We start from the raw sequence: 142,665 nt of genomic DNA, 5'->3' as shown, positions 1-142,665 counted from the left end.
TGAAGTCCTTGCATGAAACATTCAGTGGTGGTTGATAGCAGTAATACTACCAAGAATACACCAGATATAATCTGGACTATGAACTACTTGAGCTTCTGTGAAGTGATCCTTACACACCATTGCTGATTTTGGCTCTTAATCTAATTTAGGACTAGATTTAACCCCATCAATGTTTCCTGTTGATCTGATGAGATGTGGATAGTGTGGTTGACTTGCTCTTGGTGTCTTGTTCCACATTTGAGAAGATGTTTTACAAGAGCTAGCTTCATTTCACCGTATTTACAAGCTCCTCTGTGCTGCAGCCAAACACTTCACAGTCCTTGAGAGAATATTTGGTGATTTAATATGGGTCCTCTATGAAGAATAGAACACTTCCCCATCCACCATGCTTTTCTGCTAATGCTATTGCCTTTCAGTGCCATAACCTTGAAGAAAGCTGACAACATAGCAGCAATACTACCTAGACAACTTATCTTCTGAGCACTTCATGGTGGGCTGCCAGATCTGGGCTGGAGAGGTATTTATCTGGCTCCGTGTAGACAGGAGCAGACTTGCATACATAGGCAGCACCCCTTAGAGAATGCACTTCATCATCCTTTTGTTTGTGGATGTTGAGAGCTGTTGTTTTGCAGCAGCTGGGAGAAAGGCATATCCCATTCTCTGTTCCAGTGAGAAACAAAAGATAAGCTGATCTATCAAGAGCCTGATTTACCTCTGTCTGCAACAGCTTTACTTTTCCCTGCTGTGATGATTTGCAAATTGTTACCTGTCTCTTGCAGGCAATGCCAAAGCCTGCACTGGATCATGTGCTAAAAGACTAATTGGACTCCTTCTGTCCCAGCAGAGTAAACTGGGATCACAACCTTTCAGGGATTAGGAATCCAATTACCTGGAGAAACAGCCACCAGATTGAATTATCCCTTCTAACCTCTTATTGCTTAGTATTCTAAACCTGTGCCATCTCTCTGCACTGGAAGTTTCACAAGTCGCCTAATAAAAAAAGATTAGAATTATCCTTAAATAGCTTCCATAAAGATTATTGTTATCTAGTGATAATTCCATCTCAGCCTGTCTTGAGTACTCTGGATCCAGATGAGCCAAGGAGAGCTGATGCCTTTAAAAGACTACACTCACAGGCCCTCCAGGGTGAGGCAGAGAGGTTGAGGGACTAACTGTGCACTTCACATGCCAAGGAGGAGACTTTCCTCTTTCCTTCCCACTATTTCATGTTTGATTTATGGAACTCACCAGTGCTTGACAGGACTGAGAACTATCTACAAGAACAAAACTGAAGATGGTGTTGCAGATGCAGATAAAAGGCAGCTGCTTCCTTATACTGATATTAGTGAACATCTGAATAAACACTTGCAAGGTTTAAATTATTACTGCATCAAGAAGTTTTCCTCCACAGTTTAGCACAACAAAAGCATTCATCACTCACCATAACCAGCCTGTAATATCCAGAGTGAACACTTCTTTATGCAGTGGATAAGAGATGATTTTGGTCTATGAATCTCCTTCTAACTGCATATGCCAGAACAGATGCCCTCAGTAAGGGGGATTCAGAACTATTTATTATCTACAGCATTCTACTTCTTTCTATTTACAGAAAATGTGTGGCTCTCTGGGTTTCCTCTTTCTTGGATGAGCTACAGATAGATGGATGGGTAAATTTACACAGTATATAATCCAGTCGAGTGGTATGATACGGAACAAGCAGGAGAATACTTGGAGACTGAGGATACAGGTAAGGAAACAAAAGTACAAGATGTGATCCAAAAGAGTCTCTTTTATACAGAGGCTCAGTGAGGATTGTGTGCACTGAAGGCACATCTGGTTCACAGCAGAGGGCTTGCATTTGCCAGGCTGCTATTTAAGTATCTGCTTTACCTGTAGATTTCTGCAGAAAAGTCTGTATGAGCCAGACTTCCACTCCCGCTCCAGGAGATGGTAATGAAGGAGATCAGGAAAGCTAAAAGTGCAAAATTCCAGCGTGCCATCAGAATGTTTCCTTCTGCCTGTTTCTTTTGACAGCAGGGACAGGTTTGGTAGGAACCACAGGACAAAACTGTGAGACACTGAGATTATTCCCTTCAGCACTACTGCTTGTGATTCCTCTTCATTTTGGCCTTACACATTTGTTACTTTCTTTCTTTCTAGCTTTCACTTTCTTTTCTTAACCTGTTGAGTCAGGTAATAAATGTCTTTCCCCTTGCTGGGGGACTGCAGCACTCCCACTGCAGTCAGTGCAGACAAGTGGTAAAGTCAGAAGCATTTCAAGTGGGAGTAACGGAGAGAATTTGGGTTCAATTGTGGAGGTGCCTTGTGGACACTATGCAGCTTCTATTAATTTCAAATGCAACCCCTATGAATTGCTTGTTCCTTAACCTGTCTACTGCTTGTTTTCTGTAGGATAGTGGTACATAGCGGGAGGTTTCCCACCAAAGGAGTTAGGAGCATCCATCGTTTGTTCTTAATCTGGGTCTTGAGCACAGAGGTGGTTGTGGCCATTGTTTTTTATTAGTTTAATATATGTTGAAGTCTACAAATAAATGCTGGGACCCAGGTGGAACAGGTGAGATGGGACTAAGTTCTGGGATGATTGATAATGAGCAGGGACTGGAAAATCAATTGTGTTAATTCCTGGCTTGTCACTGGGACAGAGAATTAATGAGAAAATCCGTCTAACTTAATGCTATTTACACATTATACAGACTGTGATAAAACTGTCTGCAGGCACTGCTTGGCATCACAATTATAGGATTATTGTAGATCCAGATAGGAACAGAAATCCACAAGCACAAAAACTTCCTTCACAAACAGCAAACAAGCGATGATATGGACCAGCAAGGAGGGCTGAAGAGAAAACAGGCAGGCATCGTTTCTTCCTTCTTGTACTGCATGCTTAGGAACTTAGTGTAGGGGCTGTGATGTTGGTGTGTAGTGATTCATATTGTGTGTGGTGCTGTGCTTGTGATAAACACTATGCCCTGTTGGAATCCTTCCCTCCAGGGGTCTTAAAGCACTCTGTAGACAGCAGGGAGGCCGCTCATTTCACAGTACAGTGCATTCTAGGTAGGAGTTTAAAACATTGGCAAGACTTGAGCCCCCCCATCTTCCCCTGATTTAGGGAGCAGTCTGCAGTATGCTCACTGAGCATGGAGAGTTTGTGCCAGACCAGCAGCAGTATTATAGCACTGAAGGTGAACCAGTGGTGCTGGTTTCCCTACACTGACCTGCCAAAAAAATCAGGTAGAAAAGCAGGCGATGGCCACTGAACTGCAGAGGTTTGTGAAGCTGTCAGGAACTCCTCTGCAGAACCAAGCACAGGTGTATCTGCTTGAGGAGTGGGGAAAACTTGCTCTGCTCTTGATCATAACTGCCCAAAGTAGTGGTAAATCTCCATTCCTGGCAGCGTTCAAGGCCAGGTTGGACAGAGCCATGGGTGACATGGTCTAGTGTGAGGCATCCCTGCACGTGGCAGGGGGTTGGAACTGGATGATCTTAAGATTCTTTCCAACCCAAACCATTCTGTTTCTAGACAGAAAAAGCAAACCCATCTCCCCATCTGCCTCCTGTCTACCAGGAGTTAATCCAGCTGAGACAGCATCAGTATAAGTGATGGTGTATTACTGCCTAAGTCATGCATACACCCTTCTTGCTTTTCTTGTCAACCTCCCTCTCCTTGCTATTGCACTTCATATGCCTTCCCATCCTCCAGTCTATATTATGCTGAGTGCTTCAAGTCCCAGCAGCTTTCACGGCTGTCGAATGGGGAGTAAAGGGAGATGCTACATAGAGAGTGACGCTAAATTTGTTTCATGTTTTCTCACTGGCCATGTAGTACAGGCTCTTTTCTTTCCATCTCAAGGTGTCAAGGTTTTAGTTGTGTTGGAAAGTTTTGGAAGGGAATGATTGAAAGTTCCCCCTTCTGGCAGACAACTACAGGGATGGGATCCAGAGGAACAGGCCAGACCTCAGATGTCGCCAGAGCTGAACACTGCTGGTTCTTGAGCTGCCTAGATAGCCTGTATATAGCAGCTTCTATATAGCTGTCTCTATAGCCTAGAGACCCCAATTTGCAAATCCAAGTATTTTTAGGAGCATTCCTACAGGGCAAATCCTGGTTAACTCCTCTAGGTTGTGTTATCCTCAGAGTGTGACTGTGTTATGTCTGGCAGGAGATGTAAAATTCAGTTCTCCCAGCTCTTAAAACAGCCAGGAGAATCTCTCTTAAATGCCAGCATAAATGTGCATCTGTAATACATGGGTTGTCTGGTTCTCATCCTCTCCAGTAGAGGATAGCAGGCTGCCTGCAGCCTCTCAGCTTTGCTGAACATCTCCACTTTGCCAGCAGGGAAACTTAGGAGCACTGTGCTGGAGTACGCTGTGTTGGTCGTGTTGCAGGTATAAGAGCCAGGAAGTGAACCTATTTGCTGGTCTTTTATGTTTTTTGTTCCTTGTTCATTTCATGAAGGAGGGAAGATGGGCTTAGATGTAAGGAAAGCCATGAAGGATCATTCTTTGCCAAAATGCAAGAAACCTCTAAGCCCAAAGGGGTTTGCTACTACACTGTTCCTATTCCTTGGGAGTCTTCACAAAGGAAGCAGCTGTCCAGAGCTGCTTTGGACATGTGTCCAAGGTGATTTGGACTTAAGGAAGGTGTGTTGTTTCCCCTTCTGAATGTAGTCGAATTCAACCCTAACAAAGCCAAATGAGGTGGTCACTGTGGCTGCCAGCTGTAATTAAGAAGAGAATGCTCTCTGGGTAAAAAGAAGGTGAAATCCCAAGTGCTCTTAATGCTCATGATTTCTGACAAATATGGGAGAGCTCCTTAATCCCCAGGGTATGTTCTGCTTGGAGTCCTCCTGCAATGCCTGTGTCACACAAACATCAGACAGGAAGATCAGTGAGTAGGCTGTGTCTATGTACTCTGACATACAAGGGTGCTGTCTCACAGTGTGTAAATACATGTTTGGATGGCCCCAAACTGGATCACTTGAATGTGGAGAAGGCAGGAATTATGAGGCTGTGGGGTCAGTCAGTAATGATGGTCTGCTTGGGTGATGCTCGGAATGTTGTTACCACCAGTAAAAGCTACACTGGTACGTTATGGGAGAGGATTCTCAGCACTGAGAGCCTCAAGCAGTGAAACTCAGTTCAGGTCTATGCTCACTGCAGCAATCTGTCCTGGGGAGATGGGCAAAGTGTTACTGAGGGAGGAAAAGGCTTGCTTCAAACTGTGTTTTGTGTTTAGGAGGTAAATTATCGAAGCAGCTGGTGGTTCGGGCATTACTCTGCAGCTTGCAGGCTTCTGTTAAACTCTTTGCTCAGTGGATAGTGGATCACATGCTTCCCTTTCCTCTTCTCAGTTCCTCATCTTTAAAACAGGGATAATCATTCTCATCTTGCCACAACATTGTCATGGCACATCTGTTAAGACTCTGAGGTACACAGATACTGTTGAGATGAAAGCTTCCTCAGTAACCGAGATGGAAGTTTAGATGTTTTTCTAGGTGACCTCCCCAGGCCTGGTTCTGGAGAAGGGCTTGCTGACAAGAGTCTGAATCAGGACTTGCTTCTTTTTTTCTCCTGTTGTCTACAGGGGAATTTTACCTCCTTCTGTTGTGGGTTTAACCACTGGAAACTCTACAGTGTGATAAGACTGTGAAGAAGGAAAAAAAAGATTAAAAAGCAAAAGGATTAAAATCTAAAGGGCTTATCCACTGTGTGCTCTGGAGAATCTGCTCAAACTGAAGCCTCTTGGAGAAGCTGTGTATATCTCTATATTAGTTTTGACAAGGAGAATGTCTCTGTCTCTATTATTAAGGCAGAGCAGTGTGTTCCTGGGCCTTGGATAGCACTCGGGCATCTGTTTCTTCAGACCATAGCTTGGAGGGGACCTTGAAGACAGGCAGAGCTGGAAGCTTAAACTGGAAAATCTAGGTCCTGGGTGATACGGTATGTGATGGGGCTAATGTTTTCTTTCCTGGGGAAACCATGACAAGAGTTTCTCTGATTTGCTGTTTCGTTTATTTTGAAAATATCTTAAACACTGTGGACTGGTCACGAGCATGCCTTGTGAATGCAGGCAGGTACAGCCTTCTCATGCCAGCCCACCTTTGGGGAGTGCGTGGGACTTAGACCAAGCACTACAGCTCAGCTCTGAGATCTGCAGAAGAGGGGAACCTGTGGTCTGCCAAAGATAGGAGTTTGTGGCTTATTCACGGTTATTGAGAGATTTCCTTGAAATTAATGGTAGGAATTGCTTAGGAATTGAGGAGTGGTGGCGGGGGGAAAGGAGGCCATGGAGATGGGTCTGGGAAGAGAACTGTTGCGTGATAGTTAACAAAATAAAAACCTCAGCATTCTTTTTGCTGCACAAGGTTTATACTTGGATGGGTCCTCAAAGGTTTTGGAAGTGTTTCGTGTGGCAGAGCTGGATGCTGGCACTGTATCAGTATGTCCTTTGCGGCCACGAGAGGTTTGAATTTACTTTAAGGCAAAGCTACCTTTGCTTAATTCTTTAAGGGCTGGAGCACTTGTAGAGATTCATTGTCTGGTTTCAGAGGTTCCTCTCATCAAACTCCACTCCTGTCTTAACAAGGGATTAATGTGTCATCTGCCTGGCTTCTAAGTTATGATGGGAGAGTGGAAAATGATGGATTCGATGGAGTAGCAAAACTTAATGTTCATCTTAGAAAAGGAGATATTAAAATACTTCAACAAAAAAAGAATGTCTGTATGCTTCAAAAGCCTGAAATGGCTGAGGGGCTGATGAGATGTAACAATGGGAATAAGGAGAAGGTTTATTAACAATATCCCAGGAACTCATGAGCTGAATAACTCATAAATCTTTCATGAATTTTACAAAAATGAGGGATGAAATCCTAAATCTTGTAGATAGAGAGAGACATAGATATATTGTTTGAAATTATTATCTTTTGAAATTAAGGAACTATCTGGTTTGAGTTTCTATTCTTTTTCTTTCTATTCTACTTCTCAGTAGAGGGAATGGGGAGGGAGAACATTCGAAATATTAAACAACAGATTCAACTGTGAAATTCTGACTCCACAGCAGGAATGGGATAAAGCTGGTAAAGGACATTGCAGCTCAATAGATTGTGGAACCTCTGCAATTCCAGTTTGCAGTAAATAATGTAATTTGTGCCCCTTATTTCCTGCTGATGGCCTGGTAAAATGTCTCCAGAAAACCAAATGTGCCAGTCTCCTAAACAGGGAGGGATTTGGGGAGAGCAGCTGGAGGATGTGTAATGTGTGTGCATTTCTCTTTGTATGTGCAAGTTATTACAGTTGTCATTGTAAGGGCATCTGAGCCAGATATCACTGAAGTCTGTGCTCAGGGCTGAGTCCTGATGGATGGGGACCTGGCCAACAGCCTTAGCCAGCCACACTGTGCCCAGGAAAGCTGAGACACGGCATAGCTTGTTTTATGTTGCATGACTTCTGTTCTGTGGTGCCTCCTAATCAGGCAGGAGATACAACCCATTTTCCCCTCCCGAAAGTTCAAAAAGAGGAGTGGCAACTGAGCAATACAGGATAACTCAATGGAAACTGCAGGCTGAGGGTTTGGTAGAGAAGAGCTATTGAGGGAAGGAGGCAATTTGGAGATTTGCAGGCTTACAAGAAAGTTCTGTCTTATTCCAAGTAGCTGTGTTCATCCCTTGCTGGGAATCTAATCCTTCTTGACTTTCAGAGCTTTGCCTGGGACTCTAAAAGTGTGTCAGGCTCATTGCCAGCTTGTTGGTAGTGGAGAGGTCAAAAGTCAGTGACATGATGGTACGGCAGCCACTGGGTTTGAAGCAGGCAATGAGGGGGAAATATGCTAGGGACTTCCTTGGCCTTGGTCCAGAGATGCTGTGCCTGGAATTGGAATGATCTGAAGATTCATATAAAGGATCCTCATTCCCTTCCCTAGTCTCCATACCATTTTTGTGTCTGTTCCCTCCATAAATAGTACCTCAAGACCCATGCATCTTCACTGTCTCTGAACTACAGTGAAGTTTGAAAGTCCACATAGTAAGATCATATGTCCATTTCTTCTGTAAGCAATGTTTTTCTTCTTCTTGGAGCTTCAGGTTCTTCAGTTGCTCTACAGAGTGCTATGAGACTGCACTGTGAGAGCTCTGGAGGCTAAGAAAGCACTCGGCATCCTATGAAACTTTTGGCAGATCTGGTTAGAATGGATACTCGATAGAACCCACAGCTGAAGAAACTTATCTTTGAGTGAGAAAACTATGGCTTTCTCTGCTGCTGTGCAGCTAGATGCTGCATTAACCCTGCAGAGAAATGGGATGGCACTCAAATCAGTTTGAGGGCTTCCACCAAATCCTAGTCTCTCTGGAACTGTCCTCTCATCCATGATGCTGTGCTTTGCACATCAGTGTTACACGCAGTTATGAAGGTAGCTGGATATGCAGGGGAAAAACTGCTTTATTCTTCTTGGACATCTTTTTATTGGCCTCTGCTCAATTTTAACAAGTGCTGCTGGAAGGCTTTGTGCTGGCAACATGGGAATCATAGAATCAAGCCCAAATGCTCTGCTGCTACGGAAGACGGTTAGAAGTAACACTTGTTTCCCTCAGGCTGTGCAATCAGTGTGGTTCAACCAAATCCACAAGCACCATTCTGGAACACCAGGAGTCCAGCCCATTGAGCGGGTGACTGCTGAAAAGGCACTGCTCAGAATGGATTAGCTACTGACAGCTGTAGTAGAAACCTGGGGTGGGAGATGTGTCTCATTGCAGAGAACTGCCAGGACCTGTCTGTGATGGATATAAAGGCAATCAATCCTCTTTGAAGCTGCTGGGCTGTTTCACCCTGTTTTCCTCTAGCTTTCTACTAGCTCTCCAGCTGACTGCGCTGTGTATGCTGCACAACGGCATTTAGATGTTGATATGCTGTGGTTACTGATTTCTTCAGAGAAATTCCAGCAAGCAGAAAGGCTTTTATTCCAGTTCTGCTCAATCCCAGGTCCCTCGTGTCCAGCACAAATACCTCGCATGCAGCGTCAAGACTGGCTGGGATAAGGCTTCAGTTACATCACTAGATGGAGCTCACAACATAAGAAATACTTGATTTAGAAGAGCTAAATGCTGTTACTAAGCGGGCTGTTTCAGAAGAAACTGGTGTGGGAGGGGTGGCAAACTAACGTGGGGGAAAGATGTGAAGAGCATGGAGTGGTGCATGTGTTAGAGGAAGGGGGTACAAGGGAATTGGGGATGAGGAATCATGCAGTTGAGAGCTGTTGCTTTGGGGTGAAGATTTGGGCTGACCTCATAGCAGCCTTCCAGTATCTGAAGGGGGTCTACAAGGATGCTGGGGAGGGACTCTTCCTTAGGGACTGTAGTGGTAGGACAAGGGGTAATGGGTTCAGACTTAAACAGGGGAAGTTTAGACTAGATATAAGGAAGAAGTTCTTTACAGTGAGGGTGGTGAAGCACTGGAATGGGTTGCCCAGGAAGGTTGTGGATGCTCCATCCCTGGCGGTGTTCAAGGCCAGGTTGGACAGAGCCTTGAACCACGTGGTTTAGGGCAAGGTGTCCCTGCCTATGGCAGGGGGGTTGGAACTAGATGATCTTAAGGTCCTTTCCAACCCTTACGATTCTATGATTCTATGATTTAAGCTGTAATTCAGTGTTGTTCTTTGAGGATCTGCTGTATCCCATAGTTGTGTATAGTCTGGGCACCTGTCCTAAGAATGTATTGCAGAAATATGACTGTGAAGGACAATTACTGCAGGATGATGGCATTTTACCAAGCGCAGGTGTATGTGGGCACATTGTCTCTATGGGCACACACACAGCACAGAATAAAAGGACAAATAGTCATCTGTTGCATCAGTTTGTTTCAGCCTTTCTCACACCCCAGGCAAGTTGTGTCTCTGACATCACTGGGAGTAACATACTTTCTGTAAAGGGAGGTGTGCACGTTGATTCCTTTGTGCTCACTTTATGACATTCATAGCATCCAATCATACAAGGCAGGAGAGAAGGAAATCTTAAATTCCATTTCTGTCAGCATCAACATCAGAATCAATCAAGAAACTCATCGTTTGTTGAGTCATGGAGCAAAAATAATTCCAAATGACAATTGTAACTAAGCAACCCAGCCTGAGTAGTGAGCAGTAGAGAAAATGAGATTAAGGAAACATTTTGGTAACTGATTTCAAGTAACAAATCTGTAAGGTAAAAGCAATTTCCCTCTTTCCAGAGACATTTTGCAAAAGAAGGAAGAAAAACATGTTGTGGTTTACCTGGTAAGTTCTTTGGGGCAGGGATCATCAGGAGGCATTTTCACTGTGGTTAGATTGCACCTAGCACATAGGCTACCTCCTGCCACTTGTGGCCTATGCATATGACTAAATTCAAACAAGTAGAAGTAGACTACAACCAGATTAAGGTACTTCATAAATAGGTTGTAAAGGCTCAAGATGTGTCTAGTGGCTGATTATTACATGCTAGCAGTTAGTATAAGGCACTTGCATCATGATAAATATTTACCAAAATCTGCCAGTCATTTATTAATGGATAATCTTTAGTGTTTAGTAACCACATTACTAATGCAGTTGTGATATACATGGTGATGAAAGAGCAGCACCAGGGCAATTGTGCCAAAGCTCAGCATCCCGATGGACTCTGCATGGAACCCAGCCCATCCCTGGGGATATGTGCTTGAAGTTGCCTTTATGCTTTAATGTTATTGGCTTTTCTAGGTATAAATCAAGAGAGGAAACCTCAAGGGCCAAAGTGATTTCTGCCATGCTCGAACTGGCTCAAGCAGAATCACTAAGGATGGATTTGTTCTCTTCTGCGATCTCTCAGCATCCCTGTGGCTTTAAAGCCAGCGTGGGAGAGATAGTATCTCTTACTGCCTCATATCTCTTGGAAGCTGGAGTCCTTCTTAAGCCTTGGGCATTAAAATACTCCTCTGCAGCCAGCCAGTGGCAGCAGCAGCAGCATGTAGTGACTGTAGTATCATTCTTTAGTTTCTCAATAGCACAATACAATGAGTAGCTCTGTTACCATATCACTGACACAGACTCTTACTAATTATGATGATTAATGGGTTTAATTTACTTAGAAATAATAGTGTGCAATAATTCCATTGTCAAAGCTGAGTAATCTGGAGTTCCAGCTTCAGATCGTGTCAGCACTGTTGTTACAAACCCTTCTATGTTGGAGAAAAGTCACTGAGAGATGTTATTTCCCACATGGTTTAGAATACAAGCTGCCTTGGGAATTCTCCTATCACTGATAAGGCTGCTTTGCCACGGAAAAAGTTATTAAGAGGAATTCTGCCTTTAAATTACTTCTTTCCTGTGTTTACAATTTTCTTTAATGCTGCTTTTATAAACAATAAGAAATATTTATTACCTGTTGTGTGGAGGTGAAGGAGTCTGCCGGCTTTCTCTAGGCGAGAGATAGCCCTTGGTGGTAAAGAATAGGAATGGTATTATTTCATTTGAGGCTGCTGGCTAGAAAACAGGCCCTGTGCTGCTGTTTTCTAGCTCCCAGGCTACTGCCTATTGCAGGGCTGTCTGTCTCCTAAGCTTGAAGGACTAGAATTGGAAGAGATTTGTTTACATCAGGGTAGTTTCATGCTGTTCTTGTCCATGTGGACTTTGAAAAACTTGTTGCAATTTTATGTAGTGTCCAAACCTCCCAAGATGATGGGGCCCAGCTGTGCTGGTTCAAAGGTGGCACAGTCCCTGCACACTCCATATTTCTCCATGACGGCCTGGCTGCTTCCCTGATTTCTTCCCACTCGCCAGGTTTGTCTGGCTGTGACTTCCATCACCAGACAGTTAAGTTTCTTAGATCAGCAAGATCACCTCTGCGCTCTGTAAACAAGGCAGAGAGGTCAGGTACAAGGCACCATTGTCTGTGCTTTGGGAATCTCTGTGGCTTTAATTGTTGATTTAATCATCTCTTCCTGTGAGCAAGGAACATTCTCCAGAGATAAAATAACAAATCCACGTTTCCTCTCCCAGCTGTCATTCAGAGATCCAGCAACTCTGTGCTCACAGCAGCTATAAATTGTGCTTAAGCCATAGTGACTATTATGATTCTAGTGAGTCACCCAACTGACACAGCTTTAATCTGTGTATCTCTGCCTCTTCCCATTACTTATCCAGTCTCACATTCTGTTGTGATCTATGCTCATGTCAGAACTTTGCATAAGGGTCTGTGTCTGGCAAAGGAATAGCTCACATGTTCATAGCACTGTCTGCTAAGCCTTAATGCTTCAGGAGCATTACGAAATTAATTGCTCTGTGATTGAAGGGGGAACTGAGGTGGGGAAAGGTCACCTGAGGCCTCCCAATTTATTTTGACAGATGGGAATAGCAGGATGTAGCTATACCCCGTTAGCCATTGAATGCTGCTTTCTAACTTAAATCTTGTCTGGTCTGTGCTGCACATGGCATAGGTGTGCAACCTTTCATCTAAAATCTCCTCTTAAGCTGCTGGCCAGAGCAGTTGCCCTTTTATATTGATGCGTGTGAAGGTCACAGTTGCTTGCTCATGATCCTTGATAGAAAGATGGTATTTTTCAGGTACACAGGAGGAACAAAATCTGAGTTATTTACAACATTTAGCAATGAGTTGTCAGAACTCTGTGATTTTTCCAGCCAAACCCAAGCCTCCCTGAAGCCTGTATTTAGATTCCCATCCAGAGAGACCTGGACAGGCTTGAGAGGTGGGCCCATGCGAACCTCATGAAGTTCAACAAGGCCAAGTGCAAGGTCCTGCACATGGGTCAGGGCAATCCCAAGCACAAACACAGCCTGGGTGGAGAAGGTATTCGGAGCTTCATCAAAATCTGTCTCCCCTCAAATGAAGCAGAATCTTCAGTATCCATTCCCTCTTGCTCCACTGAAACAGTGAACAGATAATGTTCTTGTTTGTAGTCCTGCCAGGAGTGTTTTAATCACCTGTATGGTTTTATTACATGATGGCAATGTTTGCTCCATTAGGCTATTGACATCTGGGAAAGCAGCAAACAAACCTACTGACATCCATCAGGATGAGTAATTACAGAAAATTTGGTTACTCCTCTTTTCAGTTTTCCTGATCAATAGTGCCACTCTGCAGCCTGGGCTCTGAGCCTGCATGCTCTTGCAGCCAGTGCTTATCTTGCTGCCTTAGCAATCAGCTAACTGGGGCATGATGAGGGCTCAATAGTCCTTAAAGAACAGGAAAGGGACAGACAATGCTATAGTATCATCCCCAAGAGCCTAGGCACAGGCAGTGACCAGCTTGTGCCCTCATCTCTTCCTGTAGTCTTTTACAACTAGTGGAATCTTTTGATTGTGTGGCCTGACCCTCATCAAATAGAATGAGTTAGGCACTGGGGGAGAGTGCAGTGTCAGCAGTAGCTGAGCAGTGAGATGTGGTATAGCCTAGTGCAATGATTTGCTGAAGAGAAGGGAAGGTGAGATCTGGGGGAGACTGAGCGAGGATGGCAAAGGAGCAAGGTAATTCATGTCAATGGCAGTACTTCAACTCACCTCTCCAAGGCATGATGAATCCGCATGAGCTGATACAGGGACATGTCTGTGGAGATAACTGTGAATGGGGCAGGCAAGGGAGAGGAGAGGAAAAGCTGTATGTTCCCGCACTTGGAGCCTGTGGGAAGTGGGACAGGGCGTTGTGTGCTGGCATGCTGTTGATCTGAAAGCTTCTGTGCCTTGGAAAGTCAAAGCAAAGGTTCATAACTGAAGCTAGCAGGCGCAGGAGCCCAGCTTGGGGCTGATTGGTATTCAGCTCTGGTGCAAAGTGCTTAAGAAAAAACTTATTAATTTCCCTTTCCACAAAGAGCAGGAGAGCGACAGGAATCACAGGATCAGGTAATAATAATAATAAAACCCCTCAGTTGAAAATAACTGTTAAGATTCTGGAGGGTTCAGCAGGGGAAGATTGTATTAAGATAAAGTAGATTATAACACTAGCGTTATAATCTACTTTAGGTTGTCATTGTATGGTAAATCACATCAGGAAGTCACAAAAGCTGCTCTTTACACAGTCAGGGATAGAATACTCTGATATAGCACCTGATTTATTCTCTGCCCCCATTACGCTAACCCTGGCAAGCATGTAGGTGGAAAGAGGAGAGGAGGAAAGGAAAGGCTTGCCAGCGAGGCTGGATCTCTGAGCTGTGATTTTGGGGAAGATGGGTAGGAGCGGGCTGGGGCCAGACACATTCATCCCTTCCCCTTCCTGTGCGGTGCTGGGGCTCTGCATGCTCACTGCAATGCAGGGGCATGGATTGCAGCTATCCCCCAAACTCATCTCTCCTGTGGAGTAGCAGCAGTGATCTGTGTAGAATACATATGGTTCTAGTGCTTTACGTCCCACAAGGAGTATCCTGTGCTCCTCTCGATGGTGGAGGCTGCCAGCTGGGCTCCCCCGCTATTCACACTGTCTTATTGCCACCACAGAGGCAGCAGCCCATTAGCAGTTCCCAGTCCCCCGTATGTGCATATCCAGCTTGGAACATACCCCCAGCCCAATCCCTAGCATCCCAAAAGTGTCCCAGGCATGCCTACCTACATTCCAGCTGTCCAAACCCTTTTTGAAATCTGCCCTCTCCCTTCTCTGCCCAAACTAAATTGCCAAAATCTCTTTACTCCTTGCTTAACAGTTACAATGCAGGACCAATGCAAGAACAGACTTAAACCTGCCACACATTTCCTCCTGGGCTATTACACTTACAGCTTGAGCAAAGCCCTTTCACTGTTGGAACTGTGTGTTGGTAAGTGAGCAAGACAAGGGCTACCAGCTCCCTCCTCCCTGGCCAATGCTGTGTGTGCATCTTCCCAGGAGTCTGGCCCAATTCTGGCTCAGATACAGATTAAACTAGTCCCTAAAATCACCCTCTTCCCATTTTGCAGTTGAGTGCTTTCAAACTCCTGCTTTTCATAGTTCTGTGTCCTTGACAGATTGGCAGTTGGAAGTCACCGTAATCTGCCCCAGATCTAAAGGTGATGTTTTACCAGATAGCTATACCAGCAAGAGGTGTGGAAAAACCTGCATGGGCAGGGCTCTGCAGGGATCCCATGATGTTCTTCTGTATAGACACTTGCCAGTGGAGGTTGAGCTGCTTTTGCAGGTGGTTTAACGGTAGCAGCACTGAGTTCTTTCCAATGGTCAGAGCAAACATTGTAGCCTCCAAGAGCCTCAGCACAGGTTGGAGCACTGTCACCATCAGAAGTGTCCCGCAGACCCTGTTAAATTCTATGACTGACAGCAAGGACTGTTGGAGTCAGGTGAGGCCCAGCTTGACAGACTTGACTTTTTTTGGCTGCATTTATATTCAAAACTTACCCCCAAACACCATTTTTTTTCAATTTGCTATTTCAGATCAAGCAACTATTGTTTCTACAGTTCTTCCTCCAAGCACCGTTTGGTGTGGAAAAGTGTATGGAAGCAGTATCTATCCCTCTTTTCCTCGGGAAATGTTGTAGTGCTGTTTGAGCTTTTGAGAAAAGCATGAACATAGAGGTCTGGCTAAGCTTGCACTAATGTGCTTCTGCAGTTAAAATGTGTGCTTTATTCCTGTCTTTAGCATCCTGATCTCCGTAGTTCCAGGTAGAGTCAGTGTGCTAGTTTCATTAGTGCTTCTGAGTTTTATGATCTTGAGGAGTGAAGAGAAGGCATATTAAGTGTAATAGGCTTTTGCTGAGATGAATGCTAGCTTGGGTAGATTAACCAAGTTGCTTCACCACCTAATATGCACATTTAGGAACAATTTTAGAGTGTGGAAACATTTAAAAGGAATGCTAATTTCAAGCTGAGGGAAGTGTGTCTGTGGAGAGAATAAGAAAGCCAGGACTGGCCAAGCAAGAGCCAAACTGAGTTAATTCTGATTCTTCTTTCATCGCTGTGTTTGTTAATGTATTTCAGATCTTTTCCCAGTCGTGCTGTTTTATGAGCTCTCGTGAGGTGGAGGGAGACAAGAACTAAGCCACCACATTCCTAAAGGATGTCAAAAGGGGGAAATATAATAAGAATAATAAAATGAAAGCTGTGGCACCAGCCGAAGAGCTGGAATGAGACTGGAATAGCAGGCTGCAAGCCTGCGCTATGATTAAACTGCGTGATTCAGCTAACTTGCTAATGCAATGGTTTTCCAAAGAGCTGCCTCGATTCACCTGGGTGCTGAGCTCTGTTGAGAACATGAAGCCTGCTGTGGGCACTGAGGCTGTTCATGTGTGCTGCCAAAATCATGGTGCCCCTCTTGTTAGAAGCAGAAGAATGCTGAGGGAAAGCTGGCTCTTAGTTTGCCCTCCATACTTCTTTTCCCAAGTATTTAAGCAGGTGCATTTTGCTAGTATAGAGGATTTGGAAGTAACTTGGAGCTACACAAGCACTCAGAGGAGCCAACACAAACATTTACACACTTCTGTGCTCTTCAATTGAAACCGTTCTGTCTGACTTCCCCAGCCACCAGCAAAGGAAGAGCTGCTCAAGCCAGTGGATTTTTGACAAAATTTTATGTCCAGTGCAGATAAAGTCAGTGAAAAGCTCTGAATAATGACTACATTCTGGAAATTCTGTTTTCCGTCATGGTAAAATCACAGCTTGTGTACATTTATCCTTATACAACTCTGAAATGTGACAGTGCCAAGAAGTTACATGTGGTTTATACAAAGGAAGCTAAAGAGGTGACTTGATCACAGTCTTTAAGTACAAGGAAAAGATTTCTGATAATAGAAGGCTCATTAATCCGGCAGACAGTTCCCACAGTGAGATCCAGTGACTGGCAGCTGTATAGCTGGAAGCGTGTCTAGTATGACTCGGGCTGGAAATCAAACTTAAACAATACAATAATCAGGAATTGGAACAGCTTGCTTAGGGTGGATGTTCTGTTAGTAGATGGCTTTGAATCAGGCTGGGTATCTTTCCAAAAAGTGTATATCTTAGGTGGCTTGTTGTAGAAATGAGGTGGTCTGTTTCTAGGTTGCACTAGGTAAGAGTCTGTGTTATGCAGGTTAATGATCAAAATGTTTCCTTTCTTCTATAACTAGCTTGCTCCTGCTTCCACATCACATCTGCCTTCTTAGAGCATTATTAAGGGTGTGTAGAGAGGCTGTGGATAAAGTCCCACACCTCATTAAAATCAGTGGTGGGTTGGTCACCAGCTTCAAAGGGACCAGGGTTTTACTCCTCATAGTTTTGTTGGTGGCTTTGGTTCCTCCAGCCTTTCTCTATAGCACAGTGGTCCCACCAGGAGAGCTGTGCCTTGTAGGTCCTGATGCTGCTTGTTCCCTTCTGCTGACTGGTACAGGGACTGGTCTTCCTCCGTATGAAAACTACTTCTAAGTTTAGGCTCTTGCAATGGAACCACAGGGTGCCCTGAACTGGACTCTGGCTGTGCCTAATGGCTCTGTTGCTCACTGCATGTTAGCATTTGAAGCAACAGAGAAACTGAGGGTCAAGATCCTAGGGCAGGGAGACAAGTTGTAATCTAGTATGGTGCAGCCAGAAGGGGTTGTGCTGGAGTTTTGCTGGCAAAACTATGATCCGTCTGCTTTCCACTGGGAAGCCAGAGAAACTGTCTCCTGTACATCACCTTTACCTGCTTCATGTAAACTATTTTCCAAGAACTTTTCTGAGCATTCCATCTTGCTCCCTCAGGGGGATTCCTACGTGATTTTCCTAGAGAATTTCCCTCTAGCTCTTATGTCAAACACTCATTCCTCATGTGCTGGGAAGCGTACCCAGCCCAAAACTGCACAAATAGCCTCATGAAGCTGCATGTTTGAGGCTTTATTTCCATCATCTCCTCTTGTCAGCAGCCTAATGAGCTGTGTTATTAAATGGCTCTACACTGTTACCTTGTGCTGGTGATGAACGTGGCCAGTGGGCAGAGGAGCTCAGCTTCCCAATTGTATTGATTTCTCCAGTGCTGACAAACTCTGGATTGCATTGCTGACAGAGGGAGTGGGTTTAGCACTTTAGTGGCTGCCAGGAGCCTCATCCCACCTAGGGAAAGCAGATGTGACCCATAGAAGTTACTACAAATTAGGCAAAGGAGGGAGCTCAGCACAGTATGTCTCAGGAGAGAATGTACCTTGTGTATTTTGAATCCAGCCTAAGGACTCCCTAAGGTGGGGAGTTTCTCTGAAAATGCTTCCCTGGCTCTTGTTTTGCCAGGATGTGAGGCTGAGTAATTGTATGATTTCTACTGTGGCACTACATGGAATCCCAAAGGACAGGTTCCTGCTCTATTAAATATTCATAGAATCATAGAATAGTTAAGGGCTGAAAAGGACCTTAAGATCATCTAGTTCCAACCCCCAATTATTGAGAGACATTGTCACTTCCCAGAGAGATTGCAAGTGGAGAAACAGACATACTCTGACTTGCTTGTCCATTTAATCTCCTCTTGGTTGGCTGGAGGGTGGTTATTCCAGCTCAGTTGTTGCACATTGTATTGCTAAGCACCAGATCATTAATTGCTCATGAATCTGAGTGTCAGGGCTTGCTGTGATGGAGTGACTGGGAATCTAAGGCTGGTGATGTGGTTATAGTAACACTTAAGCATGTACCTGTTTATTGAGTGAGCATGCTTCACGTGCTGAGAAATAACCAGTGCCCCATGAAAGGGACATGTCAGATCCTGGTCAGAGGACAGAAGGTAAGAGTCTGCTTGGACACAGAAAAACAAACCAGGGGAAAGTTTGCCTCATTACTGAGTAGCAAGTTGTTGATAACTCCTGTCCCTGCTGGCTCAGAGGTAGAGTCCAAGCATTTCTCTCTCCTAAGGGCAGTTTTGATTTAAGAGAAAGGAACAGGAAATAGAAGTGGTATGAGGCACAGAGAATGCAATTATGAGGATGTAAAACTAACAACAGGCACATCCTGAGTGACAGAATGAGGCTGAACTGTGTCTGGAGTGTGGAAGAGTGGTGCCCAACTTCCCACCTGCCTCCCTTGCCTCATAGTGGGGTGTGCTGTATGGAGCTGGAGCACCGGCAAGGGAGTGACAAGGCTGTGAAGGAAATAAATGTACCTGTACAGAGTGCTGCCCCCGGGAATGGCTTTGCTATTAATAACAGTAATAACATATGCCAGGATGTGGAAGAAGCATCTTTTAGAAAGTGCTGATCACTGCCAGTATCTGGTGTGGAAACAAATTGAAAACATTGGTTTCATTATTTTATAATGCACAGTAATGCCATTTCTGTGGTTTTTATTATTTCCTTGTGTTTAAATATTGCCTGGAGGAGAGCTGTTTGGTTTAGGTGGCCATGCTGCAGACTGGCAGGTAAATCAGGGTGCTACATGAGGGAGGGGGCTCAGCAGCCCTAGACAGCAGTAACTACAGTAACCAGAACAGAGAGGTCCCAGAAGCTGGCTGCTCTGGAGTCCTGTCCACTGGGACATGTCCCAGTCAGCTCGTCCTCCCTCTGTCCCAGATCCATTGCAAATGGAACAATTTGGAATGCAGCCCAAATCCCACTGGAGCAGTTGGGATGCAGATGGCGTGGAAAGCTGAAGGTGATTTCTTCCTCCCCTACCGCTTTATGAAATAGAGAAAGGGCAAAGAGAAAAGCCTTTCCTATACAAAGGAAGAAGGGGAAGAGAGATTCACAGATTTCAGTTCTTGGACCAAAAGTCTGTGCTGAAAGTGAGCTGCCTGCAGGACCAAGGGATGCCCATTCATGGGATTAAAGTATGTGTGGATGCAATGCGACACTTGGGCAGTGAGAAAGAGATCACCCTGAGATCAAAGGTTGTTCTGAAGCAGTTAACCTGGGCAGTATCTAAGTACTTTAGCTTCAACAGCTTTCGTTTTAGTGAGGAAAACATTTTTGTTGTTCTCATAAACTGTACTCGACAAAGCCTCCTTGTACTGAATCACTTATTTTTCCATAGGGAAAGATGGCTGTGAGTATAGTTATTATGGAGACAGTTGCAGTGTGCTTGTTTGCACTGATTGAATGAGAGCGTTTCCTGCTGTTCCCTGATGCAGTGAGTTGCTCTAAAGGTGAGTAATCTCCAGTCCCTGAGGATGTTCCCTTTGGGCATGCAGTGCAGGGTTCAGGCTGGCTTCCAGGGCCCCAGCTCCAATGCACACTGGGCCAGAATTGGGGGAGGTTGGTCAGAGCTGCAAGGATGCTCCTACAACTCTGCTAGTCCCATGGCTCACCAGAAATGGCAATTCCTGGATTAAGAGAGGTCACAGAGCAGTGGGCTTCAATGTCAATGTCATTTGTACTCAAGTTTCTGTGAATGGAGGGCTTCTGATCAGCCTGGCTGTATAAAACAGCTCTCAGACAGGCAGACAGAGCAGCTGCCACAGCAGCACAGCCAGTGAATTGCCTAATAATCCTAAGGATGTTGTAATATCCTTTGCTCTACCACATGCGAATAGTGCCCCTAAAAGCATCTTACGTGTATGAGATGTCAAAGAAAATGCCTCACGATTTCTGAAGCTTTCAGCTCTCTGCTCTTCTCCCAAGCTCTGCTTTTTCCTGCTGTGCTGGGCACCCAGGTAGGACTGAAAGGGGCCCCTTACCTCTGTTGTCCGTGCGGTCATATGGAAGTAGCAGCAAGAGCCAAACAGGAGAAAGTTTTTCCTTTTTCCTGGGGCTTTGTGTGTGCTTTTCTCTCTTTTTTTTTTTTTTTTTTTTAACTCTTTTTATTTTAAATGAGATGCACAATGAAAGGAGGAGAAGCAAATTTAATTATAAAGCCATGTCTTCCTCCCCTCTGTGTCTTTCCGGGCTGGGAAGTGCAATCATCTCCCCTTTGATGCAAGAATGAATTCAGTAGCATTCATTGTGAAATTATTATTTATTTAAAGTGAAAGGAAATGACTTTCAGTTCAGTGCCAGTTTCTACCTCAGAGAACAGCAAGGGGAGGAAATAATGCAGCAGCGCTTTAGGAGGCAACACCACATACACATGCAGGTGTATATGCATAGCTGGTAAAGGAGCTGGGGCACCTGCACGCTTCTCTGGGCGTGTATTCCCTCTTGCTAGCACACAGCTGTTAAACAGCAAAGCAAGCAGTGTCTTGTTGAACTCTCTAGAGCCCCTTTACATGCTGACTTGTACCATTATGACACTTAGACCCTTTAAACTAATCCACTACACTGAACTGTAAGACTCCAATTTGCTGATGAGGTAAGAGAAGCAAAGGTAAGTGAAGATCAGTGAAAGAGCCAGGAGGAGAATTCAGTAGCCGCAGCCCACCATAGCGATAGATGTTTCACATCTTTAAAGCAAGCTGAGAACATTGGATGTGTTCTCTGGGACAGGGGCAATTTTCTTGGTATATCTGCACCTTGTGTAGCAGAGGAGTCCTGGTTCACTGGTTAAGGCTCCTGTTGCTCCCACAGTGTGAATAGCAGTATTTTACCAAACCAGAGCCATTGTTGTCTGCCAGAACACCATATTTCAGAGCCAGCATGGGTCTGAGGGAAGGGTAAGTGTCAATGCTGCATCTTTCCTGACCCATCATTTTCCTTTTCTGGTTATGAGCCAGACATCCCCTTGTTTCTGCAGCGCACTGGTAAGAGGGAGGACAAGGTCATGCAGCCTTCAGTGCCTCTGTCTCATTGTGTTTCTGTGAGCTGTGAGCAGCCTGGGACTTTGTGTAAGGCCTTAATGAGGCCCAAGCAAAGGTTGACTTAAAAAATAAAAAATTCCTTTATGATGTGTGCTGCAGAGCAACAAATGGATAATAAAAGGGCTGGAGACTGGAGGCAAATCCTCCCTTTAGGTTAAGGAAAATTAAGTCCTTTGGGGGATGTGTAATGTATGAGGCTTCATTATTCTTCTAGGGACAAGCAGTGTATGATCCCTTGGTCAGAGAGATAAAAGGATCATAAACTCAAATGGCTCCACTGTCTGTGACTCAGACAGCACCAGAAAATCTGCTGGAGGTAACTAGATACAGCTCAGCCTGCCTTGTGCTGTAAAAGCCGTTCGATGACACTGGGGATCATATTGTCCTGATGCTTTCATGTCCTCTCATGGCAGGTAGACACATACTGTCTGCATGGATGGTTAGCTGGGAGAGGGTCTTCTGGAGGCAAGTAAAAGGCCACAGAAGAGGCACGTATCAGGAATAAACCCAGGACAAGAAGTCTCTAACCCCTCCTGCACAGTCCCAGATACCAGCTCTTCTCCTGTGCAGTCTTTCCAGCTGCTCCAGCTCAAGCCTACCTCTGCTTTCCTTCCTGACCTCCACCCCCATCTTTCTTGCACATACTGAGTCTTATCCACATTGTTATGCCCAAACACATTTGTTGTCCCTACTCCCAGCTTCTGAATCCCTTTGCTTATAATCAGCGTGACTCAGAACAACATCCCTGGAGCAAAAAGAAAGAATGTGTCTTGTTCTGCTGCTCCCTATTCAAAGGTAAATTGATTTTCTTTCCTCCAAGAGCACATGCTCACGTCTTTTTCTTTGCCTCTCTCCCTGGTGTCTACCAGATTTAGGAGAAATCACATTCTGGGGTTTTTTATGGAGTTTGGGGATGGAGAGAAGTTGTGTTTATTGGGAACTTGCCATATTTCTTATTATTGAGTTGTAGATCAAAGACAATATATGGTCTTGTACTCGTCATGGCACTGCACAGGGGAGTGTGCGTCTGCATCTTTTGAGTTTACCCCCTATATTACTGCTATTCCTGTAGATTCCAGACACTTGTATCTCCTTGTGTGCCCCTTTGTGCGTGCTAAGCTGTTGTACATGTATTTGTCTGGGCTCAGGTGTATGTATGGGCATTGTGTAAGTATCTTGTGTGTTCCTGTGTCTTGGTACATGCCTAAGTCCTTGTTAGTCCCTGATGTATGTGCCTGTGCCTGCACTTTTAGGAGGAGCAGCTTGGCTCCTGCTGAGGAGTCAGCACTAGGTTTGAGTACAAACTCTAGTGCCATATAGTGAAATGCTGCAGCTTGCTTTTAGATTTCTTTAAGTACAGGGCATCACCTTTCTCCTCTGTGGTGGAGCTGGGATTGCTTCCTTCTGTCAGTGGCATCTCCCTAGCAATAAAATGTCCTTGCCATGCAAACCATCCAGTCCTCATACCTGGAAGTGGTTGACATCTACCACAGTTAGGAAATGGGAAAGCAATTTCTGCTGGCTGACACCAGAAAGCCCTGCTCAGCTGTGGGAGGTGTTGTAATTTGTGACTTTAAAGCAGGGCCAACTGACATTTTTTGTGCCTGTCATCTTGGTTTACGTCTGTGACTCTGAAGTTCTGAGGAATCCTGGGTGGATTTTCCACTCTTGGCTCACTCTGTCTCCATCTTTTCCCTTTTTTTCCTCTTTCTGCCTCTGCAAAGATGTCACCATGATGAAGCTCCTGATGGATCGCCGGGTGACTCGCAGCCGGTGGTGATGGATTGCTGCTCTCTCTGCTGCACGCTCCAGCTGTCTCTGCACTTCAGCTGCTGGATTGGCAGGGCCCATGAATCACTCTTGGAAGGCAAAGCGCTCTGAGAGCTCTGGCCCCCTTTGTGATGTGCTGATGTGACACAGCCTCACATAAACCACTTGCACATGGACAGTGGTAGATGGGGGTGGATGTGGATCTCAGAGCTAACTGCCAGGCTCTCGTATGCCCCTCTTTGGGTTTGAGGAGGCTGGGTTAGAAGGGCTGGGAACATGCTGCTTCTCCTACCGCTGTTTTCCTTCTGTGCATACAGTGCTTCACAGAACTGAAAAAGGAAGGAGCTGTGATCTGAAGAAATTGTAGAGGAGAATTGGGACAGTGGATGATAAGGAGGTCAGGATAATGCACCATGCAGGCAGCTGCAGAGCCTCCTCATAGAAGATGTGGATAGAAACAGGGGAAAGGAAGAGCTTGGATAGTGCTGCTATCTTTTGCTTATGCCCCTCTTTGCTTTATTTTCATGTGGAATAGTATGAGCTGAAGGGCACAGAGAAGAAGGAGTCTTGGGAGAACGAAAAGGGAATCCCAGCAAAGCAAGCAGGTGAAGCTGCTCATTCCACTATCCCAGGATCCAAGACACTTGATCATTGCATCTGTCCAGGAATTTGCCAGAGTTGTTCTTGGAAGCTTCTGCAGCCTCCTGATGCACGTGCCCCCTGTGCACGATGGATTTAGCACAGACACCATCAATCATTCCTGAAAAGCATCCGAACATCTTCCTTGCAAATCTTGTGGTTATTCAATGGAAATTCCCTGTTCTTTACCCGAGGTCTCATCAGGGTAATGACAGCCTCACAAATCTCTCTAACCACCACAAGCTGTAGCAGCTTTGTGAACCTCCAGAGTGGTCCCCGACAATTGGGGGGACCATTTTCCACAGGGTGGCAGCAACGTGCTTCCATTGTCCATGCTGGGTGATCCTGCTTGGTGCTTCTCCAGGGATCTGGCTGGGATTAAACCTGAAAAGAGGAATGTTTCGAGGAGGGAGAGAGGGAATTTGCATGTACAGCATACATCCCCAGATGAAGCGTTCTGACAACAGAAGGCAGAGCTATATGCAGGACATTGTTGCTTCTTTCCAATGCAGCATGAACCTGCCTTCCACATTAACCCTCCTGTTTTGTGTCCCCCCCCCTCAGGATGGGAGAGCTTGAACCTGCGAAATGACAGATGAAATTTTTCTTCTGATGATCTTTATTTTTGTGTCTGGCTTTGAAATGGTGGTGAAAATTCTCCACAAGAATGCCTCATGAATATTCAATTGCAGCGCCAGCAACACTTTGCAGTCATGGATTATTTATATATGAAATAACCAAAGCTTCATAAATAATAAAACAGCAGCAATCTCCGCTGTGTTTTATGTTCCCCATAGCCAGCACGGGGGCAGGGAGGATGTGTCTTTGTGGCACATTTAGATGCTGTATCAGCCCCTTGTGCACGCCGGGAGCAGTGGGAGGACAGAGGTAGCAGAAGTGTGCAGGTGAAGGCACTGGAGGTGTGGATGTGCACAGGTCAATATGTACACAAGGCAATGTTTCATTTGCTCTAGTGCTTTGGGTGATGCTGGCAGCAGAGGACTTCTATGAGCATGAGGCAGAGGTAGGAGTCCATGCAGAGGGGCTGCTGCAAGGGGAGAAAGCTTTCAGCCAGGGTGTGTTGCTTGTGGGCAAGAAGATGAAGCACTTGGCTCTTTTTGGTTTGGTAACTTGAGCGCAGCTGCCTATATGGCCATAAACATATACGGTATCCCCATAATGGACTGCAGTAATAGCAGGACATCAAGTTGTTAAAGCAAATGAAGCCTTCACTTCTTAGAATTGGCTCTAATAGATCTATGCTTGGTGGTTTGAGATCATCCAAAAAGCTGCATGTTGGCAGAGCTAATGATCCCCTCTTGGGAAGGCTCAAGTTTGCCTAAGTGGGCATAGATAAAGGAGAGGACAGTGGGCTTTCCCTCTAGCTAGAGCAGCACCCACTTGCAATTTCCTCTCCTTTAAGTAATTCTGTGCTTTAATTCCCAGGACAAATCTCTCTCCCATTTCCCAGCTGCACAACTGGCATGTGCTATGCAGCTTGTTATATGAGTAAGCAGCATAATTGTGGGGAATGTCTAACAGAGTTCCTCTCCTCCAGCCTAACGCCACTGTTCAGTCAGTAATAAAGCAGGATGAGAATTAATAGCTGCTTTTCTTATCACCAGACAGCAGTTTGAGCACCTGATCTTTGCAGACTCCACTGCTTTCAGAAGAGCTCTTCTGCCCAGATGCCTTTGCTGGGTGCTCAGCAATGAGTAATCCTTTGGGGATGAATAGAGAGTACTGAGCCCTCCATTGCCCATGGTCTTCCCTCCTTTCCTGAAGGCTAATGCTGATGTCCCTCTCCCTTTTGCTCCCACCGGGAAGCACTAAATGCCAACTGAGTACAAGTGTCTGTTGCTCTAAGGGATGATTCATCACTCCAGTTTAGTGGCAGCATATTTATCCCCCCGCCTGCCCACTCGGGAAAAGAGATAAATTGCTGTTATCCCTTTTTATGGAACACATAACCGGGTGGTAACATGGAGAGTCACCTCGGCTCAAAGTCAGTCAGGATGAATTATTCCTTTGCTTAAAATGTCTTAGAAAGAAAAGGAAATTGTCTCCCAGATACAGCATCTCTTCCTGGCATTGCTGCAGTTGGGCATTGCTTGAAGTTGCAACTGTTCTGATTCACAGCATGAAGTATGCACAGTTCCCCACCAGGGTCCCAGGACCTTCTGCAGCTCTCCATGGCTGACACAGCACTTCTGCTCCCAAGGGAGAAGATGAATCTCTGCTTAAGGTTTGGGAACAGGCTCAAGAAAAAAGAAGTCCATTTACTTTCTCACTGCTGTGACTTCAGGTCAGCTTGGGCTCTTGACTTCACTAACTGCTTTAAAACTACCTTGAGTCTCTCATCTCTTTTATCCTAAGGGATTTTTCTTTCTTTGCCTTTATTCTCTGACCCTTCATAAATCCTTCCCGACCCTCCCCTCCCTGCAGCCACATCACCTCAGGCCATTGTCAGTTCTTGCATGCTAAGCAAAATTGGGCTGGATGATAGATGCTGAAAGAAACCTGGATTTTCTAGGAGATGGTGTTGGGAACCTGCCAGCTTTGTCTGCACATTGTGACACCAAATGGTTTGGTTCTCATGTTGCCATATGGTATGGGGAATCAATTGAGGAACCAGGGATTTTGCTCAAATGTTGCCCATTTCCATGGTATTTACTGTGAACTTAGCACTGTTTTATCTCTTTTGGTTTTCAACCCTGGAGATCCTAGAGGAACAAGATGCCACAAGGTATTTTGTTGTGTTCAGAAGCCCATTCCAGTCTTTCACAGTAGCAGTGAAAAGCCTGAACATTTGACTCAGGTGTGACCTAAAGTCTCAGAAACCAGAAAGCAAATGAGAGCGCTTATTTTAACAGTATGCTGTTTGATCAGCCAATCTGATGAGTTATAAAGTGCTTGACATAGATTTGAATTCATAGAATCATAGAATGGTTTGGGTTGGAAAGGACCTTAAGATTATCTAGTTCCAACCCCCTGCCATGGGCAGGGATGCCTCACACTAGACCACGGCGCCCAAGGCTCTGTCCAACCTGGCCTTAAACACTGGCAGGGATGGAGCATTTACCACTTCTTTGGGCAACCTCTGCCAGGGCCTCACCACCCTCACAGGGAAGAACTTTTTCCTTATCTCCAACCTGAACTTCCGCTGTTTCAGTTTAAACCCATCACCCCTTGTCCTATTGCTCCAGTCCCTGACAAAGAGTCCCTCTCCAGCATCCTTGTAGCCCCCTTCAGACACTGGAAGCTGCTCTGAGGTCTCCACGCAGCTTCTCTTCTCCAGGCTGAACAGCCCCAACTTTCTCAGCCTGTCTTTGTACAGGAGGTGCTCCATTCAAGGGTCTTCAAGAAGTTCTAAGCAATGCTGGCCGCCAGCAGCCCTCTTGCCCATGTGTGTTTAGTGATCTTGGATGCCCAGACACTGATACCACAAAAGAGGAAGGGAGACCTGAGGACTTTCTAGAAATGAATCTCTTGAAGGTGTTTGTCAGTAGATCTTGAATTGTTAGTCATGTTTGAAAAATGAACGCTGTGGGATTTTGGAGGATGCTGTGTGGGCTAATACAAACTGAGCTGAAAATTTAACATTATCCTTCCTTTGTGCCTAGGCAGAAGCAGTGCCCGAACAGGCTCTTGGAGGCAGCTTAGTGCATCTGGAGCATGCTGTCAGCAGGGCTGTTCAGCTGCATTCTTGACCTGGAAGACCAAAGATCTCACTTTTAGGGTACTTTTAGGGCACTGTTTTTATTTTCTTGTCTTGTGACCATGGTGCAAAGTTACTGGCAGCCCATCTGAAGTCTTCCCCTATACTTTTAGCCACATATGTGGGTCTTCTACTTTTTTCCCCGGTCTTTTGTACCAAGGGCTTTTGTGCTGTTTTCTACTGAAGAGATGGTTGCGTTTTATTTACATGGACAAAAAGAGACTTTGTAATATAAAAAGCTGAACATAACTATATATTGCAAAGAGATATTACTGAGCATGCAAGAAAAAGGCAGTCTTATTCTGGGGTTTTCACTTGTTAAGAGTGCAGTAAGAGCTCATTCATTTGATAGGGTATATATAAATGCTACCTTTCCAGTTAAAATTGTGACAAATTCACCCCCAGGCATTTCACAGTTATTGCTCAGCTTCATATCTTTGCATCTTGAAAAGTCATTGTGACAAAAGCGATTGAACTCAGAGCTGCCTGGTCCAAGATTCATCACTCCTTATATGTGAGCTAAAGGAATTTGCTGAAGTCCGTTATGAGCAAGACACAGGTACAGACTGACACGGATTAGCGCCTCCCTATCTGCCCATCAGAGGGCAATGCAATGCTCATGCGGAAGGATACACTGGCACGTGCACATGTCTTTTGCCACTTCATTTGCCCAGGGTGCCACATCAAAATAATAATGCCAGTAACAGGTCATGGAATTACAGTCATGAACCATATTCCTTTGACCTTCTCTGGATTCTGCTTGGATTCCCCTCCTGCCAGTTTAGCCAGGCAGCCAGAAAGTAAATGAATGCTCCCACCTGCAGGTACAGAAAGGTGAGATTTGCATAGTGGCCAGTGCAGATCTCTCTTGTTTGTTGCCACCTCTTCTCTCCAGCTGGGAATTCCAAGGTAGAGATAAATGTCAGCTGGAAATAGCACTTCAGTGTCAGCAGTTATTTCTTGCTCCTATTTCCCTGTATCTACTTTGTGCTGCTCTTCACCACATGGATCAGCCCATCACCTCTTGTGTGAGCCTCATTACTGGGATTCTTCTGTTATTGCTTTGCCTACAGCCTCGACTTTCCTTTTATGTTTCTGTTTGTAATTAAATTCTTCTCAACTGGTAAATCACTGTACTGAAATGGCTGTGTGAAACAGCCTGCCACCAGTTTCATTCTCCATGTGTCTCTACCCTCTGTTCCTGAGCCTAGATAAAGAATCATATAGAATCATATAGCTTTTCCTTTATGTGTTCATCACATAGCAAGCAGATCAGATGAAGCACTCTAAGTCCCCAGGCTGAGAATTCAGTTCTGCAAAGCTTTAAGCTGTTCCTGAGGTTATTGGCTGCTGCTTGCTTGCTGATGTTCTGGGAGTCCAAGAGAGTCAATCCAGCATCTTGTGCACTAATATCTCAGCAGTGTTCCTCTGTAAGTGCTTGCCTCTAGCTCAGGAACTCATTGCTAATGGGGATGCCACTACTGAAAAGGAGAATGAGAGCCTCAGGAGTGGGTCCAGTTTCTCAGGTCTTTGATTTGGACAGTCATTCGAGAGCCTGCTGCTGGTGCACCCTGTTACATGTTATGCTATAATGGTTGAAAAGACTTCACCTAATGAGAGCAGGGACTCCCCACGTCTGCTTTCCCACCTACTCTGCTTTTAACTCACTCTGGCTATTAGTGCCACTCAAGAAGCAGAGGCCTCTAATCACTCTCTTCTCCAGTACCTTCTCCCTCCAATATTTTCAGGTTTCCCTTTGCTTATTCTGACTGTTCTTGGTGATCTGCTCCAGATCTGGTTATTTTTTCTTCTTCAATTTCTCTTTTCTTTCCTTCTTTCTCACACACACAAATGCACCTTCAGCTATTAGTCTACAGTAAAGCTCATAGCTCTGTGTTGTAGCTCAATTCAGTTTAACCCTTGCCCTTCTGTTTTGAACAGCTTCAGTGTGTACCAGAGACATATAAGTGTTCTTTGATGTAGCCTGGATCAGGGACAGCTGCTCTTCTCACCAGTTCCAAGTAAATTAATCCAGCCCATAACAAGGAGGTCCATATTGCCATCTCCCTTCTGCTTTGCCCGTGTGCCAGAGCAATCCTGTCTTCCAAGCAGCCACCTGCCCCTTGTTTTTCCCTGCTGCCTCCGTCTGTTCTCAGTACAGCCCCCAGTTCCTTAAGAGCTGTTTCCTGGCTGGTCTAAACCACTCTCATCTCTACCCTTGGAATAAAGTGTACTATTGTTTTGGCATGTCTCCAGGAACAGTTTGCCCCCTTCATGTTGCATTGTGGTTCCAAATGTGCTGTTTGAGACGGCCTCTCTAGTGCTGCTATTGCTGCCTTCGGTAACCGGGAGGAGGTGGAAAAAATAGATCAGGAATTTGATTCTAAATCACTTCCCCAACAAAGCCGGTGCTGGAGGTCACTTGTAATGAAGCTTTCAGATGGGTACAGCCTCACAATCAGGGAGAAAAAGAGGAAAAGGAAAATGAGGCTGGAGATGAGTTCCTGTTAGTCTTGAAGCAATTCCATGGAGATGCAGGTGTTTGATTTGGAGTCCAGAAAGTTAACAGGAAGGTCAGGAGAGAAAAACTGCTTGTGAGGGGTTTCTCTGTTGTGGTAGGAAAGACTGCATGGTCCTTTAGTGATGCTTAGCCCTAACTGAATGAAAACCTGTGAGTAAAGTGCCATGCTCCAAGCTCTTCAGGGGAGGGAAACTAAGAGATGAAAGCATTGTGATGGTGCCTGTGTGCCTACAAAGTGACTCGAAATAGATTCTTCTTGCATGGAAGTTTGAAGCCCTTTGGAGACCCCAAATTCCTTCCCATAGCAGAGTGGTAGTGTGGAGAGAAGAAGCCCTGATTTGCAGGAAAAGGAGGAAATAGGACTTAATAATAAAAAGTATAAATTCTTGAAAATCCTTTTTCTGACATTTAAAATTTATGTTTTCAAACAAGCAATGAATTTACCAAAAGAAGTAAATATGTCTTTTAAAAGATTGACATTAAATGAGTTGGTTTCAAATTATTGCCAAGAAGCCTATTGATTTTCTCAGTCAGGGGGTTAGGTTCAGGAAGATTTTTGTGGCATTTGATTTTCCATCTGTTGTCAGGATGGGAATTACTGTTTTCGGAGATTGATGTTTTCTGGCTTCCATCTCAGCCTAGCTCAGTGTCTCGGCATGGGCTGCCTGGGGCTTTGCTGTCCTGTATGAATCCACTCCCTCTGCTGCACTTCAGCTCAGACCAAAAGGCTTTGCTGGCACAGTGAACTGTACCTGGGTAGCCAAAGGTTTGGTAGCTCCATGGAAAATGCACAGGGCTGAGACCTTCATGTGAATCCTGAGCACTAAGTGCTGCTTGTCCCCCAGCTCACTGCTTCCGTTCTTACCTGCCCAAGTCTCACCCTGGCTCCCAGTAGAACAAATTGCCCATTGATGCAGCTTTGGATTACATTTCTTGCCTCTTTTCCAGAGTTATTTCCTGTGGGATTTCCCAGCAAAGCACTTCAGCAGAGAGGAGTGGGAGTGAGGAAAGGAAGAGCAAGCAAGGTTCCAGTATACAGCCTTGAGAGCTACAGAGATGTTCGAGAGTGGGGTGGGATGATCTGTTTTATGGTGACCCCATAGGGTGCATCAAAATAACTGTTCATTGAAATCCATGGGAAGAGGTGTGAAGTTTAGTGTAGAAATATTTCCTGTTGGTGTCCCTGGATCTAACTCCCTCCCTCCTTCTCACCCACCATCACAGACTTCCTGTGATCTCTGGAGAACCCACATCCCTAGCCCAAAGAGAGCATTATTTTAACTTGGCACTTAGCCCCCAGGACTCAGAGTGTTATTTATACTGGCAATGGTGGGAAGAGGGAAAGAAATAGTGCACTTGCTGGGTTTTACAGTGCCTGTCATGTTTATCATCTTTGAAGTTCACTGGAAAAAGACTTCAGGAAAGACAAGCAGGAAGTAAATCTCTTTCTTCTCTAGGGAGGCTGTTTGGATTGTGAGAGATTTCCATGGCTACATTCAAAAGGAACTTTTTTAATGCTAGGCAGGGGAATTTTATAGCATAAGCATGGATTTCAGGGGTATCATCAACAAATAGTGGTGTATCTCTTGGGTGCAGTGCCCTTTAGGGGGAACTTTGGGCTACCGATAATGAAAAAGCATCAGTCATCTTTTACAGCGGTGTTTGACAGTTGCTTAACTGTCCTGTGAGAAACTGCATGAGAAACCAGGCATGTTCAACTAGACTTGTGTCTTTCAGGGCTTGTGGAATGAAGCCTAAAAGGAAAAGTCTTGAGGGTGTTTTGCCATGGACTTCTGTTGGGGAGGATCTCCAACAGATCCTGTCCTTTGGACATCACAAAGCCAGCATCCTTGGAGAGCTTATATCCCAGCTTCTTATCCCAGCTTCTTGAGCAACTGGCCACTCCCAGGGGGCTGCATGAACACAATGAAGAACTATTGCCTTCAGTCTCAGACTACATCCCAGCCCTGCCTCTTTGTACAGCTCTGGATGTGTGCCCTTTGTTTGGCTAATGAAGCTCTTAGGGGCTTTGAAAGCCCAAGCATGCTCCTAGTGCTCATAAAATACCTGTTGTTCCATAAGAGCCAAAAAGAGCAATGCAACTGGGAAAGTGAGCTTGGAAATGCAAAGTAATTCCATGGGACAAATGTTGTAGGGAATTAGACTTGACTTTTTGGTAAGTCACTACACCTTTGAAGGGAACATAATCTCTTTTCATGAGCATCATGTCTATACCCTGATGAATATCCTATGTGCATACATAGACACAGGGGCAGGCATACATGTAAGTTAAAGCACATGGCAATGCATATGCAGCATACACAGCTGATAGGCAACACCATGAGCTTGTGCATGTAAAGAAATATTCTTGGTCATAATCCAGCACAATACTGCCCATGTGTGTAAGTGGTTATGCACAAACATGACAGAAGCTTGGAAATGATAGAGAAATAGGTAATAACTCCCATGCTCTGCTTCCATTTTCTGCAGTTACAAAACATGCTGTAGCCAAAAATGCTGGTTTGCTGGAATTTTCCATCAGCACCCTCCATCCTAGCATTTGGGGTTTATTTTACTTCGTTTTTGTGTGTCACACCTATGACAATGCCTTTATCAACATCTAAAAGAAGCCTATCAATGTAATGGGCAAATAACTAAGCCTTTAAGATCTAACTTATGCAAGTCTAGAAAAGCACATCTCCCAGAGGCATGCTTTTGAGAAGTGTCAGCTGGTGTTGCCCTGTGGCCCAGCAGTGAAAATGGATCTCTTCCAATAATGTTCCTGCTGAGTTTTTGTGCTGGAAAATCATGTCCTTGGTTGCAGGCTCATCTGTTAGACACAATGCACCTTGACGTCACGCCTCCCGCGCCAAGCTGTGGCCCATCCTTTCCTGCTAGAACACATAATTGGGCTGGGGAGCAAAGAGCAATTGTGGGATACAAAACCAACTCTCCACGGGACTCTCTACAAAGGTTTTCCACAGTGGGAGCTGGCCACATTCCCCTGAGCTGCACAGATGCTTGAAAAGGAGGCTGGAATTTCCATGGCAACAGGCTGCATTCTGCTGACTCTGGTGGTCTGTCACTCTCTGCATATGTCTGTCACCCCTGGTGCTCCAAGTTTCAAGGCCAACACTGTGTGATGGACACAGATTGAAGTGGGGTTGTGCTGGGGTCAGGGGGATATACTGCAAATGCCCTCGGGGAGAGGCACTGTGAAGTTAAGATGATACAGGCACATCCTCTGGTCTGGCTCAGACATCAGCTACACCAGGATTGTGCTAGTTGAGCTGTTGTCGGGCTACTAGGAAGCTCAAAGACATCATGTCAGAATCTGTGTCCTTGTCTAGTTCCCCTTATCTAAAGAGCTCGGTTTTTTATGTATGTCAGTGTCTCTGCGAGGCAGTCACAGTGGGGAAACTGAGGCAGCCCTGGAAGTAGCTAGATATACAGAAAATGCCAGTCCCGGAGCTAGGAGCAGGATCAAGAAGTTCTCACTTCCTCTGTTCCCCCACCTCCTTGTAAGGAACTATCACCTCTCATGGAACTTGCAAAGTAGGAGGATATTCCTGGTTATTTCTTGAACCACTTCTTAGAAGAAAAAGCATTTAACATGCCCATACTCAAAATAATAGGTAAAAATGTTACAGTGGAATAGAAGACAGCGACCGTGGGCAACTCCGAGGAAAGGGAATTGTATGCTCAGAGATAAGGGTGGAGTGGGTTGAGGAGTTTCCTATTTCTGGGTGGGATTGAAGCAGAGGAGGAGAGCAAGGTGCATTAATGGTGAAGTGGGGCTGAGTGCAACCTCAGAGGAACAGGAAAGGCTCCATCTGTCTTCAGAGTTCAGTGCAGGCTCACATTTTGTTTCTCATGATCCATGTATTTCCCCTGAGCTGCAGGGAAAACATGGGTTACAGATTACAGGAGAGTGTTCACTGGGAGGGCTGTGCATGGCTGGGGCCAGAACATGGGACATGGAGGAGAGGGCAGAGATCATTCAGATCTTTGCCAAGCTGCCCGGAAATGTCTTCTTTTGACATGGGTGTGAGGAGCCTGGTTTTCTGTTGTCACACAAAGCCACTCCAGAACAGGGGCACTACCTGCGGGGAGCTGAGGGAGAGGGATGGTGTGGTCCTATTCCATCATGTGGGAATACTGGTGTGGCTGTGCTGCAAAACAGAGTGGGCTGGCAGGCAGAACATTAGTCTCACTAGCTACACTAAGGGGAAAAAACATATCTTGGTCTCCTCAGGACACCACTCATGCTGTGGAAGAGATATCCAATGAAGACATCACTTCTGTGTGCCAATGGGAGAGGAGTGGGATGGAAAGAGCTGCATTCCCTTTGAGAATTGGGTTATCCTCGGGGAAATGGCATGCAGGGGAGGCTGAGCATGTGTAAGCTGGCAGGCACCGTTTGCCTCCACTGAGTAAGTGTTTCTCTCTAGAGCTCTCAGCAATGTTTATGGCTGGGCAAGGGTGTAAATCTCATTGGATTCAAGTCCTTGGTGGATAATTATTCCCTCCTTCTCCCACCCCCACTCCCCATGCCCTCCTGCCAGATATGAGACACTGTTCACAGGCTATAAATGGATGCAGTGCTATGCTTAATGTGGAGAGACAACTTCTAATCAGGTGAAGCACAGAGTGGGAGGTGAGGCACAGGGTGGGAGGCAACTTGCCAGTTCCTGCTCCTTCTCACATGCAGTCGGTCCCTGAGCCTCCTATCACACTCAGCTCTGGGAAGCTCATTTCTTCTATTTCCCCTTAAAATGACTTGTAGCCCATAAAGCCTGGAGCAGGGCAGCTGCGTGCTCAGAATCCTCAGGGTGCTGTCCCTACCAGGAGAAGGTGGCAGGGTGCAGGGAGGGAGCCCTGTGACTCTAATTCCACATCAGGCCTCTGATTCGGCTCTTGCGGCTTATGAGGCTATCAAAGCCTCTCACTTAATTACAGCCACAGCAATCAATCTCTCTTCCTGTTCATTATGCTTCCAGCCAGGGTTAGAAGGATTTTCATTCCTGAGGCCTCAGGAGAATTTTCAGTTTAGAAGGAATCACAGCCAACCATAGTGACGGGTAGGGGTTGTGTCTGTTGGGTGGCATTCCTGCCCCATGGCTGGAGAAGGGAGGTGCAGCAGTAAAGCTTGGGGCATCTGGCACTATTAAGATTTGGTTCTGCTTTGCCTGCTGAAGGTCCGTTGAATGGGCCCTGTGCCTAGAGAAGCATACAGGGATTTGCATTACCTGGCCATGACCAGCTGAGTTGCTAGAGCCCTTGCACAGTGGCAGTGAGTTGTTCCAAGGCATTATGACTGGGCTGAGTAGAATGTATCAAGTTATTATGGCATTATCTCTTCATTACACACAAAGTGCTGCTGGAGCTCAGGGAGGAGCGCTGGGACAAAGATGGAGAGGAGGGAAGCGGCTCATTAGCTGCCCAGAGGAATCGGCCCAACATCTCTTTTTTCTCAGGCAGAGGCTCTGCAGATGACAAGCCTATTAGAAATTATGGCTTGGCTCAAGGACAGTTCTGTGTATCAGTATCTACCTGTGCTAATACACAAGTAGAGCATATCATCTACATACACCCCTACCCTGGATCAACTAACACACATGCAATGCACAGCTTGGATACTCCCGTAATACAAGGACAAGCATCTTCAGTTCCATCACTGTCCACTTAAATTTAGAAATACAGGAACCAAAACATGCTCTTACATCTACAGACATGTTCATCTGCTTTATAGGAATTGCTTACACCATGTCCAACACAGTCGCATCTAACAATCTCACACGTGCTTACCCTCCCACCAGAAAGCATGCACAGTAACTGCACCAAGCCTGCTCCCTGTGGACAGAGAATTGTCTCCCTGTATTCATTCCTCTGTGCTCACACTGCGCATTCCAGTGCATTCCTTCCCTTCAGCTGTGAAGTCTACGCAGATGCATTCACTACCACAATTATATTCTTGCTTTTCCCTTTTTTTCCAGTTTTTCTTTATCCTGGTTTCCATGAATTTTGCTGGCATGCACTGGGGCTTCTGCATGTTTCCCCACAATCATGCCCTGTCAGAACTGTCTGGAGCTCTTGCAGCAAACGCGAGGATGGGCAGAGTGAGCAGGCACTGTGGCTAGGTGAGCTTCCTGGCGTGAGGCTCCCTTCCTTGGGGCCAGGAAGCATTGCAACTTGCATGTTACTCTGGATGAAGCATGGGAACCAAACTCTTGGTGGTCTCTTAGCTCAGCCACCAGCTGCTGGACTGTGTCTGCAGTGGCTTTGCAGCACTCGTTATCCCTGCTGCTCTCCCTCTTCGGACATGGCTCAGGAGGCCATTAACTTGTTTACTCCATGCCGGCCACAGCCTCGCAGACTTCTTGTTGGACAATAGATCAACAAAAAGCACTTGGCAAGATTTATGGAGCTGTTGCTGCCAACTGTGGGCTGTGGAAAGTAAAAAATGTCCTTTCTGAGGTAATAAAATATAAAATGGGACCCAATTTCTCTCCTGAGTAGGAATCATTCTGTTTGACAATGCTGTAAAACACACGGTGCTACAGCACGGGGGTGAGAGCCAGAGTACACGCTGCCTGCAGAAACCTCATTCATTGCAAAGCTGGGATGTGGAGTTCATTGGGAAACAAGACAGAAAGGGGCTTGGGTGGAGACAGTTTCTTTTCAGCCTTTCTCTTCTCTGAAAGAGCCAGAAATCCCTGTATGAGCTTGGCACAGATTCTCTGAAACTGGTTTCAAATTCATACAGTTAAATGGGAGTGAGTACTCTGGGCATGTACAGCAGGATGGGTTTGCTCCTGGATGAAATTAGTTCAGTTGGCTCACAGAATGATTACACTGATAGAGTTACATGAAGAAGCCTTCATTAGTTAAACTGTACCTGTTAGACATCGGGCCACATAGACCTGAATCCTTCTGTTTGTGCCAGAGACTCTGGGCTTTGTACAAAGACTTTGTTCAAAGACTTTGTATAGGGGAGAAAATAAGTAACAGCTCTCAGCTGATTAATTTCCACTTGTGTGTCTGCCTGTTTATCCTTCCTTTTGTCTATACCTGTTATTGTGCTGGTCTGTATATAAAGTGTGTCTCTGGCAGTGTTAGTGCAGTGAAATGCTAGCTACAACATTTTGATTTAAGTTACACTGTGCTGGGGAAGATCTATATTCCTATAATCTATCTGAGGCTCGGGAAAGAGGAGGTGTTATGTTGGGCAGGAATAGAAAATGAAGGCGAGATGAGAGAGATGTAGCTGTAGGGCTCAGCTGTTCCCCTGGGTGTGGATGGGAAAGAGATGTTCACGCCAGAAATATAGTGCAAACTGCATTGTCTCATCCCCTCTGCACCGTGCTCTGAAGAGCATGTGTGTTCAGCACAGTTGTGTCAGCCTGGTGGGAGATGCACCTTCGCTGGGTCTTTTAACTTCATGTCAACGTTTCCAATTCTTACTAAAATCAAATTGCCTCAGGACTGCAAACTCTTGATGTTCAGTTCTAGGAGGGCAATAATGAAAAGAGAGCCCTCAGAGAGGAAGGAAGAGTACGCTGGGCAACTCTGAGATGCCTGTCCTTTCCTTCAGGCTGACTTCGCCTGGAAATACTCTCTGTTCTTTCTTTATGAGTGCTAACCCCTGGCTCTGCAGTAGTAGTGGTGTCCCAACAGTTTTGTGTTTGACTGAGCTTGATGCTGGATGACCTGTGGTAGACAGGCAATTATGCTATAAAGGGAGCTATAGAAAACATGAGGTGGACCTGTCCTTCATTCTGTGTATCTCAGGATATTCAGTGTAAATGCAAAAGGCAGTGAGATCACCTTAAGCCGAGAAATCAGGTGGTTTGGGCTTACCAAGAGCATACAAGCAGAAGACAGAGCCCCCCCAGGGGTGGTTACTTTGACTGCATTTGTAGACGCAGATGTATATCTGAGTTGGGGCACTTTAACCACTGACAGCTGCCAGTAGCACAGGAGTAAAATCTGACCAAATGCTATTTAGGATTCATAACTTTTGGCCATCTAGTTGTGGTAACCAGATTCTGTTGATCCTCAGCAGTACCTGCTAAAGCCCCTGCTGCCTTCCAGAGTGAGTGGTGGGCTTTGCCAGAGGGCCTTGGCTGGCTCTAGCAAAGCCCACCAACGCTTACTGGGTGCTCTGGAAGGCAGTGGGGCCCTTGCAGGGTTCTGGCAATGCCCACCAAAGCCCACTGGGCATTCTGAAAGTCAGCAAGAGTGCCCTGGCAGAGCCTGATGCAACAGGACCTGTCCCCACTGGCTCTAAAACACTACAACTGTTCCACACAGCAGCTCTTGCAGAATAGGTAAGTTTAATATGTAAGGCACTTTTAATGTCAGACAAAGGCGGTGGTGTTATGATGTGTGAAAGACAACACACAGAGCCCTTAAAAACAAAGGAAAAAGATATGAACACATTGGAGGCAGCAGTTTCTTGTTTGGACAACAAGTTTTTCTAATAAAGAACCTCTCTTTTATTTCCCTTGGTTTTCCTTATCATCTCCCAACATTGTATCTTCCTCTTCTATCAGGGACCTGCTCTGGGTTTTATTCTTTACTATGCAAGCTTGTCATGTCTGTGTTTAATGAAGTTTAATTATCTTTTGAAATTCAATGAATAATTATAAATCTCTTCAACATGCAATCACAAGCACTTCATGGTTCATTAGCAGTGGAAAATCAATTGTAATTCACGTAATCTCTCTCTTCTGACCAGCCATATGCTTGTCCCCCCTGTGCATCCTGTTGTTCCTCCCCCACTTCCACATTGGGGAATACACTAATCTCTTTTCCGTATGAAACAAGTTAGAGTTTAGGGTAGGGGCAAAGAATTGGAGAATGCAGGAAATAGGAAATGGGAGGCTAGATAGAGAGGTTAGATAAGCCTACAAGTGAACTCTGTCTCTTGTTCTTTGGGGGTGTCGTGATCTCTGGATTGCCAGTTTCCTCAGTTTGGAGACACTCACCTCCAAGAGTGCGGTGGCCTCCATTTGGGAATGGCCATTAACTGTACACATCTTGTCTTCTTCTTGATCTGGTCTTCAGTTTGAACTCATAGAATTGTAGGATCCCAGACTGGTTTGAGTTGGAAGGGACTTAAAGCTCACCCAGTTCCAACCCCCTGCCATGGGCAGGGACACCTTCCACTAGAGCAGGTTGCTCCAAGCCCCTGTGTCCAAGCTGGCCTTGAACACTGCCAGGGATGGGGCAGCCACAGCTTCTCTGGGCACCCTGTGCCAGCGCCTCAGCACCCTCACAGGGAAGAGCTTCTGCCTAAGAGCTCATCTCAATCTCCCCTCTGGCAGGTTAAAGCCATTCCCCTTGGCCTGTCCTCACAGGCCCTTGTCCAAAGCCCCTCTCCAGGTTTCCTGGAGCCCCTTTAGGCCCTGGAGCTGCTCTAAGGTCTCCCCTTGAGGAGCTTTCTCTTCTCCAGGCTGCCCCAGCCCAGCTCTCTCAGCCTGGCTCCAGAGCAGAGCTGCTCCAGCCCTCGCAGCAGCTCCGGGGCCTCCTCTGGCCTCACTCCAGCAGCTCCACGTCCGTCTTGTGCTGTTGCCCCAGAGCTGGATCAGGACTGCAGGGGGGGTCTCCCCAGAGCGCAGCAGAGGGGCAGGATCCCCTCCCTGAGCTGCTGCTCACGCTCTGGGGGGGCAGCCCAGCACACAGTTGGTTTCATATTGACTGGCAGCATAACTGCCAGTTACTCAAGTTACAGTTTTCCCTGTTGAAATTCTCCTGGTATCAGTGAGCCTTTGCACTGTTTGAAAAGTAAGGACTGAGAGGGGTTTTTTTGTTGGGACTTAAAAAGCTGGAGACATCAGCCCTGGCCCAGGAAGCTATTCAGTGCTATCTTTAACTTTCTCAATGGCAGGAAGCCTGTGAATCCAGCTGCACAATGATCCTGGAGTGACCTTTCTAATTGAAACTCTTTAACCTTTCTGCACATTTATAGCTACAATTTTTTCCTGAATGCAGAGAAGATGGTTGTTTTTTAATTTTCTTATAAAGGTTAAAAGATTGAAAAATAAAAGAGAAAGTGAGACAAAGAAAGAAGGATGGAAATTAATGCAGTTGAGTTGCAGTTTCCAGCAGCCTCAGGAGAGCTCTGCAATGAAGATGACATTTCCATACAATTGACATTTCCCAGCTGGAGCAGTCCTCTGATTTGCAGCTGCCTGTATGTGAAGACCATCGTGAAGAGGATCATTTAGTTCCTCATATTCATCAAATGGGATTTAATTTTCCCCTATCCCCACATACCCCACATCTTCTTTCCAGAACTGGCACAAGCTGCACAGTCTGCCCTTCCTTCACCTTTTGTAGGGGTGATCTTTGCCAGAGTCTTGCAGAAGTGAGAACTTGCTTTTTACTGGAAATAGGGATGGGAACAATGGTTCTCATGATTTCAGCTGCCAATTTTGGCAGTGAGTTTCTCTGTATTTTCTCATGTATTTGTATGTTTGCATGTTTGCGTGTGCATCTATTCTTGGGAAAAGTTGCTGTAGGGCACTACATACATACACAAAACAAAGCTTCATGGCTTTCCAGGTCTTCAGGCTCACACATAGGCTTCCAGCACCTTACACACTAGGCCTTCATGGGTCACACCTTCTATGGGCACAGGTTGCTGTAGAATAGAGCAGCTTTTCTTCAGGATTGCAGCTTTTCCAGAGTGCATCTATCAACCTGGAGGTGTATGCTCCATGACACTCTATCACTTTGAATCTGCTTAATTCAATTTGGATGAGGAGGATATGCATCTTCAGCTGAATTATTCCTCTTCAATAAATATGTTGCTGCAGTAATCAATTGGCATGTAATTAACAAACAATAACTATCTTATTAAATCTAAATAACATGCAAATGCAATTCAGATTCATTTAGATCTGCAGTGATGAGTTCCTTTGCTTCCCCTTCAGCCATTGCTGCTCGTGAACAAGAGCTGCTGTCACATGCAGTAACTGGCACGCTGCCTCCTAGGGCAGTGTTGAACCAATGTTTCATGCATGCGTTGTGCTTGCGTGGCAAGTCACTATGGGCAAAGCCGGATCAATTCACTCAGCAGCTGTAGGCCACAAGGCACAAGAGCTTTTATTAACCCTCTAATCCTGATTCTTTCCTATAGGGACACTTCAGACAGCAGAGATCAAGGCCAGCCCTTTCTTTCACTCCTTGCCACCAGTGCTGCAGCTCCTGTCTTTGCCCCAAACCATGGCTGTTCTCTTCAGTCCCTCTAATCAGCACTTTGCTACCTCTCCTAGCTGGTGTGCAGTGAAAGCACTTCCCGAGGCTGAAGCCACAGCTGCTGTCTGTGTGCTGAGTGCTTGCCCTGTCGGTCCCCTGTCCCTTATCACAGCTGCTCCCTTCCTGCCTCTCCAAACTGGGCTCTCCGAACACTGCTGCTTACTGAGCACAAGGGGGGATTAATGCAGTTCCTGGCTGGGAGCTGTGGTGTTGCTGGGAGCCCTGATGGATGGATGAGAGACAACTAGAAAGCCCAGCAACTTGGTGTACCAGGCTTTGCTGGCAATCAGATGTTGTCCTGATCAAATCTGAATTCAGGGGTTTACCAGCTGTGCACGGTGAGATAGGATTTTGAATTGGATGACACAGATTAGAGGCAATATCTAAGTCACAGTTGTCCTAAATTGCCATGTGACATTGGTATGCAGTGCTCATAACACAGAGTTTCAGCTGAGAAATGGTTGTGTTCAGTGGTAAATGAGCTGATCTTTAGCTGGTGTTGTCCAGGGCATTGGAGCAACACTCGAGGCACTTGAGTTTCTTTCTGCCTTGGCCAGTAATCTGCTTTAATACCTTAAGTAAGTCATCTAATCTCTCTGTGCTTTCATTTTCCTGTTTATAAAATGGCTATAATGATACATACTTTCTGCATAAAAAGCTTCCCCATCTTTTGCTAAAAAGAGCTGTGCCAGTCTAGATGTTTGCTTTAATATCCTCTAGTTTGATGTTTTGCTAAAATAAAAGACCCTGCAGATGAGATGATTAGATACAAGTTTGATAAGTGTTGACAGATTGTTATTAGCAAGAAAGCCACTGGAAAGGATTCCTTGCAGATTTGGACCATCATGGACAAATTCTTTCCTATAAATGTACTCCCCCAAATCTTCCTTGAGCACAGGTTGCCTTCTGACCCTGCCTACACTGAGGGAATTGATGACTGACAAAGAACTTAATTGTTTAGGAGAGAAGCTGCAGATAGGAATGGTGTGCTGGTAGATAGTGTGCTTCAGTTCCACAGAGCAACAGATTTGATAAGTGGTAATCCCGTTGTCTTAAATGTGTCTGCAAAAGAAAGCTACTCCTGTAAAACTCAGTTGCTGATGCACTTCTTTCAGAGCAGAGATCCACATTCAGAGAACGGCAGAAACACTTTAGCATCTTTTAGGGAAGAAGTGCCAAGCAAAATGGAAACTTCTCCCTTTTTATTTCCAGCCTAGGATCTCCAGGCCATATTCACACAGCTTTTAACTAGTTGCTGATTCAGCTCCTGGCATCTTGCAGGTGCAGGGGAAGGCAGCCCAAGAGCACATCTCAGATATGTCTCAATTCCTCATGCTGATTTAGGCCCAATCTCAACCCAGAGGAGCTGAATAGGAATTTAGCATTGGCTTCAACAGGGGCAAGCCCTTTACAGCAGGTTGTGATTACTGTGCAGTGGTGGCAAGGGTCACTTACAGGGCCAGAATGTTGCAGTGGTGATGTCTCAGAAATAAATCTGTGTGTGCTTAGGTGCAGAATACACAGAGCTCAGCATTAAAGATCCACCAGATCTACTGTGCGTAGCCTATGATGAATATAAAGTGGCAATGGGACACTAATGTGCAGACTTACAGCTGCTGAGGATCTGGTCTAGGGTGATAAACTGGAAAAATATATACATTTGTCCTTTCTGAGATGCTCTGTGTTTGTGGAAAATCTAGCAACTGCCCAGATTGAACTCTGGCTGTTGGAAGGGACTATATGAAACTGAGGGAGTGATTTCGTACCCTGTCATAGTGGTCCAGGCTCATTACTGAGCACTGTGATGTCTACTGCATGCCAAGAATCTTGTTTACTTTTTGTTTAGCAGTTTTAATCTCAACACTTTAATGGATTTGCAAGTTGTATGGGTGATGGAAGCAGGAGGAAGCCACAGAGGGGACTCTGATGGGAAGAGAACTGGCTTATGCATTTAAAAATAGAAAAAAATTGCCAATATAACATGCAAGGGGCCAAATCCAGGGTCTGCCCAAAAGCATTAGAACAGTCCAGGGCTGCAGAAGGGTTATAAACCACAGGTTTGTTTTGCCCAGTCCTGCAGTTGTCTGCCATGCTACCGAGTGGGAAACTGCTGAGGACTTGTGTAATGCTGGTTGCCATATAACGGTCTGTATCCTTGCTTCTGGCCATATCAGGAATGGGTGTATTTTTCCATGTATGTGAGTAAAAAGAGAGAGGAGGGGATCACCTTCCTTCCCTGTAGCCCTGCACCCATTTCTTTATTGCTTTTTACCTGCTTTTACCATTTTTAGCAGGGTTTGATAGGTGCAACACAGTCTCACTTCCAAGTGGTGACAGTTCACAACTGCTTTGCTCTGATATAAACTGGGGTACAAGAACAAAGTGAAGAACAGAAAAGCCAGTATCTGGTAGGAGTTTGCCCTACATGCTGGAAGGTCCCTGCACTGCAGGCTTTTGCCCTGCTCTTCTACAGGGAGAGTGATGACTTGTGTTAAGGGAGGGAGCTGCTGTTTAGGAATCATCTCTATTACAGAGCCATTAGATAGATGTTCCTGAAATAGCAGCAGATCAATTGATTCATAAGTAATTAATGCATTCCCCCACCCTTGGGCAATGCAGAATCTATAGCTCAGGAATTAGATACACAGCTCTGTTCAGCTGAGAAAACATTGGCACTTGTGTTCCTCATGGCCCTGTGCACACTACTGTTCTTCTACTGCAGAGACCTTCCTTCTTGCGTTGGGAGCCCTGGCAATTATCTGCTGGGTGAAGTGAAGCATCTCCTTCTGTAGTTGCTCGGGAATTCTGGCTGTAGCTGTTTAAGTGAATGAAATCACCTGCATGGCCCCCAAAATGCTGCAGCGCATTCGTCTGGTAATGTCACTCTCAGTATTGTTGCCTGCAGCAGTGTGCAAAGAGCAAGAGATGCTTCTCATCAACCCCAGCATCATCGAGATAAGAGTCAGATCCCTTTGCAATGCTTTGTTAAAGGAACAAAGTCTGGTGCATCCATCTGTGGAGACCCTGGTGCACAGTGTCAGAGATGGGCTTGAGTTCTCCATAGGTTTCTGTATCTCTCTTAGTGGAGCACCAGGACTCTGCAGCTCTGTACCCAGGAGCAACTTTTCCTGGGCTCTATCACTTCTGACATCAGAGTAAGAAAAAATAAGGCTTTCTTTCCATTCCTGATCATACCCAGCCTGTTCATGGCAGTGGTCCTTGTATAGGAATTGACAAGCAGCAAAACCCAGCAAACTTGCAGTGTGGCCAGCTGGGTAGTGTGGTTCTTGGGAATTCCAGTCGTGTTCTCTCTGTTGTCAGGGACAGTTGGTAAGATAGAAACAAAGGCCTTCAAAAACTTAACTGAGTAACTACAGCTTTCTGATCTTCTAACATCCTGCAGATGCTCTGATGCAGCCTGTCTGGGCATGAAGTAGGGGCTGAGCATTTGACAGAAAGGAATGAAGCTCCTCATATTTCTAAGGCTTAAAGGAATATGATTATTTGTATGTATTATTTGCAGCCATTACAAGCCCTCATTAGCAGCCTCCCAGGGGAATGTGCTAGCTGTGCATCCTGCTGGGCTTGAAAGCTACTGCCTGCATTCTGTGTGTAAGTTGATGGTTTAATTAAACTGGCCCCTAATTATCTTAATTAGCTTTTAAATAATAACTTCCCACTGAACCATTCACATTGGCGCTCATGGCTTCCCCTCTGCTTACATAGATCTGGCTGATGCAGGCAAGTGTGGCAATGGAATGGCAGGTAGGTTTGGGAAGGAGCTACACTCCCTTTCATACACTGGGCTTCTGCTGTGTTTGCCTTCACGATGATGAATTCAATTCCAGGGTGGAATGGAGATGGATATGCTGGCAAGTGCTTCACTATTCGTGTGCTGTGTGTGAGGAGGGGATTATATGCTCATGTTTCCACAAGTTACTCCATCTTCAGGCAGTCTGATCACTGGCCCAATGGCAAATGATTCTGTTCATGTGTTCACCCAGTTTGGACAAATTCTCAGTATATAATTAATGGAGCTTGACCTTGGCTAGAGCAGGGGCAGTTCTTGGCACAGACACTGGCATTAATAATGTATACAGTGGCTGCTGTAAATTGTAGAGGTCACCGCACAAGCTTAATAGTTCATGGGCTTGCTGTGGACTGAAAGAAGGAGCAGCGTATCCAGAATTCCAGGCATCCCTCAGCATGCTGATGTTCTACCTTCCATGGGGCAGTATTTGTTGTGCTGGGAGAAGGCTAGTGCTGCCTGACCCTCTCACACTGCAGCCTTTCCCCTGCAACGAGCAACAACCTTTTGAGTGATGCTCTGTGGTGCTGGTCACACTCCTCCCAACCACTGACTTATACTGGGTTGAGAAGAAGTGGACATGACATCTGACACAGTGTTACAGTGAGTGTGACTTTGGTTGATGGTGTATGCTGGGGTTTGGGGTTAGGTGTGTGTGGGGTTTACACACATGGCTGTGTGCCTGTATGTGCACTGCAGGCTATTCCTGTGTGACTTCTGCAGAGTGTGGACACGAAGCCATATGTATGCATGGTGAGTATGCACACTGTTAGCACATGGGGATCAGATTTGATCCAGAGCTCCGTAGTCATGTGCTGTTTAAATGTTCTCTGCTGGATTGCATTCCCAAGGCTCGGATCTATATATTATATCTCATGCAGTTTGTCAGCCTGTTTTTTCCTTCTTGTTTAAAAACTCTACCACAAAATCAATGGAATACGGTGTGAATAAAAGTATCCCAGAGGTAGCAGGTGAATGTATGTAATCAATCCTTCATTCCTTGTGTCACCAATGCAAAACCATCCTACATGCCATCAGCTCCCATTTGGAGATGTGTGCTTTTATCACAATGTATATTTGAAAACAATTAGAATTATGGTGCCAGCATGTGGCTAATTCAACTTCATGATGTTGATTCAGTTAAGTCAGCAACTGGTGACTTGCTTTGGTTGCCGGACTGCATGTATGTGTGAATAGCCTTTGATAGGTGCCACTGCAGCCACCTGCAGAGAGAGACACACATACTCTTCAGTCCTCCTTAGCACCATACAGGCTCCTGTCTAGGTTTCTGGGGGTATAAATTTCCCAGGGCCCTTGAACATTTATGTTGGGCCAGGAGAAGAAAGTATGCATGGTAGGTGACATGCCAGAAGTGGGTGGCCTGGATACAGTCTGTCCTTTAGCTCACCATCAATCAATGTTTTCTTCTGAGAACAGTGGAGCTGTTATGTTGATATGTCCACCCATGTGCTCCATGGGTGCTGTAACGCAGGGACCATTGAGCTAGGGATGGAGCAGCACAGATCTCTCTCATGTTTGAGTCAAACCCCTAAAGTGCTTTTAGAAGGGACAGCCCTGCAATGCCTGATGTTCCTTGTTTCTGTGGCTTCCTGTAGCTTTGTAGGATGAGAGAGGACCAAGAACACCAATGTGTCTGACCTGAGACCATCAGCAAATCTTGGGCAGTGATCACTGCTGGCCAACCTGAACCGTTCCCTGAAAGAGAAAGGCTTTCCCTTCATTGCTATTCCCCTGATTCCTCTGGCATTGCTCCAAAGATCTGTTGCCAGAGGATGCTGAGCAGAACATATTCTTGGTGATAAGTGATTCTTCCCCTTGAGGAATTTGCATTCAGCAATCTTCATCTACTCTTATTAATTTCCATGTCACAAAGCAAAATAAAGGCCTTCATCTTCTGCACTTCCCAACAGCAGAATTTTGCCTGCCTAATAGAAGAAGCCTCCTTTTGCCATCATCACCGTCTGTTTTCAAATAGACTGTCAGGAAATCAGGTTTGATTTGAGTTTAACAGAAAAGACTTGCTGTTTGCCTGTAAACCCTTTTCTCTTTGTAAAGGCAGCACTGTTTCACATCAGAATTGTGACAGGTTTAACCTCTGCAGATGTACTTTCATGCTTTACATCTTGTACGTGGTTTTTCTAACCTGTGGCTGTTAAATCTAAAGCTCTGGAAAGGGGGAACAGGAAGAAAAAGGCCATGTATTTTGCAGGGAGTGGCTAGTATGTATGTGCATGGTCTCCCTAGCCTTCTCCTTCAAATGCACTGACAGGGGCCTCCTTTGGTGGCCTTTGTCTAGCTTCCAGTCTCCTCCTGGATGGATGCAATGGTAATTGCAGGTTTTAAGCACTTTGCATGCACATCAGTAGCTGTAATTGTCAGTTAGCATTTGCTACTGGAATAAAATAAAGGTATAAAATACTAAAGCTGGAGATAAGGAACTGTTTGATATTGATTTTCATTCCAGAGACTGGAAGAAGAACATAAGTTTTTGTCATCTGAGCAAAGCCTTTATGCACCAAAAGGCACAGAAAAGCAGAGAGAGATAGAGATTGGTGTGTGAACAGGAGGAGATTGGGGAGGATGCATAGAAATAGAGTGGTGAGAGAGATGGTTTCCTGTGATTTCAATTCTATGTTAACAGACATTAAGCTGCTCCTCCTAAGGGCACCTTCACAGTTCCAGAGCAGTGCAGATGTGAGCACTATGACCCTTCAGCATTTTGCTGGCACCTAAGGAGAGCTTGCGGGGCTTGTTTAACAACACACACAGATGTCTGATGAGAGAACTACCGAGTTTTGCATGCAGGCAAGAACAGGAACGGGATGAGCTTTGCTTCTCTGCATCTTCAATACAGCACACAGTGAGGTATGTCTTCTTTGACAGGGTCTTTTTGTCAAAGATATGAGGAAACCTGAAGCTTTGATCTGTCCAGTGCTCACCCTGGTGAGCCATTCCTACTGATCTCAATACGCAAAATACTGCCCAGAGTTGGCAGAGTTGAGAACTGGGGTAAATTCTTTTACTTTGAGTCAGAAAAGCGAGACTCAAGCAGAAGTTTTCCACTGAAATTGGATAGAATCAGGGTTTCACTGTGGCAATCTCTCTGGAAGGCAAACTTGAAGTGAACCACGGGCTCTTCGGCTCTGTGCAGCAATGTTTGGCTGAAATGCTACACACTGTCCTACCCAGACTAGGTTACTGCAGGACTTCTAGAGCTGATAGCATCTCAACTGCTATCCGGATGATCATCCTTTCTTCCTTTGTGTCAAAATGCAACCTCATTAGTTTCAAGTATTTGTGCCAGTGGATTTGAAAGTGCAATGTGAGTTACATTGCACTATGAGCTGGGCCCCTTCCCTATACCTGCCTATTTTAACTCTTGCTGTGGCTGGAAGCCACAGTATGCTAAGAGCCTCATTCATCTTGACCAAATCCTCACACTTGCCTTCCTTTTTCAGGGAGGCCAGAAGAACTGAATTATATTGTTCAACTTCTTTACATTTGCTCACCTTTGTGAATGCCCCATCCCTGGCAGTGTTCAAGGCCAGGTTGGATGCGGCTTGGAGCAACCTGGGCTAGTGGAAAGTGTCCCTGCCTGTGGCAGGGGGTTGGAACTGGATGAGCTTTAAGGTCCTTTCCAACCCAAACCAGTCTGAGATTCTATGATTTCGGACAGGCTGTGCTCATTTTCTCTGTTAATCAGTTTGAGCTATTAACACCACAATACAGAAACAACGGGACTTTGTGCCTGGATAGGAGTCAGATTAATGAGTTCACTGGAGCTATAACACAAATGAACTTTGCTGTGAACACAAATCTTCTGAGAGCTCATGTAAGTGCTGGATGTTATCTAGTGCTCTGCTACCCTGGAAGAGTGGAGGTACAGGAGGCTCGCTGCACTTTACTGTAATGGAGATGTGGGTCTTTGGGGATAGTTTGATCCCTTTACAGCTTTAATGTTAGAAGAACTTATTTTGGCCTGTTACTCATTGTAAAACCCAGCTTCATTGTTAAAAATTTGTAACTGGAAAAAAAAACCTGGAGAAAGGAAAAGATGGATTTTCTCAGTTACATAATTTTCTTTGGAAACAAACAAACCATTTTCCAGTTGACAGGATTTATGTGGGCACTTAATCTGGAACCAGTCGTAATCTCTCAGCAGGCAGAGTCCTAGCTGCTGGCTTGCTGCAATACCTACAGTTTATAGAATCGGTGCAGCCAGTCTTGGACCCCCAGAGAATCACATCACCCCAGTTCCTCCTGCTGAGAGAAGCAGCTCGCTGCTTTTTATGACATTCTCCCACCCTTTCATCTTCCCTTGATTACTGTTTTCTTGAAATTAGCTCCTTAAAATTCTTCTAGCCCATTTCTTCTCCTCGACCTCCCAGCTGACACATCCATCTTGCACATCTTCACACAGAGCACGGGAAGTGCTTCACATTTTGTTTGCTAATAAGGACCGTGGAGGGATGTTAAATGAATAGAAACCACCTTACAAGAAGATGGGTTGAAAAAGATTATACAGCCATATCTTTCTTTGATTCCTAAGCCCAACTCCCAGCCTGGCAATGCTTGAAAGCTTCCTAAGAAAAGAAAAGAAACATGTTCCTAAGAAAAATAAGAAATAGGGGTGGAAATAGAAGGCACTGTGGTTTAATGGTGAATGCACCAGCTGCCCGCATGCCACTGGCTCAGTGCTGTGGCTTCAAACCATGCAATGTCTTCATGTGGTTTTATTACCCTGTGTGTGAAAAAACAATGTCATATTGCTTTTTCCTTCCCTCTCTTGTAGTAATCCCCCCTCCAAGGTATGCCTGATATTTATTCAGTGCATTTAGTAAATCCGTAGCATACAGCCCTGCTTTAAAACCTGAACTACAGCGGAGATGATTGGGTAATGGCTTGCAGTTTGTTTCGCTTTTATTTAGGACTCCAGGGTGAAACATCTGGAAGCCGTTCCCTCTGCCATGCTCTTGTCTCTTCATACAGTTTATTTATTAAATATTTCTTTCTTTACTTCATTGTTTCAGATTTTCACTTCCCTCTCACATCTAGAGGAACCGAGAGAAAGGTTTAATTCATCGGCTCCTGCATATACTCTTTATTGGGGAATTTCTCCTGGAAGTACTGGGCTGCTTTGGTGCTTCATTGAGTCCCATTTCTGAGTTTCATATTTACTCCATTAGCCAAAGGTAATTATTTATTCAACCAGAAGAACAATCCCAAGCAGCTGAAAAGCTTTAGTTGTATTTTGCTTCTCAAATCTGCAGTTTGGTAAAACCCGCTATCTGAGTATTTAAGAATCATTTCTTCCCCTCATGCATGCCTATTCATGAGAGGAAAAAGAGACACTGATTGCATGCTGTAGCTGATGTGTTAAACAAATGCTCTGCAAGCCTCAGCCATACTGGAGCTTTCTGTATTGACCCCATATACTATTTCTCTGCACATAACAAGTGCCAGAGTGGTCTATATTCACACTTGGCATAAACTGGCATAGCAAGTGGTGCTGATTTACACCACCTAAAATGTATTTACCCTGCTAGTAATGATGGATTTAATCAAAACTCCTGGTGCCACTAGCAGAGCAGACTGTAATGAGAGCAGGATGGGCTGGGATCAATAGCATTTTGATTTCCTTAGGCCTGCAGGTCTGCAGCAAGAACATTTTTCCATTGTTATTCTCTCAGGACAATGTCTGGCAGCCAGAGTGGTTCCATGCTCAGCACTGAGCTCTCTGAGGCATTAACTTGTGTCTCTTGGTTACTGACAATGGCATGCGAGTCTCTGGTGGGACTGTCTAAATTCACTGCAGGCCTCAAAAATAGAGAAATGATTCCCCAAATACATTTTCCTAATCCAGAGTTAAAAAAAGAAAACAGATTCTGCCTTGTTCTAACAAAGTTTTGCCTTCCCCCTACCTCTGGGGAATCTGGCATTCTCATTATCCCTGAAGCAATGGTAGCAGTCACAGCCACAAAGGGACTGAATGCATAGGACACACTCATATATTCTTACAGATGAGACAAATATGGAGAGAGCAGGCGGGGGGGGTTGGCAGGGAAGATGCAATACTGCCATCCCCAACTGCTGCAGGTTGAACACTCATCTTTAGAAGATGTTCCCCAGACACAACTGGGGGGGTAATTAGATAACCCTGTGAAAAACAGCCTGGTAGCCAAGTGTATTGTAGGTAAGGAGCTGAAGAAGCAGTGTACTTCTGTCCATGGCAGGGAGTAGGCATGAAAACTAACTGTTCTCCTTTCTACCACTGCAGCCATTTGAAGTCTAGTCTTCTATTCCATAAAAGTCTAAACAGAATTAAACTAAAGAGAAGCAAGTTAGTGAAAGTGCTGTTCATCCAAACGACTTGCGCAGGATAAAGGGTTTGTCTAATCTGACAACTTGGGTTGACGTTATATCACAGTGAATCTAGCATTTGCATCTCATCTGGCTTTTCTAGGTAACAATAGCAGGTGGGATGCAATGGGAATGCACTCATGGAAAGATGCAGTGGGATGGATATAAGCAGGGGTGAGCTGCATGCACCCAGGGCACATGGAAAGCATGTGCAGCCCATACTGCAGTTTATGCTTCTCTTGCTCATATGTGCTTGTTTAAAGCTGGCTTGGGTACCCACACTGCAGCCAGGCTCCAGCTGCATGGCAGGGGAAGGAAACGGGATAAATCAGTTGCTAACACTCACTTTTACATGATAATGGAAAGTGGAATTCCACAACGATCACATCCAATTGGAATAATGTCACAGCATAGTCAGGACTGTTTACATTTTCTGGGTTGCTTTTTCGTCAGGGGTCCTGAACACCCTGAATTGTGTAGCAATTATGGATGTAATAACTTGACAATGTTAAATATCATTAATGACTGATCTAAAGGAACTTGCAAATGATCATGTAGTAGTTACACAGTGTTTGCAGCATAAATACCAATTAACGTTGTAGCTGTAGTGCTTGTACTTGGGAGATTATATCAGGGAATCCCACAGAGTGGGAAGGAGTGTCAAATGATCTAACACAGGAGAAATGGGTGATAACATGAAACTGATAAGGCAGGAAAGTCTTGGTCTTCCTTATGATACATCTGCTAAAGCAATAGGGATTCTTAGGAGTCATGCAGAACCTGAACAGCAGTATGTATCTGTCTATATCTATGTCCATCCATCTGTCCCTACCAAATTAGGTAAGGTAAAGCAATTAGAATGGCATTAAGCTCAAGGAATTTTGCTTTAGCTTAAGCTGCAGCAGCTCTATTTTTGGAGTACAAGGCTTGGGACTCTGGATTTTGCTCTCAGTGATTTATACAGTAATTGTCTGCACCATGCAGCACATACATTTATTTCAGCAGGAAGCTGGAACATGCTCCAGTGCAAAGATACTTCTGGACTCCCTCCAGAGCCCACATTGAATCCAGTGAGTGTCTGTCACAGTCACTGTGACAAGCCGCAGTGCTCTGGGAGCACCGAAATGGTACACCAAGAGTTTCTATCTCTGTCTGATGCTTGTTTGTCACTCCCATGAAAAGGGGAGGAAGCAGCCAGTTAGCCAGGGTTTGCTTCACAAGGAAGCTGCGGAAGAAGAGTTTGTATTTCATTGTAGACAGAAATTGCTGATGCTGTTTCTTTCCCCTTCCCTCAGCTGTAAATGAGACCTGGAAAGAGGGACAAAGGACAAAGAAAAAGAACTGATAAAATGCTGTACTGATCTTTAGTCAATAAACCTATTTCTACTTAGGAACTTCAGCAGCAGCAGGGTACAGTGTATGTTCTGTTGCAGGGTACTCATCTTGGTGGTAAGAAACCACGTATTAATAATATTTGCATCAGCATGAATGGGAAGTAATCCCAGTAAAATCATGGTGTTTATCCTGGATTTGTAGCAGTATCAAAGAAAGCAAAATCTGTCTGATTTAAGTCAAGGGCTTTCTTTACTGTAATGACTAAACCAGCCCTGCGTTGCAGCTTCTCTTCCTGCAGGCTTAAGGATGCCCTGCTTTTCTTTAGTACACAGTTTGAGATCTCACTTCTTGGCCCAGTGGTAAACACTCTGTCCTTCCCTTCAGAGATCATGGCCTCTTTCCTGATTGGAATTTTTGATTTTATGTTCAGTCCTACTATATGTAGGAATAATTCCATCACAAGTGTTGGAGGAAACATGTTTTGTGCCTGGCCTCGTATCCCCATTTTGTGCTGGGCCCAGTAGTAATCAGGCATTTGTATTTGAAAGAAAGAAGTTGTAAAAGGAATAAACAAGTGGAAGTGTGGAGAGAGAGTTGCAACGTGTGTGGAAGGAGCAGGAAGAAGAGAGGAGAGATGCAGTGGAAAACTGAAGTGGCAGGGTTGGGGCATTAGATGATGCTTCTGTAGTTCTTCCATATCACACCAGAAGAGGCTCCGTCCCAGAACTCCCACCTCAATGACTCTTGCACTAGAAATCTGCCTAGGAAACCCACCTCAGGAGAATACTGACAGCAAAAGGTATGTTGTAGGGTGAAATCAAAAGACCTAGGTGGATAGCTGTGAATATCAAATGCACATAAGAGCTGGGGAAGGGCTTTAAATGTGGTGGCTAGGACATGAGCATGGGAGAGCAGTACAAGGGAGAGCAGCTCAGGAGACACTGTACTCTCTGATGTGTCAGTCTCAGAGAGGTGACAGCTGTCAAGGCAAATGACAGCCTGATGGATTGTCACCGCACTGACAGACAAATGAGTTCTAATTATTATGGAAGATTTTGGTTTAATGATGTGCTGTTTTTTTCCCTCTTTTCCAGAATCAGAGAGAGTTGGTCTGGATTTTGATCTCTGTTAGATGCTGCTTGTGGTTTCCTCTGAAATCAAAAAGCCTTCAGAAGATGATTTGGCTCTTGCTTCATTGCTCTCACTGAAGTTGGTCTTTGAGTGAGGTCAGGAGGATTCTGTAGGCACAAATGCATGCAAGACCAGGAGATGCTCACATTATCTGGGAATGGCAGTCCTGTGTGGCCTCAACTTAGTGTAACCTTACAGTTTGGAGCTTTCTCCTTTCTCCTCCATGGACTTGAGGAGAGGTTGAACTGCAATGCTAACCACTAATTCAAAAGACATTTTCTACACCTCTGCTTTAGTAAACCATTCAGTTCTGCACAAGGATTAAAAAAGCCTCTCTGCCAAAGCATTGCTGTCAGTGTGCTGGCTGACAGGCAGGGGCAAGCAGCCTTGGAAATGCACTGTTTGTCATCAGGCAGGCCAGGACTGAGACACTTCCTATCCCCAGCAAATTCCGGAGCAGATTATCAGGACATCAGTGTTTTGTTGATGCTGTCGTGTCTTTTTCCCTGCCAGAGAAGTGATAGCAAGGGAGGGTCTGGTGATTACTTAGTTCTGTCATAGCTAGGAAGGGAGCAGGGCCATTCTCCATTCTTGTTTTATTATTATAAGCTCACTCAGTTTGTTCTTCCCATGTGTTTCTTTGGTTTGTGTGTGAATTCAGCCCTCTAGAAGGCTCAGCAAACTTTTCTGCACATGTGCAGAGTCACTTCACTGTGGACAGCTCCTTGCTTAGGTCTGGGCTTTGTCCTGGGAAGATATTCTACAGCAGGAATGATTCAAGGTTTATTCCTGGCCTGCCATTCCATATTTAGCCCCTCCCTTCTCTGCAGGCATCTCCAGATGCCACCTGCAGCTGTGATTCCACAGTTACTGTACAAGATCAATGCAATCCTGGTTCTTCTGGCAGGACAAATATGATTTTTGCACTCTGTTACACATGGCTGCATTTCTATTGGATAAGCCCATGCACTCAGCTCAGGCTTTAAGCCAGTTTACACTTTTATGTCAGATTACATGCTGCCTGTGGGATGACAAGCAATACCTGATCCAACATCAAGTTAGATCAAGGCAGGCAGATAACGTACATGTTGTTTGGCAAGTGATGCTTTGTCCTCCCAGCTAGGGAGAATGCAGAGTTTGAACAGAGGGGATGAAAATACCTGGAAAGGGAGAGGGAAACAGGCTAAGTTGAAAAAAGAATGGCAGAAAGAACCAGAGACAGAAGAGCAAACAGGACCTAATACTGTATTGCGCTGAGTTCCCTTTAAGAAGCATACACAGCCCTCAGCTCCCAGTGACTGTGGCAAAGGTGGCTTTTACTGAGTATTTATATCACTTTTTATTAGTCTCACTCCACAGTTACAGCCAGGATTAGGATGGAGGCAGGAAATGCTTAGGACGTTGCTGGATCTGACCCGCAGTGAAAAAGAACAATAAGGGCACAGTTCAGGTGTTGTGAAAGAGCCAGGGGCTGGGGGCAGGCAGGAAATCTACTCTTATCATTTATCATCCCTGCTCCATAGCCCCTTCCCAAACATCAGCAAAGATCCCTCGTACTTTCCAAAGAGCAGGGAACCATTTTACTGGAGGGGAAACAGAGGCAGGGAGAGAGGAAGGCTCTGTTTTCCAAATGATGCTGTCCACTTTGGATGACTGTTTCCTCCTAAAACATGCACCAGGGTTATCTGAGATCCAACAACAGAACCTGGGGGGTGCAGCGTCACATCCCAAAGCAGCTGAAGGTACAAAGGAAGGGAGGAATCTGCAGCTAGGGTGCCAACTGAAATAGTTAATGGAAGAAAACACTCACCTAACCCTTAATTATTTAGAACCAAAGTTAATTTTGCAGCTCCTCTGGCAGGTTTTGCTGGTCATTAGGGCACTGGCAATGAGTCTTTCCCAGCAATCCAGCTATCGATCAGTCTCTCTGAAGGGCTAATGTGTCACTGAGAGCCTGGAGATAGCTGTGTCTCAGGGCAGCAGCTGAGCAAGGCAGAATTTATCCATGCTTTTAAACTTTACTTTTCCTTCTTTACTCCTCTTCCTCCTTCTCTCAGAGACATGATAAAGACGCATAAACCCAGAAGGAAAGAATAGTGGCTTCATCCTACTGAGATGCTGTATTTTGAGCTTTTGACTAGGTTTCATCTGACTTGAAGAAATTCTTTTGATCATCTAAACCTTGGCTGGATTAAATTACCAAATCCCAGCAGGTTCCTTGGGATTTACAACAGATGCTGAATGAAGGATTTATCTGTGGCCCACCAGACCTGCATGGCCATTCAGAGCTCTGCTGTCCCCAAAGGCATAGGGCAGCATTGGAGGAACCATCTTTAACCCCTCATCTATTGTGCAAAGGTCTGAGAAGGTGTAGGGATCACCTGATGCTAGCCAGGGCACAAGGATCATTTCTGATGGAAGGAGGTCCTGAGCAGGGATACTCCAGCTTTCCTTGGAGAGGAAAGATCCCTAGAAGGACAGTGTAGCAGTGTGTAGGAAAAGGGAATTAATTCTGGGCAAGACTCTGCAGTATTTGTTTGCATTAGCTCTCTACTTCCTTGCTTTCTCCTCCTGTCCACACTTATCACACAAAGTTTTGGGAATAGTGGGAATAGCTTATATGTTATTAATGCTTGTAACCAGTGGCTGGGCTAACTGAGCCATTACAAAGTCAGCTCCATTTCATGCCCTCTTTCCACTTTCTCTGCCTTCACTTTTCTGCTCTATTTGTCTGAAACGAATAGAGATGAAGTGAAATGACTTAAAGCCTCTCCTGTTTTATGCTCAAGACCTAGAAGGAGAGTAGAATGTTACTTACTGTGTCTGGCTCAGTTTGTGGCTCTATCGCAAGCCTTTCCCTAGCAAGCACTAGCATGCACAGAACCCTTCTCTCCCATTCAAACCCTAAATTGCATGCACCACCCACCTCCTTTCTGCTCTTGCTATCCCTATGCTCTGTACACTTCCATAGGTTCAAATCTGGCAGATGTTAAACGTTCCCTGAGAATTCCAGCAGTGCACAAGACTACACAGGGAGTCCAGATGTGATAAATGAACTAATACCTACGTGCTTCCTCACTCAGACCCGGAGGGATCTTGGGAACGCAGCAGGATCCTTGCCCAGACTAATCAAAGAGGCTATAAGAAAAAAAGGGCAGTGGCATTCAATTGGATGAGGCTTTTTCCTCTGGGACCTAGCAATTGTAAGGTAGACACACAACATCCACAACCCACCCTGCAATGAGATGTTATAGCACTGCTGCTTTGAGGCTTCTGCCTTGCCATGCTGTGTAAAGAAGTTGGGAGCTCTGCCTGGAGTTAGCCAGCTGCAGGAAGCCACCACACACTGGGGTTGCATGAAGAACACCCACCAAGTATGTCTCCTTGTGCTCTTTGCTGGGTGAGAAATTGTTCTGGCTCTAAGTTTTAATCCTTTCCATATAGAAGCTTCCAACTGGTACAGCTTATTCTTCCTGCTTAGCTAAATGTGTTTTCAAACACCAGCCTGAAACTTAGCGGATGGTAATTACACTTTGACATTAATATTTAAACCACAAACACAGTTAGCACTCTAATACCGTCCCCAAAGGCTACTGCTTATTTAAGTCTCATCCTTATGAGACTTAATTATTGTCGGGGATGAATCCTAAAAGGCAAGAAATATTACAGCTCGAAGACTAAACATTCCCTTGATTATTAGAGCTACAGGATTTGGGCATGGAGTATGGAAAGGACCTTGGCTATGATGGTAACACACTGCTACTAAGAATCTAGTGAGTCTTTCAATCCTAAAGCCTGATTTTAAATGGCTGCTGAGATTTCTTTGCACTTACACTTCTACAGAGGTCTCAGCATTCAGTTAGTTTAGCCAGAGAATAAGTTTGCAAAACTTAGATGTCATTGCCTGTTATACAGATGGAGAAACAGCAGTGTTTCGAGGGCCTGACCCAAGGCACCGCCAGGACTCTGTAGTCTTAGCCTTTCCCTCTCTGGAATACATAGCTGAGGTGGTGAGAGTATCAAGTGCCTGATGTTTCAAGCCTGCCACTTAACTGTTCTTCAAGCTATTTCTTCAATGTAACCTCTTTCAGGACCTTTTATAGGAAAGAACTCTGGGATCACACATTTTCAAACCAATTTGTGCAGCTGCAGTTAAGTTCCCAGGATATGAGGAGCTAGCTGACCATTTCAGGTGCTCTTTGGTATTCTGAAACACACTTTATTGTTTGCAATACAAGAGGGCAATGTTACAGCAACACCAGTAAAAAAGTTACTCCAGAAGCATAAAGAGACTGGGCTGCAAAGGGAGTTTGGCTAAATAACACTGACTTGATCCTCAGCCAAAAACAAGTCTGGGTGTCTCATGTCTCTGAGATAGCAGCTCCACACTGGAGCTCACTTCTAACAGTGAGCTGGGGCAGGGAGGAAGAATTCCTCAGGTGTCCTTATGCTGACAGGCATCCCTGATGGATACCACCCAGCAACAGGATGCCAACTGTTGTTGAGGAGATAGGCTGCTATTGATAAAAGCTCATGCTCCCAGTGTCATCACAGGGATATATGAACTCAACCAAGTTCTGCCCTGAAAACCGGATAGTGTCAGAGGGTTTTCCCAATCAACAGTCAAGATTTGTTGTCTTTAGCGGGCTCCAGATCAAAACTTGAACCAGAGCCAAATCAGATGCAGGTTAGAGACTGCTTCCTGTTGTGCTGCATTAAAGGAGGAGTCAGTGTGGTTAGACTACCCCATAGCTGAAGTGTGTCAGGACCAGGGCATGGGTACAGAGGTGACTCCTTCAGTTCTTCAGCTGCATTTCACTGAGGATCTCCTGATTTTTGGTTTGAGTGCAAACAGATCATTAGCTGAAATTGCCAATTCCACCTGGCTTAGCACCAGCACTTGTAAACTGGCTTGTTTCCAGGCTTCAGAAGGGAAATAATGCATTTTCAGAGGTCTGATCACAACTGAAGCCAGGTTTAAATTTGCCACCTTCTGTCTGGTGTTGGGTCTTGGATGATGTTGCACTGGACCCAAGCTTACTCCAGAATCTTACGTGTCTTGGCAAGCCTCTGGCTGAGCCTGGGATGAATTTCAAACCTGAGACTGTACCCTAAGGTATAAGAGCTTTCCTATTTTGAGGTGTTATTAGTTGCATTTTGAATGGTTCTAATTAAAATCAGAGCCAGGATGCTGAATTTTGGTTTTCCTCCTGTCTCCCTCCCTCTTTCTCTCAGCTTCTATTCTGTGCTGGCTCCTTGGTAGTGATATTGGGTGTAGTGAAAAACCCAGACCTCATGGAAGGAAAGAAATCTTTTGACGTGTATCTTTAGATTAATTCCTAGTTTATTTAACAGTCTCAAAGCCTGTAATGAAGGGTGGTGCAGACTCTACTGTGTGTGTCCATGGCAAGTTTGCTGCCATCTGCTCCCTCAGCCTAAAGCTAAGGAGTGCATGAACTTCCAGAGAGAGATTCATAACCTTCCACTGCCTGTGGATGCTATGAGCTGTTGATGTTTAAAGAGTAACCTCCAAAGATTGCTTAACCAACTGTGTTCCATTTTACTTAGCTAAACCTATCAGAAAGCTCCTATTATTCCCAAAAAGGTGTTTCTGGGCTGTGATAGCTGTGTGATAGTAGATTTAAATCCATCATTTACATTGATCAGGAAGCAGGGCTTATAAACTCACTCCTACCACGCTGGCAGATGATTTTAAAATAACCAATACAGGTACATTGGATGTGAAGTCTGTGTCCCCTGCACACACATGTGATGTATGTAGGATGCTGGAGCACCAGAGTGACTGTTTGTTAGTATGTTGGTGTAAATGGTGACCCGAGGAGCAGTGGAACCAGACGATGTGAAGGACTCATAGAAGGAGCAGGACCATAAGTCACAGGTCCTAGTCTGCTTCCACTTTAACCAGTGTGAAAAGCTTTCTTCCATACTGCCACAGCCCTGCATTGATTTTCTCCATATCCTTCTAGTAAAATTAGATTTGTCCTCCCTTTGAGTGTCTAATTGCTCTCTATTTAACATGCAAGTGCAATGTTTTAAATGAGAAGCCTTGATTTGTGGGAAGAGGCATTGACGTTCAATCTATATTTGAATTCATGGGCAAACAGCCTGTGGATGGAGATACAAGCTGACAGAGTCACTGAAGTCCCCATGGAGGCTGATGCTGAGAGCCTGAATCACTGGTGTGCTTACCCTGATAAATGGATGGTATAAATGTAGATTAACACAGGGGTGACTCAGATACTTTGACTTTAACACATCTTGTTTGGCCGGAGTAGAGGTGGGGTGCACGCTAACATGCCTCCTTTTAATGTCCCAGCTTGGTTTGCCTTGGATCTCAGATGGATGCTGACCTGAACCATTTCATGTACATCTTTCTCATTTTTAAACACTCATAATTCTCCAAGTACTTCTTTGGGGCTTTAGCCATGTGCCTCCCATTAAAGACAACAGCAGTCACATAGTACATTCTCATGTGCAATTTATCCCAGAGCATCCTGGGATGCAGCTATCAGGAATCCTTCTGCTTTTTGGCAGTTGCCAGTCAGAGAAGGGGGGTGAATTTCCCTGTTGTGTTGTCTGGTGAAATGTTATGCTGCGTGAAGTTGTTGAGCACCTGCTTCTTCACAAAGAGAGAAGGTTGAAACTGCTCCCTCATGCCCTGTAGATGCTGCTAAAAAGACAAGGAGGGAGTTGGGGTCAGATGGGTAATTGCTAAAATGAGCAATGTGCTAAGTGCTCCCAATTTTTAGCAATGGAGCTTTGTGCACAGTGAGTTTACTGGAATAAAAATATGAGGGAAAGCAAGTTTTTGCTGTTGATGTTGTTGGAGCTGACATTCTCCTTGAGGGTGTGATGTTAAGTGCTAATGCAAAGGACTGTGCAGCAAAGCCCATTTCCTCTACACAATCTTTATTATGTGTAATACACAACTTTCAAAGCATGGTCTGCTGGCCCCTTATTTGTTAAGCTGCATGTACCAGATGTCTGGGTAGCACTTTGGTAGTGTTTGAGATGTTAGTGATTCAACAGTGTCTGATACAGGAGTGTGGATGATGACACAGGCTATAAAAATGAAAATGATACAGTGCAGTTTTAAATCTCATTTTGTAAGAGACATTTCTGAGGTGCAGAGGTTAGTTTTTTCCCTTGGATGAATGCACCTACTGCTTTAGAGAATATATTGAGCATTTTCCAAGACCCACTTCTCCTATACTTCTTCTATAGGGGTGAGAGGTGCCCTGGGAATATGGCTGATCTGGCCAACTCAATGAAGGGCCCAATTCTGTCATAGCACCTGACTCTATTCAAGCGATTGGACATAAAATCTTATTGATGACTCTGAGAGAGACTTGCCAAGAGATAATAAAGAATAAAAGTGGAGGAGTGTTCATCTGCAATTACCTTAGCTGCTTTTAGTAACAAAAGAAGGGATGATTTTGCATGCAAGTGAAGCTACACAGGGATTCATTTGGCTTACAGCTTTCTTTTCTTGTGAGTTCTCTGAACATTTTTCTTTTCAAAGTCTGTTTTTCTGCAAAGAGAGATTGACCATGACATAGAATGAGCACATGGTAGTTTTTGGAGTAGCCTGACATGGTTTGTTCATCCTTTGATTTCAAAAGCACACCAGATCGAACTATCTCTCTAGTCCTTCTGCTGTAATTCTCTCCTTTTCTTGCCTTTTTCCCTCTTAATGAAAATTACAATAGTAAAATTGCACAGGAGCTGAGATCTTCTTGGCTAAATTGTAGCACAGGAGTAAGCTTCCTGTGCCAAGACCTGAAAAAAACCATCCTCAGAGGATATAGGGAGTTAAGATGGAAGTGCTGATACGACCTTAACTCTAGTGTCATCCACAGCAATGCTTTAATTTATCCAATCAATTTCAGGGCCTTTAGGCTGGGCAAGGATAATGCTAGGGATATTAAATCTGCCCTCTCTCCAATCTGTCACTGGTGTGTCAGAACGCATTGATTCTTCTAGTCCTGTTTTTATTAACTGTCTCCTCGGTGTGGCCTCTCAGTCTATCACACACTAACCTGCAATCGCTTGCTGAGTGCAAGACCCCTGCAAAACCTCTGGATTCTCTGCTGACCCATTCTTTAGCACTGTCAGTGCAGATGCGATGACCTGCTATTACTGTGTCATTCATTCCCATTTTCCTAGGAATTGCTGTGGAAGGCTAGACTGGAAGTCTGTTTTGTCTTCTACTCTCTCATAGACTAGTGATACGGTCATCAATAAAAAGTTGTACTAACCTAACTAACCATGCCTAACTAACCTAACTACCCCTGTTGTAAATCCCATAGCTTGAGGAAGGGATGTTCCTCCCAGATCCCCACTGATGACGGTGTGTCCTGCAGGGTTGGAGCTGATCACCCTTGTATTTTGTCTGCAGCTTAGGTTAACTGCTCATGCCATTCCTGCAGATGGCATTTCCAGCTTGCACTCTCTTGGGCCCTGAGGCAATCTCCGTCAGACAAGTGGCTGCCTGGAGCAGTAAGAGGTTTAATAGCTGCTCACTGTGCATACAGCTCAGAGCTAAATGCCAGGCACTTCCCAGTTTGACTCAAGTGTAAAAGCACCTAAGGCTGGCCTGACTGTCCCTAATTAATTCTGAGTATTATAAAAAGGGCTGAACACATCCCTCCTGTAGCTTGCTTAGTATGGCTTCAAGTCCTTTTTAAAGGCTAAGTCTACTTGTAAGCATCCTGTGGATTAGTTTCTGAATGTACTAGTGGTTACTGCCACTAGATGTTAGATGACCACCTTTGTGGCCAAAGCTGGCATACCTTTATATCTCTGCATAATGAAGCACACAGTCATGACCATTAAAGCTGGAAGCAACATTCTGATTACCTGCTCTGTCCTTCTGCCTACCACAAGCTAAGGGCTCCAAGCCAGGAGCCTCCTCAGTTTGGGTTGACTCTTGTTAATTTTGGTTTTAAAAACTGCCAGAGTTGGAAAAATCCACAAAGCATCTTCCATACAAGTTGAAATGAATCAGATTAATCACAGAAGTAAATTGCCCAGGGAGCTAAGCAGAGTCCACATGCAGCACACCCCATGTCACATTATGGGTCCTACCTAACCATCATTGCCACGGTGGATTCATCTAGCCCTGTTACTCCTGTTTCAAGTTCCCATGATCTCCTTTCCAGCTGCAGCATCCAAATCCACTTGCAGCTTTGAAAATGTCACTTTCTTGCTATTTCCTGCTTACATTATCCACAGCCCCCGAGTGCTTTAAAGATGGCCCCAGTATTCTAAACAGTGCAAAGCTGGGTACTGGAGAGGGCTGCTTTGGAAAGCTATGGATTTTTACCATTACTGAAAACCCTCTGTTGTAAAAAGAGGTATTTTTCCCCTCTGTAGTCTGAGGAACTGAAACCTCTCTTTCTTGATTTATTTGCCCATAAAATTACAGGTGATTTTGGCACTGCTTCTTTCCCTGTAGCGTGAGCAAATATTTAGCAGCAAATCCTCGCCTTAATTTCATTAGTTATCTGCCAGGGCTGGAAGCCTCTGAAATAATGGCTGATTTTAACAGCAAAATAGGCTCCCAGTGCCTCCTCTTCTTTCAAAGGTCTGTTTCTCCTTTTACTTTGAATCTAGTTTTAATTCCTTCTCCTTCACTGTCCAAGGACATTCAGGTTTTTTATTCTCATCTGAGATGGAGAAGAATAGGGAATTGTGTTTCATTACCGTGTGCAGTACAGTCTGATCTGGGGTAAGTTTCTTACCCCACAAATAAACAATGAAATAAAGTCCCTAATTTGTCCAAGTGATTTGTCATTTTAGTGCATAGTTATCACTGTGAAGATCAGATTGGGAAGAAAGAAGCCATCTTGCTTTACTGTACGCATCCTAGCATGCATAATATACCAAGTGAGGAAAGGAAGTGGAGAAGAAACAGCTGACTAAAGTATTTCTGAAATGATCCTATTCAAGATGCAGGCTCTTATTAGCTCAAGTTCTTCCAGAGACTCCAAAGCAGCTGAGAAATCAAGATAGTTTTTTTCTAGAGAAGTCCCTGCTGCCTGGGATTCTTACAAATCTCACTTTGATAATATCTGTGATAGTTCTGCTGCCCGTTCCTTCCCTCCTGCTGCTGCAGCAGCGCTGGGGCTGAGAGGAAATCAGCAAACTAAAAAGACTCCCAATGGTTTCATTAAAAATGAAATATTCATGGTTATGGAGGATGGTGCTGAGTGTCCACATCCCCACTGGCTTACTGATAGCAACACCTGTGTAATCACTGCGAAAGCAGAGCTGCCTGGGAAAAAGAACTGAACAGCCAAATAGGTGAAGGCCAACTCAGGGCAGTCTCCACTGGCTGATGGTGCCTTGAGGTAGGCCGCTGCAGGTCATGGATTTCTCTCATTACTCTGTAATTGGTAGGGGAGAACTCCAGGTGACTGAAAAGGCCACTTCCCTTCTGAGGCAATTTGACCATCACCTTTCCCTTCTTCTTAGCCCTCCTCTCTGCAATCATTCAGCCAGGGCTTACAGTGATGGGCTTTGGGAATAGTCTTGGTCTCTGAAAGCAATAATGTCCGTGTCTGGGTCTGTCCAGGCCTAAAGCTGGCCAAGTTGCATTTCAAGTATTGTACTCTGTGGACGCAGAAGACCTCCACGTTCCTCACAGAGTAAAGGGGCACCATCTGATCCACAGTTTTACATGGGCATCACTGCCTGTTAATTTAGAGATTGCGTTGTCTGGATATGCTGGTTGCAGCCTCTTGCAGCCAAGAAGCAAGGCTTTAGTCTGATTATCCTTCTGGTTGCAGGCAGGCTATCCTGAACAGTGATTCCAGCAGCCTCAAAAAGCTGAGCAGGGTAACGTGTCAGATGGAAGCTCTCCATGACACCTCAGGGAAATAATGCATTTATTTTAATATACCAAAGGTTGATCCATGGCTCTAGGCATGGAGGTGACTCAGTAGCACTCCTCCATCCAAATTAGAGCCCTGCATGATACTTAGTCATGGAGAAGACACATGTGCAGCACAGACATCCCCTCTCTCCTGAGCAGCTGTTGAGAAGTTGTGGTGTTGTTTCTCATCAGGGGCAGAGATGTGTCCTGCTGCAGTGGATGGAACTGCACCCCACCTCGCCATGCGCGTGCATTCCCGTTGCATTCATGGCTCTTACCATGGGCAGCCTGGCACAACTCCTCTCTTCTCAGTGGCAAAACCTCGTCTCGCTTCAGCAGAGCAGGAACAGGCTCACACAGAGCAGACATCCTCTCGTGTCACATCACTCTGCACAGTTTCAGTGGCAGTTGTGTCCCTCCCCAGCCGTGACTGCGCTGCAGGAGCGGAGCAGCTCTCAGCACACACAGAGCAAGTCAGGGGGACCTCCACTCTCCAGTGATGCCTTTCAGCATCGCTGACAACCCCTGCGTGGATCCATCACTCTGGGCAGATTCAACACTTGTAGCAGCTGAAAGTAGCAAAAATGTTCGTTTTTCAAACTTGACTTGCAGGTTTTTTCTGTTTGTGCCTCTGCTTGTCCATAGAATCATAGAAAATGGTTTGGGTTGGAAAGGACCTGAAGATCATCTACTTCCAACCCCCCTGCCATGGGCAGGGACACCTCACGCTAGACCATGTTGCCCAAGGCTCTGACCAACCTAGCCTTGAATTCCTTGTGCCTTTCAAGGAACATCCAGCCCCTCAGCCGTTAGCCCAGAGGAAAAACCCTGTCCTGCTGTACCGAATGAAGAGGCTCAGAGGTGAGCTGGGTTTCCTGCTGGCTTATTCTGCGTATTTACAGGCATCTTTTAGGTAGGAATAGGAGGCTCTTCAGGGCAATGCTGGGTTTCCAGATAGGAAAGTTTGTGGCTATCATAGAAAATCAATCTCTTGCACATAGCGTATCACTGTGAACAGGGAACACATTTCTCATTTAGTCCCTCTTCTGGGACAAACAGGCAGATCAGAAGTTTCAGGAAAATGAAATACATCTTGCAGAGGCTGGATCAATGTGCTGGTTTACGGGGAAGAGCAGAGCGCAGGCTGTGTGCAGGGTGAAGGGGTGACAGCTGCTATCAAATCCTATCCAAATCCTGTTAAAAATGATGTGCTGAAGAGTTTGTGGGGAAGGCTCTGTAAGAAGAGGGATGAGGGAGCCTAGAAAAGGATGAATGTAGGTTTCATTGAGCAGATTTTCTTATTATCACTCCTGAGAGCAGCGTGTGATCTGTATGAAGATGTGGTAGATTGCTGTGTTAGTGAATTTTAAGCAGGAAAAATCACTTTTTGTAGGAAAAGCTTGAAGACAGGATTTCAATCACCGTGAGCACAGAGAGCACAGGCATTTGCAGAGTGCTTGTAACTACTTAAATACCCAGAGGAAGGAAAGTTGATCAGTCAGGACAGTAATCCCAGAGCTGGGAGAACTCGCTTCAAGAGCGCCATGGGAAAATCATTTAGAAAATCCCTCACAATAATGAGGTGCTGTCTCTCACCTTCACTCCTAAATGTGTCTGTTGGTCTGTCTCTTTTTTAATCTGAATCTCACTTTCCCATACATGTAAGAGGGAATATTTGCAGAGAGCCTTTGGAGGCTAAATATATTATCCATTACAGAGCACACAAGCATCCTGGTATGAAGGACTGACAGCGCTGGGTGGACAAATCCGTAAGCAGGTAGTGGTAGACAGACAGGTAGATAGATAGAGACAAGCAGGCAGGCAAACAAACCCCTATGTGCTGTATGGTTTCCTTCTGCAGCTTATATCAGTTTATTGACTCACTGTTGCAAGTCAGTATCTGAATTTCTGCTCTTATCAGGAAATGAGTATGTGGTTTGGGGCCCAGTCGTCAGCACACTGACATTTAAAGGCTTGAGTGAAACCAGGTATTTGCCTGTTTGTGTTTGGTTGGAAATTCCTTCCAAACTTGGTGACTCTTAGCAAGTTAAACAGAGAATTGCAGCAACTGTTGCAATCAACTGATAGAAATACAGATTTCTGAAGAAATACACTGCATTTCCACCTCAGGTGGAAAATAAGGGTTAACATCTGCTTCTAGGCCTTGAAGCGAGATCAAAGTGTATGGGATGGAAGAGAAGGGTCTAGTTCCCATAAGTAACTTCGCAGGCACATCCACAGTGTAGAACATGTTCCTAATTGTCCCTCATCTGAGCAGTTGCAGCTCCAAGCTGAATTGCCTGGTTAGGTCATCTCTGCATCTCCTAATCATGTGTGGCATTAAACACTTGTTCAATGAAACGCTTTTCTCCCGCACCAATTATTAAGCATGAAAAGTTGATATTGAGCAAGGCCATTGAGCCAAGACAATTCAATAACTAGCAGGGAGCAGAGATTATTTCAATAGAAGAAGTTTGCTTGCGCCAGATGGAGCTCCCAGGCTGCACTGGGACAATATGACACATGAAATTGGCCTCTGGCTTGTGTTGACAACTCTAACTGTGCTGTTAAAAAGCCATCAATGAACTGGAGTGAGGAGTTGCAAGAAAGGACATGATGAGGGGGAAATTGAGGGCATTTTACACAAAATACAGGGAAGTGGTGACTATAAAACACAGCAAGGGATAGCTGAGAGTCTTCAAATGCCTCTGTGATCCTCAGCGACAGAGATGGAAGAAAACTGCTGTATTTCTCCACAGTTAAGAGAAATTATCTGCCCTGCAGTGTAGGACAGGCTTGTCCACCCGTGAATTTCTAGCTAAAAGACCTCTGCATCCCACCCTCCAGTTTGTGCTGGCAAAAATCTCCAAGTTGACCAGTCCTCCCTTTAGATGTGGAGGCTGTCCCTCAGAGCTGCAGCTGGAACACCAGTGCCAATGTCTGCCATGTGAGACCTAGGCACCAGTCCTGCCAGGTCTGTAGAGAGACACCCGGAGATGTTTGTGCACTAAAAGACATGTTCATAAAATGAGAAAGCACATTTTGAAGCCAAGCTCCTTCTGCTACCTTCTCCTCCTCCTTTTCTCTCCTCTTTTAGAGTTGATCCCTTCCCTTTCATTTCTTCATCTCCTTCTTGTTCTGTATCCCATGCCTTGTCCTGCTCTTCACCCTCTCCATTACTAACCTGACCCTGACAGGCCAGTTTGTAACCAGGACTGCTCAGAGCCACCCCTCTGTGTCCTTACTTTTTATTCCATACTTCATGGGACCTGTGCCTGGTTCTGTGTCCTGGGATGCTGCTAACAGCCTCTTTAGGGAAGGAATTGCCATCCTATAACAAGCCGGGTGGTATATGACATCCAATTATCCAAACAGAATATAATGTAATTTCACCCATGGGCAGCGCTGAAAGGAATGAATTTCCTCTGAGTGTGATGTATGAAGCCTCCTCTGCTATCTCTGTTTGCTGAGCCTCTTGCTTTATTCCTACCTCCCCAGCAAATCTCTAAAGCTCAGAAGACGCTGGAGCACAGCACATTTCACAGCTGAGGAACCAAGATAAACCAGAGACATTGCAGCTTGTTGTTTAAATCCCAGAGCAAACAGAGGCAAATTAATGGGTCTATCTATATCCCTCCCTTTCACTCTTCTGTTTGTCTTTTCCTTTCTTGTTTTCTCTCCTCTTTCCCTTTTCCTTTGTTCTCTTCCTTCTTTGTTTCTTGTTCCGATAAACATGATTCATGCCACAGTGGCATTCAGCCTTGGAGGCTTTGCTTTGCATCAGGGGAATGGCTAGGACAAGACAGGACAGTTCAGGGATTTAGCAACTTGTATTTAAGCTGCTTTTCCCAGGGTTGAGGTGCTGGTCAAGAAGAATGGAGCTGCACTGAGATGGGCTAGTTAAATCCTGAAGGGAAGGGCCAGCAAAGGAGCTGGGCTTTTCCCAATCTTACATCTCACAGACTTTTGATAATAGTTTTAAATAACTGAATACCTACCCTCCAGTGATGAAGTCTGAAGCATTCCCAATTGACACTGCTTTGGGACAACAGTTCAAAGGTGTGGAGGCATCTGTGGAAAGAGAAACACGGCTAGCAAAATGTTCAAAGCACCTAAAGGAGTTTGACTGTGAACAGGACGGGGCCACTCAGCTCTTTGGATACTTATTGGGATCTTGCTGCATGAGTCTTATTGGAGGATGCTTATTGGGGTCTGCATCATTAGGTGCCAACAGCCCACAGTAACTCTGGCCTTGTGTTTTAGCTCTGGCCTGCGGATGCAGGAGACTGTTGTGCTGCCTCTGTGCACCAAGTGTGTGCCTGCACTACACACCACATTGCTGCTCCTGAGTTAGAAACAGTGAGCAAACCATACTCCTGAATGTACAGTGCCTTAGGCACTTTGGGGAGGGGTAAACTGAGGTCTGAGTTTTATTAACGTGCTACCCTGAGCACTTAAAACTTGCCTCTTAGCAGAGAGTTGTCCATATGTGAGCAGCAGATTACGCCATGATTGATGAATCACTGGTGTGAGGAAAGAGAAGGAGAAAGGAGAGAGGAGGTGCTAAGTTGATCCCTGGACCCAGCTCTGCTCCTGACCAGAGCCCCAGGGGCTGCTGTGTCATTCCTCAGGCCAAAACTGGGCACAGCTATGACGCAGCTTCTGTGTTTCCTGATGAAATGCCTTGTTGCAGAATGGAATTAAGGGGACTAAGGGTTGATTTTATGTCTTTTTGATGCCCTAGGATAAGCTTTAGGACTTCTTTGTCGGCTAAAACAGCAAGGAGAAAGGCAGAGGAGGGAAGGAGAAGGGAAAACAAGAAAGGAAAAACAAACAGAAGAGTGAAAGGGAGGGATATAGATAGACCCATTAATTTTCAGCTCACTGCTTCTGTGAGCTGACGGTGGTGTCACTCATGCCACTGCAAAGTTAGAGCCACGCAGCACCAAGCTTCGAATGTGTCCTAGTCCAGCTGAGATCAGCTGTGGGATCACCAGCATGTGACAGAGTGATGGCTGGTCTAATGAGGACTGTGCTGCTGGAAAAGGACAACAATACATACTTCAGAGGGAAACATAAAGTGTGTACACTGTCCAGCACTCATCACATAAAGGCATGCAAGCGGAACACTGAGGACTCTTTGCAGGACATGCTCAGTGTGAAATTGCTTTGGCCAGCGCATCATGCCTGTGTCTCCTCTCAGGCATTGCCTTGATTGGCACTGGCTCTGCACATGCCACTGGTAAAGAAGCCAAGATACCTCTGCCCTGCAGCAGGTTACTGGCACATTCCTCCCTTCTGAAGGTTTAGAAGGGGGTGAGAGGAGAGTCTCCTCTTTGCAGCACTGGTGGGAGGCTCAGGAAAGGCTGTGCAGGAGTGAAAGGAGCCCCCAGCACTGCCCTGCACAGGCAGGAAACATGAAAGCAAAAGCTGTGTTAATCCTTCTGGGCTGGACTGTGATTGCAGCCTTTAATTGTAGGATCACACACAACCTCCTGCATCATGCACCACATCAAACAGCATGCTCTGCAAACTCCAGCTGTATCCTCCGAAGCTGCGGCCTTCATGTTTATTTAAAAGAGCTAACTGTGAAGCTTGTTTAAAAGTACATCCAATGGAAAATGACAGCAAACGGTGCTGAGAGCAATTGTGTGGATCCCAAAGGCCTGAATACAAGGGAAACCCCTTTCCTATGGGAAAAGCACAGGGAATACTCAGGAGATCCAGTCCTGCCAGCCCTTTTTATGTTTCTCTTCTCCTACCCTCCTCTGCCTTTCTCCTTGCTGTTTAAGGTAAATACCAACTGGGTGCTTGAGGCATCTTTGGCCCTCTGAAGTGGTGGTGCCTATTTGATCTGCCATTTGAAAGAACGTTGGCATGTGCTATGTCTTTCCTGCTTCCTTGCTGCATCTTTGTCAGGGGTATAATTCAGGACTAATTAGTTCTCAGCTCTCAGGCCTCACACAGGAGCATCAGCACCTGGTGGACTCTATTTGCTAAAGCCTTTATGAAGCAGGAACACGCCACTCTTTCATCTTATTGTGAAAATAATTAGAATAACTCGGCCAAAGCCCCCTGGGATGCAGTTCGTGCTTGAAACACTTCGCTTCAGTGACTGGCTACTTTGGCAGCCAGAGTACAGAAGGGACTTAGACCTCCTGCCTATAGATGCTGCCAGCCTTTCATCTGAATCCCCATGGGCTCCAATCCTTTCTAAGAAGCTTTATTTCAGAATTGTGCCTCTCCTAGAAAGCAGCTGAAATAAAAATTGACCTATAGGCTTGGGAGAGGTGGGACGGATAACAGATTGTCTATGTAAATGCAGTAGATTCTCTTCTAGCTTTGTGGTCCTGGTACATGCTATATGCCCTGTTCTGGATGACACGGGGACCTGTTGCCTTTCTGTCAGACCCTTCAACTCTACATGGTCTGGGTCATCCTATGAGCTCTGTACAATGGAGAAGCACTCCATGTCTGCTCAGTGGCACTACCTTTGGCTCTGGAGTGCTTTAGCACCCCTGAGACCAGTGGAGCTCAACAGTAAAGGTAACACCACCTCAGTCATGTGGTTCGCGTGTTGCAAGGTTGAATCACATTTATGTCCATAAAGATCAAGATCTCTGAGATCTCTTCTTTTTGGTGTGACATCTTGTCTCAGGCAGACCTGAAGTGTTTCACGTCTCTGGGATTTCAACCTCTCACAGTCCTTCCACTGTCAGTAACAAAATCCCCTCACACAAATTCAATTGCTGCCTTGGGTGATAATTTTCCTGCTTTTAATGTATGTGCACATTGAGGTTGAGTTACAGTTGCTGTGGGAACCATAACTTTGAGTTTTGTGATTCAAAAAGAAGAAAAAGAGTTTATTTATATACTTTCTTTATTCTGCTTGTGAATCAACATGTTAATATTGATGCAATGGAAGAAGAAAGAGAAACAAACTTCTAAACAGAAAGCATAACATCAAATACCGATCTGTTTATTTTCCCTTCTGCAAAGTTCCCCTCACAGGCAGAATCCTCACAATAAAAGGGGGAAAATTATGAACTATGAAGCAGACAAAGGGGAAAAAAGAAAGCAGCAGATAGCTGAGAGGTTAAATGAAGTGTTTGCATTTACCAGTCATAGATGGCAACATGCTAGGAACCTTCGTCTAAAACCAGCAATAACTTGATAAACTGAGATGGGCAGAGTCCAGAACTTATTGTGGGCAAATGGAATCATGCTGCTGTTGTTGCTCAGGGAATTGTGCAGGGGAACAAAACAGACACTGAAAAGCACATGGAGGAGACATAAATCTGTTTATGGTGTCCCCCCACTGCCCTGGGGATGCTCACAGGCTTGTGGATTTAAAGCAGGAAGGTTTGTTCCTCACAGGCTCGGAGGAACAGCAGAATGCTTGCAGCAGGCTCGAGCAGAAGACTGCATTACACTCTTTTCCCGTGTCTTAGAATGAGAAATCTGGTTTTGGTCTTGTACCAGTGTTAAGCAAGAAGGAACTTTCTTCAAGTTAATGGTGTTAGATGGCATAAATCAGAAGCAACGAGGGAGAACCAGGCTGTGCAGTGTGCTACACCGGTGTTTCACTGCCCAGCAGTGGTCAGTACTGTGTCCTAGTCACAAGTTAATATGACGTAGGATGCTAAAGCACATGCTGTGTATACCAGAACCTTTCCCACATGGCTACTTCTGCTCAAGCCACAAAGTTATCCCTTTATTCAATTTCTCTCTGATTTAAAAACACACCCCCCCTTTCCCTCCACAGCCCACAGCCACTCTTTCACTGGTCACGCTGCCCACTGGGATCTAAGCTGTCAGTGATTTTTACTGAGGTGGTGTGTCCCTAACCAATGTGAAGCAGCCCAAATCATAAGTCACTTCAAAATCATGACCAGCCTCTTCCCAGCCTGCAAAGAAGATGATTAAAAAGGACTGGAAAGGCAAAATCAGTCTGGCCCCTTCAGAAAGTTGTTTGGGTACACAAAACCAAAAGCAAACATTAGCAAGCTTCAGCTGGTCTAGTATGTGACAGAAATAGCTTTGTTTCCTAAACACAGAGCAGGGATTTGTTTCCACAGCAGACAGTGATGGCTGAGGAGGAATCACTCCAGTGTGTCAGATAAATAACATGTGTTTCTAACATTATTTTGCACTCCAAAGCTCAAAGAAGTCATAATGGCCTTCAGGACAATAAATCTAGAGAGCAAGTTATGGATTTAACATGTTAGCCCCTGGATAGCTGCTGTGAGAGAGATATTAAATGAGCATTCTGGTGGATTAATGGATTCCCAAGACACACGTCTGTGCTTGGCTATGCTCTGACCCTGCTGTGGGGAAGGCACTCAGAAGACTCCTGTGCAGCTCACTTGCAGCCCTACGCACACATCCTGGACCAGCTCCAAATTTTGTTGTTTCAGTGATGTATTCACAGGATCACTGTTTTCCTGGGAGCATAGTATGTGGACATTTATAGTTGTAACCTCAGAGAAATCTTGGGAAGCAGTGAAGCATTGGCATACCCATGGGAATCAGACCCATGCAGGCAATAAGTGACTTACCTGGTGCAGCCCAGTGTCCCACTCAACGCTTACTGTCAAGGATATATAGGAGTCTAAATCCATCAGATTCACTGGCAATACACTGACCACACTGACCTACACCATGAGAGCTGGTAATTGTAGTCTCAGATGGAGTTGAGGTAGTTGCTGACTATGAGAAATCTCTCATCAAGCTCGGCTGGATGTTGATAGAGCAGGTGACTGCAAGGAGAGAAGTCCAGCAAGATCTCTGCATCTCCTCTTGTAAGGCATGAGCAAGGTTTGGCCGGGCTATTTCTGTTCTTGCCTGTCAAATGTGTTAATTCTGCATTTCCATTACATCAATAATGGCCACAGCAAATATTTGATTTCAGTGAAACGTGAAAGGAAAGGAAACTACTTCTCCTTCCTCACTTAGGGTGGGCTGGATGTGAGTTGGATCTAAGGAGGTGGGGAGAGAGCTGGGGAAGCAGCTCTCACAGTTTGTGGATGAGGTGGCATGAATGTGTACAAGACTGTAATTGGCTCCCACATGTAACCAAGGTACCTGAAGGCCCAGGTGTCCTGGCTAATTGTTGTAGACAATTAATAACTTAGATTCTATTAATTCCATATCGTGCTGTGCCACTCATTAGAAGAGCAGAGAGTGAGATTCTTTGTAAACACTGCTTGGAGATAGGGAGTGTTTGGGGATCCAGGCTCAGCAGGTCACATCTGAACCACTCTTGGCTCAAACAGCAACTAAGAGCCATCATAAATCACAGCGACAGCAGAAGACAGTGACACTCTGTCCATCAGCCTTTGGATGTGTCCTGGAGTCACAGTGAGGGAGAGCTCTCACTGTCTTGCTCCTTACTGGAAACAGGAACTGGATAATGAGTTTGTGGGTTTAGTAAAGCAGAGAGTAGATCAAACCACATCCTTGCCCTGTGACCCTGCTTACACATAGACCTTTCTTGTGATGATCAGAATCCCAGAAGTCAAAAAACATAATCAGACTGCACTGTGTCCCTCCTGCAGGCATCTCCTGCAAACTGGATGCCTAGTGGTGCTGTGTCACTTCCTGAAGCACACTTCAGGCCTTCATGATAACCTGCTACTAAAATCAAGTCTTCTTGAGAGGAAACACTAGTAATTGTAAGAAGGGGATGTGGCAGCTACCCAGTTTGGCCTCTGATGCAGGGCCTGGAATAGATGCAGTGTATGTGGGAGGACTCACGCAGGCATAAGCAGTGCCTCCCTGCATGCCCTGGGGAAAGCTGGTATCACTCTCAAGCCAGACTGTTTTAGAAGTAGCCTGAGTGGTGATGGACCCGGGTTTTCAGAGTGTAATAAAGCTCACTTTTGCTGGGTTTAATGCACTTCTCACAGCAGCATCCATCAAAAGCAAACAGCACCTGAGAGAGTGCAGCTCCCTGGTGCTTGAGCGCCCAGGACATGGATGGTGCTCCAAGCTGGGCTTGCAGGCAGCATGGAGCACATTGCATCTGGAAGCAGCTGACTTTTTATGGTGTTCCAACAAACTCCCCCATTAGCTATCTCTCCCTTCTCCTTTCTCCAGCGTTCATGTGCTTGGGCTTGCTGGGGTTTTAACTGCACAACTTCAGTGACTTTCTGCCTCCTATTGTTGTTTTAACTTCCTCCTTTTTCTTCTATTAATTTCTTTCCTGGAGTTTCATGCTAGACAGAAGAAAGTTCCTCCTCTGCAACTTTTCTATCCATCTCGCACAAACTTTATAGCAGCGATTATAGGTACTAGTCCTATGCTGTCGTTTTCCTCTTTCCTCCTAAAAATGTTGTACCATTTTTAACCCCTTCACCTGCCTTCTTCTCTCTTTTTTGTCTATTCTCCTTCCATAGCCACATATTCTCCTGCTTGTTCACTGTCCTTCCTGCTCTTTTTGACAGCAGAAGAGGTTCTGCAAGACCACGGTCCTATCACTGAGGGCTGAAAGGGGCTCGGTGTCCCACAGATTGATGCCTGGGTTTGGATTACAAGGGGGATGCTGGATGCCCTGGTTTGTGAGCTGCATTGGATGCTTACAGAGATCCAAACAACTACAATTCTAAAACATAATTGCAGGGAAAAATGGGAAATAATTATAAATGACTGAATGTAACAGACTGCTGATGGGCACTGATGAAACTTTAATCTCTGGGCCTTATTAAAGTAAACACATCCATGCCACCCACCAGCTCTGGCCATTCTCACTGCTTTGCCATCTGCTGCAGGATGGCTGGACAGAAACAATTGCCATAAGCTGCAGAATGGCCTCATGCAAAGCACAGTAGGAAAGCTGCTGATAGTTTCTGGTCTTCTGGCTCTGAGGATACAAAGCTGGGCTTTCACTATAGGCAGAAGATCCAGACTACTTCCCTCTGTCTCTTTTGAGTTTCAGAACTTGCAGAAGTTTTCCAGAATTTGATGAAACTCTCCTCATTGTTCCCCAGGGACAAGGGATTTCCAAAACATCCCATGGACTGCAACTTCAGCCAAATACCAGCACCGGAGGCAGTCTGGGAAGCAAAATAAACAAGCAAAACCTAAGCCACACACACTGTTTGAGCTTAATGCAAATAAATCACACAAGTATTAAGTTCAGCTCTAAATCCCTCTCTCCATCTTCCTGTCTTTCATGCTGTCTATTTCTTGCCTAAGAATATTTTCTCAGTCTGCCAGTCTGGGTTTATGTACAGTTTAGCTTTCTCCTATGGCTGTGTCTTGTCTGTTTGCTTCCCTGGTTAAGCTTCTCACTTTACCTCTATACTAATAACATTGTGTTGGTAAATAGGGGAATGCCACCAAAAGCAACTTGCAAAAGGTACTTCGTCAGCCCCATCTCCCAAGGGATATTCTCCATTCTGAGAGACCAGGGGCTCTTTTGCAGTGATGGTTCTAGTTCTCAGCTCCACTGAGGTCATCACTTCCACCTTGAAGGCGGCACAGCTGGATCTGTCCCCACGCATGCCATGTGTTCACAGCCTTCCATACAGACACAAACCCACTGACAATGGTATGTAGGGTGTATATACAGGGTATGGGTAAGGGTGAATGATGTGGAACCACCCCAACAGAGCAGAGTTGGGGCAGAGCCTGTCACAGCCCGAAGCCACGCTCTTTGGCAAAAGGCAATCCACATCTGCGTGCCTGCGCTGCGGTGCTCAGACACACAGTGTCCCCTTTCCTTGCTCTCTCAGAGAGAACCACACCAGTCATTAGCTGCCTCACCCACAGGATAGAACAGCCTTTCTCCACATCAGCAGTTCAAGCAGGCTGCTGTTCGGGTGGAAATGTCTGCACAAAGCAAAATACAAAGCTTCACTGAGAATAGGTGGAGGGTTTTGATTGCGCTCCAGTTGCTCAGGGTATGAAAACAGCACAAGCTCCTATTCTGTTTCATCATCTAAGGCAGGATGCTTTTCTTGGCTAGGTGGAAAGACCCAGAGATGAAAGGAACACTTAGCTGCTTAGCTTCCCAAAATATAGCTGTTGCTGAGATAACTTTCTGTGTGCTATTTTAGAGGGGGGACAAAAGATTTATTTGCTGAGTGGATACCATATAGAACTCCCTGCTTTTGCGTGTTTGAATAGACAGGTAATGAGTCATATGCTCCATTGCTAGGAACTGGCCAAGCTTTCTGAGATCAGAATAGAACAGGATTGATTTATGGCAGCTATGAATTTGGCCCGTGTTTCCCTCCCACAGTTAATTTTTTTCCCACAGTGGTAACATTAACAGGAAAAGGACCTGATATAAATGTGGGGAATTTGAATGACAACTTCTCTCCCATTAATAATCAGGCTGGAATGTGCCCTGCATTTGTTACATGCCCACTGGAACATTTCCCACATATTGTTCACGATGATTTACATCAGGAGAGGGAGGTTTGGTTTGGAGGAATCCTTTTTCTTGCCAGGAATTTCTAACCTAGAACCTTCCTAGGAATCTTCTGGTTTACAGGAATTTTTTGCATTCTGGTAATTCTCCACCCATAATGACTTCTCCAAACCCTCCTGGTTCTCCAGCAGCTGAAGATTCCTGGTGTTTCTGAAGTGGTAGTGGGTATGCACACTTGTTTCAGTGTGTGAATAGGTTGGTTTGATAGTTGCCTCAAAAAGTGGTAAATGCTCCATCCCTGGCAGCGTTCAAGGCCAGGCTGGACAGAGCCATGGGTGACATGGTCTAGTGTGAGGTGTCCCTGCCCATGATAGGGGTTTGGAACTGGATCATCTTAAGGTTCTTTCCAACCCAAACCATTCTATGATTCTGTGATTCTGTGATTTCTTGTCCTCCTTTTTCCCCCAATTCTTGTTCTGTCCTGGCTTCCTGGAGCAGGCATTTCTCCCACTTCATTCTCAGAAGCACTTTTTTTACTGCCAATGCCAATATGCAAAACCTTCTGAATGTCCCCACTGGTGGGGACGGAGTAAGAAAGGATGTTTTGCTTAAGAGTATTTCATTTTTATTGCTCCAAAAAGGGATATCTGCAACCCCAAATATTTCAGCTTAAACGAATATATATTGGTTCCAGACAGTGCCTCTTACAGATTTGTGCTTCCAGTGAAAAGCTGCAATTCTCTGCTGGTACAGTAGAGCATTTTTTGACATATTTATTCCTATTTACATATTTGAAAACAAATGGCCATGTTTGAAAAGCTTTGAGCACTCACAAATACTGCTACATGTAGTGGGAGCTTCAGGTCTGATGCTTAGGGTTGCCCAGAGAAGCTGTGGCTGCCCCATCCCTGGCAGTGTTCAAGGCCAGGTTGGACACAGGGGCTTGGAGCAACCTGCTCTAGTGGAAGGTGTCCCTGCCCGTGGCAGGGGTTGGAACTGGATGAGCTTTAAGCTCCCTTCAACCCAAACCAGTCTGGGATTCTATAACTCCATGAAATGCAGATTTGAAAACTGGCCTTTTGGCATCAGGATTTGAACATCTTGGCTTTTTATTATTGGAATGCCCTGACTTTTCCCCTGTGTTGCTGCTTCTCCTTGTGGTGTATTCCTCCTTTGGGATCTTGCCTTCATCAGAGAGATGATTTCTGAAATGCATCAGGGCTCAGAAGGCTCTGTATGATTGCTGTCTGTGACACACAAGAGGACTGGAGACTTCTGCTACATGAAGGTTAGGCAGCTGCTGGGGCATTTCTGTCAGGGAAAATGCAGTTGAAGAGCTCAGTTAACAGCTCTCTCCATGGTGTTAGGGTTGCTCAGGGGACCGGTAATGGAACATAGCACTTTTTCCTCTGCTTTAACAGTTAATATTCTCTCTGGTGAGTAATAAGTGAAGGCTAGTGCCAGCTGACTGTGATTTTTGGCCTCTTTGATGTGACCTTGTGGAGTGAACTTAGTCTCTAAGTGCCAGATTCAGCAGCCTTCCTTCAGTGGGAGAAAGCACTGCTGGCGTGGTGGGAGGAGGTAAGTGCAGGCTGTGGGTGGCAGAGCACAGCACTGAAGAGGCAAGTTTAGAAATCATCAGTTTACCCTTCCAGGTTCACTAACACTGGGGTCAGAGCGTGATGAAGGCAGCTGATAAGAAGAGGCAATAGTGGACAAATATGTGGCACCCTAAAGCCCTCCCAGCACCAGGCTGCACAGAAGGGAGCAGAAGGCTAGGGAAAAGCCAAGGCAGAGATAACCGGAGTGACTTATTCAAGGTCTCAGAGTGGATCCTGGGGATCCAGGAATAGAGGAACAGAGGGGTCCTCTGGGCTGTGACGTGCTTCAGACCATCTCCCTCTTTACAGATTGTTATTGTGTTTATATGGTTAATAATGTGAGGAAAATCTTCAAAGTTCACTTATTATGTCTCCCCTTCCATGTTCAACTCCTAGTATCAGCTGTGAGGTGGAGCCTGTTTAGGGACAGCTGTTTAACTAGAGGGCAGGTAAAATGGTATTAGATGCTCTGCAGGTGGATGTGAAAAAGAGTTGAACAATTGCAGAGGGGTTTCTGCAGATTCTGGGACTCGAGGAGGGGACCAGCTCTATAGAAAAATGCAAGGGAGACACAAAGCCAAAGATGAACTAGGGAATAGGAATAGGAATAGGAATAGGAATAGGAATAGGAATAGGAATAGGAATAGGAATAGGAATAGGAAAGGTTGAGCAGCGTCTGCCAGAGGATGACCATTAAGAACAGGGCAGCGCTATCCCAGTTCATCAGTCACTGCAAGGGACACAGCAGGCCCATTTCTTCTGCTGACCTTCACCTCAGAGTGGCCCATAATGTATAACCTCACCAGGAGACACAGAATAGCCTCATCTCTGTCCCCTCCACTGTGTCCTCTGATGGGAGCTCTGAAACAGAGGAAAGGATGTCTTGTGCAAAGTCACACAGCAAGGCAATGGCAGAGCGAGCTGCGGACAAGCCTCAGGGCTTCTTGAGTCCCTGGCCTGCATCCGCTGTGCATTCACTGGCACGCAGCAGCTCTGCAAATCCCACATTCATTACAATACAATAAAGCTTTGCTGCATGGGTCTGTCTGGTTTTTTTTTTTCCACAATGTCTCTCAAACCCAAGACTGATTTGCATTTTAAAACCACCGGTTACAGCTCAGGAAAATGCTATTCAGTAGTTCTCAGAGCTCAGGAGTGAAGATTCTCTCTCAGTTGTTCTCTCCCAGTTCTTTTGCCTAAAATATTTTTTTGTCCACATTGCACAATACTTATTGCTAATGTTTATGTCATGAATATTCATGACATCCTTGGGCTTCAAGCCTCCCGTGGAAAGGCAAGCACAGGAGGCACAGCAGCCCTGAAACTCCTACACTCCATACATACAGCGCGGAGACGTCAGGGTGAAAAGGCTTGTTTGGTTAGGATGTGAGCTGTGGGATACTAATGCAGTCTGAAAGCCTTTGGGGAATGCTGGTGAAGCTGTGCAGCAAAGGCCTTTTGAACAAACAAACTTCCATGAAACCATAAGCTTCAGTTAATTGCAAGGAAAAGGCCCCACACACAGCAGGGGGTTAGAATATGCTCTGTCTCCACATCTGTTTCTTTTCCTCAGGCAACCTGCAGATGGGTCTCCCCTTCCCAGAGAGCTTCAGGATTGGGGAAACTTCCTGCTCCTCAAAAGTGTAGGATTATAACTGTCAGCACTGGTGAGTTGGGTTTCCACCTGGAAATTTACACTGTTGCTTGAATGCAAAACAGCTTCCCCCTCACATGCTGCCCTGTGCCCACAGCATGGGCCTGAGGATGCATCCTGCCCGAGCCAGAGCTGCTGTGCAGGGCAGGGTCACGATTCCCTTTTGCTGGTGTGGCTGAAGGCTTCCAGGCTCACTGCTGTTCAGATGGTGCCATCTGGCTCTCATGAAATAGATGAGCAATGTTATCCAATAAAAGAGGGGCTGGCTGGCTGTGTGCCTTCACCTCTGTGCTCTTTGGGGAAGTGATTGTTTCTGTGTCTGGGAAATGTTTAACATAATTTTTGAGTACTAGTGTTGCTGAAGGAAGAAATAATAGGCTGGCAGCTTGAATTCAGGTCTGAGTCGGTGGGAACTAGAAGCTGTTTCACTTGATCAGGTCAGGGCTGAGGTTTATAAATACAAAGCATATAGAAATAGCTTGTGATGTGGTTTTGTTAGTTTTGTGGACAGAGAGGAAATATCCCTTTCCTTGATGTTCCATCAAGGAGGATGTTTGGATTAGGGAAAAATGAGGAGAAAAGGTCTGAGTTCTCTGACAGGAAGACAGTAGGAAACAAAGAGCATGACTTCAAAAAGGCTGAGGGAAGTTTCTAAACAGATCATTTTCTCCCCACTCCCCATTTTTTTTCCTCTGAAAATATGCTTTATCTGCAGCTCAGCATCCTTTAGGGACTGCCCACAGGAGCTGAGGGGTGCTGGATGTACCAGATTCTCCTGGGACACTTAGCTGACGTCAGATGAAACAGAACCTCTCTGGCTTTGAGGGCTTTGCCCTTTCTCCCTAGGTTTCTCCATTATTTTCTCTCCACTTTGTTAAGCTTACTGGTGTATTCAAACAGCCTTGCTTTGAGCCCTGGCTAACAGCAGGCACTTGGAGAAAGCTGCTCAAATAGGAAAGCTCTGAACTTGGGCCAGATTCTGTGCTCAGCTGTGTCACCATAAACCCCACTGACTCCTAAGCACTTACTCTGCAGTGACACTCGTGTAGCTGAGATCAGGCCCACAGACATAAGCCCACTCTTTATTCATGCACCCACAACCTTGCACTCACTCATGCACAGTTTTACCCTTCGATCCAGGTGCTTCTCTCCAGCAGCCAAGCACACACAGTCATAGAATCATAGAATCATAGAATCATTGAATCATAGAATGGTTTGGGTTGGAAAGGACCTTAAGATCATCTGGTTCCAACCCCCTGCCATGGGCAGGGACGCCTCACACTAGACCAGTCATTTACACTAACAGTGGCAGCCTCATGTGTACTCCAGGGACACACTGGCAGGCTCTGCATGCACTCAAGTGTTCACACTCATGCATGTATTTCACCTTCCCCAGCCTGGCTCCCAAGCCAGCAGTGGTGTTTAATAGAAGTTCAGTGCTTGGTTGTTACCCAGCCCTCGCTGCTGTGTGGCTGGTACAAACGTGAAAGCCTTTCAGGCAATCAGGCAGTAATAGACCTTGTGGAAGCTGAAAGTCCCCCAGATCAAATTTACAAGGCCTAAGAGAACCTGCCTGGCATTATTTAATGCTTTAGTAATGAGCACCTGAACAGGAAAGATTGCTTGGGTAGTTTTATTCTGCATAGATAAGCAGTCAGAATTTCAAAGAGGGACCATAAATATAAGCAAGGGGAATGGCCACTGGTGCCTGATTTTGGTGTGGAAGTCACTCGTGCTGAGGCTGTGAGGTTAGAGAGCACAAATAAAGGGGAAGATGTTTTCCTTCAGCTTCCCAACTCCAAAAGGCATTGTTTAGCCAGGAATGGCTCTAGGTGCAGTAGCAATCCTTTTCCTGCTTGTGACTGTGAGCCTCTATGCATGTGGCCAGGCATTTGCAAACAAGCTGCTTGCTAACGAAGGCAGCAGTACAGTGCTAATGGCTCTTGGTGTCACACGTGTTTGTGTACCTGCATGGTTAATGAGGACAAAAGCAGTGTGCAGCACCTTTGTCTGTGCGCTGTTTGTGCATGTGTGGGGTTAATAATAGCCACAAATAATGCTAATTCTTTGTGGGCACATTTGCATTGTTGGTAGAGTCTGCAGTATAGCACTGAAACCTGTGTGTATGGATATATGCAAGTAACGGAGGTACAGTTTGATACGGTTTGTATTTATGTGCAAGATAGTGCTTCTTATGCAGACAGTTCTGACCTGTGTCTGAGTAAAACATGTTCAGTGTTGCTGATTAAAACTAGTCATGAACTATTTATTCATTTTGGCAACACATGCTGTTTTGTTGAACACTTCTGTGGGGCCTGAGGGAAGAGAATGATGGCAGGCAGAGGCTGATGCTCTCTGAGCACAGAAGGGCATGGAAGGAAACGTTAAGCCAGGTATTAAGATGTCCACTGTGCATCATCCTGCCCCTCTCATCCCCAAATACTTGAAATCTTTTATTTCCTTCCAATGCAGAACAAAAAGAGACTGAAATCACAGAAATAGCCTTAGAGCAGGACTGTCAACCCTCCCATCCAGGTGAGCATTCCATTACGGGGCTTTTTGAGTGCTGTACAGACCCCTGTGAGTACATGGAGTGGTATTTAGCATGTGAATGTGGCAGAATGTCTCTGTATTGACAGAAAAAGGCATATTTTTCATGTATATACTGTAGGTGCAACACAGCAAGAGAAACCTCTAGTGCTATTAAGGGCTAGCATAGCTCCGTGGTGTGTGTGTGTGATGAAGGAAGGTGTTGTGTTTGTTTATGCTGTCAGAAAACCATGTACAAGTCTCAAAAGCTACAGCTGTCAAGTTGATGTCCTTGAGCCTGTGGAGAGGAGATGGGCACGGCTGGTCCATGTGTCAGCATCACTTTGTGTCTGTCTGCCCGGGTGAGCATCGCAGGGCTTGGAGCACAGTGCGCTTGTGTGAAGAGGGGAGCAGGGGTCCGAGGTGGACTCACCCGCGCCTGTCTGTGCCCAGAGGGCTGTTGGGAACGCTGCCGAGGAGAATCCTATTATATCTGAGTGCTCATTGCAGCGCTGAAGGGTAACTCCCCGCAGGTTGCTGGGCTCTGCTGTGTGATGGATTGAGCGCTGCTGCTCCTCACATCAGCGTGGGCTCTGCTCACACCATCGGCCAAGTTGGGAAAAGCCATTTTGCTGTTTATTGAATACTTGCAGTTTTCAAGCAAATTGCTTCCCCCTTCACCACCACCTTCACTGCGGAAACCTCCCTGATGGGCAGAAATGCACAGAGCTGGTGGAAGGTAATTTTACTTCAGGAGCCTCATTAAATTTGCATTCCTTGGAGCCCCAAAAGGAAGATGATGGTCCAGCTTTGTCTGCCTGGCTTCCTGTGCACTTTGGGTGATGCATCAGAAAGAGCATGGTGTTCTGACACTGCCGCCTGCCTGGCGAGGCTGAGGTGATGGGCTGGTTTTACTGCACTATTTCTTACTAACTTGACAAATCTATCCAAAATCTGGGGTGAGAGTTAGTTTTCCTAGGCACCATTAACACTCAAAGAAGTGAGAATACTTGGCAAAACACGCTTAGGTCACCTCTGTAACGTAGCCTGATTAAAAGCCATTCCCATCAGGTAGTTCAGCAATTTACTGACATAATCCTGCTCTTACAGGAGTCCCCATTGTAGTAACAGGTCACGCCAGTAAACAGGCAAAGGATGGGGGGGGGAGATCTTGTTCTCTTCCTGCCTCCAAAACCGGAGTGAGTCATAGATGAGCACACTCTAAATAAGTGCAAGACCGGTGTATGCAGCAGAGTCATTAGAGAGCTTCTGCCAACACAAAGCCCCTGTACTCAGGGGTGTCTTTATCATAAACAGGACTCTTTCGGCTCCTGAAAGCCAAAGCAAAGTCGTTAGGTGACCTGGCTGCATAAGGGGTGAGCATGAACGTACAGATGTTTTCTCTACCACTCTAGTAAATAAGCGTTTGCCACCTCCCATTTAATGACTCGGCTTAATTCAGGGGTTGCTGCTGCACACCTCTGCCGCTGAATGCATAGAGCTCTCTCTCCCATATGGAGCGTTAATCTAGCAGTGAGAGCACCAGCAAGGAAACCAGATGAGTCCTTCCAGAGCCCTGGCTCCTGGCACAGGGAGCACGCAGCTGCTGCAAAAGTTTCTGGCAGTTTCTGTTCCAAGATCCGCCCGGTACCGGAGGGGGGGTGATGGTGGTGCCAATCCTGGCGTGGCCGGATTCCCGCTGCCCCTACTCCGGGGCTTGTTACACCGGGAATTGCCTCCACTCCTCCTCTCCTGTGAGCCAAAGGCTCCCTGAGCGCGGGCAGGGCAATCCCGGGTGCACCCTCAGCTCCTGCCCGCTCCCATAAGGAGCAGCACAGGGAGGGGACGCACCGGGCACCGTCCCCCCTTACCCCCCGCCGCTCTTCCGCTGGGGGCCGGGCCCGGCGCTGCCGTACCGGAGCCGTTTCCCAGCGCCGCCGCACCGGGGGCCGGCGCGGGCGGGGGCCGCGCACGGGGCAGGGTTTATAGCGCGGCCGCAGCGCCACCCGCAGCCCGCCGGGGCGGCACCGGCACCGGGCAGCGGCCGGAGCTCCGCACCGCTCCGAGGCGCAGCGGCGTGGGCTACCGGCCGCCCTCCTTCCCTTCCCCGGGGGCCGGCGGGCCGGGCTTGCAGTCGGCCGCGGCGGAGCGGCGTTAAAAGGCGGCGGCGGCGGAGGAGGAGGAGGCGGCTCACGGCGGCGGGGCCGGTGAAGGCTGCGGGGACCGGGACCGGTGCGCGGCGCTGCTGGGCGGGCATCGGCACCGCGGAACCGGCCCTGCCCCGGCATCGCTGCGAGCCCGCGGCTGCGGGCGGAGGTGAGTGATGCGCTGCGCTGCCCGGGGTGTGGAGGCGCGGAGGGGCCGGTAGGGCTCCGGGTCCCGCTGTTGGAGGCGGTGGTTAGAGGAGATCACAGGTTGCGATCGCTCCGTTCACCCCGCTCCGCTGGGTACTTCTTTTATTAAGCCCTCTGCTTACGCCCCCCCCCCCCCCCCCGCTTTTCCCCCTATTTTTCGATGCTGCGAGTACAGCAGCTCAGTCCCTCCGCTGTGTGTTTAGCCAACTCTCCCTTGGAAGCTCCGGAGAGTTCATGAATATGCACGCAGGAGAGAGCGTTTCCCGGGAGGCTGCCTCTATAACAAGCTGATGGAGCTGTGCCTGCAGCGGGGCTGTTCTCTTGGGGGAAAGTTGGGCACCAGAACTGAGCAGCTTTGTGTCCCCGACCGCACGGGGCTTGGCCTGCCTCCCTGAGGAGCTGGAGAGCCAGCAGAAGTGTTCTCCGTGCTCCGGGATGTTAGTAGGTCCCGTCAGACAGGATCCTCAGCTCTGGCAGCAGCTGGTGTCAGATCTTTGTCTAGAGGGTGTAAAGAGAATCATGTACCTGGCACATGTGAGGTAACCTTCCTGTTTCATGCTGGCTTGTGTGGAAATGGACTTTTCCTGCCTAAAAATCCCAGGTCACTTAGTAAGGGCATTATATTGCTTAGCAACAGTCCAGACTGCAGCCCAGTCCTGGGCCCTTGATATTCCAGGTGGTCTCCAAAGACATACCAGCAAAACAGCCTGTGTCCTGGAGGAAAGGGACTCTTTCATGTGCTTTCCTATTTGGTGATGTGATGAGCAAACCAAGAGTGGGGCTGGTTCCACTGCCCTGGTGTTTGAGAGCACTTGAGAAGGCTGGGAGGTGAGTATAACTGAAACCCTTTGGGGCAGATGGAGTGGGATGGCAGTGGCAGGTCCCTCAGGCATGTGTAGCACCTTGCTGCTGCATTGCGTGGCACTTTGCACCTCTGTGTTGTGCCCGGGCACAGCAGTGTGCTGGTTAGCAACCTTGGCTTATGTGATTATTAGGAGAGTGCTTTGACAGATGTGCTGAGTCTATTGGGTTTAATGTAATGTGCAAGTGAATGATTCCCTTTAAAACAAGACAGATGCATGCCCTCTTCGTGGCTGCAAGACACAAGTTAAGTGGGATGAGGACTTGTGTATTGGAAAAGTACTTCTACAATTCAAATGACAGAATAAACAAAAGCCACACGCTGGTGCATGTATAATCTGTTACCCTAAAAGCTCAGGTTTTAAAAACCAATTTCCCCACGAAAATTTGGGTGAGCTTTTGAAATGAGCTTTCTATCCTCACCTGTAAAACTTTGCTGGGGGACAATATTTTTCCTTCCTCCTCAACAGCCTTGTGAAGTGTTGATAAAGGTATTATCCACAGCATCGGCTTCCTTCGATTGCTCTTTTAGGCTGTGCGTCTAGATGGAAACCTAGCAACACAATAACTGTATTGAAGGGAGATGTTTCAATAGCCACACTTCTTTTATCACACTGGATGCATCTTCAGAGGTTAGGCTCATCAAGCCAATCTCTTTACCTCTTTGGAGCCCTATAGTTTGATTCCCTAAGCCTGGAATAAAACAGGCCTGAGCTAGTGAAAAAAAACCAACAAAGATTGAATGGAAATGCTTCATATGATAAATAATCCATTCCTCCTTTCTTCCTGCTGCCCCTGCAAACACCTGCTGTATTCCCATGGGGAAAACACTACAGAATGCTTGTCTAATAGAAAAATGGATTCAAGGGGAAAACAGCCATCAGCATTTGTGACCATTTCACCAGGACATAGGGAAAAGCTAAAGGGCAAATGGCCCTGAGCAATGTGTAACTGTATAATAGGTGAGAACCACACTGGCATTCAGGAAGTAGCATCAGCATCATTCCAATCACCCACTGTGGTGAAGATTGTGATTCAGTTTCTGCAACATACAGAGCCAAATGCATCCTCAGGCATGGAAAAAATCCCACCACCTGAAGTCACTGACACTCTGTCCAGCTTTACCTCCTGGCTGTGTTCTAGTGTTCTTAGCTATATTGGCAGGTACCTTGTTTGTGCATGCTGTCTCTTTACAACAATGCAGTAAGGCACTTACAGGGAGTCAGCGTGACAGTATCCGAGTGGCTCTGTGTAATCTGGGGGCACAGAAATGAGGGATTTCACACTGGTGAAATCTCTGTTAGTTTTCAGGTGTTTGGGGAGGAGGCAGTTGCTGGGTGCTCAAATGTCTCTCAATCCCTAGTACTTGGCCATGCCTCCCAAAATCTTGTACTTGAAAAATGAATTAAACATTGCAAACGCCTTTGTCAGGCCAATAGGAAAAAAATGGTGAAGTTGCAGGTGATCTTTGACCACTTCTCTGTGTGTCATTTCTGAACTGTTAATGAGAAGTGTTTGTAACAAGCTGTATTGTGCAGGGGGGTAGCTGCCTCATGTGTGTGTCTGTGTATGTAACTGTATGGCATGAGTGTGATGGGATGTGTGCATTTTAGTGTGGCACTCGGGGAGGGTATACATACAGTGTTAACATTTTGCACCCAAAAATCCACAGCACATATGAAATCCCCTTGTGATACCAGTGCTCTGACAGAAGTGCTGCTTATACAAAGACTTGCCTGTTGGGTACAAGTGCTCAATAAGTAAGCTTGACTGAAATGGAGAGAGGGATAGGAGTTCATACCCTGCCAGTATACGGAAAATCTGGGTAAGTTGTGATTTCTATTTCTGAAGTTTGAACAGGTCCTGCTGTGGGTCCCAGGGTTTCTGGGTGATGCTGCCGTGGTCTGGGCATGCCAACAGGCAGTAAATCCTGACAAGACTCTCTTTAGCACGAAGCATTTAGCATAGAGTTGATTTAATCCTCTAATCTTACCAAGCACTGACAGAAGTGAGAACTGAACAGATTAATTCATTCTAAAGAATCAAACCCCATTATATTTCTCAATGTAGCGCACAAGATTTCACCTTTCACTTACCTCATTGGCTTGGGGGGTTTTATTCACTCTTTGTTTAAAAGTATCCAGCTCTAGATTTAGGCTCAGTGCTGAAAGGTGCTCTGTGATCAGCTCTCCTGTGGTGCGAGTTTATCTGCTGTTGAAGCAGCCTCAAGGGGTTTCAGATCGGAGCCAATAATGTGGTCTATGAGTTTGGTAACTGGAAGTTGCAGGGTTGGCAGAGGAAGGAGTTGCTGTAAGTGTGGGTACTTGTTAACCTCCTTGGTGACAAGCAGTCCCATTTGCTTTCTGTTCCCTTGTGCCAGTCAGGAGGAGTGGAACATGTCCTTTGCCTTCCTCCTACCCACACACCTCCCTGTTTGTACCTATAGAGAGAAAGCAGTCCTCGCAAGGTGTGTGTGCAAGCTGCCACTGGGCTCTGTGAATGCATAGCCAGGGGCAGGAGGCTGTGTTTCCAGACCTTGTGATGAAGTTGAACAATGAAATACTAGTTTCTAGCACTCCCTTATGTCTCCCCTGTGATAGCACAGAACAGCCTATCTCTTTAAATGATTGATTTCACACAGATTTACTTGAGTTCATTCATCTTGGTGCAGTTTTACCAGGGTGAGTGTTCCTGAGGTCTAGCCTTACTGATGTCTTTCCTAAGGGCTGGATCCTGCCTCCTTGCCTCTGGCACAGGAGCACCTTATTTCATGAATAGCTCTGCTGCGTTCAGTGAGTCTGGTTAAAGAGTAAGGTGCTGTGGTGCCTGTGACTCAGACTAATGCAAGTCAATTTAAAGGACAGATTAAGCGCAGTGTGAGTATGGATTGCAGTGTCTGGTCCTTAATGAATAATTCAGGAACATGGAGAAGCCAATGTAAGAGTGAAGTGCTTAATCCGGATCTAAGTGAGGTCAGCAAAACACTTTCCATTGACCCCAGTCCAGAATATGCTTCAGCATGTGTTTGACTGGGAGGCTGTAAATTGTCCCATTGATGGCAATGATGTGCTTCAGGCGTGAGTAACAACAACTGTATGAATTAGCACCCAGTAGGATGTTATTTGCAACCCTCTTGCATGTCATACTGACCTCAACTGTCCTCTGCAGCACCATGAGAGAAGCTTCCTGAGGTCTCAGCACTGCTATTGAGGTATGGTTTTATAGTACTGAAAACCAGAAAAGGTTGACAACTGGAGTACCACACCAGTAACGGGAGAAAATACAGACACACAGTTTGGCAAAATGAGCTTCAAACGTTTTAATTTAGGTTGCTTAGAGCTGGGGATGATGCCCTCCTTTGGCAAGAACATGGCACTTTCATGTCATGTCATATGGACTTCACCAGAACTGGTCACTCAGCACGTCACAGCTCAGGAGTGTCTGTTCCTGCCAGTGGCCCAGTGTGATGTGCCTCCATGGGAGTGAATTGAACCCCCAGGCACTGGACCTGCTCCTGGGAGTCTCGCTGTGATGGGGATGGCAGAGCAGCTGATGGAAAGCAGAGGATGCTGTGCAACAGCAGCTCTTGTTTGATGCTGTGGGTCTGCAGTAGCTGTGGGAACCCTGTCCTTCCAGAGGGATTTGCTTTTCATAAAGGTACAGCTCAGTGCTAGTCATTAGCAGTGCTGAGGTTTTGATGATAGCAGCACCATTGGCTTGGAGGGGCAGAGCATCTTCTTTCTTCTTGTAACTCTGGAAGCATAAAACCTTCAGTGAAACCTGTGCCCTTGCTGTCACCCTGTGGATCCTGGCAGTGCAGCAGGCTTTGCTGGCCATGGGCAGGCAGGTAGGTCCATTGCACAGCACCCCACACGTAGGCTGTCCCTGCCCTGGAATAAGAGCTTTGCAGATACTTAGTCCTTTTTCTCTGTGTTGAATTATCTTTGCTTGCTGGGAGAAGAGGTTTGGGGAACAAGGCTGGGATACTTTCCCTGCCATCTGCCTTAAGGCAGCAGGCTTGAAAGTTGGCACAGTTAATTCCTGATCTTTGCCAAGCTCTGTTAATAGGGAACAGCTCCTCCTGAATAGGAGACAGTTCATGTTACATAAATAGTGGAGCAGGGGGAGAAGCCAATGTGTTTGCAGGGGGTGAGAGACATACTGGCAGTTGTCTGGTTCTTAAATTGCTGCTGCTGCTTTATGGGGGAGAATCACTCTCTTCCCTGGACTTCATGGTGTGGGTGCTATTGCTCCTGGGGCTGGTTCCACAGCTGTGATCTCACTGTGTAAATGCAGTCACGTCAGTGAAGTCACTTTGGATTTGTTACTGGGAATGTGAGCCCAGGATCTGCCTGCTAAGGTGACTCATGAGCAAGCTTGTATGGACTTCAGGGCATCCTGTCTGATGTTTACACAGATTTTCTTCCCATCTTTTGCCTAGCAGAAATGTCTTTGACTTGATCACAGAGCGGGGTTCTGGAAGATCTCTTGTTTTACTCTGAGCACGCTTGGCTGGCTGATGTTGGGCCAGCAAGTCACAGAGTCTGTTTCTTCATCTCTATGTGGTGAAATCTATCTAATAAATAATAACAATGTCCTACGTTAAATTGGCACTTTCATTTCCAGGATTATTTGGCTCAACACATTCTTTCGCAGTCTGTTTACAAAAACATATTGTAGGATCCATGTTTCCCCCTGTCTTCCTATGTTCTTAAAGGATCTCTGTTTGCAAAGCAATAGCACAGAAAGAAATCCATGTGTTAGCATCACAGGCCTCTGCTGGGTATTCAGTTCTTTACACTTTCTAATACTGAGCATGGGAGGAGCTGGCACATCTGGTAATCAAAGCAGAAGATTGGGAAGAGTTGGGTCCTGTTGTTGCTCTGACTTTGAGCAGATCTGGAAGGTTGCTGTAGCAAAGACGACTCTGGGGTTTGGATGCCTGAGTTTCTGGACACCCAGTTTGTGTCACTGCACTAACTGGAGTTGTGGGTACCACTGCTGCTCCCCAAATGACAACTAAACAACATTAGTTGTAACTTACATGGTCTGTATTTAGCTTCTGTTAAAATCAGCAAAAGTAATGGCTGAATTCCAGCAGAGCTGGAGCTAGAATGTGGAGCTTGCTTAATTCATTTGTAAACTTGCATGTAATCCGACCTATTTCCCTAGAGGAATAAGGGAATTGGATCTGATATGTGTTTGCAAAGGGTTTATGCAGTCTCTGATAGAAGCTGATATGATGCACAAATGCAAAGTGCTTTTTGCTCTTAGGGGGATGTGCTGCTGTATGTTGACTTGTTTCTTGGCTCTGTTTTACACCCAGGAACTGAGAATGAATTGCTTTTGAGTGCTGTATTAAGGCCTGCAGAGACAATTTGGAAAAAAACCAACCCAAAACAAGACCTAATCCTTTCTACTGCTTGGGGTACTGCTGAACATGCAGCACACTTGATGCCATGAATGGAATCATTTGTCTTTTTGTTCCTCCTTTTAAGAAGGCGAATGAATTCCTGAAGAAGATGGGGCTGCAAACTCAGGTTTGAACTAGAGCCCAATGGGGCATTTCAAACGTGTCTGAGAAGCCCAAAGCAGGCCTGGCTCCTGCTTGTAAATCAAACCTGGCCAAAGCCTCTGTCTTCATATTTCTCCTGCCACCTCTCCCCTCGCACACCCTCCCACTTGCTCTCCAGCTAACAACTCATGCGCCAAGTCTAATCTCCAAGCCAATTTTTATGGCTGAGTTGAAATGGGAAGGTGGACAGGCCCACAAGAGCATGAAAGTGACTCAATAAAACACTGGGCTTCATTTAAACCGAGGGCTGGAAGTCTCTACAATATAGACAAACAGCTTGTTTTGAAAGCTAAATCCATCTTGCTGGAAAGCTTGGGCTAGTTCTTGAACCATGCAGAAAGCTGCTCCTTCTCACGCTTCCTGCCAGCAGTTCCAGTTTCCAAACTCCTTGCACTGCAAGCTGTGATTCTTCAGGACCCATTCAGCACTTGTCAGTGCCTTGGATTCACCCAAGTGTCAAATCTATGGCTGTGCTTTTAAACAGAATGTCTTGGAATCTGATGTATATGCTTTGAGCCATTTTGTTTTCCGCATCCAAACTGAATTTTGCTTCCAAGGCCACCAGTTCTCTTTCTCCCAGTCCTAATCCTTCCATCTCAGCATTGTCACTTGACATGGGGCTCTTTGAGACAGGCAGCAAGTGGGCAAATGAGCTGTGGCCCTTGGTGTTCTTTGGTCCACTTTGCTTTTGTCACTGATGTCAATATTCTTGTGCACAGAGCATGGTAGAAATGCTGCAGCATGGTAGGGAGCTATAAAACACCAGCCTGTAACAACTGGAAACAAGATATATCAGCAGGTAAATGTTTCATCCCCTGTGGCACTGCTTAAACTGAAGAAAAGAAGCTTCATTCCTATAAATCTGCTACATGGAACCAATTCCTTGGTGAAAATCACTGCAGAGTTCATAGTGGTGTAGTAAAGGATTTGACCTTATTTAGATTCCAATAACAGAGACCTATGCTGTAAGTAGCAGGGACAGATTAAGTTAAGACTGTGGTGACATTTCCTTTACAGACCTCTTGGTGTTTCTTGTATTTCTGATGTGTTGTGGGGGAGATCATTCCTTCTGGATCCAAATCTTGGCACATATGCAGCTAAATTCATTCCTGCATGTACACAACCTGCCTACATTCCCATCTATTTGGTTCTGTTGTGGATCATGGTACTGTTTGCACTTCTAGTCATTTGGGAAGTGCCTGCAGTGAGTTTGCTCCCTTACTTGGCCAACTGGGCCTGGTTTCCAGAGGGCCAGGCACGGTTCCACATCAGCATGGGGCAGTGGAGTGAGTCCTTTTGAAAACCAGTTTACAGATGTCTGTGCAAAAGCAGCCTGTGTTTGCTTGTGGAGGGGGCTGCGGGAGGCTGTGGGACAAAGCGTGTTGTGAAAGGATGGAAGACGAGGCCTCAGACTCCAGAATATGAGAGCAATTCAGAAGTAGCTGATGTGATTTGCCCCAGGAAAGCTAGAAAAACTAATAGCAGCAGCACAAATGTTTCCTTTGGGTTTGTGTTCCAACTGCAGGACTCTGTCCTACAGTTAGCACAAGTAGAATCTCAGCCTGTGACTGCCTGGCTGAAGGTGTGGGATGCGGTAAGGAACTGGGAACGATTGCATGGAATGCTTTGATCCTTTGCCAAATGGCAGTCCCTTAGCATCCTTTGGGTTGGATGATTGCCATTCAGAAGCTGGGGAGCTCCTGCAGTTTGCATGGCTTTGGTTGTAGAAGGGGAATAGGAACAAGGGTGGTGTCTGCCTCTTCCTGAACTACTCCTGTGCTAGGCTTAAATCATGCTTCTCCCAGTCTGTACCTGGAGGGAAGCGCAGGGAGACAATTGCTGTTTCAGCTCAGCCCCAATGGTCTAAAGCTGTATCCTATAGACATGGCTTCACTGGCAGCTTCTGGCTGCCACCAGCAACATTTCCTTCCCTTGCACAGGGACTAACAGGAACCAGCTCTTCACGTCTTGTCTGTACTAGGAAGCATCCTGGGCTCTCCCTGAGATTAATGTGTCGTTAAAGCCTGTTTGCTTATTCTGAGCCCCTGCCCCCTCCTCTGCTAACAGTCTGCAGGACTGTGCTCATCGAGCTGTGGGATCATTTAATGTGAGTTTCTGCATGGTTGGTGCAGCTGGCAGTAAGCTTTTGAGTCCTTGCACTGTCAGGGGATCTGCTGACGTGCTGTTCAGGTGCTGAGGCATCTTGTCTCCACATCCTCCTCTTTCCCTCAGGAGGTTTTCCTTCTGTTCTGGAAAACCTTGTGTGCAGCCAGGTCCTGCTCTGGAACCCTCAGCAGTGGCACTAGAGGCTCTCTAGCCTCCGGGTTTTACACTCTGCTTCCAGGTTCCTCGCTGATCCTGGGAAGATGAAAAAGCAGTGCTAATTAGTGTAATTCCAGAAGCTCCAGGTTTTCATGGGAGAGCAGCTAGCTGCATGTTTTTGGGAGGTAGAAGTGTGGGAGGTAAGGAAGATAAACCTGCTGAGATCCCACTTTGTAGGCTGTTGAGAGCCAGCTACCTACAGGCTGCTGCATGAGTCCCTCCTCATCCAGCAGTGAGTTTTCCATGGGTGACGATAGAGCATGGATTGCTGCAGTCATTCCCACTCAGCTGTAGTGACTGTCAGGATGAATTCACCCCAAAATTCAGCCCCTTGCATTCTTCAAAATAAGAGGCCATGTTATACCACAGCTTGGTGCATGGAGCTGGAAAGGTGCGTGGATGACCTTGGATATGTCTTCTGCTCCCTCATTTATGGGCAGACTACAGCATCACCCATTCCTCTTTCATGCTGGCATGTGGGAAGCCCCGCTGAAGAACTGAGTATGCCTGAAGTGCTGTGGGAGCTGTGTCCCCACCACAGTTTGTAGTCCTTGCAGCCTTCCTGTTGTGAATCTGGCATCTTCAGATTGCTGTAATGTCAATTACAGTGGCAAAAAGGCTACTGAGCATCAGGTGGATGCACACGTGCAGATGGGACTTCCTACCTGTACCTCCTTCTCCTGGAAGGTCAGAGCATCACGACCAGAGCTGGCCAAACCCACACTTCAGCTGAAGGGGAGCACTTGTATGTTTTCTTTTAATCTTAGTGCTCTTTATGCTGGACTGGCAAGAAGTGGAGATGAAAGAGCTGCCTGTACTGTGGTTGATAAGAAGGACTGGCACCATAGGTTTGGCATCCCTGCATTACCTTTCATATTGCTGCCCACAGGACCACAACCAGCAACGTCCCCTCAGCACAAACTGCTGCTGAGGCTGCTGGCAAGAAAGCAGCTCACGTGCGCGGTGAGGAAGAGGTTGCCCTCCTCCTTCTCAGTAATGACCTGGCAGCTTATGGGGAGGCTCTGGACAGGGGCCTTGGGGAGAGGGTGTTTTGATTAGTCCCAGCAGCACAGTGTGCACACAGACAGGCTATTGCTGGGGAGCGGCAGATGGAGAAGGGTGCACAGCCAGCCCTTGTCTTCACACTTCCTCCTGCTGCCAGGAGCAGATGTGGGGAGCAGGGCCAGAGCTGGGATCATGCAGCTGAGCACAGAGTGGTACCAGTGCCCATGGTGACATAAAATGGGGGGCCTGAGCATGGGGTGCAATAATAAGTGACTGACAGCGGGACTTGGCTTTCCTTCTCAGGACGACAATGATGTGGGAAGCTGGAGCTGATCTATAAAAGAGCAGCACGCAAGCTTTGGGGATGGCAGTTTATTCCACGGACTTGGGAACTGGTGAATCCTCTCTGTGGTCTGAGATTCCTTCCTGGAGTGAGTGACGCTTCTTGGGATAATACAAGGCCCTGGTTTGTGTCAGCCATCTGTATTTAATATTCTGTGGAGACTTTGTTGTGAGCACAGCGTTCAGGGTAGACACTGGAGCGCGGAAATCACCACGCTTGTAAGAAACCTGTTATCTTGGGCTGCTGATGGGACCCAGGGTGCTTTTGAAGCCTGTGTCAAGGCACCCAAAGGCACGCAGCTGATGCAGAAGCCAACCCTTTACTTGGAAACAGCAAGTGGCTGAGGCTCAGACAAAATCTGAGTCATTTCTGTAGTGGTTAGGTAAGTCATTTCTGAAGCATATCAGAAGCTCAGTGTGCAGAAACCTGTACATGCCACAGCCCTGAGTGGCAGCGGGGTCTTGTCATCAGCGTAAGCAAGTAGCTCAAGTGGTAAACATGGCACAAGGCTGCAAGGCGTGTTTCGTGAGATTATAACCAAGAAGCTGTCTTCTGACACCTACAGTCACTCGTTACAATAACCAGGAGCAAATTATTTTATCAGGAAATGAATTTTCCTTGGCAATGATGTGCATGTTGGTGAAGGTCTGATGTAGGTTTACCTCTGCAGCAGTCCTGGGAGGGCAGGGCACCAAATGCGGATGGTTTGATGTCAGCAAATCCTCGTGACCTTTCTCTTTGAAGAGCGCCAGTTTCAGTACTTTGAAGCAAGTAGTTTGAGGCAATTCCTTGTGAACTTTTGGATTGGATTTTTAAATCTATCAGGATACAGATTCTCTTGGAATCACTCTGGAAGTAGCACCCTAGGACAGACCTCACAGCTGGTACCTGCTGGAGCCGTGGTGGGGCTGCCTCAGTGTCCCACACTAGTGCCATATGAAGGGCTCCCCCTGATCCAAGGCTATGGAATCACTCTTTTTCCTGGTTAAGGAAACATTCAGGAAACCTGTGGTGTTAAAATAGGAAACTTGGATGGCTGAGCTAGTTCTTGTCTGCAGGCATCTTACTCCTGGCAAAGCACAGTAGAGATGCTTTTGCTCTACTCTTTGCTTTTGCTGAACATCCTTCTGTCAATCACAGCTGTGAGGTTACCTAATTCTTCTGTCCACTTTTTTCTTGGTCTGCTCTGTGTGCAGGTAGTGGCTTCTCACATAGCAAAGCAACCAGTCTCTCTCCATTTTCCCTCTATACTGATCTTGCAGGCCCTTTCTCCAGCCTGCTCCTTGTCCACAAGACTGGCTTAGAGGTAAAGAGATGAGGGAACTGATGGTCCTTGCTGTCTCTGGCACTGTTAAGCCTTTCTGAGGTGCCCTAGGTACTGGCGTGCATGTCACTGGTTAGCAACGATCGTGTGATGTTGGCTTTCACTGTGGATGTCCCCCACCAGCACAGAGGTTATGTTGATGTTACACCTCAGATGATGGTGGCAGAACAAAGTGGAATTTGCAGTTTCCTACACACAGCCCCACCTGTGCCATTCTGTGCACTCTGAGAAATGGGGTATCTTGTGTGTCAAACTAAGCACCCAAAATAAGTGTCTCTTTTTTTCCCCTTCTGATCTCCTGAGCTCCTGCATCTGTCAGATGCGGACTACACCACCCCCTCCTTTTCCTAGAGATGCCAGGAGAGGATTCGGTTCCATCCTGTTTGCTCAGCCCTCAGACTCTGTCCTGACAGGCGGTGTTGGAAATGAATAATTCTGCCTCTGAGCCAGAGCATGAGCAGCGTGCAGGAAATGAGGCGTGAGACCACACACTGAACACTGAGGAGACAGCAAGGTGGCAAATAGCTCCTGGGTTCAGGGAGCATCAGCCCTGGTGGAGGCCACAGCCCTTGCCTTGGGACACTGGGCTTGGAAGCCAAACTGCACTGCAAAGCATTTACAGAAGGGGGGCAAACTGAGGATGCTGTGTCAGCCCTGGATTGGGCATTTCCTGATGGGTGAGTGCGTGACTTTGCAGCTAATCTTTCCACACTGATTTTGGTATGCAATTATGGATACATCTAATCAGTGCTTGTCAGACACTTGGAGAAGGAGGCAGGAGATCCTTGATGCTGTAGGCTGAGAGCGCTCCATTTGTCCATTCTGAAAGCAGGTCGATCGATCATAGAATCATTTAGGTTAGAAAAGGCCTTTAAGATCCTACAGTCTGACTGATTCCTTCCATTTCCAGCTGCTCTTATCCTAGCCAACGTGTAAAAGTGCCTGTAAGGGGAAAGAAGAGTAGGACAGACGGCAGAGAAAGAGGATGCCTCAGTTAGGAATGAGTGTGCAAGCATGTACTTGCTTCATAAAGCTTGGGAGATCTGACGATCCTCCACCCTGTATACAGCCCTATCTATTGTCTTGCCTCCTGTGAGCAAGTGGAATTGCAGACAATAGAGCTTTAAATATACTGTTTTAAAATCATTCTGTTGAACTTTTCCTCCAGCAAACAGACATTTACATCATTGTGCTGCAATTCCAACAGCATTGTGCTGCTGGAGCAGTTTGATGACATTCTGATCTGCAAAGTGCCTGGGGTCTGGTAGTGTTTGTGTGTGTCTTACCAAAGGATTTAAAGTGAGTGGGAAGGGAAATGCAAAGGGTCCAGAAAGAAAATAGATTAAAGCTTTTTTTTTCCTCCATTGTGCTGTACAGCTGGAAAAGTACCTGCTTGATTAATAATGCTGGAGCCAGCCCAGCCAGCAGTTTAACCCAGTGCCTTTAAGCAGCATGTGTCTCTCTGGGCTTGTACTCCACTGAAGCAGGTTCAGGGCTGTATCCTCACACATAGGATCTGGTCAGTGGCTGAATTAAGCCAGTGTTTTCAGAAGTGCTTGAGGAGGTTGCAGGGTGAGGTGCCCAGTGTGAGGTGTCCTGGGTCTGCTTTGCTATTCTGGGAGTGCAGCACCTCTGAAAGCCAGAACTCCAAATTAGAGGCCCAGAGATTCCTCCTTACTGGTTCATTTTCCCCATTCATGAAAGCAAAGGGCAACACACAGCTTATCCCGTGCACTCAGATGCAGCTGTGTTGATAAAGGGAGAGCAGGGACCTGAGAGAGCCCTTCTTGGCTGTGTTTTAAAATGCTACTTGTGGACTACTCTCAGTGATTCAAGTGCAGAGCAAATCTCTGATTCCAAGCCTCAGTGTCACTGTGGAGCCCTGCTTTAGAGTGGGTGTACATTAATGATGCCCTGCAGTTGTTTTACACAGTGTTTTCCAGCATAACAGGGCCTGGGAGGTGCTGTGTCCATGCCTGCCATCAACTGTGCATCGTTAGAGAGGCGGCTTTTAGCAGGAGCTGGATGATTCTGCAACCACAGAGGCCATTTCTCTCCCTTTCAGAGGAACTTTATATAGCTAACAAAGGGCCATAAAGCTGCCTTTGGTAGAACCTCCAAGAGTTTTCAGGCATACAAATAGGCCCACAAAACTGCTAGCTGTGCTCTGAAAGCTTTGCCCATGGGAGAAAGGAATGTGAAGTTTAATTATTTGGTCGATAGGAATCTCCCATATTACAGAAACTGTCTTTCCCTCCCCTTCCAGCCTTGTGCTTGCTTTCCTTTTTTCTTCCTAGCTTGCTGATGCACAAGGCTTCCCTTTGCCTATCAGAAGGAACAACTGAGTAATTGAAATGGAACACTAGTGAGGGGGTTTTAATCTGGAAGTCAGCATTAATTAGCCAGGTCGGCTGTAATTAGCTTCCTCGTCTGTCACTGCCTCTCCCCAACTTGTCAGTGACTTCCTTCTAATCCTGATTTCACTGCAAAGGAACTCATATGGCAGCTACACGGGGGTTTGTCCTGGTTGGGATGCAAGTGAGTGACAATCCCTGCAGGGCTGTTGGGGTCTGAGCTGGATCCCACCTACTGCAGTCAAGGGCAGAACTCTTCCTGATCCGAAGGTCCCCGAGGTTTGGCTTTGTCCCTTCTTTTCTGCTGTGTGTCAGCCTCACAAGAGTCATAATTATTCCTACCCTGTGCTCCATAGCCCTGCAGTGCTTTAAATGCCTAATTCATTACTCTGATCAGACTGGGAAGCTACAGCAAGATGTGGAGGATGCCCAGGTTAAACTGCTGAACAGGGGTGCACATACCAAGAGGCTTAGAGGCCCATTCTGGTTCATCTGTGACAGTCATCCATGGAGGAAAGGGGTGAGCGTCTTCCATTGGGCTCTGGTAGCATTCATGGCCATGGTGCTGAGGTTCAGCTGCAGCTTGTCTGGTGGCTCAGGTCTGATGCGAAGTGGCCTCTGTGCTGCTCTGGACAGAAGTGCCCACTGAAACTGGAAAAAGATAGCCTTGGCAAGGGCACCTTCCTTGTGTTCCTCCTGGTCATGTTTCCACACTGCTGCTGTGGCTGTGAAGAGGAAAATCATACCCAGCTGGATCCTGGCTTTATTTGTACCTTCCATAAAGCTGTGTCTTTGTACCAATGCGGGGTTGGAAGATGTGATGCTCTTCATAGCCGCTTGTCTCTTTGCTGTGATGGAGCTTTTGAACTCACTTCTTCAAGAAGGAAGGATATTCACCCTGAGAGGATGGTGCAACTGCCCAGCAGTCTAAGGGCTGAATGCTAAAGGAGGAGGTGTTTTATGTCCTGAATCCCTCTCATACCTTCCCTTTCCAGCTCAGGAGTTTACAAGGTCCCTCCAAGCTCAGCTGTGCTGCTGAATCAGCAGCTCACTTGCCTTTCCCCATCCCCAAGTGGTTCTTGGCTGGCTGAATGAGCGTGAACACGTGCCAACACCAGGCTAGGAAGTGGGTGAGCTGAACATGAACTATGCAGTCTCAGCTTTGGTGGAGGTTTTCGCTTAAAGTATCTATATACCAACTACTTTGCCTGGTTTTATTTCCCATTCTTGGACTTAATGGAAGCTGTGCCTGTAGCAGCACCCTAAATCTGAGCCAGGAACCTTCTTCACGGGAGGTTCTGCTACCCTACAGAATCATGGCTGGTTTGAAGCAGGAGGAAGCCTGTTGGCTTTGGAAGAGGCAGAGGGAAGCCCAAGAAATCTGAATGCCCACCCCAACTGGATCAATCAGTGCCTCTTCTCTAAAGAAATGGATCCAGGGCTCCTAGGAGGGCTCTTGTCCTCTGCTCCTTCCAACCTGGAGCAGGCTAAGCTTGCACAGATAAGGAGGCAGAGCTTTGAGGGCTGCAGGGTTATGTCCACTGTGCATATCCTGGAATGGAAAAAGTAACTGGGCCATGCTTCAGTGCGTGGAGTCCCTGGGCAGTGATGGAGGGGAAACAGGTCAGCCCCTAAGTAGAATGCAAGCAGAAGAAGTGCATTTCACTCCCCTTCTGGCTACTTTGAGGATTTCTCTCCCCTGCCAGTTCAGTTTGCTGTGGTTTGGGTTGGATAAGCTCTCATCCTGACCCAGGCAGGATCTGACGGAGGTGGTAAAGCCAGTTGAGTCCCAGGGGCAATGCTGAGTGAGCTGTGTCTGGCATTGTAGCTGAATCATGCAGTAAACTCTCTTTTGAAGTGAGTTGAGAGCTGTGGTGGAAATAGGGCAGGATGCACACATGTGCTGACTGCATGCGGAGGGAGGCTGTCGCCATCAGGGACAGCACTTGCCCTGCCCTTGCTTTTCTGCCTGGACCAGATCTTGATCCTTCCCTGACTCAGCTCTCATGTGAGTGTGTGTAATCTTGTGGCTTTTCCAGCACTTGCTGTGCTGGGATTTACACCAGCATCAGAACTTGTACCAGTCTTTAGCTAGAAGGTAGCATGCGTTGGCCTTCACACATGATAGGTGCCCATCTGTTATAAAGTGGGCTTTGCAGTCACTTTGAGATGAGAGTGGAGGGAAGAGCCAGAGGGAGATGCCTGAGGTCTGTTCCCTTCCTTAGGTTGAGGATTTAGCTCTTGGTTAAAAAAGAAGATGGTATGATCTCTTTTTCTGCTGGTTTATTACTCAGTCCTTTGTTTCCCTTTCTTGTCATGTGCAGGCTCTTCTGTTTCAGGATTAGAATCTTTTTCCCTCCTTCTCCTCTGCAGCTCAATAAATGGGAAATTATTATGTCTCTTTACCTCTCTTTCTAAAGAGAGAATATATATGCTTGATCAGGTCTTGCAGTAACTCCATTCTGTTGAAGGAGAGCCCAGGGCAATGGGAGAAGGGGCAGCTGGATGGAATGGAGGTAACTGCATGGACACACCAACTTGCCCAGATGGGGTGAGCATCCTGAGTATTAAAGAAATCTTAATGAAGCCTAAAATGAACTAGATTTCTCCTAACCATTCCAGAGACTTGAAAACACACCCCCCCACCTTTGCTTTCTTCTTGCTGTCTAATAGTCCTATGTGTGAAGGGGGAAACAGCACAGCAGTCTTACGAGCTGCTCTCTCCTCACCATATCAGTCTTCTGAGGGCTGGAGGTTTGGCAGAAGAGGGGCTGTGGCCATCTGCCATCAGTGGTACCCATCTGGGTTTTGCACAGTGAGATTACAGAGCAGGAGGTGGATCCAGCCCAGGCTTACACGTGCCCTCCTGCGCAGCTCTGCAGCCTGGCTGAGGTGGGTGAGCTGCTGCACGAGCCTGACCATGGCAAGGGGGTAGGAGGGTCCCTGCTCTCACACTCGCAGCAAGGGTGAGCTGTTTTGAGACAATATAAGGTGCAGGTTAAAACCATGGATCAACATCTGTGCTTTCCTTGCTGCGAGCAGGAGGCTGGAGCTCAGAGGTTCCTGTTCCCATCTCCATGCCACAGGCTCTGCAGTGCTGGGAGTGCTCTGCCCAGCCTGCCAGCAGAGATGCTGCTCAGACTGGAGTGGATCCTGTGGGAGCTGCTCCCTGTGAGCAGAGCCACACACATCACCCAGGCTGATCAGAGCCAGGGAGATTGCTGTGACCCTTGTTCCTTTGCCCATCCTTCTTCTGCCCAGGAGCATTTCTGCCTCATTTCTTTTCCTCTTGGTCCAAGTTCAGGCATCTCCCAGGTCTTCTAAGGACCTGGAATTAAGGGGTGCTGGCAATTCATCTTCCTGCTGATGCAAGTCCTGTTAAAATAGAAACACTGTTTAGGAACAATGTTGGTAAATTGCTTCTGGCCTGTGTGTAAATTGGTTGCAGCTATCAGGGTCAAGAAACAAACTGAATCTGCACATTCATCCATGAGTGGGGGCTGCTGGTTTTGCTTCCCTGCAGAGGAGAGCACGTCCTGGGGAGTCTCTCTTGCTTTCCTCCCAAGTGTGGGTTGATCAGGAAGAGTTTTCCCCTTCCTCATTCCACAGGTGCAGTAACAGCTTTTGCTTCTGGCTTGTTCCGTAGCAACTTGGAAAACCCATTCCATAAACAATATCCAACAGGGGTGGAAGGGAAGCAGGATTGTTCAGCCCTTTCCCTTCCCACACTGGCAGTGGATAGCCCTTCAAGGACTAGAGCAGGGTCACAGTGAGTTCTCTGTGGAGGCTGGTATGTGTGAGTGCATGCACATGGATGTGTCTGCATGTGCTTCTGTGTGTGCACATGTGCCTTTGTGGGAAGGATGAACACAGCTACAAGTAGCTGGGGGGAAAGCTGTTGTTGGTTTTAAGGTGAGGAAGATAGGGTCCCTTGCATTTGTCATCTGGTAGCGTGGATTGTTCCTGGGCATGAGAACCAGGTTAGCTAATTAAATGCTCCTGCTGCTGCAATCTCAGCAGCACACTGTGAATCGCCGGCTGTCTCCATGCCTGGTGTTCCTGGAGCTATGCACAGCACTGAGCTCTGTGGCTGTGGTTTGAACTCCTCTCCCTGGTTCCCCTGCCAGGCAGGGTGTGGGATACCCCGAGCCTGTTCTTTCAGTGGCTGTGTCAAAGCTGTGAGGTTTAGAAGGAGTCATGCTTTGCTGAGAGCTGGAGCGTGCTTCCTTCCTCGGCTCTGCTGCTGAGACCCTTTGGCAACTGCTATCGGGTTATGGCTGTGCCTGGGGACACCCATTGCTGGGCCTTGCTGACTGCTCTTCTCTACGCCTTTGTGCAGGCACTGGACATGGACACAGAGGATGACCCCTTGTTACAGGATGCCTGGCTAGAGGAGGAAGATGAAGAGGTAGCCTTCAGCTCACGGAAGAGGCGTGAGGGTGCTCTGTTGTGTGGGAGAAGCCCCTGCAGAGTCAGGCCCCTGCGTGTCACTCTGCCCGTGTCTGGCTTCTGGAATATTGTCGGATGGGTATTTACCAACCCCTACTGTGCTGGCTTCATCCTTTTCCTGGGCTGTGCCATCCCTGCTGTGCTTGCTGTTGTCATGTTCCTCCACTACCCAGCCCTGGATATTGACATCTCCTACAATGCTTTTGAGATCCGCAACCACGAGTCCTCGCAGCGCTTCGATGCCCTCGCCTTGGCCCTCAAGTCCCAGTTTGGGTCGTGGGGCAGGAACCGCCGGGACCTGGCTGACTTCACCTCTGAAACCCTGCAGAGGCTCATCTTTGAGCAGCTCCAGCAGCTTCACCTCAACGCTTCCCACCTTGGGGTCAGTGCGCGGGTCAAGCGCAGCGCCCCACAGGGCAGGACGAGCTCCCCTAAGCCCCATGGCCACCTCAACCCAGGAAACAGGACTTCCCGGGCTGGGAGGGGTGCCCCACGCTGGGACTACTCTGGCACTTACATCAGTGCCAACACACAGACTCACGCCCACTGGCGCATTGAGCTCATCTTTCTGGCCAGGGGGGACTCTGAAAACAACATCTTCACCACTGAGCGCCTGGTCACCATCCATGAGGTTGAGCGTAAGATCATGGATCACCCTCGCTTCAGGGAGTTCTGCTGGAAGCCCCATGAGGTCTTGAAGGACCTGCCCCTGGGCTCCTACTCCTACTGCTCCCCTCCCAGCTCCCTCATGACCTACTTCTTCCCCACTGAGAGAGGAGGGAAGATTTACTATGATGGCATGGGACAAGACCTTGCTGACATACAAGGTGAGCTGAGGGCTGTGGGTGAGGGCTGGCATGTTTAAGGCATGTATCTCCAGCTAAGAGGGGTGACTGCCTTGTGCAGAGAGGAAGATGCTGCTGTATTGTGCCTTGAGGAATCACTTTTTCTGTGCTAGGGCCTCTTTCAACCCTTTCAGCAAAGTCCCTGCAGTTTCGTCATGGGTCACACAGGCCTCAATAGGCAAGCAAGAGAGACAAATGAGGGGGAAGTGCTGCATTGTAGAGATGACTTCTACTGACCCTTGTCTCCTGTAAATGACTGTGGTTAACCAGAGGCATGTCAAGTTTTGGACAGACAATAGGGATGAGCTTCCCTGCACCACAGAGCAGATGAAAGAGGTCTGTGGGCTGCTCTAGAGCTTGAAAGGCAGCTTGTGAGTCACCAGCTGGAAGGGTTCCTATAAGAAGAGGAGGAGGAAGGTCCTGCCTCCTCCCAGCTCCATACCCTGTTCTGTCTCCCTCTAGTAGAGCAGAGGCTCTGGATGGTGAAAAAGAGGTGAATCATGAGGAGTCTGTGGGTGTGATGTGGCTGTAGGATGAAGCCTCCATCTGTCTCCCAAGCACAGGCTGCAGATGACAGCTATCCAGGAGCCACATAGGGAGCAGGCAAGGAATTAACTCCGTCTGCTTCAGTGTGAGTAACAGTCCTGCTACCAAAACAGGAAAGAGCATAGTTTCTGGGTTTTTCTGGTGTGAACTTAGAGGAGTTTGGATTTTAGGGGTAGACAGGCAGTGTCTCTTGCTCAGAACTAGCTGAGCGCCTCCATCTCCGCATCCCTCACACCATCAGATGGTAGAGGTACCAGGTAACAGCAGAGCCAGGACTCCTCATCTTCCATGAGTAGTATTTAGTTCTTGGGCTTCCCAAGAAACACTTTGCTTGATGGAGCAAATATCATGCCAGTGTACAAGAACTAAGTGCATCCAGCAGCGGGAGTGTCAATGGGGATATGTGCATTGCTGCTTGGTGGAGTTGTGGTTCAGATCAGAGTCGGGTGGAAGATGTGTCCTTGATGGGAAAATGCATGTAGGCAGCGCTGTAAGCAGAGTCACACAGCAGAGGTGGAATGTGAGTCTTTGCAATACAGCTTTCCCCAGCCCTTCGTGCTCTGTGCAAGGCAGCAGCAGTCAACATCATGCTGAAAGACAGGATCACTCCCAGTTTCCCTTTGTCACACTAGACCCTGCACCTTGCCAAGTGAACTAAGCAGGACCTAACCAAAGTGGTGCTGCTTTCTCCTGCAGGGTCCCTGGAGCTGGCCATGACCCACCCTGAATTCTACTGGTACGTGGATGAGGGCTTGTCTGCTGAGAACATGAAGAGCTCGCTGCTGCGGAGCGAAATCCTCTTTGGGGCACCACTGCCGAACTACTACTCGGTGGAGGACCGCTGGGAGGAGCAGCGCCGCAAGTTCCAGAGCTTCGTCATCACCTACGTGGCCATGCTGGCCAAGCAGTCCACGAGGTGAGGCTGTGTGCACACAGGGCATGCCGTGCTGGGAGGGGGTGAGAACAGGGAAAGGCGGAGGTTAGAGTGCATGGTGCTTTCTGGAATAGGCCCTTCAGGGTGTAAAAGCTCTGTCTTGAGGCTTACGCAGCCGTGCTCTGCTCTGATAGCCGTGCTGCATCCGGCCTCAGCTGGAAGGCTCTAGGCATGGGAGGCTTGGCATGCCAGCTCAGACTGCTGGTCAGTCTCAAGCAGTGGCCAATGGCATAAAGCTCCAGATGAAGGAGAAAAAGCATCTCCTTGAAGTCGGGCTCAGGCACAGTGATGTGAGTGAGGGTGGGGAGCATATGGCAGAAAACCACACATCTGCTTCACTTTAATGCCACTTCCTAGTGCAGCAACATGCCAGAGACATCAATAGAGACAATGAAAGGGAGCCAAAGATTGGATCCAGTGCCTGCCTTTCCACTCAGCCCCTGTCTAGCATCGGATCTGTTTGCTTCCATTTCACCAGTCCAATTCACTGGCTCTAACAGAGCTGCTGCTTTGTCTTCCTGGTCTGAATTTGGCCTCAGCTGGTCTGATGAAGGAGGTGAAATGGTCCTTAGTCAAGGCATCAACCTGTGGATCCAATGCTGCTTTTGCTCATGTCAGTGTAATTCCTTTCAGAAGTGTTTGCTTTTTGTACAGAGATGGGGAGGGCAGGTTCAGGGCAGGATACGTTTCCGGAAATGCAGGGTTTTCACCTGTATAACTTTGAAGAGAGCTTTGCTCAGTGCTTGTGAGAGGGAGATGGTAAAATAGAGCTAAAAGGGATAAACGAGTAGCCCAGTATCCAGATAGCTGAGGGAAGGCAGCGAGTCCCAGTGTCGGTGCACCTTCTTATTCTCCAGCTCTCTGCTGCTCTGAATCTCAATAGCTCCCAGAACGAAGGGATATGGATCTTCAAAAGCGGAATGAAATGCAGCCAGCCCTTGTCATCCCTGGAAGCAGGCAGCCACAGAGTGTTCTCAGCAATGGGCTGGCAGAGTGGGCTGCAGTTATGGGAAGCCAGAAGGGAATTGGGGCCAAGGCTCAGTTCTGAAGCTGGGATTCCTGATAGCCTCCTATGGTGCAGCGGTATTGTACTCCTGGTGAAATTATCTTGGATTACTTCCGCTCAGTGCCTGCTTCCAGAAGCAGAAGCTGGTAAATCACATGGTTTCTGATACAAGCTCTCACTCTGCCTGCACCCGCTGGTTATTACCTTTGTGCTTAATATAATGAGCAGTGATTAAGATTCCAGATGGAATTGGCTTTGGAGGCTTCAGGAGCTGTCTGTTAGTGCCAAACACGCACCATGCACTGGAAGCATGCTTTAAATGCCGTGACTCTGCTCCCTGTGCACTCAACACTTCCTATTCCTCTTCCTTCATATCTTCCCACCCTAGCAAAGTCCAGGTGCTGTATGGAGGGACAGACTTGTTTGACTATGAAGTGAGGAGGACTTTCAACAATGACATGTTGCTGGCCTTCATCAGCAGTAGCTGCATAGCTGTCCTGGTCTACATCCTCACCTCCTGCTCAGGTAGGCTGTAGCCACAGCTGCCCTGCTCTCATACAGATCCAGATGTGCTGTGACTCCCTGTGTCTGTGCAAGCCTCAGAGGCTCTGATGCCCTCACACCAGCCTGGCTTTGTGGCACAGAAGCATGCAGAAGGACATGCTAGAGCAGCGATTGGTGGGCAGGGTGGGAGGAAGGCTCACCAGGAGTAAGATGCAAATTCCCATCTTACTAACGTTAGTGTAAAGCTGATGTAATTTCATGGATGGCCTCATGGGAAGCAGTACTCTTGCAGCCCTGAGCTATTCTCTGTCACCAACAGACTCCTGGGAACCAGTATGCCAACAGGGCAGGTGAGAGGTGTCTGTTCTCCCAGGGGGTGGCCAGTGGTACTATATTTTTTCCATGTTCCTTTTCTCCTATAGTGTTCCTGTCATTCTTTGGCATTGCCAGTATTGGACTAAGCTGCCTAGTGGCTCTGTTCCTGTACCACGTCGTGTTTGGGATCCAGTACCTGGGCATACTCAATGGTGTGGCTGCCTTTGTCATTGTGGGGATTGGTAAGCACGTCCTTACTCGAAATCTCCCTTTGCTGCCTTGCTGTAACTCCTGCCTGCAGTTGGTGGTGGCAAATGCAGATTGAACTTTCAAGCCCTTTCTCTCCATTACCTGTAAGTGAAATATTTACAGGTCAGATGTTGAGAGGATCTTTAGCATGTGTCCCTACTGTGAGCAGAGTATCACAATCTTCCCCCTCTTTTCTCAGGGGTTGATGATGTCTTTGTTTTCATCAACACCTACCGCCAAGCCACCCACCTCAAGGACCTGCAGCTGCGCATGATCCACACCATCCAGACAGCAGGGAAGGCCACCTTCTTCACGTCCCTGACCACGGCTGCAGCATATGCTGCCAACATCTTCTCTCAGGTACACTGCAGCTTTGGATTTGGGGCCTTATGTTTCTGCCAGAGGCCCTAATAGAGAGGGGAGCTGCTACCACTATCTTTCTGCCCTCTCCTCCAACACAGGGCTTACTTGCCCTAGCGGGCTGTCCTTTCCCTGCTCTAAGGCAGTGGACACGCTCCGTGTATCAGCATTGAAGGCAATATTTCTTGTGCCGCTCATCTAACAGGATCTAGTGGCTGTCAGGCTCCAGCTCAGCTCTTTACCTACCAGCTTTGCCAACTACCATGGCTGGGGCCTGTATGTGCTATTCTGTAACATGGTCATTCTCAGACACCTGGTGGTTCTCCAGGTGTCCTGCCCCAGTTGATCCATGTTGTCTCTTCCACAGATCCCAGCTGTGCATGACTTTGGACTCTTCATGTCGCTGATTGTGTCCTGCTGCTGGGTAGCTGTGCTCTTCACCATGCCAGCTGCTCTTGGAATATGGACCCTTTATGTGTCCCCACTAGAGAGCTCCTGCCAAACCAGGTGAGCTCTGGAGCCTCCCTGTGTGGGTAGAATGCTGTTGTGGAATTCATGGCCAAGGCTGTGCAAATCCTGCCCCATGCTCTCAGTTACCCTCACCTCTCTCAGGCAGCTTGGCTTTACCATTCCCTGTTAGTCACTAACGGAAGAGAAATATAACTTCTGCCACTCCAGAATGGAGCAAAATGGAAGGACCGGGTCCCAGTCTCTTTCCCCCAGCACACATGTGCCTCCCAGGAGCCAGACTCTGCACTGCCACTCATACTTCTTCATTGAAGCTGTGGAGTATTAGAGCCATTTGTGTCCTCAGAGCACTTACTGCACAGTAAGTCAGCCTCCTCAAGCTGCAGAGGCACAAGCCCTGCAAGGCAGAGAGATCAACATTGCTCCTGACTGAGCACAGGCAGGGCATGCAGATTCGTACTTAGAAGTCAGCATATTTCCCCTTCCCCTGCTCCTTAGCACTGCAGATGACCTGGCCTGATTTAATTCATTAGCAAGGAGATGAACTGCTAAAACTGCCATCACTCAGCACCCAGTGTTGATGGCTCAGCCCTACTCTGTGTAACCAACCTTAGCTGCCATAGCAGCTCAGCCCCTGACCTCTCAGCAATTAGCAATGGAAATGGCTCGTGGCAGTGCCTGTTGTTTTCCCAAGTAATTAGAGCAGGCTGCTGCTCCTCTCCTTGTCACTGGAGGAACCCACTGGTAACTCTTTGCAGGGTGTGTGGCTTGAAACTCATGCCTTTGTCTCCTTCCCTGCTCCAATCCAGCTGTAATCAGAAGTGTGCCAAGAAGAGTGCCTTGCACCTGGCTGAAGATCTCTTCATTGCCTCAGAGGCCACCTCCAGAGCAGGCAGAGAGACACTTCCCTATCTTGATGATGACATCCCACTGCTAACTGTGGAGGAGGAGCCTGGTATGTGCCTCCTGTGTGGTACCTTCATGGGGACCACACTGCCCTGTTCATGCTTCAGTTTTCCTACTTTTAAACTGGAGATTGTGCTGTCACAGGAGGTTGAGGGGTCTGAGCTCACTAATGGTTGTAAGTTGCTTTGAGATCTTCAGTGGGTGTTGATACCGGCTTTCTAATTACTTTGTTAATCCTCTTGGATCTAATGTGGATTGTACTTCCCAGCTGAAATCACTGATTGTGACATGGATATAGCCATGAAACACCTAATCCATAGTACCAGGACAGCTCACCTTTGAGCAAAGAGTTTTTCCCTCTTCCCTGCCGTTCAAGGCACTGCATTTGGGAAGCAGGAGAGAGAACACTTTGTTCTCCTGCATCACCTCCTCAGGGCATCTCCTCAGTCACGGCAAGAAGGCGGCAGTTACTTGCCTGAGACTACATAAGCAATCTAGAAAAAGAGCCTAGAAGTTCCCTGTATGTTGTTAGCAGGAGATAATCCTTCTAGCCCTGATCAAAGATAAGGGTGCTTACAAGGCCATGCTCTGTTGTACTTGGCTTTTAAAACTTGCTGGGATCTCTTCCTTTTAAAACACCCAACAGAAGTGGTCTGGGCAGTGAGTAGCTTTCAGGCCTAGCAGCAAACTGGAACTGGGAGCAAATGGATCAAGAGCTGAGAGCCCATCAATCCCACAGCAGTGTGTGGAGCCCCTCCCTGCAGAGCAGTCTCGGAGCTGCCTTTAGGAGGCAGACAGCTAAGCTCTGCTCTGTGCTGCAAGAGCTGCCTCCTTAGTATGCCAGAGCCATGTGCAATGGTAATGTATGGAAATAATCCCTTCCCATCCCTTCAGCAGAGTCAACAGCAGGATGCTTTTCTCCAGGGGCTCCTGGGCATCAGGTAACTTGTGCAGTAGCAAAGCAGCTTGTTCCAGTTGGTGACCAAGCATGGTTTGTGGGTCAGCCATACAGCACGCCAGCCACACTGACCCTGCTACAGCAAGTGCCCACTTCTCACCTGCAGAGGACAGTTCCCTGAGCATCCCTGAGCTGAAGACATCAGATAGGGGCCAGGCTGCTGTCAGGAAGAGGTTAGTTGTGTGTAATTAGCGAAGACACACTTCGTGGCACAGGGACAAACTTTGTTTGGCCTGAGAAACGTGCAGTGTCTCTGTGACCTTATGGACAATGCCAGTGGGATCTGGCAGCGGAAGAACAGCCTGAAGTGTAGGCTTTGGACTGAGCTATGAATTTAGAAGTGTAGTTGTCACATGCAGTGACTCAACAAGGACGCTGCTTTTGGCAGTCACTGCCTCTGTCTGGGTCTTACTCCATGTCTTTAGCTCGAGTGAGTTGTACAGCACCTTGAAAAAGATGCTGTAAAGAAGAGCAGAAAGCTATGAGAGACACTCATGACATTGAGCGCTGAGACTGCCTTTGATTTCTCTCTCCTTCTAGTTTCCCTGGAAATGGGGGATGTCCCCTTAGTATCTGTGATGCCAGAAAATCTGCAGCTCCCTGCAGAGAAGAGCAACCGGGGCCACTTGATAACTCGTCTGCAGGAGCTGCTGGAACAGTGGGTGCTGTGGTCTGCAGTGAAGAGGAGATGGGTGATTGTGGGTAAGGAAGGAGTGGGGTATTCCATCTGCATAGATTCTAGAGGATTTAACAGCATCTCAGTCAGTCCCTAAGCCTTGATTATTAGTGACAAGAGATTGAGAAAAGGGACACAGTAATTGGCTTCTAGCTCAGTGGAAGAGTGTCCCAAGAACAGTCAGTCCTTAAGGGAACTGCATGAGGAACTCTGACGCTTTCCATCCCTCTCTTTGCAGGCAGATCTGACATGGCAAGCCCTGATGTGGTTTTCCAGGCCTGGCAGCCCAGCTGCCAGTGTGCTTAAGGGGCTGTTCCTTTTTCCTGCTGAAAATCCCATCTTTCTGCCACAACCCTGCTGTCTGAGTATGTCCTAGGAGCAAAATGCATGTAGGGTCCCACACACTTATCATCTTCTCCTCGCAGGGCTCTTTCTCCTGGTTTTGCTGCTGTCCATGTTCTTTGCTAGCCGCCTCCATCCAGCTAGCCGGGCTCCAGTCTTGTTCCGCCCAGACACTAACATCCAGGTGCTGCTAGACCTCAAATACAACCTGAGTGCTGAAGGCATCTCCTGCATTACCTGCTCAGGTGAGAGTGCTGGACCCCAGACCATGGTGGGTGCAGCCTGGCCTAAGCCCTGGGTTGGAGGAGCTGAAACGTGAGGTAGAGGCTCACGTTGTTCAAATATCCCATTGCACATTGGGAGAGGGATGGTTGGGTGGCCTGTAGGAGTGATGTATTTTGAAACATGTTTCCTGCTTTAGTCAGGAGCTGCCTGAGTGTTTCTGCTGCAGCAATTCCTTTACAGTCAATGAAAACTGCCTGTTTATAAGTGCTGGTGACACACCAGTGACCAACTGAGGGTCTGTGGCTCTGTGTTCCCTGGTAAGGGTTTGGTGTTCAATAGCAGAGTTCAATAGCAGTGTGTGCAGGGCTGGTAGCTCTCTTGTCATGCCATTCACTCTTTCCTTCCTGACTAACCTTGTGGGACAGGTTTGTTTCAGGAAAAGCCCCACAGTTTGCAGAACAACATCCGAACCTCCTTGGAAAAAAAGAAGAGGGGCTCAGGGTCACCCTGGGGAAGCAAAGGGAGCATAAGTGATACAGGGCAGCAAGGTAAGTGGGCATGGTAATTCTGAGCACATTTGGGTCCAGGGCCCAGGGATCCGCTCTGGTAAAAAACTGAATTATAGGATCTCTGAATAGCTGATGGGGAATAATTCTCTTCAGCCCCTGTCCTGCTGAGCCCTAGTGCTGGATGCAAGGGACATGTTACAATTCCCCTTCCCCTGAATGCCTACTGCTCTCTAGGTCATGGTCCTGTAACCCCGGTGGCACATATATATATGACAAATCCCTCTGGTCTGCATACAGGGCTAGGAGCTCAGAGCTTTTGAATCCCCATCCTGTGTCAAAACCTTGTTGACAGGCCATGAGGAGAATAAATTCAGCCTGCTTTGCAGGGGATTTTGAGGGTAAAAGAGTTATTGGGCCAGGTCCTGGGCTGAGATGAATCAGTTAAGCCATCAGGAATTGCTGCAGCTCAGGATATATTTGTGAAAACCTGTGAAAGGTGTGCTGTGCTGCTGAAGGCAGAGCCTGTGCCGGCTGCCCCACAGGAGATGGCACATCAGAACAGACCAGAAGAACCCTCTGCTTTGGTGCTGCTCATGTCTGTAGGATTTGGTGATTGAGAAGTACCACTCACCCTCATGCCCTCTGTTTTCTTCAGATCTGCAGGGGACTGTGTACATCTCCAAGTCCAGAAGCAAGGGAAGGCCTGCTGTCTACAGATTCTCACTCAATGCCAGTGTCCCTGCCCCCTGGCAGATGGTGTCACCGGGAGACGGGGAGGTGCCTTCATTCCAGGTGAGTCACTCCAGGGGTGTTGGACCCCTCTATCAAGTGTGCAGCATTCAACAGGTGAGCCCAAGAGCCTCCTCCTGTCTCTCCACGGGGTTGTAGGTAGCTCAGGGTGAAGGTTCATAGAATCATAGGGCATTGCAGCAAGGTGGCTAGCACAGACGGCATTGTGCCTAGCATCGGTAAAGATTACACCTCGTAGTGCTACAGGACTTACCTGCTGTTATTGTGCTGTGACTGTTAGCAACAGGAGCAGAAATGTGAGTGTCTGTGGAGATAGGATGAGGCCTGGCATCATCAGCTGAGCTCATTCTAGTAGAAACTGCTACTGAAGAAACTGCTACAGGAGCTCACGGCCTCCTGTCCATCCACAGACATGGGCAAGCAGCCAACACTGCTTGTGCACAGGCCATGTTGGGGACACACTCTCAGGAGGACTTGCTTTCAGATGTCCCTCACCCTGGACAGAGCAGCCACCATTCAGCCTAGGCCACAGAGAATGGGGGTGGTGAGGGGCCCCATCACACACTGGGGAGGAGGCAGGCTGGGGGCTGGCTGGGTTTGTGCCTGCAATGCTCATTCTGTGTGGCTGTGCCAGTGCTCAGGGAGGAGGGGAGTGTGTGATGCTAATGTGCAACAGGCTGCAACCCTGTGGAGTTAAGTGTCTGTTTTCATTAATCCATTGCTTAGGTGTATAGAGTGCCTTTCGGTAACTTCACCAGGAAGCTGACAGCTTGTGTGTCCACAGTAGGGCTGCTTAAGCAGACGAGCCCCAGGAAGTGGATGATGACCACCTTGTCCTGTGACACCAAGAGAGGCTGGAAGTTCGACTTCAGTTTCTACGTGGCCGCCAAGGAGCAGCAGCGAACACGGTAACCTTCCAAAGCCCTCTAAGGGGCAGGCAGCAAAACCAGCACAGCTGAGTGGCTGGTATGGTTTAAATAATGTCCTGTGCCAGTCCTGCCCTCAGTCGGTGACATCCATGGTCCTAGGACTTGCTTTGCTGTAAATGTACCCCATCTTTGCAAAGTTACTTTGCAGGCCTGTAGCATCATTAATGTGCCAAGGCTTGGCAGGGGCAGGACTGTGACTGGGGGCTTCTTTGGGTGGAAAAAAGACATTGCCACCCTTACCCACCTGAACTCTTGGGCTGATAGGCAGCACAAAATATGCAATGGTTAGGGATCCAGGCCTCGAGTTGCTCACCTTTTCCTTTCCTTCTGTCCCTGAGCACATCTGTTTCCATGTAATGCTTTAGACACATCTTTACTGCCTCTCGTCCCCCATAACAAACTTTCTTTGCTGCACAGGAAGCTGTATTTTGCCCAGTCGCACAAGCCCCCTTACCATGGCCGAGTGTGTGCAGCACCTCCTGGCTGTCTTCTCAGCTCTAGCCCAGATGGACCCACTAAAGGCATCCTTTATGTTCCCAGTGAGAAAGGTAAGCAGACGAGGACCTGTTCAGCCCTGCCTGGCTATCAGGTCCAGAGAGTCAAACCTTTTTTTGCCACCTTCTGATGTAACCAACCTTTCTTCTGTGTTTGCCAGCAGCACCCAAAGCAAAGCTGTCAGCCACTTCTGGATTTAATCCTTGCATGAACACGGGCTGCGGGAAGCCAGCGGTGCGGCCGCTGGTGGACACAGGAGCCATGGTGTTCGTGGTGTTTGGTATCAGAGGTGTTAATCGCACGAGACACCCAGACAACCACGTCATTGGAGACATGGTACACACATTCTGCATGCTCAGGGCTCCTGAGTGAAGGGTGGCCTCCCTGGATAGTGTTTAGTTAATCCCCACAGCATAGGCAGCATGGTCCAGTGGTCTAGACAGATGGAATAGCAGACATGGTCACATTGTCATGGGTCAAAAGTACATTTCTATTTTTAGCAAATTCACGAGTAATGGAGATCAGGAAGTCCTTACTGAAATCACTTCAGACTTTTCAGAAAATCCCTGAGTGCAGTATCTAACCTTCTAATTTTGAGTCTCAATCTGGCTTTCCCTAAGGAATTTAGAAGCAAACCCCTCTTGAGCTCAGTATGAAAATCTCACTGCAAATTGAAGATCCAGGGAACTGATGTTTTCTATAATTGCTTATCTTGTTTTGAGGTATTAACATGAAAAAATACAAATCAGTTACTCAGGGGAAAGGTTACTAAATGTGACTCTTGAAGGAACAGCTTATCTCCCAGATCTGATACCTTGACGCATTCACAGCCTTTCCCCAGAAAATTCATGCTTTGCTCTGGTCACTTGGCAGATGCACTTCAGCTTTCTGCTCTTCTTACCTTCTTATATGGGGGCACTGTGCAGGATCAGCCTTTGCCTGTTTCCTTCAGAGGGGGCAGTGTGAAATGCAGGCAGTGAAGTGGGCACAAAGCTGGAGTTCCATGCTGGGCACTGCCAGGCATTCAGAGCTGCTCCTTAGGCAGACCCTAATGGTTTGGGGCATGGTGCCTGTTCATTTATCAGTGCTTCTGTCACACTGCCTGACTTTTGGGGGGACAATCTAGTTTCTTCCTGTGTTATCTAGTAAGGCAAAAATGTCTGGTGGGCTTTTCCACCATACAACCTGTGGTCTGTGTAAGCTAGTCCCAGGAGAAGACTCAGCTTCTGCCTTCTTGTGCCAGTTGCTGTGTATCTGCCTCACATGCGGTTCTCTTGTTGTTGTGTCTCCTTGTGAAAGGGCAGCGTTATCTATGATGACAGCTTTGACCTCTTCAAAGAGATTGGCAACCTGTGCCGCCTCTGCAAAGCCATCGCCAGCAACACGGAGCTGGTGAAGCCAGGAGGGGCTCAGTGCCTGCCCTCTGGTAGGTAGGACTAACACCAACACAGGGTCCCTGGGGAGATCCTGTGTCCCTGGGTGGAGACTGGTTCTTGCCTTCCAGTCTGAGAAGCATCGCTGCTAAGGGCTTTTAAACATTCAGGTCCTGGCTTGATAAAGCAGGGAAAGGAAAGGGGAGGTACCAGTCAGCAGTGGATACAGGCAGTGCAGGGAGGAGAGGCATTTCTTAGCAGTCAGCTCTCCTGACCTGGCTGCAGCACAGCTCTGCCTGTTTCCACCTGGCTTAAGTCACAGCTCCCATCTCCATGGGCCATTCACCTCATGCTTCCATGTGTTGTGCCAACTGTTTTGGGGATGAGAAAGACACAGTGAGTAGGACAGGAATATCAGTTCTGCAGCTCTGCTTGCAGCAGTATTTGCTTGGGCTGGGGTCCTCAACAGCAAACCAGAAAGGGTGGCTGCTTCTTGCTGTCTCATTTTCTTCCACAGCAGCTTTACCCTTCTAGAACACGCCCCTGGTCATGCTTTCTAGGAGATAAAAGAAATGGTCTCTTTAACTCCAAAGAGACTGGGCATGTTCTTCAGGATTTAATCCAGTGTAAAGAACAGAATTGCATCCATTCCTTCCAGTCATAGGTATTGCTTGTGATACACTTACAATCTTTTGGACAAGTAAATATCTTCTCAATAACTCCTGAATAACCAGCAAATCACACCTGATCTCATTGGGATGAGGCTACTCACTGCCCCTGTGGCTTCTAACCAATGACTGTCTCTTCCAGCTTCAGAGGTCACAAGGTTGTGGAGATGAGTCTAGGAAGTGTATACCGGCTTCAGCTTCTTCTCTCATGCCTGGAGAAGATCCCTGCCAGGCCAGGCAGACAGCTCCTCAGTGCTTGCTGTTTGTACTGCTTCCTGACAGCTGGGGACAAACAGCAGTGGTCGTGGTTGGTCCTGTCCAGTGCTGATGGCACAGAGTGCCTTTTCAAGCTAGCAGCAGCTGAGCACTCTGGTGCAGAGACCTCAAGGGCTTTGGCAAGGGGAAGCAGCTGCTGGCAAATGAGGCCTGCATCTTTTGTGTGTTTGGTTGGTTTTGGTTTTTGGGGTGTTTTTGTGGGTTGGGTTCTCCCCCTGCTCCGGTGTGCTTCCTTTCCCTGTCCTCCATCCCTTGCTCTTTCTTTCTCTCTAGGTTACAGCATCTCCTCCTTTCTGCAGATGTTGCACCCTGAGTGCAAGAACATTCCTGAGCCAAACCTGCTGCCTGGACAGCTCTCTCATGGGGCAGTGGGGGTGAAGGATGGGAAGGTGCAGTGGATCTCCATGGCATTTGAATCGGTGAGCACATGGCATCGTCATCTATCCTTTTGAACTGTTACTTCATGTCATTTCTGGGGGTTTAGCTCTGCTCCTTCTACTCTTGCCACTCATTTGCAGCCATAATTTAGTGTTTGTGCCTTGTTGCAGACAAACATCTGCACTCAGAAGTTGGTAGAAGTGGCTGCTTATGCCACAACTTGCTCTTACCATAGGAGTGCAGGCAAAGAGCTCATGGCAGATTAGCCACTGCAACTCCAGCTGGTTTGTTCTACCTCTTCCCCTACAACACATACACTGCCCGAAAGAGCGGGACACGAGAATAACATGTTCATCTTGTTACAGACAACCTACAAAGGGAAATCTTCCTTCCAGACGTATGCTGACTACCTGAAATGGGAGACGTTCCTACAGCAGCAGCTCCAGCTCTTCCCAGAGGGCTCTGCTCTCCGGCACGGTTTCCAGACCTGTGAGCACTGGAAGCAGATCTTCATGGAGATCATAGGCAAGTGACTGCCATGTTTCTCTCCCTGAGGAGTCCGTGCTCTCTGATACATCCTCATGGCACACTCTGTCCCATCTGATTGGCACATGTTGTATCTTCAGTCCCTTACCATTGCTGTGCAAACTTATACAGCCTGTTTCTGCTCCAAGCAGAGTATACTGTCAAAATCCTAGTCAGAGCCCAGGGAAGTAGAGAAGGGAAGGAACTCTACTTTGCTGATATGAGAGACAAAAAGTCGATCACCAGCTTTCTGCTTTGATCCTCCCCTTCCCCTGTTCCCCAGTGTGAGTGCCTGACTGCCTTGTTGCCAGCAAGGGACATGGTAACTTTCTCATCCCAACTGTCACCTTCCAGGAGTCAAATTAGGTGGCTCTTCTCTTGCAGGAGTGCAGAGTGCCCTGTACGGTCTCGTCCTCTCGCTGCTTATCTGTGTGGCTGCAGTGGCAGTGTTCACCACTCACATCCTCCTGCTGCTGCCAGTGCTGCTCAGCATTCTAGGTAAAAATCTGATGTATTAAGCTTTATCTTTGCCTGAAATTGGTGGGTTGTGGCACTGCTAAGTCTCTGCTGATCTGAACTGAATTGCTCTTACTCTGTGTAAACCTTTTTGGCTTTCCAGGAGCTAGTCCTGATACACCCAGGTGAATGGGAGAAACTCCACAAATGCACACTGGGAAAGATTTGTGTGTCTTAATTCCCAGTGTGCTTTATCTACACAATCCCTTGTATTTGTTTAAGTAAGGGTTTTAGCTACACAAATGCCATCCCTGCCTGTTATGTATAATAATGTGATTAAGTCCCACATGCTCTGAATAACAATTGCACTACTTCCCAAGGATCTGCACCATGGCTGCTGTTCCCAAGCAGTGGGAGATTTGAAAAGCTGACTATTTTAGTGGTTTTGTTAGTGTTTGAAGCAAATTTGTAAATAGTTCCCTCTCCCTGGCTGGTGATTTGACGATATTGTGGTTTAAGTGTGTTGCTAAACTTCTCAGTTGAAAAATCAAATCTGTCATTTTGAAACCACTTTAGTCTCCCACACATGGCTCACAAATATCACTCTTGCCTTCAAGAAAAGCCTGTGCATGAGCGCAGCCTGTGTGTAACTCTAGCAAGCAAAACTAAGGGCCCTCTTTCCTGCAATGCGCATGTGCACACATGTACACCTGCCTGGGCTTGGATTTGTAATCCTTAGTCTAGATGGGCATCAGTCTTGTCAGTTTTGCCAAAGCAACCCCTTTTCATGTCCCATGTCACTGTCCCCAGCAAGTCCCTTATTGAATGGTCCCTGTGACAATGGAAGGTGAGGGAAGTGTTTGCAGGGAGTGTATAGAGGATTTGGACTGGCTGGCATGCAGAACTGCAGGGGTATGATCCTAAACACCCCAGTGACTGACTTGTATCAATAGGGCTTGGGCAGCAGTCCCAGACTCCTTTAAATGTGCCTAACATGACATTTTTCACACAGGGGTGGTCTGCTTGGTGGTGACCATCATGTACTGGTCTGGCTGGGAAATGGGTGCTGTGGAAGCCATCTCCCTTTCCATCCTCGTTGGCTCCTCTGTAGATTACTGCGTGCACTTGGTGGAGGGCTACCTGCTGGCAGGGGAAAACCTGCCACTGCACCAGGCAGAGGTGAGCGCTTTCCTTCCTATAGCCTTGGATCCATTCGCCTTATGCCCTCCATGCCACTTGGCTGTGATGCAGGACCTCAAGCATGATGGTCAAGAGGGGATGTGTCTTGCCACCCTCACAGCATGCCTGGGATGCTTGCTGCTTGTCCAGCTGACTGGTCAGAGACTGATGTGCACCTGAGTACAGTCAACCCAGCTGAGGGTCCTACGCACATGGTTGTCCCTTCTTACTGACCACAGCCATGTCCAAAGCAACCCCTTTTCATGTCCTGCTGAAGACAGGCTTGTGCTGGAATGGCCCTACACTCATTCTGTAACCTCTGCACATTGCTGTGCTGTGCTGTGCTGGACCTCTAGGTCTTCTCTGGCCTTGTTAAAATCTTTTGCCTCTTTGGGAAGATGGAGACCACAAAAGCTTGAGGATCTCTGATCCCAGCTATAGTGTCTGCGTGTGTCTGTAGGTATATGTAGACACATATACCTACATATACACATAATGTCTGCATGCAGTGCCTTTGTTGTGTAGGCCCAGGAATCACTCTGATGTCGCTGAAAGGAGGCACAAAATCCACCTCTACTGGGTTTTAACCTCATGGCTGTTTGCCTGGTGTGCTCAGAATCAGCATGAATTGCCTGATATGCACTCCCATAGCATCCTTATCCTGGACCAGCACCCTATGAGCTCAGCCACCCTCTCTAACATTAGTGCAGCCCCATGTGCTTGTCCCCACTCCCCGTAATGCTGCTGTCCCTCTGGCAGGACCCCAGAGCGTGCCGCCAGTGGAGGACGGTTGAAGCGGTGCGTCACGTGGGGGTAGCCATCGTGTCGAGCGCCGTCACCACCGTGATCGCCACCGTCCCGCTCTTCTTCTGCATCATTGCCCCTTTCGCCAAGTTTGGGAAGATCGTGGCCCTCAACACGGGAGTTTCCATCCTGTACACATTAACTGTGAGCACAGCCCTGCTGAGCATCATGGGGCCTGGCACCTTCACCCGCAGCAGGACTTCCTGCCTCAAGGCTGTGGTGGGGGTGCTGCTTGCTGGCCTGCTGGGTCTATGCATCTGCCTCGTCCTGCTGAAGAGTGGATTTAAGATCCCTCTCCCTAATGGGACAGCCCTGTAGACCCTATGCCAAGAGCCACGTGCTCTGTCCTCTTGCTCCCTTTCTTTTTTCTTTTTCTTTTTTTTTTAAAGGATATTTTTTGTAAGAAAAAGAGGAAAAAAGCCCTAAAAAAACCCAACAACCTTTTTCCAGAAGTCTTTCAACTCCAGATGCACTTTATTTTCTAATGGGTTTTGCTCTAAACTTGTATTTATTTTGGGTAGTGATGGATGATGGACAGTGAGGGCTGCCCAGTGGATGCCTCAGCCTGTGAGGAGGAGAGGAAGAGGTCTCCTCTCAGTTTTCTTTCTGCTTTGCTTTTCTTTTCTTTTTTTTGTCTCTCTTTTTTTAATGAAGAGTTTTCTGGAACTGCAAAGCTAAAAGGGGAGAAGGTGGGAAGGCCATCTGATCCCTTTCTAAACCCTTCCCTCTGTCTCTCCCCTTGGTCAGCACTGCAACAATGACTCTTGAGGTGATGTCCTACCCCCATGCCAAGCCTGTGCCTCATTACCCAAGCCTTGGAAAGCAGCAGTGAGCTGTTGGGCAGGCCTGGGAAGTAGTGTTGTCTGGACCCCTTTGCTGTGCCCTGTACCCAAACTAGACCAGCACTGAACTTGCTGCACAGGAGCTCTTATTGTGGGATTATCATTGTGGGATCTGAAGTAGAGATGTTGGATGGCACCACCCGCTTTCATCATTTGTGGAGGGTGTCAGGATGCATGGCTTTCCCTTTCTTTCTGAAGGGACAGTGCACCTTTCTCTGGAATCTCTTGGGCCTGTGAAGAGCCACCAGGAAAGCAGTTGGTGCCCTCAGCAGCCTGCCCTCCTCTCCTTCATCTTGGTGTTTGTTAGGGCAGAGAGAAAGCAGACAGCCTTGAGGTACCTGCAGAGCCTTTTGGTCTTACCCTGAGGATAGAATCATAGAATGGTTAGGGTTGAGAAGGACCTTAAGATCATCTCGTTCCAACCCCCAAATGAGCTTTCGGATGTCCCACTGTTGTGGAGACATGAGGGCAGCGGAGCTTCATCCTGCAGCTGCTGCCTGCTCAGAGCAGGTGGTTTATATTACAGTAAAATGAAGTCACAAACTGCTGCCATTAACAAGTACATTTTAAGCATCACTGATTCTATCATATTTTTAAAATTGAAATAGCTAAGTGTGTGCATTGATATGCAGCACATCTGGCCCTTGGCAGAAGAGGAGGGGTTGGGCCCAGTTGGAGATGCATTAAACATTATTTACAGGGATGCCAATAGAGGGGGGTGGACAGAAAGCAGCCTGACTTCATTTGTTTGCAGATACCATGTCCCTGGTGGCTTTGTATTCTCTGTCTGGATTGACCCCCCCCCCTTTTTAAGATGAGAATTCTGGGAAGCCCATCCCCATTGTCAGCCAAGTTCTGAGGACTGTGCTGCTGAGACAGACCAGCAGCTGCTTCTGCTTGCTCAATGCATCCCTGCTCTGATCCCCACCACTCTTACACCTTCACATCATGCCATTCCTGTGAAACTGAATTAAATGTTTGTTCTTAAAGTAGGTCCCCCAAGGTGTCAGTTGGAGAAGAGTGCCAGGACAGGACTCTTGTTGATGCCAGGGGCAATCCAGAGCAATCCTGCTGCAGGCAGTGAGGGTGGTGAGAGCATGAGCAGAACAGACCTGGTTTCTGCTTCACCACCCCATGGTGCAGCTGAGTTACCCTTTCCTGCAAAGCGTGAAATGTTCCCTGGCACCTACCTCTGATCTGCACCAGCTCCTTCATAATGAACCCCATGGCCATGAATAACTGGCTCTGGGAAGGGTTTTGACTATCCTTAAGCTGTGCTGCTGCGCACGGTTCAGCCCCGACACTGATCTGTAAGCATGCTTTCCCCCCTGTCTGTTCTCCAAATTGAACTACTGGTGGTGCCCTGAGCATGGTGAGTGGCAGCGACTGTAGAGAGCAGTATGCTGGATGAGACCCATGTGGCTGTGTGGGTGCTGCAGGGGTGAGCAAGGTGGCCCTAGTGCTGCTGCTAAGGGTGCTCTGGCTGATGGCTTGACCTGAATTTAGCTAATGCTTCAAATTCCTTGGGGTGATTAAATCTGATGGATATTTCCAGGTCACCAGACAAGAGAACAAGGTGCTGAGTGCACCCTTAGAGGAAGTTCCTTCTTCTGTGAGCATGAAGAAACCTTGAAAGGCCTTTAAGACAAGGCATAGATGTGCTTTGAATCCTGCAAAGTTTAAAGCTCATTTAAGCCCCTGGTGTTCTATGTTATAAAGAGGCTTTCATAGAGCACCCTCACCCCCAGAGTGATTCTGGACACACCATGCTGGGACCATTCATTGAGCCACTCCTGGAAGGCAAAGATTAATTTCAAAGTAGCGGAAAACCTTTTATGTCTCTGGGGTCTGATCTGGCAATGTCTGATCTACAGACAAAAATAGCAGAGTTCTTGGCACCTGATAGGATCTGTCCCGTTTTCCAGAGCAGGCAGGGGAAAGGACAAGCTATCATATTCCCTCCTCCTCTCTGGCCAGCCCAGGATCACTCAGTGCAGAAAGGATGGCTGGTATTAACAGGAGCCGGGCATCACCTTGCCCTTGTTTGTGGTACTGGAGAGCAATGGCTGAAGTGATTCGGAAGGGAAAGTAACAGACTGAGGTAAGTGTAGAGCTGTAGCAGATGATTCACAAAGGCATAGTGAGGAGATTGTGCCACTCCAGCAAGGAAACTGAGGCAAGGAGAGGAGGAGGAACTTACACCAGACTGCAGTAGAATGGCAGAAGAGCCAGGAGATGATACTAGGTGATTCTTCTTACTGCAAAAACTCACTGGATGTTGGTAACCTGAAAATGTGATTAAATATAGGCATAACACTTGTCCTAAGATCTAACTAGACATTTGTCCCATTGCTATTTCACTCTGCACAGCAATTTGGTCAGGGTGGCTGGTGCCTTCTCCATCTACCATGGAGTGAAAGAGGCTTAAAGGTGCGGCCCAGCCTTTGCCAAAATGCATACAGCACCCTGATGTCACCAAGCATCTGTGGAGACAATAAATCAGTAGCAGGTGTGTACATCTATCTCCATGTAGGCAGCATCATCCTTGGGACGAGAAAACACTCATAAAATTATAGAGGTAAGAAAACGGATGGGTTTATTTGAGCAAATGTGAAGGTGGGGCTGACAGCCCTGCTGGGAATTGGTGCCCCGAGGCAGATGCTCGTAGCAATAAAACACAAGGCCTTACCTGTCTGGCACTGTTCTGGGAGCAGATGCATGCCCTAAATTAATTCATCCCACACCTCTGCCTATGTTCTTTCTGTGATGACTCCTCTGTTTCCCAGACCATCTCTTGGGTCCTGTTGTTTTGCTGAGCAAGGATTAGCCTTCTCTGTGGTAGCTATTCATGCCTAATGTGCTCACAGAGTCTGGACTAAAGTAGCTGGAGATAGTCGCAGGGAGAATTTCTCAGGCAGAGGAAGGTAGGGAGTTAAAATGCTTCATATGAAGCTGTCAGTTTTGATGGTTTTAAACAACAGAGCACAGCAGACCAGCCTTACTTAGAAGAGAATGCTCTGATTTTTCCTGCAAAACAATCTTGCTGCAATTAAAAAGAGAGGTACCCAAGTTCTCAGTTACAGCACACTGCAAGGGAGTATTTCTGTTAACTGCCCACTCCTTTATTTCTATTAAATCCTGTTTTGAGGGTTACATTCTGAAAAGTTGATGTTAGTGTTTCAGGATGGGAGTCATTCTGAAACTCTGCAGTCTCCTAGAAAACGGAGCAGGTCCTGTCCTGACCAGAAGCTTTCTCTCTGCCAGCCCAGGGCAGTCACAGAAGGGCACTGCTGCCCAGTGCTGAAGCACTGCGATACGTGCGCAGAGGTGGTGTTGCTGCTCTTTGCCTTCAGTGGAGCTGCTGAGTGAGTTCAAGGCTCCTCATGGCTGTGGACACTCAGGGGGAGAGTCTCTGCTCACAACAGCCATGCCAGCTGGCAGTGTTCAAGATCAGGTTGGACGGGGCTTGGAGCAACCTGGTCTAGTGCGAAGTGTCACTGCCTGTGGCAGGGGGTTGGAACTGGATGATCTTAAGGTCCTTTCCAACCCAAACCATTCCATGATTCCATGACTTGAAAAATCGGTGTCAGAGAAAGGAATAGACTCAGGTCTCCTCACTCTATTTCCTTATGTTGTGGGGCCTCCTGAGGTGCTGGATTCACATGGGGTCTGTAAGGCAACTGGGGCATCAGGTTTGGCCACTGACCTCAGCAATTCCAAAGGCTGCAGATACCAAAAGGGGATCAGTGGCTGAGCTGGGCTGTGTTTCTCAGTCCCTGCTGGATCTGCAACTATGCCAGAGCAAAGGCAGCCTGAGAAATCTCCCCAAGGAGAAGGACATATGGCATGCTTACAGAGTTACTGTACCACTGCTACAGTCGTCTGGATGCAGTGGTCTCCGGAGGCTCCTGGCTTTGTCTCTGCTGGAGCAAACTGGGATGTTGCTCTATTGCATCTAATTCTTTTAGCTTGTCCTGCACTGAATTTTCTTACCAGAGCAGCCTGCTCTTCTGGAAGATGATAAAAGGCATTTTATTTAACCCTGTGGCATGTATCAGTCCTCCCACACTGTCCACCAAGTAAGCTGTGCTGAGTGATTTGCAGCCAGGCAGAACAAATTCAGCTTCTCAGTTACTTCCAAAATCACCCCTCACCCCAGACAGCACACAAGCCATAGTTCACAGGTTTTTCAGAGGCTGCTGCTAACCACTTAGTACTCAGGGGCCTGGAGTTAAAGGTCTTTCAAGGCCTGTCTCCATCCTGAGGACACTGTTGTTCAGCTGTTTGGCTTCCTTCTCCTCCTTTGGGCGGTTGCTGGAGGGGATGGAGGTAATGGCCAGGACCAGAGGCAGAGCGACAAGCTCATCAGCAGAAAGGTTTGCAAGGGGAAGCAGAAGAGAACAAACAGGAGGGAGAATGGTCCAAAAGCCAAGGGGAGAAGAGGTGTGAGCACCCCAAGGACAGAGGGAGGGCACTGTTGTTTCACCACGTTGTGTGCAGACCTTAGAGTGTCAGTTCTCAGAGTGATGTAGCACAATTCCCAATGTACATGTGTTACTTTTGTAAGTCGTCTCCTGCCCTCACTATTTTCAGTGTTTCTTGATTTTTGGAGACTGTTGTAAATAAAAGATTTTGACATTCGCACGTTTGGATCCCTCATCACCACGTTACTGCTGCATGTAAACATAGTGCTGGCCAGAGCAACACTGACATGTTGTGTGTGTAAAATACAGTGGGGATGAGGCCACAGCACGAGTTCCCAATGTACACAAGGTTGTCTGCTCCTGCAGCTGAGATCAGGCTCCTTGAAGCCAATTTACCACATCCAGAAAAGCCTGGAACAGCCAGCTCAGTATTCCACACGGGTCTGCAAGAGGAGGAGGAGGAGCGTTAGCCGGGTTTTGTGGAGGCCTTTTACTCCTCCATCTGTGCTTCTTCCAGTACATGAAGATTGCACTTCTGCACTGACTCCACAAGAAGGGGATTCATCTGCCTGCTCCTGCAGCACCGGTTTCTCACAACACAATGCTTGGCACAAATGCTTGGTCAAGGTTTTGCCTCTGTGTCTTGTGCTGGCAGCAACCAAGTGCTACTCTGCACATCCCAGGGCCACGCTGAACTGATGCACACCGAGGCCAGCAGCAGGATAGGAAGAGAACCAGGCATTTACCTCTCTGCAGCCATGCTGAGTGAGGTTTGCTTCCCATACCCTCTCATTTGGGTGTGCTCAACTGCACTCGGTAACGATGCTGCTGGGACAGAGAGCACCAAGAGGACATCACAGCAACAACCTCCCATGTTTTCACTTCTGCAGATGAGGCCAAAGTTGCTGGTGAAATCTCCGTTGTAGTAAACACCAGGAAGGCCAGGGTCACAGTCTGACGAGTAAGAAAACACTGCAGTATCCACAGGAAGGAAGAATGCATTCCCTTTAATGAGAAGTTGGGGATTGCAGGTAGGAGAGGGTTTGTGCTCAAGCCTGCTGCTGGGAAATTGATGGGCAAGGCTGGAAGAAGGTTGGTTTTGGCTTCAAATTCAGCCCCTTGCCCCAAGAGCAGGCACAATGGGCACTGTGGACCACAGAGGCAGCATGTTTCCCTCTGCAGGACTGTGGGACCCCCTGGCAGGGGTGAGCGAGTGCCCAGGACTGCCAAATGTTGGGAGGGCGGCACAGAAACAGGGTGCCCCAGGGTACTGCAGCTGCAGACACGGGCGGAGACAGGCAATGATTCCATAGCTCTTCCTCCATAGAAGGCTTCTGGGCTGAGGAAGGGTTTGGGACAGCGGAAGGGACTCTGAGGATGGATTACATGGGACAACAGCTGCTCACTGTTTCAAGCTGGCAGAGACGGGAAGGAATTGTGTTTCCATCTGTGGGAGCCTGTCCGTGCAGGGCTGCTGGCTCAACCCCTGTGCTAACATTGATGGTCCACACTGGAACCTGCTGCCTGCGGCTTGGCACAGCCCCATCTCTTCCAGGTGAGTGAGCCTGGTGTGGAGTCTTCATCACACACAGCAGTTCTTATGTCAAGCTGTGGCACAGTGAGATCTCCATTGCCTCCCCAGCACCCCACCAGCACTGAGGGGCTCTATGTGCACCCTTCTCCCACAGGCTCCTTCCCACCCAAAACCAAACCCTCAGCTCCGCGTCTGTAGTTTTGAAGGGGAAAAGACATTTCTCTCTGAAACACCATGTCTTGCAGCCTGCCCTTCCTACCGACAGAGCACCCCATCACTGTGCCTTTGTCGCTGCGAGACTTTCAGGGGAGCAGGAGGGTTGGGGCTCGTCAGTGCCCCTTATTTTTGGGGGTGGGGGGGGCGCTAAAATGGCTGAAGCTCCATGAGGGGAATTGGGGAGCGCTGTCTTCCCGCCTTAGCACGAGGCCCTTGCACGAGGCGCCCCACGAGCCGCCGGTGCGGGCGGGCCCAGGTGCGGGCGGGCGCAGGTGCGGGTGGGCCCAGGTGCAGCCGTTACCTCATGAGGGCGCCGTTAAGGCGCGGCTGAGGGGAGCCTTCAGGGGAGCTGGCTGCGGCCGGACGGGACGGGATTAGGCGGCGTGGTGTCGGCTCGGGTGAGTGTTTCCCCCGTGGCGGGGCAGCGCTGGGGTTTGTCTTTTTCACCGTGCCGAGCTGAGGAGCGGCCTCAGCCCTCGGTGCCGCTCTGAGGCTCTTTACGAGGCGGGATTTGGCCCCTCGGCTCGCCCCGTCTCAGTGCAGCGCCGCCCCGCTCCCCTGTCCCCTCTGCTCCATCTTCGGTCTCTCCTCCCCTCTGCTGTAGATGATACGGCACAGAAATAAGGAGCTTTGAAACCCTGCGCTCGGCTGGCTCAGCCGCCCTGATGGCAAACTGAGACGTCTGGGGTTTGTTTACTGGTTTTTACTCCTCGGTGTTTTTCTCCCCCCTGCTGTGCTCGCTGGCTCTCACCCGCCCTCTCGAAGCACTGTAACGGTGCCCATGGGGCACTGCCCTTTGTCGAGCAGGGCTGGGGCTTGGCCCGTGGCTCGTTATCCATTTCCGAGTAGCTCAGGAACAGGCTTCTCTGATGATTGACACGAAGGTCAGTTGAAGAGGATGATTCACTCTCTTCCCTTCCCTGGTAATTTGTCACCCAGGGCAGATGACACATCTCCGTGGCTCCTCAAGCAGTCAGCAGAGCTCTGGCAGGCCTGTGGGGAGCTGTGCCCCTGGGATCCTCTTTTTTTTTATCCTCATGGCTGTTTATTCAGCTAGTCTGTGCTCCCTAAGGCCTGAGGATGATGAGCAAAAGCCTTAGAGGCTCAGTGCCAGGCTTTCCTTTGCTGTCAGCCAGCACAGGAGCTGAAGTGAACCCAAACCAGTGAGAACTTGGGAGGTTTGTGGGTCATGTTTCTCTGAGTGTTGGCCCACGATGCCTATTTCTTGCTGCTGTTCTTTTTAGCTCTCAAGTTAGAGTAAGTTTATTGCCCCAGGAGCTCAATATGAAAACGTATTTCAGACTGCTGTATACAACAAGCAGTAGGAAGGACCAGGGAGCTTGGTAACACCTTGATGGGTGTTCTGGCAGGGAGAAAAGCCATGAAGGAGCCTGGACAGAAATATGGTCTGAAGCGCATTGGGCTGGGGTGGGAAAGGTGACCAGAGATTGGGTTTCAAACCCAGATTTGAAGCAGAGGAGCTGTTTTGCAAGGGGGGGGTTGTGCATGTGTCAGTCTGGGAGGGGATGGATTAATCTGCCAGTGAAATGCAGCTGTGGCTGGGCTGAAAGGCAGCAGCTGACAAACAGTGCTGTAAACACTGCTTGTGATGGGAGGTGGAGGAGGTGGGATTGAGTACAGATAACTTGTGGTTTAGGCAGGCACTAGAAATGTCCTCCATCTTCAACGTGAAAGATTCTGCTTGTGGAAAAAGAGGTTGTGAGGCAACAGTAGGGCTGCTAAGGGAGGAGGTATGGGTGACTCGGGTGTATGGACTAGTCAAGATAGAGTATGTCTGAGAGGAAGGGTTACAATGCTGCTTTGGGTAGCTGATCTCATTGGCAGGGAAGTCAGGTCATGTCTTCTTCCAGTGGAGGATGTGGCAGCCTCAGAGTCCCTAGAATGAGAGACTGAAGTGTGGTGCTGAGAGCATTGTGGCTCAGCTGGTTTTGGCAAGAAGACAAGCAGTTCTTGCTTCCTTGCGACTGCTTTATTTTCATGTTTGCTAGCTCATGTTCTGTGCTAGGCTTATCTTAGCTACAGGTGAGGGCACTGATGCCTCATTCCACATCACCAAAGAGCTCTCCAGCCTCGCAGAGCACTACAGGTGTTGGGTGCTTAAGAAATTCCTGCATGAAATTAGGTGATCTGAGATTATTTTCCTAACCAGACTGAACCCAGAGAGTGCAGATGCAGAAGGGATGGGATCTGTTCCAGACTGGGGCAGGGCAGGCTCAGGGTGAGCTTTTAGAACAGCTCTGTGGAGGTGCTTTTCTTTTTTCTTAAACTTTAATGGTCTTCTCAGTTGAATCTCTTGGTGCTGAGTGAAAAGCACAAAGTGACTGCAAAGGGAGGCTGCACTAGGACTATTAATCCTCTCTAGTTGGTGGCCTCTGTCCTGCTGAGTTTAGGGCTGTGTTGTGCTGGACAGAGGCATATGGAGGGGCAACAGGGACTTGAACCCATTCCCAAACCCATTGACTGGCTTGTGCAGGCTCCTGGGAGCCTTTTTCAAGATGTAAGGGCCTGGGCTTCCCCTCAGCTTTTTGCAGGCTAACAAAAGAGTTGGGATAACAAGCAGGTGAGTTGATCAGCAGCCAGTGCATAAGCTACTTTCCCACACATGGCTGGCTGAGTGTGGACTGAAGTTTGCTGTCTCAGCGTTAAGCACTGCCTGTCAGAACAGCTCCATGCTATGGGGAGTGAGTGGTAAGAGCCATGAGCTGTCCCTTGGTGGCATTCAGGAGCATAGTGAGTTTGCTGCTAGCTGCCACACTGCTCCGCTTTGCTTCAAGGAGTTAGTGTTTGATAGACAATATAGTTTTGTCACTCGAGGGTGAGCAGTGGCAGTACATCTCCTTGAGTGTCACTTGGGCTTGTGATTGTTTCCTGAATGAGATGCAGCCCAAGAGCAATGAAGGATCTGTTGCCTGTGGGGTTTTCTTTCTAGCTCTTTGTTTGGAGAGGGGGAAGTTTCTGGCAAGAGAAACTCCTCCTTAAGCTGCAAGGGTGCTCAAGGGAAGGTAGTGGTGAGGTACTGCTTTGGTCATGTTTGCTGCCTTTACCTGTTCTACCTTTAGACTCAGTCTGTGCCCTCTGGCATGGTGATACAGCACTGCCTGCAGACAGCTGAATGGTCCGGGGCTCTGATGGAGTTCTGCGGAAACTCTACCAGCTTCTTATTTTTCCTGCAAGTGCTATTTATTGAGCTAGGTCTGGATGGTGCACAGTATTCCCACTGTATGCTCTTTGGGGCAGACTGCTCCTGATGGCAGTTTGTCAGGCTGGCTGCAGAGGTTGGTTGGTTGGTTGATCTTTAATGCTTTTTTAAAATCCTTGCAGCCTTCCTGAGGGTTCTAGTTACTCAGAGATGTAGGTGTGACCTGTCCCTTGCCCCTGGAATTCATGTACCTCTCAAAGGAGCTGCTGTTAGGGAGCCCAATGGGAAACCCAGGCTGTTGTGAATGCCTGGAATGACAGGTGATGATAAATCATGAAATCTTGCCAGTGCTTTGTCTGGATGTCTAAGCATTATATTTCCTGATGTAAAAATGGAAGTGACATCTGCATCTAATGTGTGAGGCTGTGACCTCAGTGAAATCCACTGATGGATGCTGCCAGAAGCCCTCATGCATCATCTAAGGTGGCTCTGCAGAGGCTCTGCCCTTGCTGAGCCAGCTGTTCCACTAGCTGGGAATACAGGAAGGCTGCTGTTTCCTTGGGGCCTGGCTTACACTGTGGGAAGAGAAAGCATGCTCTGAACTGCCCCAGTGTGTGTTTAGGCATCTGGTGTGGTGACAGATCATCTCTGACCCCGCAGAATGCAGTTATCATCTGGCTGCTGACAGAGGCTTGGCTTTGCTGGGCCTTTGCTGCTTTGGAGCTTTAAGGCTCCTGAGATAAGAGCATGCCTCTAATCCTGGAAAGCACAGCAGACACCAGGTCAGAGACACCCACCTAAGCATTAATTTTGTCCTCCACAGGTTATCATCATGTGCTACCAAAGAAGTCCACCAGTGCTCTCCAGAAAGCTTTCTCTCTGCTGTCTAACCTGCTGAGGCCATTTCTAACAACAGAAAAGCAGATTCAGCTCCCTCCTGACACATGGAGACAAGTAAGTTTTCCCTCGAGCGCTGCTACTTTGTCTCTATTCCTGCCTTATCCCACTGGCTCTGACAACAAACCCATTGCTGGCTGTCTTCTAGGGGTACTCTGTGATTGTGGCTGTGCTGTGGCAGCTCCCAACAGGGTTAATGGGGAGGGGGATGTGTGGGACAGAGCTGGGATGACTCGGCAGGCAGAACCATGTGCTGTGCTGTGTTTGAAGAGTGTTGGTGGTTGGTAGCACTGGACCAGGAGCTCAAGGAGCCTGTCTGGGGAACGCTGGTGGTGACCAGCCTCTAACCTCTCATGTGCTCAGCAGCCTGCAATCCCTCCCATGTATTAGCACTTAACATTTGCTGTCCGTGCTCCAAATGGAGTGTTCACAGCATTGATGTGAACAGGTTTCCCAGTCAGCCAGATCTTAACAAATGGGAGCTCTGGCTGGAGTGTTATTTTGCTGCAAGGGGGCAATACATCTTATTACTAAACAATGAAGCTCGTGATGGATGGTGAGGAGTCTCTTTGCTGTCTTGTTTGATGATCACATTATAAAATAAACATAAAACTGAAGATGTTCCCAGGGAATCGAGGCAGGGCCTTGCATTGTTCTTGGGAAGAGACAGCCTTTAGGTTCTCTGGTGCCTTAACTGCAAGAGCCTTTGCATCAGGCTGTTATGTTGCCTCCTCTCCAGGAGGGATGAGCTGGCAGGGATGTGGTAGTTGGGGAGGAAAAGTCAGGGACAGAGAAAGGAGGAGGTGCTGGTCAAAAACCTGGTGTGTAGCAAGAGCAGAACACAGCTGGTTTCTTTGCAAACACTGCAGAGCTCCTGTGCTTGGTATGGCTGTCTGTCATCTGATTATAAGGCAGTACAGGTCAATGTTGTTTTGATCCAGCCTGAAGCAGCGTTATTGGAGGAGCTTATGGCTCAAAGGAGAAGGGAGTGTGGGGACAAAGTCCACCAGAGGGCCATGGAGGAAAATGATGGTTATTGTGGGGACAAGGCCCTTCTGAGGGGCAGGCACATCATCCTGCTGCTTCAAGTGACTTGACTGTAAGCCATAGCTTCTCTGAGCAGAGAGCCAGAACAGATGATGTGCTTGTTTAATGCCAGCACAAAATTGGAGTAATCGTGTTCAATGGAAAGGAGGGGAGCTACCAGCCTCCTCTGCTCAGCCTCCTCTGCTTCGGTACAGCTGCAGCAGCAAAGCTTAGCCCTGTGTGGGTATGTTACCTATGACTCAGTTGCTACAGATACGGATGGATTCTTGGCCCAAGCTGTGCAAGAGCTGCAGAGGAGTGCTGGCTGGGTAAAGATGGTGTGTGATTGTACATCTTCTCTTGTACACATACCTTCACCCATGTACCTTCTCCTCATGCTGTACCTAAGAGCAGCCAGCACAAAGGCAGATGGATTTTATCGGGTCTCCTCCACCTTAAGAGTGTTTTCTTTGAAATGGGAACTGTGAAATGATCAGAACAGGTGTTGCTGTGATTTCACACCAGAATAAATGTATTCAGAGCATAAGTGGAGCAAGCAGAGCGGCCCCATGGGAATCAGCAGCTCCTCTGTTTGGGCTGTATGGGTGGCAGTGCACGGTGCAGATGCAGCACAACGGGGTTGACAGCAAGGAAGACTGGCACAGAGTGTGTGCGTGACACGGGTAGTGTTGGGAAATTAATGAAAGCTCATTTAAGGTATTAGCATATCAGCAGGCAGGAATTCTTCCAAGTGGATTGGTTTCACTAGGGGATCGGGGAATAGGGCCAGCATTCATGTGGCAGCATTTCTTTCAGCACACTTACATTCATCACCTGGCCTGTGGGACACTGCTGGGATCTGCTGGAGGGGCTTGGTGTGTCCCCAGGGAAGGGTATTCCCAACACTGCACTCTTGCAGCAGGAGCTGTGGCAATGAATTGAGGGACAAGCTCTCAGTTGAGAGCCATGAAAGCAAACAACAAAGCAGCTCTGTTTTGGTGTGTGTGTTTGTGGAGTAGATGAAGGAAGGGGAAGCTTTTAAAAATCCCAGTTCTCTTTTCCCTATGAGTTCTCCTTGGTATGTATTTATATTTAGTATCTGTTTAGCAGAGAAAAGGCTGTCTGGGAAGGGGGTTTGCTGAGAGGGGGTGGGTTTGTAATCCAGACAGATTCAAGGACAGCCTTAAATAGAGCATTAATGGAAGAGGGAAGCTTTGAGGCTGCAGCTTTCTATTTTGGCATTAAAAAAGAGCTTTTTGTGCATGCAGGCTGCTCTTCAAGCACAGGGGTGGCTGGTCCCTGCCGAAAGAGCTCTTTCATTTATGTGCACATAAGCACTTCTGAGAGTCTTCGTGCTGGTTGGGGGGATTTTTGGATAAGGTCCTAAAAAGGTCAGGAAGAGAAAAGAGGGAGTGGAGCTGGCTTGCCTAGTGTGTGCACCATGTGGGACAAGCAGTATTACTGCCAGCTTTGGAGCTCACTGGCCTTTCTCCAGACCTAGCTGAAGGCAGCCTGGCATGGTGATCTGCAAGCTGCTGCTGGACACTTGATCTGGGACTGACCTTGTGGCTTTGCGTTTCTTTGTAGATGGATATTTGGGCGTTGAAGCACCGCTGAGCAGTGCCTCTCCCTGCTGCCTGACTGTATCCCAGGCTGGCCCTGCTGAGCTCCCATTACCTTGCTCCTGTGCTATCTTTTCCCTTCAAATTGTACTGAAATTGGACAATCCAGTACTGAAATTGGAGAATCCAGTACTGAAAGTTTTGCTGGAGATCAGACTGCAGCTGAAATCATTGTGTTTCTGTTTTTATTCCTGTCAGAATCATGGTGCACAGTAAAGGTGAGCTGGGACCCGGAAACTCACCTGTAACAGATCTGTGCCCAGTGACTGTCTGGGAGCAGCTGCAGCATCCTCAGGTGCATTTGCTCTTTGGGTCAGTCAAATCTGATTTCTTTACACTTGTATTTTTCTTGTAGATGCCAACTTTACAGTCATGTTGCCTAGTTACTGTGGGGTAGAGAAACTGCATGGACTTGATTTCTGTGGGTGGCTGAGGATGGGTGTGCAAGTGATTCCCAAGCAGCTGCCTGGGGTAGGAGGGAAATTCACACCTGGAGTATTACATGAGAGATCAAGGATACAGATCTAACTGGAGTGAGAGACTGAAATAAGAGTTAGTTGACTAGATACTTAACTTCTGTGGACCTGGGTACAAGAAAATAGTCTGAAGAAGGTCTCTGCAGTCCTGCAGTAGAAGTAGATAGGACAAGTTAGTGTCAAATACTTCTATATCAGCAAAGAAATCACAGACTGGTCCCTGGACACAGACTTTGTCAGTCATCCCTGCTTTGGCCAATGAGTCTGTCACTCAAATATTTGCTGAGAGGTGAGATTCTTAACTCGGTGTGTGTCTGCCTGAGTCCATGCCAAGGAGGCACAGGGATGCTGGGTGAGGTGACCTGGGCTGGTATTGGCCTCTGCACTCAGAGGAGTTTTGCTTGTGAGAAATGCAAATGTGGTTGGAATCAGTTTTGTTCAAGAATGTGAACAGAGACTCCAAGGACCTTTTCTCACTCTCCCCATGACTTCTCCTCCTCTAATTGCTAGGATGAATGCATAAACCCTTATACTGGCGAGTTCACAAGAACAGGTTTACTCATTTTATTCTCTTTCTTGGCATAAAAGGTGTCTTATTAAGTGGGTTTAATGTTTGCTCACCAAGAGGCACGGATTATAAAGCTTCAGCAATAGCTTGCATCTGGAAAAGTCAATTAATAAAACAAAACTTGTGATGTCATTTTCTCATAAATTAACAATTTATAGATAATTTACAGTGCTCCTGTCATTAGGCAAATGGACTTTAAATTGATTTCAAATTAGTGGGTTAATGATTTCCCACAGGTATCATTTCAATGGGCAGCATATGCATGGGGTTTTTTCAATGCAGGGGTAGGTATGCAGGAGCAAACTCCTACCTCTCTAATTGAGGCAGTAATTGGAGTGGTGGTCACATTCAAGTGCAGTATTGATCTGCAAAGAATGTGCTGTCTCCATCAGTGTGGCAAAGAGGGAGGAGGAAGGAACTCTAGGCAAGACTGCAGTCTTTGCATATTTCTTGTATAATAACTTTCTTTTGGTGCACGCTAACTCCAGGTGGTGCATTAAAGTAGCCAGTTGATTTGGTTTTGTTAAATAACCTTGCAAAGCCCTGGAGAACATATTCAGCTGAGTTCTAATTATAGTTGTAAGGGAACAATATGTCCCCAAATTGATTAAAAGTGGGGCGATGATTGTGTGGAGTCTGAGGCCAACCTGAGAGGGGAGGAGAAGTACTCTTGCTGCTGCTGCAATGGGCAGGCTGTGTGCTGTAAGCCTGGCCTGGGAGCCAGTCTCCAGCCTTGTCACCACTCTGGTGTCAGCTTCCATCTCTGTGACTTTTTCCCCTCATTTTTCTTCTTGTCCTGCCTGCAAAGGTTGTAAATGCTTTAGGGGACAGCCTGACTGGCTTGTATATATTAGCACAGGGAGCTAAGGTTGGAGCCCTGAGGTATTAGGAGAAAGTCAGCAGCTGATACCTCAGCTTGGTGAACTGTTACATGCCAGGAGGTCCACACTGGTGTCATGTTGGAGCAAATCTGAAGCATCTCCACTCGCTTGGCTAGCATTTCTGTAGGCTTGCGCTGGCATTAATAAATTGATGATCTGGGCTTTTGTGTCTCATCACCCTAATGCATGAGGCATAAGAAATGCTAATGAATTCCTCCTCTGGGAGATGAGGAGCTATCATCCCTACCTCGCGCCTGAGTAACTGGGGTGGGAGAGATGCCCATCCCAGGTCATGGCTGGAGAGAGGGGACTTCCCTCCCTTTGATGTAGTGCTGCTCTGAGCAAGCCCCATTCAGGTGGATGTGTTTCACAGTGTGAGGCTATCAAGGCAGGACAGTGCTGCACAAGGGTTACACCCTGAACTGGCAACACCCTGAGCAGTGCCCTGGCTGCTGTTGTTTGGTGCCACTCATGGGGAGGCTGAGTGCCGTGGAGGATTATGTTTTGAGCATGACAGACAGTAACTCATGAATTAAATGGCTGTGGAAATGTTCTGTGTTGGCAGTACGTGTTTGTGGAGCACAGTCTCCCTGTGGCTGGCTGTTTACACAAACTCGATTGCTTCCAAGCTTTGTATTGCAAAATTAAATTCCTCCTGCATTAAAAATTTATGTTGGATGAAAAGAGCAGGATATTGAAACTTAGTGAGAATATCCCTTCCCATGCACATACACACCTCATTTAGATGTACCTTTCCTGTGGATGCCAGCTGATGATCCAAATCATATGAGAAGGTTTATAATTACCTCCTATCAGTGCTCTTTAGGAAGTGGAAAGGTGCCCTTAAATAGGGAGTGATCCCTATAAAGATGACATTTATGCCAACTGAGAAGTTGTTATTGCATCCCTGTGCTTCCAGAGGTGTTGAAAAGAACCTACAGAGATAGATTTATAGGAAAGCATCTTTTCACAATATGTTGGTTTGGATTCAAGGACACTGAAATTCTGTCATTTATTGCACAGAGCTACTTGTGTCAGTACACAATGCAGCTCATAATTGTAGCCTTTCATCTTAGTAGCATATGTAAGGGTTTATATAAGTTTTATCCAAACATTTTTTAATTCATTAGGTGTTCTCCTCATATCTGCTATGCCCTGAGGCTAAGAAACACTCTGCACTTGTTTTTATGTAAATTAGACCTTAAAGATGCACATAAGTCTGTAGACATGCTTCTACCATTTAAAAATGATGCCTTAAGATGTGTACAATGAAGGGAATAAGGATTTAAAGCCTCATATTGGTAGAATACGCTTTATTTTCTATCTGTTTTGCAGGAAAGCAGACACAGCAGCACATCTTGAGAGGAGCTTGGGGAGAGAAGGTGTAATGAGGGGTGGGAAATGAAAGGGGAAGCAGTACTGATGATGGTACTGGAGACAAGCAGCAGCTCAAGCAAGAGACCCAAAATAGGGCAGGGATGAGAGGGTGGCAAGAGAAGGCTGGAAGGACTTCACGGTGAGGTCTTTGGCATCAGAGCAAATGTGTTCTTCCTGACATAGCCACCACAAGTGCTGCGTGTCTTCTGTGTGGCAGGAGGGATGCTTAGAGTCCTCTCTAAATGCAGGCTTAGTGCTGCTACCTTAAAGTGTGTTATAAACAAAAGAGCAATGGTGCTGCCACCCTGATGGTGTGGAGGGGCCACGGCTCTCCTTGCAGAAAGGCACGTTGGTGCTGGCTGGCTGTAGTGGTGCTCTATTGGCTTGGCCACATGGGGCTTCTGTATGAAATCTTCTGTATGAAATCCTTTTTTCCCATTAAATCACACACTGTCTATTTCTGCCGCCTTGGCTTTGGCTGCATTCTGTCAGTCTGGAGGAGCCATGACCTGAAGGGACCATCTGTTTCTGTGGGTACAGCTTCTGCTGGCAGGCAGGAGGGGTGGCGGGGGCCAGGGAGGAGGGCTTCAGATGCCAGATGCCATATGCCATTCCCCATGCCTCCTTGCTGCCTTGGTACTTTGAGGAAGGCAAAAAGTGAGTAAAATCCAATCCAACAACAAAAAAAAACCCCTTTCTGTTCCCCTGGGCAGCTGTAGTAGAGTTAGACTCATTGCTTCTTACTGCAGGTGGAAGCTGGGAAGAGTGACTTGATTCTTCCCTGCATTGGAAACTCTCCTTTGGTCATAGGAGTGACCTGGAACCCTTTTGCTGGTGCAGCAGACCATGCTTGTGGGGACCTGGGAGTGGACCTGGGAGCATATGCTTTCAGAAGGGCTTTGATAACAGACCTGATTTCTATCAGTCTCAGCCTCAGCCATTGTCTTCAGAGACTTCTGGAAAGGCTTTGAGGCTCCTAAAGGCACTGAGGCTCCCAATTTAGGAACCTGAATGGAAGTTTGATGGTTTTGCTGCTGGCAGCCTGTGAATGAAAGCCCCTGCCCCGTGGTGCTATCTGTGAGTATCTGTCACTGCCCACACTTAGTGAGACTGGGAGATGCAACCTCTGATTAATGCCTCAAGGGAGTTCCTGCAATATTGTTTTGCAAGCAGTTGTCATTTAACATTAAGGTAAATACCCTGCAGCTATGAACTAGAAAGCCTTTCTTCCCTTCCTGTTAAAAACAGCCTCTTGGCTTCACAAGCTCTCTGGCTAACATTAAAACTGCCTCTTTCATCTGCCAGCACTGCAGCCAGCCTGCTGGTACCCTGGAGCTGGCCCCAAGCAGCATGTACTCACCTGCACTGCTCAGGTCTTGGGCAGAGTGGGTTGCTGCTGTGATGGATGGAGACCTCGTGAGGAGAGGAAAAAACACAAAAGGAACTTGGTGCTTCTGCCCTTTTTACCTCTGGCAGGAGGAGCCTGCTGGTTGGTTGGCACAGGCCAGTGCTGAGTGGTTTTATATGTAAATGAGTTCACTTTCATTAGGGATCTTGGCTATATGAAAACACAATTAATTCCATCAAGGCTCATCTCTTTCAATACCTGTGTTTCCCTGGAGAAGTTCTCCCTCTAAGTTTCTAAGCTAATAATTTCTTGCCGGACCGGTGACTTTTACTTAAGAGTAGCTCAATGGGGGAGACACTACTCCTCATGTTTTTCCTTCATTTCTAAATGATGTGAAGTCTTTTAATTACTGTTGCTTCTCTGAAATGTTTCACTTCCACCTTTGCTTGGTCCTTATTTCCTCATCTTCTACTTGCTGATGTAGCTAAATCCAGGCTGACTAACATGGTAGCCAAACCCCACAACAAAACCCTTCCTACCATTCTCTATTTTAGAAATCAGATGGTTTTGGGGAAGTCACTGCATCATTGCAGGTGATAATGGTGCCAGTGCATGCCCTGTGCAGGTGGCAGAAGCTTTCTCCTTTGAAGGACACCCCCCAGAAAGCAGCAGTGTGCCTCGTTCTGGCTCCTTCACAGCAAAGCAAACAATCACCGTTGTGTGAAAGCCACGGCTGCCCATGCTTTAACACTGCAAATTACACTCATAAATTCAGAGTGCAGCTAATTGTTGGTTTATGGAGTAGATGTTATTTAGGGAAAAAAAACCCTAATCTGTAAACACTCTGCTGCCCTGCTGAGCAGAGGGCTGTTTATCTTGGTGAGGAATAGCCTTCCAGTGCTGTGTTAGTGCAAGGTAGATAAAAAGCTTTTCAAGGGCACTTGTGTTCCCCTGGTGTGGTTCTGCGCAAGTGGGATCTGCAAGAGGGTTTTTAATGCGGGGTTTACCTGCTGCTAGAGCAATATGCCTTGTGATGATAGTGTTATTACTTGTTCTGGAAGCCAGGCTGGCCTGGCTGAGATCAGGGCTCCCCTGTGCTGCCCACTGCCCTTGTGAAGGGGAAGGCTGCAGTTCATTTGAAGGATTACACTCCAAGTGGATGCGACTGGCAGGGAACAGAGGTGTACACCTCATTGTGCAGGGGAAGCGAGATGCTGGGCAGACTCTGTTCATTTGCCAAGATACTGTTGCGTGGTGTTTGTCACTATAAGGAGGTGCCATGAGAACGCTTCTGCCCTTCATCTGTCTTGAGCCTGTCCTGAGGATTGATGGGAGAGCCAGGAATGGGCTGCTCTGGAGTCTGTGCCCAGGGCCCTGACCTGGAGTGGCCTCATCCTTCCCCCAGGGAAATGGATAGTGAAGCAACCCCCCTGCTTGCTTCAGAGGTGTCCAGGCTTCCACCACTGGAATGATTCTCGCTAGGCTTAAGCTCCCCTCCTTCAGACCCTTCACCACTTATATAGGTCACCCAAAACCTGCCACTTCTCACCTTCAGAGGCTGCTCCCCTGTCCTGCTGGTACTGTGCTCTGCGTGCAAATATAGCCCTTGAAAAGGCCACTTTGCTTCTCTGAGTGCTATCATTCTTCTGAGCCTTTCTTTCTTTGTTCCTAATTGGATCCTCTGTACTCAATTGTCTTAATCTGTGGCAATGTTATGAGGTGAGGTTTCAGCACTTTTTCTCCTATGATAATTTATTGTATTTTAATTCTGGTTCCAGTGTGCAGTGACTTGGCAGGAGGCGTGATTTGCAGGGAGGCAGAGAGTGAGAGGCTTCATAAATAAAAACTCTGGGTCTGTTCCATCTCCCTTCATGACCAGGAGCTGATCTTCATCATGCCAGGGTAAACCTGGGAAGCTTGCCACTAAAATTTAGGGTGGCACCAGCACGGTGCTGGTGTAGCAGAGGTGAGAACCTGACTGCATACAAACTGTCAAGGTTGTAGCCTTCTTAGGGCTCTGAACAGTCAATGTATGTGTTTTTTAATAACTGTAACCTTCACAAGCAAGTGCAGTTTCTGCTGAATGTGCAAGATGCAAACCTGCATTATAATAGCTGGAAAGGTTGGTTGTGCCTGATCTTGATATACTGATTGGGCTGGGCTTTGCTTTGGTCTGGAAAGCTCCAGCAAGGCTTTGGAAGGGAATGATGTGCTAAGTGAGAATTCAGCAAATAATCTTTTAAAAGGTGCTTGTCTAATAAGGTAAGAGACACCTCGAAAAACACACTTTCATTGTTAGAAGCCCATAAAAGTGTCCTCATGGGCTGAACAGGACACCTTAATTACAGGTAATAACAATGCTTTGGGCTTTGCAAATGCTCTGTATAATCAAAATGCTTTTGACCCTTCCTCGTAGTGCTGAGGTGAAGCAGGTAAGGCCAGGGAAGTTTGTTCTGTGGGTTTCCCCTTCAGTGCATGGAGAGGGCTGGTGGGAGCTCTGCTGAAAGCACTGTCTCTTGCCCAAATCGAGCCCTGAGAAGGACTTGGATACTGTGAGGAGCTTTGGTGTAAATGTCAAGGTTGGCATATGTCTATTGCTGGGCAGTCACTCTGAGATCTAATACTGTGCCAAGTGGGGCCTGCAATCAGACCTTTAAGCATATCACCTTCTTTACTGGGCTCTGTGTCAGCTGGGGTGACTCTTCCTGAAGTGCCACTCTTCTAAAGGAGAAAAACTCTGTAGCGTGTTGAAAGTAAGCAAAAGCATTTGAAATGTAAGGTTGAGCCAGGCTTTCATGTAAACCGTGTGCCTTTTCCTTTCAGGGAGGCTAATGGTGGGAGAAAAATCTTCACCCCCTCCAACCCTTAGATAGGATTTAAAGGAGTCGGGTTTTATTCCTGGTCTGAATGCGAGCTTACTCCTTATGTTGTGTTACTGTGAGTACGCTCAGCTCTATGTATGGTCCCTTTTGCTGCTGTCCTAGGGCCCCTCGGACTTCTACTGCTGAACGTCTGCAGCTGAAATATCTCAGCTCTAATGTACTTAGCTTCCATGGCAAAAGTTTTCAAGTAGAGCACAAGGCTTTTTAGGCAGTGTGTGGGTGAATGTGAGCCAGCAAGGTGTTCAAATTCAAGTAGGTCAAAAGTGGGAAAGAGAATTTCGCAGGAAACAGACGCATGTATTTTAAATGATTTGGCTCCAAATGGAAGCCAAATAATCTTTTATAAGTTTTTGGAACTTGGGTTTTCTGGAATTGAACCTAAAAAATAAATCCCTTCCACTGTGAAAATAATCACCCAAATCTTCAATCGAAACATTTCTCTTCAGTAGATGGGCTGGGAGCTGTTTCAAACTGGTGTAATTTAAGCTCATTTCTAAGTTGAAATAACATGATCATTCAGCAGAGTGAGAAGTTACTCACTTGTCATTTGCATTTCAGTCCTGCTGCCCTCAACCAGCATGAATGTGAGTCAGTCAGTTCAAGAACAAATGCAGTGCTGTGCCTTTGGTAATCACAGGGGAATCCAGTGGCATTCATCTCTGTGCCATGTTGCTTTTAAACACAAGCCTCTGGCACGTGGTTCAGGATCTTTGAGTTGGAGCCTGGTGTTCAACCCTTCATGAAGTTTTTCTGTGGGAGCAAAAGGCCCTTATTCCACTGGCAATGTGGTTGCTGTGTGGGAGTGTTTATAGTGGTGCGGGGGGAGGAAGGGGAAGCGTGCTTCTGAGTGATCATGAAATTGAATTTTTTCTGTGTGTTAATGTAGCAAGTGTCATTTTCTTTACACAAAAGAGAAAGTAA

General features: G+C 47.1%; 1 protein-coding gene across 3 annotated transcripts; it reads left to right on the top strand.

The window, feature by feature from the left end:
- The first annotated feature begins 78,476 nt into the window (after window positions 1–78,476).
- DISP3 (dispatched RND transporter family member 3) lies at window positions 78,477–125,977 on the top strand. Of its 3 annotated transcripts, XM_030507773.1 has the most exons (22): window positions 78,477–78,732; window positions 80,619–80,712; window positions 103,706–104,642; window positions 105,903–106,122; window positions 107,535–107,671; window positions 108,073–108,207; window positions 108,414–108,574; window positions 108,942–109,081; window positions 109,852–109,997; window positions 111,447–111,608; window positions 112,008–112,169; window positions 112,575–112,697; window positions 113,314–113,450; window positions 114,135–114,316; window positions 114,755–114,885; window positions 114,993–115,168; window positions 116,132–116,258; window positions 117,423–117,568; window positions 117,893–118,052; window positions 118,437–118,550; window positions 119,521–119,687; window positions 120,447–125,977. In XM_030507773.1, the coding sequence occupies exons 3-22, from the start codon at window positions 103,715–103,717 to the stop codon at window positions 120,807–120,809; spliced, it is 4,017 nt and encodes a 1,338-aa protein (XP_030363633.1). In that variant the 5' UTR covers window positions 78,477–78,732; window positions 80,619–80,712; window positions 103,706–103,714; the 3' UTR covers window positions 120,810–125,977. The 3 variants fall into 3 exon arrangements, with proteins under 3 accessions (XP_030363633.1, XP_030363632.1, XP_030363634.1); XM_030507772.1 differs by lacking the exons at window positions 78,477–78,732; window positions 80,619–80,712 and adding an exon at window positions 85,168–85,544; XM_030507774.1 differs by lacking the exons at window positions 78,477–78,732; window positions 80,619–80,712 and adding an exon at window positions 85,168–85,544 and having other exon boundaries at window positions 114,996–115,168; window positions 120,447–121,237.
- The last annotated feature ends 16,688 nt before the right edge of the window (window positions 125,978–142,665 follow it).

The sequence above is a fragment of the Strigops habroptila genome, chromosome 16 (assembly GCF_004027225.2).
Source record: "Strigops habroptila isolate Jane chromosome 16, bStrHab1.2.pri, whole genome shotgun sequence".
In the NCBI taxonomy this organism is placed as follows: domain Eukaryota; kingdom Metazoa; phylum Chordata; class Aves; order Psittaciformes; family Psittacidae; genus Strigops; species Strigops habroptila.
Note: the sequence above shows the minus strand (reverse complement) of the source record. Positions and strands in the feature narration are given on the sequence as shown.

Bases quoted from the DNA above. Each gene is read 5' to 3' on its own strand.
- DISP3 (XM_030507773.1), top strand. From the start codon at position 103,715: ATGGACACAGAGGATGACCCCTTGTTACAGGATGCCTGGCTAGAGGAG. The intron at 108,208-108,413 runs GTAAGCACGTCC...CTCTTTTCTCAG, and splicing joins CTTTGTCATTGTGGGGATTG to GGGTTGATGATGTCTTTGTT. The intron at 109,998-111,446 runs GTATGTGCCTCC...CTCTCCTTCTAG, and splicing joins AACTGTGGAGGAGGAGCCTG to TTTCCCTGGAAATGGGGGAT.